The sequence below is a fragment of the Nerophis ophidion genome, linkage group LG17, assembly GCF_033978795.1.
Source record: "Nerophis ophidion isolate RoL-2023_Sa linkage group LG17, RoL_Noph_v1.0, whole genome shotgun sequence".
In the NCBI taxonomy this organism is placed as follows: Eukaryota; Metazoa; Chordata; class Actinopteri; order Syngnathiformes; family Syngnathidae; genus Nerophis; species Nerophis ophidion.
In genome coordinates this window covers 42,659,538-42,803,716 of record NC_084627.1, presented here as the reverse complement: position 1 = coordinate 42,803,716, position 144,179 = coordinate 42,659,538, and the positions used below count along the sequence as shown (strand labels likewise).

The window sequence follows — 144,179 nt, the reverse complement described above, 5'->3', positions numbered from 1 at the left end:
TTTTTCTCTTTACACCAGTATTTTTGTTCATAGACTTTTGTTATTAAATACCCTTTATCTTACCTATGCTGTGTTCTGCTTCGACGCATCCACGGGAAAACCACACCGGCATTACAATGCCGAAGAAGAGTCATCACACACATAAGGCCAAGGAAAACTCACACCCAGTGGGACGTCGGTGACAATGATGACTATGAGAACCTTGGAGAGGAGGAAAGCAATGGATGTCGAGCGGGTCCAACATGATACTGTGAAAGTTCAATCCATAATGGATCCAACACAGTCGCGAGAGTCCAGTCCAAAGCGGATCCAACACAGCAGCGAGAGTCCCGTTCACAGCGGAGCCAGCAGGAAACCATCCCAAGCGGAGGCGGATCAGCAGCGCAGAGATGTCCCCAGCCGATACACAGGCAAGCAGTACATGGCCACCGGATCGGACCGGACCCCCTCCACAAGGGAGAGTGGGACATAGAAGAAAAAGAAAAGAAACGGCAGATCAACTGGTCTAAAAAGGGAGTCTATTTAAAGGCTAGAGTATAAAAATGAGTTTTAAGGTGAGACTTAAATTCTTCTACTGAGGTGGCATCTCGAACTGTTACCGGGAGGGCATTCCAGAGTACTGGAGCCCGAACGGAAAACGCTCTATAGCCCGCAGACTTTTTTTGGGCTTTGGGAATCACTAATAAGCCGGAGTCCTTTGAACGCAGATTAATTGTCACACAGGGAATGTATGTACATAAAACAACTTGCCTGGGATGTTGATGTTCAAAAATTCAGGGTTTGGTGAATACAACTCGCATGATTGGCGAACAATGAGCAAGTGTTGTGTTGCTACAACCAAATGTGTACGCATGTTGCAAATGAGGACGAGCGTGTTAAGGTTTTCCATAAAGTTGAAGAACAGCCAGGATGCTACATTGCTTGGAATGTCCAATTATCTCCTTCATACACTTGTTGCTGGGTCTGAATCAATAAGACGCCAAAATGATGATAATAGTCATGTGAATCTTACAAATTCTCACAACTTGATTCTGATTCTTGGGTTGACGATTCGATTCAGAATTGATTCACCGTTCAACACGACTCTCAAATAAAACCGGAAAATTATATTTAGTATTGAAAAAATATGGAGGTACGACACAGTGTGTATGCACAGTGAATGGCCTAAAAACGTATTTTTAAAAACTGATAAAAAAAACAAAAAAAAACTTATTTGTATTTTTTATTTTAATAGATTTGGAATCAGAATATAGAAATACAAAACTTGACTCAGATGTGAATTGATTTTATTCTAGGACCCCCAACAGCTACTTTTTGGGCACTGGTTTACTACTCGTCATTTAACTGAGATGCAGTACACGTCCCTACTCGGCTTACACGGACGCCATTTAAAAATGGAATGTTTGACACTGATTCCAACATCTGCAACCTTGATGTTTGTTTTGATTTTTCAGAAGGAGTTATTCCACTCTATTATGGTACATGAGATCTGTTTCAACCGCCACAATTCCTGAACGTCTTCCTATTCAGCACCACGGACAGCTCAATGGTGGACTACACGCTGCCTCCACATGTTGTCCACACACACATGTAGTACCACACATACACACCACACATACACACATCAAAACCACACATACACACATGCACTACCACACATTCACTACCACACATACACACCACATGTACACGCATTCACTACCACGCGTACACAAATGCACTACCACACATGCACACATTCACTACCACACGTACACACATGTACTACTACACGTTCACACGTACACACATTCACTACCACACGTACACTAACAAAAATACACACATTCACTGCTACCACACATACACACATTCACAAGCACACATACACTACCACATGTACACACATTCACTACCACACATACACTACCACACAAACACACATACACTACCACACGTTACACACATTCACTACCACACATTCACTACCACACGTACACACATTCACTACCACACATGCACACATTCACTACCACACGTACACACATGCACTACTACACGTTCACACGTACACACATTCACTACCACACGTACACTAACAAAAATACACACATTCACTGCTACCACACATACACACATTCACAAACACACATTACACACATTCACTACCACACATACACTACCACACGTTACACACATTCACTACCACACATACACTACCACACGTTACACACATTCACTACCACACATACACTACCACACATTCACTACCACACGTACACACATTCACTACCACACATACACACAATCACTACCACACGTACACACATGCACTACCACACGTACACGCATTCACTACCACACATACACACATTCACTACCACAAATTACACACATTCACTACCACACATACACACATTCACTATTACACATACACATTCACTACCACACATTCACTAGCATACATAAACACATTCACTACCACACATACACACATTCACTACCACACATACACACATTCACTATTACACATACACATTCACTACCACACATTAACTACCATACATACACACATTCACTACCACACATACACACATTCACTACCACACATTAACTACCATACATACACACATTCACTACCACACATTAACTACCATACATACACACATTCACTACCACACATACACACATTCACTACCACACATTAACTACCATACATACACACATTCACTACCACACATACACACATTCACTACCACACATTAACTACCATACATACACACATTCACTACCACACATTACACACATTCACTACCACACATACACACATTCACTACAACACATACACACATTCACTATTACACATACACATTCACTACCACACATTAACTACCATACATACACACATTCACTACCACACATACACACATTCACTACCACACATTAACTACCATACATACACACATTCACTACCACACATTACACACATTCACTACCACACATACACACATTCACTACAACACATACACACATTCACTATTACACATACACATTCACTACCACACATTCACTACCACACGTACACACATTCACTACCACACATACACACAATCACTACCACACGTACACACATGCACTACCACACGTACACGCATTCACTACCACACATACACACATTCACTACCACAAATTACACACATTCACTACCACACATACACACATTCACTATTACACATACACATTCACTACCACACATTCACTAGCATACATACACACATTCACTACCACACATACACACATTCACTACCACACATACACACATTCACTATTACACATACACATTCACTACCACACATTAACTACCATACATACACACATTCACTACCACACATACACACATTCACTACCACACATTAACTACCATACATACACACATTCACTACCACACATTAACTACCATACATACACACATTCACTACCACACATACACACATTCACTACCACACATTAACTACCATACATACACACATTCACTACCACACATACACACATTCACTACCACACATTAACTACCATACATACACACATTCACTACCACACATTACACACATTCACTACCACACATACACACATTCACTACAACACATACACACATTCACTATTACACATACACATTCACTACCACACATTAACTACCATACATACACACATTCACTACCACACATTACACACATTCACTACCAAACTTACACGCATTCACTACCACACATACACATTCACTACCACACATTCACTAGCATACATACACACATTCACTACCACACATTACACACATTCACTACCACACATACAAATTCACTACCACACATTCACTAGCATACATATACACATTCACTAACACACATTACACACATTCACTACCACACATACACGCATTCAGTACCACACATACACATTCACTACCACACATTCAGTGCCATACATACACACATTCACTACCACACATACACACATTCACTACCACACATACACACATTCACTACCACGCATACACACATTCACTACCACACGTACACACATGCACTACCACACATACACACATTCACTACCACACATACACACATTCACTACCACACATACACACATTCACTACCACACATACACATTCACTACCACACGTTCACTACCACACATACACACATTCACTACCACACATTACACACATTCACTACCACACATACACACATTCACTACCACACCTACACACATACACACCACACATACAAACATTCACTACCACACGTACACACATGCACTACCACACATACACACATTCACTACCACACATACACATTCACTACCACACCTACACACATTCACTACCACACATACACACATTCACTACCACACAAACACATTCACTACCACACCTACACACATTCACTACCACACATTCACTACCACAAATACACACATTCACTACCACACGTTACACACATTCATTAACCCAACGTACACACACACACACACACACTACCACACGTACACGCAGACACTACCACACTTATACACACACACACTACCACACACAGACTTACACTATCATACATTCGCACATACACTACCACACATTCCCAAACATATACTACCACACATTCACACACATACACATTCTCACACATACCCTACCACAAATAAATACCTACACTACCACAAATACACTACCACACTTACACACATACACTACCACACGTACACACAGAAACTACCACACTTACACACATACAGTACCACACGTACAAACAGAAACTACCACACTTACACTTATACACTACCACATATACACACAGACACTACCACACATACACTACTTGGTACTGTTATTAGTAGATAGTACAGTACAGTTCATATTCCATACAATTGACCACTAAATGGTAACACCTGAATAAGTTTTTCAACTTGGTTAAGTCGGTGTCCACGTTCATCAATTCATGGTCACACTTATCATTTCACCATGTACCAAATAAAATGGCTTCGAGGTCGGTAAGCAAAACCAAAATGATTCCGTACATTAGGCACACCGGGTTATAAGGCGCACTGTCGAGTTTTGAGAAGAAAAAGCATTTTAAAATGCAGCTAATAGTCCGTAAAATATGGTACATCACAGATGAAAAGTCCACAAACAGAATATCAGCATCGTGTAGCTGCTGTCACAACAATCCTGTGCAGCTGTTTACAACGTGATGCATGTTCAGAGTACATTTTTAGGGTCTCATTTGCCGTAAAAACGGTTACCGGAGGCCCATTTTGGAAAATGAACGGCCTTTATGGCATTGCAGTCAGGAACAGCTGGAACATAAAAATTGATGGCGGCCGTATTTGTAAAGTGTTCCCTGACAAAAGTCTTTTAGAAGCCTTCCCGCCTTTATGGCTGTTGACAGCTTCAATTAACTTTGGAAACTTGCTGTCAAACAGTCCATTGCGTTCATTTGAAACTAAGTACATCAACAAAGTGCTCTAATAAAATGTTTATATCCGCGCAGAGTGGCCAGAACATTAGGTACACTTAATAAGGCTTAAATGAAGCTGTAGACTGAAGGTCCCTTTTGTGTTGGAGAGATAATGGATAAAAAAGACAAAGACACGGAGCGAGCTTTCAATCCGTGCAGATCCGATGGTGACGACAACTTGGTGTGATACGCCGTCACTCTGTTATTATCCATCAATCTAGCGAGCTTGGAGAGCCTTTACAAGCCAGTGTCTGTCATTAACTGTCATCCACCACACACACACACACACACACACACACACACACACACACATGCAATTGATGGGCTCCTCCATTTTTCCCAATCTGCATTGTTCCTGGGGCAGTTAAACACCCTCCCACATGTCACAAGGCACAATAGTAATTGGCCATAGGGACTTCCAGTAATTACACACAGTCGTTAGAATTCTCTGTCAAGCTTTTTTCGTTTGTTCCTATTGCTTCTCATTTCCTTTGTTTATTGCAGTTTGGCTTGTTTTGAAGGCAGATTCGGCTTGATGGTCACCTTTGGCCGGCCGGGAGTTTGTGATTTATTCGTCAAACTCTCAAAGATGTGGCTTAAAGTTGTCTGTTTGGGTTTATTTGAAGGACAATGTGCAGTCACATTAAAGGGGAACATTATCACCAGACCTATGTAAGCGTCAATATATACCTTGAAGGTGCAGAAAAAAGACCATATATTTTTTTAACCGATCTCCGAACTCTAAATGGGTGAATTTTGGCGAATTAAACGCCTTGCTGTTTATCGCGCTGGAGGCGATGACGTCAGAATGTGACGTCGCCGACGTAATACACCCACCATTTTCATTTTCAACACATTACAAACACCGGGTCTCAGCTCTGTTATTTTCCGTTTTTTTGACTATTTTTCGGAACCTTGTGGGTGTGTTGTCGGAGGGTGTAACAACACTAACAGGGAGGGATTCAAGTTGCACCACTGGCCCGAAGATGCGAAAGTGTCTGCCGCCAGACCCCCATTGAATGTGCTGGAGTGTCTCCACATTTTACCGGTGATGACAGACATGGCACAGAGATGTATGGATAACCTGCAGATGCATTTGCAACGATAGTCAACGAAATCACAAAGGTGAGTTTTGTTGATGTTGACTTGTGTGTTAATCAGACATATTTGGTAGCAGCGTGACTGGCAGCTAATCGATGCTAACATGCTACGCTAATCGATGCTAACATGCTATCTACCGGCGGTGCTAAAGCAGACATGGCACAGAGATGTATGGATAACCTGCAGATGCATTTGCAACTATAGTCAACGAAATCACAAAGGTTAGTTTTGTTGATGTTGACTGGCAGCTAATCGATGCTAACATGCTACGCTAATCGATGCTAACATGCTATTTACCGGCGGTGCTAAAGCAGACATGGCACAGAGATGTATGGATAACCTGCAGATGCATTTGCAACGATAAAGTCAACTAAATCACAAAGGTGAGTTTTGTTGATGTTGACTTATGTGCTAATCAGACATATTTGGTAGCAGCGTGACTGGCAGCTAATCGATGCTAACATGCTACGCTAATCGATGCTAACATGCTATTTACCGGCGGTGCTAAAGCAGACATGGCACAGAGATGTATGGATAACCTGCAGATGCATTTGCAACTATAGTCAACGAAATCACAAAGGCGAGTTTTGTTGATGTTGACTGCCAGCTAATCGATGCTAACATGCTACGCTAATCGATGCTAACATGCTATTTACTGGCGGTGCTAAAGCAGACATGGAACAGAGATGTATGGATAACCTGTAGATGCATTTGCAACTATATTACGTTTCCTTCCACCCACATTTAATGCGAAAAAAATACTTACCAATCGACGGATTTAAGTTGCTCCAGTGTCACAAGATGCGAAAGTCCTGATCGTTTGGTCCGAACATTTTACCGGTGATGCTAACGCAGCTATTCGGCCATGCTATGGCTATGAATAGCGTCAATAGCTATTCGCTCAATAGCTTCAGTTTCTTCTTCAATATTTTCATACTCCAACCATCTGTTTCAATACATGCGTAATCTGTTGAATCGCTTAAATCGCTGAAATCCGAGTTTGAATCCGAGCTAATGTCACTATATCTTGCTGTGGTATTCCCATTGTTTGTTTACATTGGCAGCACTGTGTGACGTCACAGGGAAATGGCCAGTGTCTTCGCAGAAAGTCGAAAATAAGGCACTTTAAAGCTTTCTTTAGGGATATTCCGAGACTGGTAAAATTTTGAAAAAAACTTCAAAAAATACAACAAGCCATTGGGAACTGATTTTTATTGTTTTTAACCCTTTTGAAATTATGATAATGTTCCCCTTTAAGAAGATGGCTGCACCAGGCTGAAATGCTGATTATCGGTCCTGCTTGACACTGACACCTATTTAATAATACCACCTTAACATGTGACAACCAAACAATTATACATCTATTTAAAAAAAAACACCTTAACACCCATCCATTACCTACAGCTTATTCCCTTTGGGGTCGCGGAGGGCGCTAGGGCCTGTCTCAGCTACAATCGGGCGGAAGGCGGCGTACAGCCTGGACAAGTCGCCAACTCATCGCAGGGCCAACACAGATAGACAGACAACATTCACACACTAGGGCAGGGGTGTCAAACTCAAATACAGAGTGGGCCAAAATTTAAAACTGAAAAAAGCCGCGGGCCAAGGTTGAACAAATTAACCTTTTAATTGGGACCCAAACAAGTTTTGCATTGAATATTGAACAAGCAAGGCTTGTATAACTTTATAGTGACATGCAAAATTGAGTTTCAAATAATAATAACAATAATTAAAAAATATCAATGGCATATCAAATAAAATTTAAATAAAATTTCAATGCCTCTTTTCTATTTGCAGCCTTCTGAGGTAAATATCAAAATAAACTTTTTCCAAAGGCCAATAAAGTAAAATATTGAAAGTAAAGTAACAATAAGGAATGAATCAAACATTCAAGCCTTGAAGTAACAAGAGAAAGTGAATGAATAAAACTTTAATTATTGCTCAGTTTGCTACACTGATTTGCTTATTAGTGCAAAATCAACTTTCAAAAAACAAACGAAAAAACATCACAGAAATAACATTTAAATAAAAAAATGTAATGCCTCTTTTATATTTGCAGCCTTCTGAAGTAAATATCAACATTAAATTTTTCCACTAGCTAATAAATTTGAAAATAAAATAATGAGGTGGTCGGGGTTGAGTGGGGGGTGGTGGGGTTCGGTGGTACCAGGGGTGTATATTGTAGCGTCCCGGAAGAGTTAGTGCTGCAAGGGGTTCTGGGTATTTGTCCTGTTGTGTTCATGTTGTGTTTCGGTGCTGTTGTTCTCCCGAATTGTGTTTGTCATTCTTGTCTGGTCAGGGTTCACAGTGTGGCGCATATTTGTAACAGTGTTGAAGGTGTTTATACGGCCACTCTCAGTGTGACCTGTATGGCTTTTGATCAAATATGCATTGCATTCACTTTTGTGTGTGTGTGTGTGTGTGTACAAACCGCGTATATTATGTGACTTGGCCGGCATGCTGTATGTATAGAGGAAAAGCGGACATAACGACAGGTTGTGGAGAACACTAAAGGCAGTGCCTTTAAGGCACGACCCCAATATTGTTGTCCGGGGAGAAATTCAGGAGAATGGTTGCCCTGGGAAATTTTCGGGAGGGGCACTGAACTTCGGAAGTCTCCCTGGAAAATCAGGAGGGTTGGCAAGTATGAGTATGAGCACTGCCGCTGTATAATACCGGTACCTCAAGAGCCAAATGTGGCCCGCGGGCCAGAGTTTGACACCCATGCACTAGGGACTGTCACAGTCCGCTATGCGGATCGTTTATTGTTTTGTCGTTTATAGGTTCTGATCATGTTTAGTTCTAGACTCGGCCGATCCTTGTTTTTGTGCACTTCCTGTTTTGTCTCGTTTCCATGGTTTCGTCATTCGTTCACCTGCTCTGGCGTCAGGCGCACCTGTGTTCTAACTATTCAATCAATCAATCAATGTTTACTTATATAGCCCTAAATCACTAGTGTCTCAAAGGGCTGCACAAACCACTACGACATCCTCGGTAGGCCCATATAAGGGCAAGGAAATCTCACACCCAGTGGGACGTCTATTGTTTGAGTATATAAGCCTGCGTTATTCCTTAGTTATGTCACGTCTGTAAATCTGGTTTTATGTTTGATCATGTTTTGTTTTGTTTTCTGGACTCTTGTTCTGTTTTTTTCACTTCCTGGTTTGTTTTGTTACCATGACAACTCATTGCTTTTCATCTTGCCCTCCTAGTCACGCCCATGCCCTCAGTCCCGCACCTGTTCCTAATTATCACAGCCACTATTTAAGTCAATTTCTTTCCGTCCATCAGTCTGGGAACATTAACTTTCATTTCCCATGCCGTTCTAACTTTCATTGTAATCTACAACCTTTGCTGCTCATTGCTCCATGCCATTGATCCCCTGCCACGCACCTTGCTGTTTACGCCTCCCGTTTTTTGTCACAGTAAGTTTTTTGTTTGTATTTCTGCCTTTGATGGTTTCTTTTGTTTGTTTGTAGATAGTATTGCCATTGTGCTGTTTTCGTTCTAAGTCAGGGGTAGGGAACCTATGGCTCTGGAGCCAGATGTGGCTCTTTTGATGACTGCACTGGCTCTCGGATAAATCTGAGCTGACATTGCTTAACAGGATAAGTAATGGATATTTCCACTTGTAATCACAGTGTTAAAAACAACGTTCAAAATATAAAACATTCTCATGCATTTTTATGTTCAAGAAGTTGCGTTAATGGTAAGAAGTAATTTATTTATTATTGGTTAGTGTGGGGCTTGCCCTCCTGGGGGTTCTTCAGACCACCAAGAGCCTGTTTTAGGGTTACAATATTGTTTTATTTTATTTTTCTCTCAGTTGCTTTACAGCGATTGCCTTTTTCTCTTTCGTCCTCACTCGCGCTCTGGCTCCAGTCCCAACCCTGTCTCTCCTCCTGGCTGCTGCTTATAACAGAGCGACAGGTGATTAAATGAAAAGGCCCAGGTGGGCCGTCTACGCACCTGTCGCTGATTTCGAGGCCGGTCCTGGCAACATCCCGCTTTGCTGCAGGCCCGCAGGCCACGCCCCCTCCACATTTAGCTTCAGAATAACAATGTTATTACAAGGAATAAGAGACTTATTATACTCTGGAAATGTTGGTCTGGAAAATGCACACGTTTAGTTGTGTTCAGTGTTAAAAAAAAAAGTATATGGCTCTTAGTGAAATACTTTTTAAAATATTTGGCTTCTTGGCTCTCTCAGCCAAAAAGGTTCCCGACCCCTGTTCTAAATTTTAGTCTAGATTATCCGCCATCGAGCACGCTTTTTGTTTTGCCTTTATTATTGTATTTTAAGTAAAAATAATTCAAACTATGTACCTGAATTCTCGCCTGGCTCGTCCTGTCATCCCGCTGCGTCGAAGGAGCCCACACCATCCAAGTCCTGACAAGTTCGTCCTTAGTCCATTACTTGCTTTTCGCAACACGTCAGGTTTTGTATCCTGTGTCCTAGATTATTTTGTGCTAAATTCCGCATTAGCTTCACGTCGTTTAGTGTTTTCTGTTTCCTGCTAAGTTTTAGCATTAGCTTTCCGTGCGTTGGCACGCGCTTTGTTTTTCCCCTTTTGCACCAGTGTTCTTTTGTTGTATTATATTAAAACTTATTCCTATCTGCAATCCTGCCTGACTGGTCGTTGTGCATCCACGAAGTGGCAACTCCGCGCAGCAAGTGTTACCCATCAACCTATCCCCAGGTGCATGGAACGACCTACCTCTGAGTATTAGACAAGCCTCCTCTTTTCCTGTTTTTAAATCTCTCTTAAAAACATACTTTTATTCCTCGGCTTTTAACACTGAGTGATATCCATCCTGCAATGCCGCCCCATTATACACCTGCTGTAAACCTGTTTTTATGTTTTATTTATGTATTTATTTATTATCATGTTCTGTTTGTGTTGTGTTGTTTGCTCGGATCTCGTATTATCTTTTAACATGTCTATTGTACATCACTTTGGCTACCCCTGTGGTAAATTTTAAATGTGCTTTATAAATAAAGTTGATTTGATCCCCAGGTGCATGTCTTTGGTCGGGTCCTTCTGTGTTGTGCAAATAAATGTGTTGGGACTTTATTATTCTGGATCAACACCGACAGGATTTGTTTCAGTTCCGAGCAGAATGAGAGCAGCTGCTGTGGAGGTTTTCTGCTTTAAGGCTTGTCAGCTTACAGAACAGAATGAAGTCTAGACCACAGACAGAGGATGTGATTAACGCTCCGTCACATGGAAAAATATACATACACACGGTGTCTCTTGTCATATGATGCAGAGAAAACACGCAAGGACACGTGAGTACCATGCAGCTTTCAACACAAGAGCTTAGTGGGCCAGCCCAGCAGGACACAAATACTCAGTTTAGTGCTGGCTGCTCTTCTGAGAGATGATCAATAATCATTTATACTGTAATCCCTCTGGCTTCATCAGTTGGCAAACGTCCTCCAGGCCAGGCTGCCATCTGGTTACGTGGCTACAAAAACGCCACATCATTCGCTTCAAACAAAAAACCCTTGCCATGATGGAGGATCAGGACGTTTCCAAGCCCAAGTAAAATCCCCGTTTCCATATGAATTGGGAAATTGTGTTAGATGTCAATATAAACGGAATACAATGATTTGCAAATCCTTTTCAACCCATATTCAGTTGAATGCACTACAAAGACAAGATATTTGATGTTCAAACTCATGAACTTAATTTTTTTTTGCAAATAATAATAAACTTAGAATTTCATGGCTGCAACACGTGCCAAAGTAGTTGGGAAAGGGCATGTTCACCACCGTGTTACATCACCTTTTCTTTTAACAACACTCAATAAACGTTTGGGAAATGAAGAAACTAATTGTAGAAGTTTTGAAAGTGGAATTCTTTCTCATTCTTGTTTTATGTAGAACTTTAGTCGTTCAACAGTCCGGGGTTTCCGCTGTCGTATTTTAGGCTTCATAATGCGCCACACATTTTCAATGGGAGACAGGTCTGTACTGCATGCGGGCCAGGAAAGTACCCGCACTCTTTTACTACGAAACCACGCTGTTGCAACACGTGGCTTGGCATTGTCTTGCTGAAATAAGCAGGGGCGTCCATGATAACGTTGCTTGGATGACAACATATGTTGCTCCAAAACCTGTATGGACCATTCAGCATTAATGGTGCCTTCACAGATGTGTAAGTTACCCATGCCTTGGGCACTAATACACCCCCATACCATCACAGATGCTGGCTTTTTAACTTTGTGCCTATAACAATCCGGATGGTTATTTTCCTCTTTGTTCCAGAGGACACTGCGTTCACAATTTCCAAATATAATTTGAAATGTGGACTCGTCAGACCACAGAACACTTTTCCACTTTGCATCAGTCCATCTTAGATGAGCTCGGGCCCAGCAAAGCCAGCGGCGTTCCTTGGTGTTGTTGATAAATGGGTTTTTCTTTCCATAGTAGAGTTTTAACTTGCACTTACAGATGTAGCGACCGACTGTAGTTACTGACAGTGGTTTTATGAAGTATTCCTGAGCCCATGTGGTGATATCCTTTACACACTGATGTCGGTTTTTGATGCAGTACCGCCTGAGGGATCAAAGGTCCGTAATATCAATGCTTACGTGCAGTAATTTCTCCAGATTCTCTAAACCTTTTGATGACTTTACGGACTGTAGATGGTAAAATCCTTAAATTCCTTGCGATAGTTTGTTGAGAAAATGTTGTTCTAAAACTGTTTGACGATTTGCTTACAAATTGGTGACCCTCACCCCATTCTTGTTTGTAAATTACTTAGCATTTCATGGAAGCTGTTTTTATACCCAATCATGGCACCCACCTGTTCCCAATTAGCCTGCACACCTGTGGGATGTTCCAAATAAGTGTTTGATGAGCATTTCTCAACTTTATCGGTATCTATTGCCACCTTTCTCAACTTCTTTGTCACGTGTTGCTGGCATTAAATTCTAAAGTTAATGATTATTTGCAAAAAAAAAAAGGTTTATCAGTCCTACTAAAACATTTTGATAGATTTTTGAGCGCCGCATGGAATGTTCTATATCTTAAATGGAACATATAAAATGTTTGTTGTGTCATGTTGCAGTCTACAGGTATCTCTTATGTTTGACTGCCATCTACTGGTCACAATTATAATTTCACCATGTATCAAATAAAATAGAGGTCGGTAAGCACAACCAAGATAATTCGGTACATTAGGCGCACCGGGTTATAAGGCGCACTGTCGAGTTTTGAGAAAATGAAAGGATTATAGTCTGAAAAATAGGGTAAGTCAATCTAGTTTGCATGTGCAGCCGTTTAAGAGAAACTCCAGATAAAGGTGGTTCAAATTATTATCTCACCCTGAGACATGAAGAGTCTGACTGCTGTTGTTCCTGAGGATTGTTCAGCTCACCTTCTGTTAGGTCATCCCGTGGCATTCCTGGCCCCCTGCTGGCTTCCTGTCTGGCAGACTTCTGGTTGCCAGGTTGGGTCCGGCTGGTTCCGAACCCGGGCACAGCTGCTATCGGACCAGGTGGCCGCTAACTGGCGGTCTGTCAGATGAGTCCTCAGCTCGCTGGCTGGGTGCCTTCTTGCCGCTTGGAAATGAAACCGTAACTTATATAACCTTGAGAGAAACCAACACGAGTCCAAAACCTTAAATGCTCTCTTGAGTAAGACTTCATGATTTTGGCCAAACATTAACTCAAAACACTACTATCACATATTGGAATGTATTGAAATCAATTAAATGTGTTCTTGCCCCCCCCCCCCCCCCATTACAGCAACATTTTAACAAGTAAAATTAACTTTTAGAGAAGAAATCTTGTATGAGAAACAATACAATAATAGATAAAAGCATTTAAGTCTCACCTTAAAACTCATCTGTATACTCTAGCCTTTAAATAGACCTCCTTTTTAGACCAGTTGATCTGCCGCTTCTTTTCCTTTTTCTCCTATGTCCCCCCCTCCCTTGTGGAGGTGGTCCGGTCCGATGACCATGGATGAAGTACTGGCTGTCCAGAGTCGAGACCCAGGATGGACTGCTTGTCGGGACCCCGGATTGACCGCTCGCCTGTGTATCGGTTGGGGACATCTCTACGCTGCTGATCCGCCTCCACTTGGGATGGTTTCCTGTGGACGGGACTCTCGCTGCTGTCTTGGGTCCGCTTTGAACTGAACTCTCGCGGCTGTGTTGGAGCCACTATGGATTGAACTTTCACAGTATCATGTTAGACCCGCTCGACATCCATTGCTTTCTGTCCCCTAGAGGGGGGGCGGGGGGGTTGCCCACTTCTGAGGTCCTCTCCAAGGTTTCTCATAGTCAGCATTGTCACTGGCGTCCCACTGGGTGTGAGTTCTCCTTGCCCTTATGTGGGTTCTTCCGAGGATGTCGTAGTCATAATGGTTTGTACAGTCCTTTGAGACATTTGTGATTTAGGGCTATATAAATATACATTGATTATTGATTGATTGAATAACATGACAGTAGTTTTTATCAAATAATGCAATAACAATGTCCTTGCAGCTGTCTACTTATGCCTCCACTTCCACATCGTCCACTGTCTGCTGTGTCTCCGTGTTTGTCCATCTGAAACTTTATTTATGTTCCAACTCATTAAACCCTGCATATTAAAAGCATTTGGGAACTGTTAGAAGCAATTAAAGGCCTACTGAAACCCACTACTACCGACCACGCAGTCTGATAGTTTAAATATCAATGATGAAATATTAACATTGCAACACATGCCGATACAGCCTTTTTAGTTTACTAAATTGCAATTTTAAATTTCGCAGAGAGTATCCTGTTGAAAACGTTGCGGTACGATGACGCGTGCGAGTGACGTCACGGATTGTAGCGGACATTTTGTTCCAGCCCGATCCCAGCTATAAGTCAGCTCAGCTCTGACCGGCGAAATGTACGACAGTTGTGGAAATAAACGCGTCAGAAGCTGAATGAAGTGTTCGTAGACAGATGCTTATTAAACGCAATTTAAAGGTGCGTGTGGAGAGGCGGAGCCGACGGTCCGACGGCGGGGCAGGGCACGCTGGAGCCCTGCCCAAGATGGCGGCAAGGAGGCGGAGAATGCGGCTGAGCGAGACGGAGGGGCGTGCTGGGAGCGAGGCCTCAATCTAGATCAAGTGTGTGGCTCGCACTCCGGTAAACAATCTACGTATCTCCTCGCAGTGTATAAAAGGGGAGAAGGAGGAGAGATCGGGGCAGAAGGAGTTGGAGAGCATGCAGCAACGGATGAGGAGCAAAAGCGAGAAAGAACAGCGCACGACTTCCTATATTGAAAAATAAAGCGAGTCAAACCTGATAGAGAGAGATGTCCTCCCTGGGGCTGCATCAAAATGTCTCCTTCTTGGACCCTCATGTCATCATTGAGACCTTCTAAAGTTTCCGCACTTTGTTGCTCTTTCCGTGGATCTTGGGTTCCACTGACCACCCAGGAAGGACATCTCTCTCTAGACGGTTTGACTCGCTTTATTTTTCAATATAGGAAGTCTCTTGCGGCGTCGTCGCTCCCACTGCTCGCTCCTTAGTCGGCCGCGTCGTCGTCTCTCGTGCGCTGTTCTCTCTCGCGTTCGCTCATCATCCGTTGCTGCAGGCTCTTCAACCCGTTCTGCCCCGATCTCTCCTCCTTCTCCCCTTTTATACACTGCGAGGAGATACAAAGATTGTTTACCGGTGTGCGAGCCACGCACCTGATCTAGATTGCGGCGTCGCTCCCAGCATGCTCCTCCGTCTCGCTCAGCCGCATTCTCCGCCTCCTTGCCGCCATCTTGGGCAGGGCTCCAGCATGACCTTCCCCACCGTCGGCTCTGCCTCTCCACAGTGCGTAAACCGACAATTTTTGCATTTGTTAATCAAATTTCCACTGCATGTTGTTAAACGTTGCTGTTCCTGCGATGTCTACAGAAAAACAGATAAAAAGATAAATTAGATTAGCAAAAATTACGCCAATTGGCCAAAATGCGTGGGGAAGTTGCAGGATTTGGACAAAGTTGCAAGTTGGCGCATAATTCGCAGTAATTGGTTGAATTTGCATGAACTGGGGTGATTGCAACGTGGAAAATTCCTGCAGGGACTGGATAAAGAAGGCTAACATTAAGCTTCTGGAACGGCCTTCCCAAAGCCCCGACCTGCCAAGAAACTGATTTAAATCCCCCTTTGCCACCAGCTAAAAAAAAACCCTCCGGTTGAGGTGAAACTTGCTAAGGGACACAGAGAGGAAATGATTTGGTTTTGAATCAAACTGTCCATCCATCCATCCATCTTCTTCCGCTTATCCGAGGTCGGGTCGCGGGGGCAACAGCCTAAGCAGAGAAACCCAGACTTTCCTCTCCCCAGCCACTTCGTCTAGCTCTTCCCGGGGGATCCCGAGGCGTTCCCAGGCCAGCCAGGAGACATAGTCTTCCCAACGTGTCCTGGGTCTTCCCCGTGGCCTCCTACCGGTTGGACGTGCCCTAAACACCTCCCTAGGGAGGCGTTCGGGTGGCATCCTGACCAGATGCCCGAACCACCTCATCTGGCTCCTCTCCATGTGAAGGAGCAGCGGCTTTACTTTGAGTTCCTCCCGGATGGCAGAGCTTCTCACCCTATCTCTAAGGGAGAGACCCGCCACACGGCGGAGGAAACTCATTTCGGCCGCTTGTACCCGTGATCTTATCCTTTCAGTCATGACCCAAAGCTCATGACCATAGGTGAGGATGGGAACGTAGATCGACCGGTAAATTGAGAGCTTTGCCTTCCGGCTCAGCTCCTTCTTCACCACAATGGATCGGTACAACGTCCGCATTACTGAAGACGCCGCACCGATCCGCCTGTCGATCTCACGATCCACTCTTCCCCCACTCGTGAACAAGACTCCTAGGTACTTGAACTCCTCCACTTGGGGCAGGGTCTCCTCCCCAACCTGGAGATGGCACTCCACCCTTTTCCGGGCGAGAACCATGGACTCGGACTTGGAGGTGCTGATTCTCATTCCGGTCGCTTCACACTCGGCTGCGAACCGATCCAGTGAGAGCTGAAGATCCCGGTCAGATGAAGCCATCAGGACTACATCATCTGCAAAAAGCAGAGACCTAATCCCGCGGTCACCAAACCGGAACCCCTCAACGCCTTGACTGCGCCTATAAATTCTGTCCATAAAAGTTATGAACAGAATCGGTGACAAAGGACAGCCTTGGCGGAGTCCAACCCTCACTGGAAATGTGTTCGACTTACTGCCGGCAATCAAACTGTATTAAATATAAAATGCGCACCAAGATAGAAAGTGTTAGCTACTCAAACTGGTGGGGTTCTATGTTCCCTGCCCCCACTGCACTGTTCCAAGTACTTGCAAGAACAAGCTCCACGCAGGCACCGCCATCGGTTTTCAATAAATCTGAGCCGTACACAAAACCGCGACATCCCTCGCTTGTGGGTAGTAAAAAGGTCAAAGCCTTTTTTGCTTAACACGCCCACGGAGAGCCAAACTAAATTTACATTTGGGAATTAAAAGAGTAATCAGTTTTTCCTTGTGAAATTGTGTTTCCTCCGGTCCTTGGCTAGAGTAGCTATGATAAATCAGGTTCTACAAGTCAATAAAAGGCAAAAGGCAGCCGGGAGATAACATCCACTCACAGCGGGGGGGCGCAGGTTAACAAGTGTTTGCTCAACGGCTCTTCAACAAACAGGATTAAAGACCGTTTGTTGTTGGATGTTTTGCAGCGCCCAAGAGACCCGGAGGAAGATTCTAAAAGGCATTCCATCTTTCTCTATCTTGATCTGACCACAGTCAGATTTATCTCTGCTACTTGTGTTAAAAACAAGTAAATGTCACGTGTTGTTTTGTAAAAATGCCTAAAATACTTCTTACTAGAAACCATTTCTCTCTCTCTCTCTCTCTCTCTCTCTCTCTCTCTCTCTCTCCAGTGAGCATTTGATGTCCTTTTGTTCTGTTTATCCTGTAAACATGAAGAAGTATTATGATACCGAGACCTTTGTATGTTTTTCATAAAGATAACAAAGAACATTTGAAAAAAAAAAAAAACGCATCCGTACATAAAAACACAGTTTCTTCAGCCAGAAAGAGAAGAAAGGGAACAAGAACTATTATTAAAGATTGGAGGGGGAATGTACTTTTGTTGCAGTACATAGATGAGATAGACTAAGCCAAGTCTGCAAATGTAAAGAGTTCAAGAGGAAATCAATAATACTCAAACTAACAATAATTATATGGTAAATACTAAGGTTTCTCAAGACAACTTGTTTACTTCCGATACGGTTAACAACATTGCAGCTTTTAGTATTGGCTGATACCAATATCAACATGTTGAGTTATTGGCACAGTCAAAACCGCCCACGTAGCATAAACTAATGTAAGTGAATTGAACACATTTTGTAACAAATTAGTGTTTTATCTTTAACAATGTGTGTTTTACCTGATACCTGTCTTATCTGTGGAGTTAGGATTTCAAGACCTCTGTATAGTTTTTACAACGATAACAAAGAATATTTGAAAAAAATGCTTCCGGACATAAAAAGACAGAGCTTCTCCAGCCTTTAGGACAGAAAGAGAAGAAAGGGAACAAGAACTATTATTAAAGATTGGAGGGGAAATATACAGTACTTTTTGTTGCAGTACATAGATGAGATAGACTAAGCCAAGTCTGCAAATGTAAAAAGTTCAAGATTAAATCAATAATACTCAAACTAACAATAATTAGAAGGTAAATATTAGGGTTTCCCAAGGCCCCTTTTTTTCCAATACTGTACCAATATTGCAGCTTTTGGTATTGGCTGATACCAATATCAATCTGTTGGCTTATTTCCAATTATTAGCGCAGTCAAAACCGCCCACGTAGCATAAACTAATGCAAGTGAATTGAACACATTTTGTAACATACTAGTGTTTTATCTTTAACAATGTGTGTTTTACCTGCTACCTGTCTTATCTGTGGAGTTAGGATTTCAAGACCTCTGTATGGTTTTTACAACGATAACAAAGAACATTTGAAAAAAAAACGCTTCCGTACATAAAAAGACAGAGCTTCTCCAGCCTTTAGGACAGAAAGAGAAGAAAGGGAACAAGAACTATTATTAAAGATTGGAGGGGAAATATACTTTTTGTTGCAGTACATAGATGAGATAGACTAAGCCAAGTCTGCAAATGTAAAAAGTTCAAGATTAAATCAATAATACTCAAACTAACAATAATTAGAAGGTAAATATTAGGGTTTCCCAAGACCCCTTTTTTTCCGATACTGTACCAATATTGCAGCTTTTGGTATTGGCTGATACCAATATCAATCTGTTGGCATAGTTCCAATTATTGGCGCAGTCAAAACCGCCCACGTAGCATAAACTAATGCAAGTGAATTGAACACATTTTGTAACAAACTAGTGTTTTATCTTTAACAATGTGGGTTTTACCTGCTATCTGTCTTATCTGTGGAGTTAGGATTTCAAGACCTCTGTATGGTTTTTACAACGATAACAAAGAGCATTTGAAAAAATGCTTCCGTACATAAAAAGACAGAGCTTCTCCAGCCTTTAGGACAGAAATAGAGGAAAGGGAACAAGAACTATTATTATGGATTGGAGGGGGAATGTACTTTTTGTTGCAGTACATAGATGAGATAGACTAAGCCAAGTCTGCAAATGTAAAAAGTTCAAGGTTAAATCAATAATACTCAAACTAACAATAATTAGAAGGTAAATATTAGGGTTTCCCAAGATCCCTTTTTTTCCGATACTGTACCAATATTGCAGCTTTTGGTATTGGCTGATACCAATATCAATCTGTTGGCTTATTTCCAATTATTGCCGCAGTCAAAACCGCCCACGTAGCATAAACTAATGCAAGTGAATTGAACACATTTTGTAACAAATTAGTGTTTTATTTTTAAATATGTGTGTTTTACCTGCTACCTGTCTTATCTGTGGAGCTGGGATTTCAAGACCTCTGTATGGTTTTTACAACGATAACAAAGAGCATTTGAAAAAAACGCTTCCGTACATAAAAAGACAGAGCTTCTCCAGTCTTTAGGACAGAAAGAGAAGAAAGGGAACAAGAACTATTATTAAAGATTGGAGGGGGAATGTACTTTTTGTTGCAGTACATAGATGAGATAGACTAAGCCAAGTCTGCAAATGTAAAGAGTTCAAGATGAATTCAATAATACTCAAATTAACAATAATTAGTAGGCAAATACTAAGGTTTCCCAAAACAACTTTTTTATTTCCGATACTGTAGAAATATTGCAGCTTTTGGTATTGGCTGATACCAATATCAATCTGTTGGCTTATTTCCAATTATTGGCGCAGTCAAAACCGCCCACGTAGCATAAACTAATGCAAGTGAATTGAAAACATTTTGTAACAAATTAGTGTTTTATCTTTAACAATGTGTGTTTTACCTGCTACCTGTCTTATCTGTGGAGTTAGGATTTCCAGACCTCTGAATGGTTTTTACAACGATAACAAAGAGCATTTGAAAAAAACGCTTCCGTGCATAAAAAGACAGTGCTTCTCCAGCCTTTAGGACAGAAATAGAGGAGAGGGAACAAGAACTATTATTATGGATTGGAGGGGGAATGTACTTTTTGTTGCAGTACATAGATGAGATAGACTAAGCCAAGTCTGCAAATGTAAAAAGTTCAAGGTTAAATCAATAATACTCAAACTAACAATAATTAGAAGGTAAATATTAGGGTTTCCCAAGATCCCTTTTTTTCCGATACTGTACCAATATTGCAGCTTTTGGTATTGGCTGATACCAATATCAATCTGTTGGCTTATTTCCAATTATTGCCGCAGTCAAAACCGCCCACGTAGCATAAACTAATGCAAGTGAATTGAACACATTTTGTAACAAATTAGTGTTTTATTTTTAAATATGTGTGTTTTACCTGCTATCTGTCTTATCTGTGGAGCTGGGATTTCAAGACCTCTGTATGGTTTTTACAACGATAACAAAGAGCATTTGAAAAAAACGCTTCCGTACATAAAAAGACAGAGCTTCTCCAGCCTTTAGGACAGAAAGAGAAGAAAGGGAACAAGAACTATTATTATGGATTGGAGGGGGAATGTACTTTTTGTTGCAGTACATAGGTGAGATAGACTAAGCCAAGTCTGCAAATGTAAAAAGTTCAAGGTTAAATCAATAATACTCAAACTAACAATAATTAGAAGGTAAATATTAGGGTTTCCCAAGACCCCTTTTTTTCCGATACTGTACCAATATTGCAGCTTTTGGTATTGGCTGATACCAATATCAATCTGTTGGCATAGTTCCAATTATTGCCGCAGTCAAAACCGCCCACGTAGCATAAACTAATGCAAGTGAATTGAAATTTTTTTTTTAACAAATTAGTGTTTTATCTTTAACAATTTGTGTTTTACCTGCTACCTGTCTTATCTGTGGAGTTAGGATTTCCAGACCTCTGTATGGTTTTTACAACGATAACAAAGAGCATTTGAAAAAAAAAACGCTTCCGTACATAAAAAGACAGAGCTTCTCCAGCCTTTAGGACAGAAAGAGAAGAAAGGGAACAAGAACTATTATTATGGATTGGAGGGGGAATATACTTTTTGTTGCAGTACATAGGTGAGATAGACTAAGCCAAGTCTGCAAATGTAAAGAGTTCAAGATTAAATCAATAATACTCAAACTAACAATAATTAGAAGGTAAATATTAGGGTTTCCCAAGACCCCATTTTTTCCGATACTGTACCAATATTGCAGTTTTTGGTATTGGCTGATACCAATATCAATCTGTTGGCTTATTTCCAATTATTAGCGCAGTCAAAACCGCCCACGTAGCATAAACTAATGCAAATTAATTGAACACATTTTGTAACAAACTAGTGTTTTATCTTTAACAATGTGTGTTTTACCTGCTACCTGTCTTATCTGTGGAGTTAGGATTTCAAGACCTCTGTATGGTTTTTACAACGAAAACAAAGAGCATTTGAAAAAAACGCTTCCGTACATAAAAAGACAGAGCTTCTCCAGTCTTTAGGACAGAAAGAGAAGAAAGGGAACAAGAACTATTATTAAAGATTGGAGGGGGAATGTACTTTTTGTTGCAGTACATAGATGAGATAGACTAAGCCAAGTCTGCAAATGTAAAAAGTTCAAGATTAAATCAATAATACTCAAACTAACAATAATTAGTAGGCAAATACTAAGGTTTCCCAAAACAACTTTTTTATTTCCGATACTGTAGAAATATTGCAGCTTTTGGTATTGGCTGATACCAATATCAATCTGTTGGCTTATTTCCAATTATTGGCGCAGTCAAAACCGCCCACGTAGCATAAACTAATGCAAGTGAATTGAAAACATTTTGTAACAAATTAGTGTTTTATCTTTAACAATGTGTGTTTTACCTGCTACCTGTCTTATCTGTGGAGTTAGGATTTCCAGACCTCTGAATGGTTTTTACAACGATAACAAAGAGCATTTGAAAAAAACGCTTCCGTGCATAAAAAGACAGTGCTTCTCCAGCCTTTAGGACAGAAATAGAGGAGAGGGAACAAGAACTATTATTATGGATTGGAGGGGGAATGTACTTTTTGTTGCAGTACATAGATGAGATAGACTAAGCCAAGTCTGCAAATGTAAAAAGTTCAAGATTAAATCAATAATACTCAAACTAACAATAATTAGAAGGTAAATATTAGGGTTTCCCAAGATCCCTTTTTTTCCGATACTGTACCAATATTGCAGCTTTTGGTATTGGCTGATACCAATATCAATCTGTTGGCTTATTTCCAATTATTGCCGCAGTCAAAACCGCCCACGTAGCATAAACTAATGCAAGTGAATTGAACACATTTTGTAACAAATTAGTGTTTTATCTTTAACTATTTGTGTTTTACCTGCTACCTGTCTTATCTGTGGAGTTAGGATTTCCAGACCTCTGTATGGTTTTTACAACGATAACAAAGAGCATTTGAAAAAATGCTTCCGTACATAAAAAGACAGAGCTTCTCCAGTCTTTAGGACAGAAAGAGAAGAAAGGGAACAAGAACTATTATTATGGATTGGAGGGGGAATGCACTTTTTGTTGCAGTACATAGGTGAGATAGACTAAGCCAAGTCTGCAAATGTAAAAAGTTCAAGGTTAAATCAATAATACTCAAACTAACAATAATTAGAAGGTAAATATTAGGGTTTCCCAAGACCCCTTTTTTTCCGATACTGTACCAATATTGCAGCTTTTAGTATTGGCTGATACCAATATCAATCTGTTGGCTTATTTCCAATTATTAGCGCAGTCAAAACCGCCCACGTAGCATAAACTAATGCAAGTGAATTGAACACATTTTGTAACAAATGAGTGTTTTATCTTTAACAATGTGTGTTTTACCTGCTATCTGTCTTATCTGTGGAGTTAGGATTTCAAGACCTCTGTATGGCTTTTACAACGATAACAAAGAACATTTGAAAAAATGCTTCCGTACATAAAAAGACAGAGCTTCTCCAGTCTTTAGGACAGAAAGAGAAGAAAGGGAACAAGAACTATTATTAAAAATTGGAGGGGGAATGTACTTTTTGTTGCAGTACATAGGTGAGATTGACTAAGCCAAGTCTGCAAATGTAAAAAGTTCAAGATTAAATCAATAATACTCAAACTAACAGTAATTAGAAGGCAAATACAAAGGTTTCCCAAGACAACTTTTTTATTTCCGATACTGTACCAATATTGCAGCCTTTAGTATTGGCTGATACCAATATCGATCTGTTGGCATAGTTCCAATTATTGCCGCAGTCAAAACCGCCCACGTAGCAAAAACTAATGCAGGTGAATTGAACACATTTTGTAACAAACTAGTGTTTTATCTTTAACAATGTGGGTTTTACCTGCTATCTGTCTTATCTGTGGAGTTAGGATTTCAAGACCTCTGTATGGTTTTTACAACGATAACAAAGAGCATTTGAAAAAATGCTTCCGTACATAAAAAGACAGAGCTTCTCCAGTCTTTAGGACAGAAAGAGAAGAAAGGGAACAAGAACTATTATTATGGATTGGAGGGGGAATATACTTTTTGTTGCAGTACATAGGTGAGATAGACTAAGCCAAGTCTGCAAATGTAAAAAGTTCAAGGTTAAATCAATAATACTCAAACTAACAATAATTAGAAGGTAAATATTAGGGTTTCCCAAGATCCCTTTTTTTCCGATACTGTACCAATATTGCAGCTTTTGGTATTGGCTGATACCAATATCAATCTGTTGGCTTATTTCCAATTATTGGCGCAGTCAAAACCGCCCACGTAGCATAAACTAATGCAAGTGAATTGAACACATTTTGTAACAAATTAGTGTTTTATCTTTAACAATGTGTGTTTTACCTGCTACCTGTCTTATCTGTGGAGTTAGGATTTCCAGACCTCTGTATGGTTTTTACAACGATAACAAAGAGCATTTGAAAAAAAAAACGCTTCCGTACATAAAAAGACAGAGCTTCTCCAGCCTTTAGGACAGAAAGAGAAGAAAGGGAACAAGAACTATTATTATGGATTGGAGGGGGAATATACTTTTTGTTGCAGTACATAGGTGAGATAGACTAAGCCAAGTCTGCAAATGTAAAAAGTTCAAGGTTAAATCAATAATACTCAAACTAACAATAATTAGAAGGTAAATATTAGGGTTTCCCAAGATCCCTTTTTTTCCGATACTGTACCAATATTGCAGCTTTTGGTATTGGCTGATACCAATATCAATCTGTTGGCTTATTTCCAATTATTGCCGCAGTCAAAACCGCCCACGTAGCATAAACTAATGCAAGTGAATTGAACACATTTTGTAACAAATTAGTGTTTTATCTTTAACAATGTGTGTTTTACCTGCTACCTGTCTTATCTGTGGAGTTAGGATTTCCAGACCTCTGAATGGTTTTTACAACGATAACAAAGAGCATTTGAAAAAAACGCTTCCGTGCATAAAAAGACAGAGCTTCTCCAGCCTTTAGGACAGAAATAGAGGAAAGGGAACAAGAACTATTATTATGGATTGGAGGGGGAATGTACTTTTTGTTGCAGTACATAGATGAGATAGACTAAGCCAAGTCTGCAAATGTAAAAACTTCAAGATTAAATCAATAATACTCAAACTAACAATAATTAGAAGGTAAATATTAGGGTTTCCCAAGACCCCTTTTTTTCCCGATACTGTACCAATATTGCAGCTTTTGGTATTGGCTGACACCAATATCAATCTGTTGGCTTATTTCCAATTATTAGCGCAGTCAAAACCGCCCACGTAGCATAAACTAATGCAAGTGAATTGAACACATTTTGTAACAAATTAGTGTTTTATCTTTAACAATGTGTGTTTTACCTGCTACCTGTCTTATCTGTGGAGTTAGGATTTCCAGACCTCTGTATGGTTTTTACAACGATAACAAAGAGCATTTGAAAAAAAAAACGCTTCCGTACATAAAAAGACAGAGCTTCTCCAGCCTTTAGGACAGAAAGAGAAGAAAGGGAACAAGAACTATTATTATGGATTGGAGGGGGAATATACTTTTTGTTGCAGTACATAGATGAGATAGACTAAGCCAAGTCTGCAAATGTAAAAAGTTCAAGGTTAAATCAATAATACTCAAACTAACAATAATTAGAAGGTAAATATTAGGGTTTCCCAGGATCCCTTTTTTTCCGATACTGTACCAATATTGCAGCTTTTGGTATTGGCTGATACCAATATCAATCTGTTGGCTTATTTCCAATTATTGCCGCAGTCAAAACCGCCCACGTAGCATAAACTAATGCAAGTGAATTGAACACATTTTGTAACAAATTAGTGTTTTATTTTTAAATATGTGTGTTTTACCTGCTATCTGTCTTATCTGTGGAGCTGGGATTTCAAGACCTCTGTATGGTTTTTACAACGATAACAAAGAGCATTTGAAAAAAACGCTTCCGTACATAAAAAGACAGAGCTTCTCCAGCCTTTTGGACAGAAAGAGAAGAAAGGGAACAAGAACTATTATTAAAGATTGGAGGGGGAATGTACTTTTTGTTGCGGTACATAGATGAGATAGACTAAGCCAAGTCTGCAAATGTAAAAAGTTCAAGATTAAATCAATAATACTCAAACTAACAATAATTAGAAGGTAAATATTAGGGTTTCCCAAGACAACTTTTTTATTTCCGATACTGTACCAATATTGCAGCTTTTGGTATTGGCTGATACCAATATCAATCTGTTGGCTTATTTCCAATTATTAGCGCAGTCAAAACCGCCCACATATTTCCCTTCATTTTCTCTTCTTCCAGCTACAGTTATTGTTAAAATACATCGTTTGGAAAAATAGGCATCACACACATTATTACCTAGGGAATGTGTGTATGGTTTAATTAAAATAATGATGCATGACCGTTCATCTGCTGCTACTTTGCATGATCCATATGTCATTTAAAAACTGTAATATGAAGTTTTGGTTGGGGTAATTTGAGTGATTTCCCCGTGGAAACGTTCAGTATTAAAACAATCAGTGTGTATTCATATTCATTATATTTGGCTCGACACAGCTCCAGGACCCGACTGTGAATTGTGGGTTTTTTTTAAGCTTCATTTGAAGTCTGCATGTTGGCTGGAATTAAAGAGAAGCTTCCGTGGAGAGTGGCGCCATGTCTGGCATTAAAACAACACCTTCATGCAGACGGTGCGCAGCATGGCAGGGATCTGCTCTCATTGATTGGCCTCGGTATTGTGTGACAGTTTTTTAGTCACATTGGTGATTAGCGCGGATGTTTTGTTCATGAGAGCCTCAATCAGCGTCAATTAACTGCTTACATCATTTATAACAAGGGTCACCGAAGTGGTGCCCGGGAGCACCAGGTCGCCCGTAAGGACCAGATGATTCGCCTGTTCTAAAAGTAGCTCAAATAGCAGCACTTACCAGTGAGCTGCCTCTATTTTTTTTAAATGTTATTTATTTACTAGCAAGCTGGTCTGGCTTTGCTCGATATTTCTAAATCTAAGAGACAAAACTCAAATAGAATTTGAAAATCCAAGAAAATATTTCAAAGACTTGGTCTTCACTTGTTTAAATAAATTCATTTATTTTTTTTAACTTTGCTTCTTATAACTTTCAGAAAGACAACTTTAGAGAAACAAATACAACCTTAAAAATGATTTTAGGATTTTTAAACACATATACCTTTTTACCTTTTAAATTCCTTCCTCTTTATTCCTGCCAATTTAAATCAATGTTCAAGTAAATGTATTTTTTTATTGTAAAGAATAATAAATACATTTTAAAGTAATTCTTCATTTTAGCTTCTGTTTTTTTGACAAAGAATATTTGTAAAATATTTCTTCACACTTATTATGATTAAAATTCAAAGAAAATATTCTGGCAAGTCTAGAAAATCTGTGTAAATGAATTTAAATCTTATTTCAAAGTCTTTTGATTTTCTTTTAAAATTTTTGTTCAGGAAAATCTAGAAGAAATAATGATTTGTCTTTGTTAGAAATATAGCTTAGTCCAATTTGTTATATATTCTAACAAAGTGCAGATTGGATTTTAACCTATTTAACACATGTCATCAAAATTCTAAAATTAACTTTAATCAGGAAAAATTTCTAATGATGTTCCATAAATTCTCTTTTTAATTTTTTCAAAAAGATTCGAATTAGCTAGTTTTTTCTCTTGTTTTTTTCGGTTGAAATTTGAAATTCAAAGAGTGGAAATTGAAGATAAACTATGTTATATAGTTTATATTTATTGTGAGAAATCATTAAGATGTGTTTCCACAAAGATAAATATTATTAATTATTAATAATAACATAGAGTTAAAGGTAAATTGAGCAAATTGGCTATTTCTGGTTATTTATTTAAGTGTGTATCAAACTGGTAGCCCTTCGCATTAATCAGTACCCAAGACGTAGCTCTTGGTTTCAAAAAGGTTGGTGACCCCTGATTTATACCAACAACTGTTATAACAATCCATGCAAACCAACCGTTTTCTTTTAGCCTTAGTTTGCATTTATCTCCACATGGACTTTGGGGTATTTTCCAAAGCTAAAACATGTTGTTCTGATCATGAACAACAGTCCAGTAAACATATTTTAATGTTTTACTCACAAAACGTGTGTGTCCTCTGAGACGAGAGCCGAAAAGGAAGTCAAATGAAATTGGCGACAGAGCGTGATCACATGCTACTTGAATGAATCGGCCGTAAGAAAGTAACACGTTTACACCGTACTAATCGGGCAGATTAAGGCACGTTTGGCATCGCTCGCTGTTTTGGGAGAACAATCCTCGGCTGTGTGAGGAGAGAGCCAAGGAGCCAAGGATTCAACACAGCAGACAAACTAAAGACTTTCACACTGTTATATATCTTCTACACACAAACAAGGAGTCTCCAAGGAGTGATGGGATGGATGTGGAGAGGATCCACCACCAGCCTGAAGGGCTAAATAAATATTGACTTGAATGAATGAGGTCTGACGCAGTACATAAAAGACACCATGTAACACACACAACACACCACTCCCTAAAACAGTGTTTTTCAACCACTGGGAGAATATCTACTTTCATCTATTAGGGTCAAAAATAATTTGCAGACCAGTAATTATAATCTGCAAATGATGTGTTGTTGTTGAGTGTCGGTGCTGTCTAGAGCTCGGCAGAGTAACCGTGGAATTCTCTTCCATATCAGTAGGTGGCAGCCGGTAGCTAATTGCTTTGTAGTTGTCCGGAACAGCGGAACGCACGGTTCAGGTAAAAAGGTGTCTAATGCTTAAACTAGAAATAAACAAAAGGTGAGTGCTCCTAATAAAAAAGCATTGAAGTTTAGGGAAGGCTATGCAGAACGAAACTAAAACTGAACCGGCTACAAAGTAAACAAAAAAAGAATGCTGGACAACAGCAAAGACTTACTGCGGAGCTAAGACGGCGTCCACAATGTACATCCGAACATGAAATGACAACCAACAATGTCCCCCAAAAAAAGGATAAAAACAACTGAAATATTCTTAATTGCTAAAACAAAGTAGATGCGTGAAATAACGCTCAAAGGAAGACATGAAACTGCTACAGGAAAATACCAAAAAAACTGAAAAAGCCACCAAAATAGGAGGGCAAGACAAGAAGTAAAACACTACACACAGGAAAACAGCGAAAAACTCCAAATAAGTCAGGGTGTGATGTGACAGATGGTGACAGTACACCTACTTTGAGACAAGAGCTATAGTCATGCATGCTTGCTTATGCTCTAAAGTCATATCCAACAATTGCGACGACTTTTTACTGTCAACTGAGTTTTGTTTTTTAATTATTTCTGCTGGTGGGGTGCCGCCAGATTATTTTAACGCAAAAAATGTGCCTTGGCTCCAAAAAGGTTGAAAAACACTGCCCTACAACAGTGGTTCTCAAATTGGGGTACGCGTACCCCTGGGGGTACTTAAAAGTATGCCAAGGGGTACGTGAGATTTTTTTTTTAATTTTCCAAAAATAGCAACAATTTCAAAAATCCTTTATAAATATATTTATTGACTAATACTTCAACAAAATATGAATGTATGTTCATAAACTGTGAAAAAAAAATACAACAATGCAATATTCACTGTTGACATTCTAGATTTTTAGACTTTTTTTTGTGAAGAAATGTTTAGGATTAAGTTGATGAATCCAGATGGATCTCTATTACAATCCCCAAAGAGGGCACTTTAAGTTGGTTACTTCTATGTGTAGAAATCTTTATTTATAATTGAATCACTTGTTTATTTTTCAAGAAGTTTTTTAGTTTTTTTTTATCTTTTTTCCAAATAGTTCAAGAAAGACCACTACAAATGAGCAATGTTTTGCACTGTTATATAATTGAATAAATAAGAAACTGATGACATAGTGCTGTATTTTACTTCTTTTTCTCATTTTTCCAACCAAAAATGCTTTGCTCTGATTAGGGGGTACTTGAATTAAAAAAAAATTCACCAAAAAACGGTTGGGAACCACTGCCCTAAAAGACACTCTTCATCTATGAATTAAAATCTGCACCTTTTCACTTTTCCAACGGTCTACTTTAAACCCAACCTGGCATCACTATTAATATTTATAGGCAACGTGAGGTTGCAATAATAACACAAATCATGAAAGCGGTGTTGTGGTTCCCAAGTGCTTTGGCGCATGCACGCTCGTACAAACTGAAATCGTTGTAGAAATAAAGCTGTTGAATGATGTAAAGAACGTGAAAGCTGATGTGATGGCAATCAAGGAATGATGTAAGCTGCTATGTAACATTGCCACTCACAACACGAACATAAATATCTGTCGGACGTGTCTTAGAGGTTGTTGATGTCAAGGTGTGAGGGTGAGACTCTGACGGTGAAAACAAACAGATTACTGTTTTAATTACGTTCATGCAGAAAGCTGGGTAAGCCGGAACGGATCCAATGCATCCTTTTAATCAGTGTTTATTTATCTTGAGGAAAGCTGTGTTAATATGATGCAACGTTAAGAAACAAGTCAGTTGCCAAAGAAATTAGGTCTTTTTCAAAAACTGACCCATCGTGTCAGGATTTAGGAGCTTTGCATGTGCTGTGCAAAAGTTTTAGGACATTGCTAATTTCAAGCTTGAATGTTAGAATAATTATATATATGTTATCACACAACTTCAGCTGGAGGCATGCCTTAATGAAATTAAACAGTGGATGTCCGCTAACTTTTTGCAACTCAACACCAAAAAAACGGAAATGCTGATTATCGGTCCTGCTAGACACCGACCTCTATTTAATGATACAACTCTAACATTTGACAACCAAACAATTAAACAAGGCGACACGGTAAAGAATCTGGGTGTTATCTTTGATCCAACTCTCTCCTTTGAGGCACACATTAAAAGCGTTACTAAAACGGCCTTCTTTCATCTCCGTAATATCGCTAAAATTCGCTCCATTCTGTCCACTAAAGACGCTGAAATCATTATCCATGCGTTTGTTACGTCTCGTCTCGATTACTGTAACGTATTATTTTCGGGTCTCCCCATGTCTAGCATTAAAAGATTACAGTTGGTACAAAATGCGGCTGCTAGACTTTTGACAAGAACAAGAAAGTTTGATCACATTACGCCTGTACTGGCTCACCTGCACTGGCTTCCTGTGCACTTAAGATGTGACTTTAAGGTTTTACTACTTACGTATAAAATACTACACGGTCTAGCTCCATCCTATCTTGCCGATTGTATTGTACCATATGTCCCGGCAAGAAATCTGCGTTCAAAGGACTCCGGCTTATTAGTGATTCCCAAAGCCCAAAAAAAGTCTGCGGGCTATAGAGCGTTTTCATTTCGGGCTCCAGTACTCTGGAATGCCCTCCCGGTAAAAGTTTGAGATGCCACCTCAGTAGAAGCATTTAAGTCTCACCTTAAAACTCATTTGTATACTCTAGCCTTTAAATAGACTCCCTTTTTAGACCAGTTGATCTGCCGTTTCTTTTCTTTTTCTCCTATGTCCCACTCTCCCTTGTGGAGGGGGTCCGGTCCAATCCGGTGGCCATGTACTGCTTGCCTGTGTATCGGCTGGGGACATCTCTGCGCTGCTGATCCGCCTCCGCTTGGGATGTTTTCCTGCTGGCTCCGCTGTGAACGGGACTCTCGCTGCTGTGTTGGATCCGCTTTGGACTGGACTCTTGCGACTGTGTTGGATCCTTTATGGATTGAACTTTCACAGTATCATGTTAGACCTGCTCGACATCCATTGCTTTCCTCCTCTCCAAGGTTCTCATAGTCATCATTGTCACCGACGTCCCACTGGGTGTGAGTTTTCCTTGCCCTTATGTGGGCCTACCGAGGATGTCGTAGTGGTTTGTGCAGCCCTTTGAGACACTAGTGATTTAGGGCTATATAAGTAAACATTGATTGATTGATGGATTGAACTTTTATGCTCAAAGGCCATTGCTATAGTTATTATCTCTTGTGCTCTTTTCTGCTTCGTGCAAGGGCACACAACTTGTTATCTTCCACTGCACATTCAGTCACGTATTGTGTGTACTGGAGCTGCTTTGCATGATATGTGTGACCACTCCTTTTAGATGCAGAGGCAGTGATGTTAACTAGGGAACTCCCGAATAAATAGAGGAGCGCGTGGGACTGCCCCTCAGAGCGTGGTGGGAGACTGTAACTGAGTGTGCAGCTCCAAACGTTTCTCCTCATGAGCAAAATTGAACTCTGTCTCTGTATGATTCCTTGCTTCTTGTCTTGTTTAATAGATAGTTTGGTTTTTGAACCTGACACTAATGAAATAATTTTAATTATGCAAAACCAACTTTTTTCCCTGTTTTTCTGTATTTAGGTGCCCATAAGTCCAGACAATTTCAAATCAAGGGATTTATATTAAACAATCTTGCCTTCTTACGCACTTGTTCCAAACAATCCAATTGAGACTCAAGTGGCATTTTTTGCCTTAGTTACAACAGCAGCTACACTATATTTGCCAAAAGTATTTACTCACATATGAACTTGAAGTGCCATCTCATGGAATTGTCCAAAATATTTTGGTACCCTGGAGCATTCAAAGTTCCTTTCACTGGAACTAAGGGGCTAAGCCCAAGTCCTGAAAAAACAACCCCACACCATTATTCCTCCTCCACCAAATTTCACACTCCGCCTGATGCAGTCCAAAATGTAGCGTTCTCCTGGCAACTTCCAAACCCAGACTGGTCCATCAGATTGCCAGATTAAAAAGTGTGATTCATCAATCCTAAGAACGCGTCTCCACTGCTCGAGAGTCCAGTGGCAACGTGGTTTACACTGCATCTAGTCACATCTAGACTTAGATTTATTAGTCACATCTAGTCTTGGACTTAGATTGGTCACATTTAGTCTTAGACTTAGATTGGTCACATTTAGTCTTAGACTTAGATTGGTCACATTTAGTCTTAGACTTAGATTGGTCACATATAGTCTTAGACTTATATTGGTAACATTTAGTCTTAGACATAGATTGGTCACATGTAGTCTTAGACAGATTGGTCACATCTAGTCTTGGACTTAGATTGGTCACATCTAGTCTTAGACTTAGATTGGTCATATCTGATCTTAGATTTAGATTGGTCACATCTAGTCTTAAACTTAGATTGGTCACATCTATTTTTAGACTTAGATTGGTCAGATCCAGTCTTAGACTTAGATTGGTCAGATCTATTCTTAGACTTAGATTGGTCACATCTAGTCTTAGACTTAGATTGGTCACATCTAGTCTTAGACTTAGATTGGTCAGATCTATTCTTAGACTTGGATTGGTCAGATCTATTCTTAGACTTGGATTGGTCAGATCTATTTTTAGACTTAGATTGGTAAGATCTATTCTTAGACTTAGATTGGTCACATCTAGTCTTAGACATAGATTGGTCAGATCTATTCTTAGACTTGGATTGGCCAGATCTATTCTTAGACTTAGATTGGTCACATCTAGTCTTAGATATAGATTGGTCAGATCTATTTTTAGACTTGGATTGGTTAGATCTATTCTTAGACTTAGATTGGTCACATCTGGTCTTAGACTTAGATAGGTCACATCTAGTCTTAGAGTTAGGCTGGTGACATCTAGTCTTAGACTTAGATTGGTCACATGCAGTCTTAGACTTAGATAGGTCACATCTAGTCTTAGAGTTAGGCTGGTGACATCTAGTCTTAGACTTAGATTGGTCACATGCAGTCTTAGACTTAGATTGGTCACATCTCGTCTTAAGAGTTACATTGGTTACATCTAGTCTTAGACTGAGATTGGTCACATCTCGTCTTAGACTTAGAATTTTCACATCTAGTCTTAGACATAGATTGGTCAGATCTAGTCTTAGACTTAGATTGGTCAGAGCTATTCTTAAACTTAGATTGGTCACATCTAGTTTTAAGAGTTAGATTGGTCACATCTAGTCTTAGACTTAGATTGGTCACATCTAGTTTTAGACTTAGAAATTTTCACATCTAGTCCTAGACTTAGATTGGTCAGATCAAGTCTTTGATTTAGATTGGTCACATCTAGTCTTAGACTTAGTTTGGTCAGATCTAGTCTTAGACTTAGATTGGTGACATCTAGTCTTAGACACACTCCACAACTCCGTGCTTTAAGTAATATTAAAGTCATCATTTTTGGTCAATAAAGAACACCTAGAGTAGGAAATTTGCACTCTACTGTATATGTGAGTGTACCATTATTGCTTTGCAACGTTAAGAAAATACAAATTCATAAAAATGGTAATGGGTAGGTGAAGATACTTTTATAAAATCCGGACTGCAGATCAAGCTAACGTTTGATTTCCGTAGAATTTTAACGGTTTGTCTTATTTCATGCATGCACACAAGTGAGTATCATTCATGTAATACACATTTTATGTCCCTTCAAAGTAAATGGCCCATACATGCGTCATATGTGGCAGAAAAATGGTCCATAACCTTGCAAGCAGATGGCTAGCTGGAGAAGAACCTTGGTATGGGACATAAAATCACTTGTATATGACACTGTTCCCATTTTTCATTACCTGAACTCAAAAATATAAAACTATTTGTTTGTACACAAAAAGCTTATTTTTCTTATATTGTTGACAAATATGTCTAAATCTATGTGAGTGAGGACTTCTTGTTTGGTCCATACAATCGACGGTGTGGCATATCAAGATGCTGATTTGTCATCCTATTCGACTTCAGCGGGCAAATGCAAACATTCGATAGCTTCTTGCACGTTGCTAAGGGTTCCTTTTCACGGATAAATCCCCATTTTCACTGTTCAGGGCAGATGGCAGAGCGTGTGTTTGGCTGTTATTGATCATATTTGGAATGCATTGAGATACCGTGTCGAGATCCTGAGGCCTATTATTGTGCCATTCATCAACTATCACCTAGTGTTGCAGCTTCATAACGCAAAGCCCCACGTTGCAAGGATTTGTGCATACATCTTTGAAGCTGAAAAGGTACCAGGTCTCACTGGACATGTCTCAACCATTGGAAAGAGTGGACCAACATCCTTTTACTGTGACCTTTTATTTTAAGGAAAACCTGTACAATAATCATGCTGTCTAATCTCTATTTAAATGTGAGCAGAATGGATTATCAAATTCGACAATTTGTCAACAATACTTGATAGGAATGACTTTTTTTGTAGCCTGAATAAAAAAGTTTTCAGTTAATTTGAAAAAACAAAACAAAAAACGGAGCAAATTAAAACAAAAAGTAGTTACAGTATTTGGTAAGTTTGGTTTTATGTGAGGCCTACATAAATGTTAGATAATGTTCTCATAGTACAATCGACAGCAAACTATGCTAAAAATATTAAATATGATATTTAAATATAATTGAAACATGTTACAGGTAGGTTGTGTGTTTTATCAAATCATTGCTTCAAGTTATGCACCTTATTGCACTTATCATCAGAGGTGGGTAGTAACGCGCTACATTTACTCCGTTACATTTACTTGTATTTATTTTGGGATAAATTGTACTTCTACGAGTAGTTTTTATGCAACATACTTTTACTTGAGTATATTTATAGAGAAGAAACGCTACTTTTACTCCGCTCCATTTATCTACCTTCAGCTCGCTACTCGCTACTTTTTTTTATCGATCTGTTAATGTTTGTTTTGGTTTATGACAGAGCTTCAATGTAGGATCTACGCATGCCTGCGTTTCACCAATCACTTGTTTAAGGCGGTCACATGACCCGACTTAAACAAGTTGAAAAACTTATTGGGGTGTTACCATTTAGTGGTCAATTGTACAGATTATGTACTGTATTGTGCAATCTACTAATAAAAGTTTCAATCAATCAATCAAAAGTGTAAAGGAAAAAAGACAATTTTTAGTTCAACCGTACTTCCCGTCAGACTGATCGCACAGTTCCTGTCTTCACAATAAAAGTGCGGCTCCATCGCGCCTGCGCTAAAAAAATAAGAGTCTCCGAAAGCAAGCGCAAACAAGATACCAAGCTACGGAGTTTCCGCCAATGTATTTATTGTAAAGTGTATAAAAACGAATATGGAAGCTGGACAAAAAAGATGCCAAAAACCAACGACTTTCATGTGGTATTAAACAGAAAAGAGGAACTTTTTTTCTCCTCCATTTGAAAATGTGGACGTTATCAGCAATACTATCTGATTCCAATCAATGCAAGTCATCAGAATCAGGTAATACACCAACTTATATTCTTGTCTTCATGAAAGATAGGAATCTATATGTTAAACATGCATGTATATTCATTAAAACACCTTTAACATGTCAACAAAAACGGCAAAATAAATAAATATACATTTTATATATATATATATATATATATATATATATATATATATTAAATGTGTATGTATGTATATGTATATATGAGGTAGATCACCTCGACTTGGTCATTTTTAGTTGCTTAAGAGATATTCCTGGCTCTGAATTTGCTTATTGCTATTTTTATGTTTTTGTGCATTATTTGTTACCGTAATCAGGTTACTCATCAGTTACTCAGTACTTGAGTAGTTTTTTCACAACATACTTTTTACTTTTACTCAAGTAAATATTTGGGTGACTACTCCTTACTTTAACTTGAGTAATACATCTCTAAAGTAACAGTACTCTTACTTGAGTACAATTTCTGGCTACTCTACCCAACTCTGCTTATCATACCATTGTTATAAAATATAAATGTGACAACTCCTGTCGCAGAACTCTGTATGCGCTATCTTTTTCCTTTATTTACAGTAAACATGTGAATAAGCGGTAGAAAATGGATGGATGGATGTGTATACTTAGAATCACTTTTCGGGATATTCCATGCACAGGCTGAAAATAAAATGGGTAAAATATTTTTACATAAATTAACCCATGCGACCCCGGACGGGACAAGCGGTAGAAAATGGATGGATGGATGGATAAGTTAACCCATTCAAAGAAGATGATTTGTGCAAAAAATGGCTGCCACAGTGTGTAAAGTCTGTATAGAATGTATCAATTAAAACACTCCTTACTTATCCGACCATTTCTATAGCATATTCATATGTTTGTTCATCTATTCTTTTAAGATGATCTTAAAGATTAATGTGTGCTTGCTTTGCCTTATTAATTGATGTATTAATTGGGCTTGTAGGATGCTCTCTTTTTCTTTCTTCTCTCTGCCACTCCTTGTTTTAATGTCGTTTCTGATCAGAAAAATTACTGTTTAAATGTCTTCACAAAAATATGCTCATTTATGGGCTTACTTTTTGTGTAACGCTGCCCTCTGCTGCTCTTAAGATGAGAGTGCATTTGCTTTTTAGAAGCTGATTGACAATTGGAGGACAACCATATAAATCAAATTATATATTAATAAACAACATTATATGTATATGTTTATTACCCCCAACTGAAAATAGTTTTTGCATAAGCATGTGTTGATTTTAATTCTGATCTAACAAAACCAATTGTAAATGCAATAGCATATTTTGCGTCTATATAATCATCATCATCCAACTAATTCAATACTGAGTATTTTTTAAAGAGCTTTTCTGATTTCCAACCAAACACTATTTCTGTTGTTCAAAAAGGGATTTACGTCCAACAAGACGGCTTGAGTGTCCTATCAAGCCAAACAAAGGGAGGATAGAGTGAGACAATAGGTGCTGTCCGCCATCATTCACAATGAAATTCAGCATCGAGCTTATTCAGCACATATTTATATCATTTGTATATTTAAACTCCATGGGAAAAGCTGAGATGCTGTTCTACATGCATATCATTTCCGTAACAGAAACTAAATCTAAACTTTGCTCCATATCTTGATCAAACAAACAAATACCTACCGTATTTTTCGGATTATAAATCGCATTTTTTTTCATAGTTTGGCCGAGGTTGCGACATATACTCCGGAGCGACTTATGTGTGAAATTATTAACACATTACCGCAAAATATTGAATAATATTATTTATCTCATTCGCGGAAGAGACGGACAAAATGTCGGCAATCGTCACACACACGTCAACCAATAAGAATTCGGCGAGGGAGGGTCATGGTAGACGTGCATTGTGGGTCATACGATGCCAACTGCTATATGCTACAGCAGAGGTAGGGAACCTATGGCTCTAGAGCCAGATGTGGCTCTTTTGATGACTGCATCTGGCTCTCCAGATAAATATTAGCTGACATTGCTTCACACGATTAGTAATGAATAATTCATCCAACGCCCTCAACACGAATCCTTTAGGGGTGATGGACGGCTGGGCAGTGCCTGAAGAGCTGCAGCCCGCCACCGTAGCCCCCACTCCCTCCCCTCTGTTGCAAGTCTGGAGTTGTATGTTGTGATACATATATATGCTTTGCTCTTGAGTTTTTTCTCATAGCTGTTCTGTGACCCTAAACAGTGTTTGTTTGTCTAATCAAATCAATCAGTATATCAACAACGTTTTGTTGTACTTGGGCAATAACAATACCTACCTAATTACGCTGGTAATCTCAGTGTCAAAATACCCGTTTTCTACCGCACCTGTTCAAGAAGTTGCATTCATGGTAAGAAGTATTGTATTTATTATTGGTTAGCTTCAGAATAAGAATGATATTAAAAATAATAAGAGATCTACAATACTCTAAAAATGTTGGTTTTACAAAAAAAAATGCAGGCATTTAGTTGTATTCAGTGTTAAACAATATGATATCGCTCTCACAGAAAGACATTTTAAAATATTTCGCTTTGATGGCTCTCTCAGTCAAAAAGGTTCCCGACCCCCGTGCTACAGTATATGCCAGTAGTTCTCAAATGTGGGTACGCGTACCCTTACGCGTGTGTCTAACCGCGGCTGCTGAGATTACACCCCCTTCCTTCAGAAGCAGCCTCAGTGATGTAACCAGGGACCTCCCAAATAAATAGAGGAGCATGTGGGCTGTGCCTTAGAGCAGTGGTTCTCAAATGGGGGTACAAGTACCCTTGGGGGTACTTGAAGGTAAGTGAAAGGGTACGTGAGATTTTTTAAAAATATTTAAAAAAAAGCAACAATTCAAAAATCCTTTATAAATATATTTATTGAATAATACTTTAACAAAATATGAATGTAAGTTCATAAACTGTGAAAAGAAACGCAACAATACAATTTTCATTGTTGACAGATTTTTTGTGGACATGTTCCATAAATATTGATGTTAAAAATGTATTTTTTTGTGAAGTAATGTTTAGAATTAAGTTCACGAAACCAGATGGATCTTTATTTCAATCCCCAAAGAGGGCACTTTAAGTTGATGATTACTTCTATGTGGAGAAATCTTTATAATTGAATCACTTGTTTATTTTTCAACACGTTTTTAGTTATTTGTATATCTTTTTTTCCAAATAGTTCAAGAAATACCACTACAAATGAGCAATATTTTATACAATTTAATAAATCATAAACTGATGACATAGTGCTGTATTTTACTTTTTTATCTCTTTTTTTCAACCAAAAATGCTTTGCTCTGATTAGGGGGTACTTGAAATAAAATTATTTTTCACAGGGGGTACATCACTGAAAAAAGGTTGAGAACCACTGGTATATGCTACTGCCGTAGCTATTAATATGGATCATTTCAAAGTTGGCAATAACTTATAAAAACTGAGAAGGGCTGAACAAAAATGGCACCGAAAAGGAAATCATGTACTGCAGATTACAAGCTGCACGTAATGAAATATGCAGCAGAACTACCTCACCGACAGGCCACAGTACGTCAGACTGAAGGACATCACGTCTGACACTGTGATCAGCAGCACCGGAGCACCGCAGGGAACGGTGCTGGCCCCTCTTCTCTTCACCCTGTACACCGCTGACTTCTGCTACAACTCAGAGCTGTGTCACATCCAGAAGTACGCGGATGACACAGCCATCGTCGGGTGCATCAGGGACGGCAGAGAGGCGGAGTTTCGGAATCTGGTGAGGGACTTTGTTGTCTGGTGCCACACGAACCTCTGGCAGCTCAATCCATCAAAGACCAAGGAGCTGGTCATCGACTTTGGGAGGTCGAGTCCACGGTCACAACCTATTGTGATCGAGGGAGTTGAGGTACAGACCGTGGACTCATTCAAGTACCTCGGGGTTTGGGTGGACAATAAGCTGGACTGGACTGTTAACACGGACCACCAGTACAAGAAAGGACAGAGCAGGCTTTACTTCCTCAGGAGACTGCACTCTTTTAACATTTGTAAAAAAACTCCTGTGGATGTATTAACAGTCTGTGGTTGCCAGTGTTATTTTCTACATGGTAGTGTGCTGGGGGGGCAGTACATCTAAGAAGGACAGCTCCAGACTTGAGAAACTGATCAGGCGGGCCGGTTCTACAATCGGAATGAAACTGGACTCACTGGTGACGGTGGCAGAGAAGAGGACTGTTGACAAACTAGTGAGCATCCTGGATGATGGTAGTCAGCCTCTGCATAGCGTTGTCAGTAGCCAGAGGAGCCTGTTCAGTGCTAGACTGCTTCATCCCAAGTGCAGGACTAATAGACTCAAAAACTCCTTTGTCCCACACGCCATTAGACTGTACAACTCCTCTCTGGGGCGGGGGGCAGGGGGTACTAGGATGACAGGGGATGCAAAACAATAACAGTGCAATACGTTTTCATAACATGGTCACTACTGCCTACTTTGTCTTGTTATATTCTTATTTTACTGTTATATTTTTGTTCCCATTGTTGCTTTTTATTTTTTATTCTTACTGTAATATTTCTCTATTTTGTTTCCATTTAAACCCCCATTATTTACTTTTTACTTTAATTTAAATTGATCTCAACTATGTACACTGCTGCTGGAATTTTAATTTTCCTGAAGGAACTCTCCTGAAGAAATCAATAAAGTACTATCTATCTATCTATCTATCTATCTATCTATCTATCTATCTATCTATCTATCTAGAAAACGACAAGAGGAAACGGCGCATACTTTAGGAGTTGGCAGAGTTGTTTAGAAGCGACATAGAGGAAAAAGATTTCATGGGATTTATCGATTAGGAGTGACAGATTGTTTGGTGAACGTATAGCATGTCCTATATGTTATAGTTATTTGAATGACTCTTACCATAATGTTACGTTAACATACTAGGCACCTTCTCAGTTGGTTATTTATGCGTCATATAACGTACACTTACTCATGTTGTTCACTATTTTTTATTTATTTTAAATTGCCTTTCAAATGTCTATTCTTGGTGTTGGATTTTATCAAATAAATTTCCCCCAAAAATGCGACATATATATGTTTTTTTCCTTCTTTATTATGCATTTTCGGCCAGTGCGACGTATACTCCGGAGCGATTTATAATCCGAAAAATACGATACTTCTTTTGGTCATGCATCGTCACATTATTTCAGGGATCAGGGCAAAACTAAGTTAACATATACTAAATTGAATATTACACTTCTTGTTTGGAAGAGTTTGGAAGGACTCCAATCATGTTTATTTTAATTTCAGTTAGAGAGAAGGGAAATGAGATTGTCACATTCAGTTTAACATATGACAAAAATACAGAAAGAAATAAAAATAGTAACACATGTGGGAGTCATGATTCCGACTGTGATAGTGCTGTGTGCAATTGTCTGTGGATTGGATTTAGATTATAGACAATTCATAAAAAACAATGTAAAACATATAAAAACAAACAATTACCATTAAGACAACATGCCAGTGTGACTATTACTCATCCTTGGCCACATCCTGCTTTACATTTATAGGGGTGGGACCTAATAAGTTTACTTCTTTCCACTCCCTTTTGAGCCAATCTTGACATCTACAAAAGATTAGTCACATGTAATGTTTTCAATGTAGGTGTAAAAATAATGTATTTATATATTTATTTTGTATTTTATGTCATTCTCTTGTTTTGTTTGCATGGCTCAAAATAAACCATTCATTCCTTCATTCATTCATTCATTCACATTTAGCGATTTTACTTTATCACATTCCCCCCCTTTTTTATTTTAAGCCAGTTTTACACATTTTTGGCCTAAATGAAATGTTATTTATGCCTTATATGTACTACAATCATCGTTTGAAATATTACTTTTAAAAAGTTATTTATTATAGTTACTTGTAACTTTGGCAAAAGGTAATCTAATTACTAATTGAAATATTGATCCTCTTAAAATAAAACAAAATATCAGGCATAAGCAGTTGAAATGTTTCATGAGACCAGAGTGTGTGTGTGTGTGTGTGTGATTTTAAAAGGCGGTGCCTGTTGCGATGTGTACCCAGACATAGCAGGATCAGCTTAGCTCTGTTTGTTTGCAGTTAGCGGGCAGTGATATTGTTAAACACAATAATACATGTGAGTGATATTATCACTGGTATCGGCCAATCTCACTTGGGGATGATTGGTATGGGAATCTGATCGAAACATCACTAACATTTTCAGACCAAATAAAGGAAATTAAATTCTGTATGGAAAATACATTGTATCCAAACTAGATTTTTTTTCTTCCTTTTTTCCACCAGACATGGTCCTTTATCTACCTTCCCTTTGTTCTTCTCTGTCTTTATGGTGCTCATCTGGCAGATCCCGGAGCTTCTCCGCTGCCTAAAAAAAACCAGCCAGGAGAGTATGAAAGACACAAAAAAATAAACAAAACCTTCTGTATTTTCCAGTAACAAACACTTCTTTGCTTCTACGTCAAAACACAAATATCATAGTTTACAGGTTAAAATGCATAGAGCAAAAAACAAGACAAAGCAAAAAAATAAAAAATAAATAAAAAATAAAAAATAAAAAAAAGAATAACATGCAGAAGCTGAACAATATAGTGCAAAATAAATAGGGTGAAAGGGTTCGGATAAAAAGTACAATTGTAAGATAAAAATAATGAAATAATAAAAGTGCAACAAAATAAAAAAATAAAAAAATAGAATAAAAATAAAATAAAATAAATAAAACACATTTAAAACATTCTAACTCATAAATAAAAGTCCGCCTACAGCGGCGCCAATAAAACTCAAACCAATTAAAATAAACATTCAAAAAGTGCCAACAATGACTTAAAAATTAACAAGTATTAGTGATATTGTTATTATAAGCGCTAACGCAGACAAACTATTTATATTTACGCCGTGATCACGACGTCATCGACTGATCAGCTGCTTCCTTCTTTCCCTGCTCGTAAAACTTTGTTGTAGATCACATATCATGCCTCTAACGTGGATAGTCGGAGGACGAGGGCGTATTCCGACAAGTTGGTACACTTTGACAGGCAATTTGGATCCGGTAATGGCAAGAACGACGCGAAAGACGCTTGGTTTCCCCCCCTCATTTTCTTCGCGAGGATGATAAATGATAAATAAATGGGTTGTACTTGTATAGCGCTGATGAGTCATTCTTCATCTAAATGGGACTATGACCTCATTCTATCAGTTGTCATCCTAATGACAGCAGACATTGTACAGTAAGTGATGTTTTATTGTGTGAATGCTCCTAGGCTTTCACACATATGGTTTTTATGCTTGTTGTATCACATGATGTCTGGAGTGACTAATAATCAGTGATGTTGTTAAACAATTTTGATTTGAAACTAATGCGCCATGTATGCTTAAAATTATGAAAATATGTCAATATTACATTTTATTATAAATGTTACTAAATGACATATATATATATATATATATATATATATACATACATATATATATACTTACATCATGTATTTATTACATGTTATTATGAATGTTACTACATGACATATATACTTACTACATCATGTATATATTACATGTTATTATGAATGTTACTAGATGCTACATATATACTTACATCATCTAAATATTACATGTTATTATGAATGTAATTACGTGACATGAATATTTACATCATGTATATACTACATGTTATTATGAATGTTACTACATGACATATATACTTACATCATGTATATATTACATGTTATTATGAATCTTACGACATGACACATATACTTACATCATGTATATAGTACATGTTATTATGAATGTTACTAGATACTGCATATATACTTACATCATGTATATATTACATGTTATTATGAATATTACTACATGACATATTGACTTACATCATGTATATATTATATGTTATTATTAATGTTACTAGATACTACATATATACTTACATCATGTATGTATTGCATGTTATTATGAAATTTACTACATGACATATATATTAACATCATGTATATATTACATGTTATGATGAATGTTCCTACATGACATATATACTTACATCATGTATATATTACATGTGATTATGAATGTTACTACATGAGATATATATTTATATCTTGTATATATTACATGTTGTTTTGAATGTTACTGCATTATACATACTTACATCATGTATAAATTACATGTTATTATGAATGTTACTAGATACTACATATATACTTTCATCATGTATATATTATATGTCATTATGAATGTTTCTACATGACATATATAGTTACATCATGGAGATAAAAGGTGTTTGATTGTTTTTTAAGGGATTTACAGGCAGAAGAGAGCGACTCCAATAGGCTCCATTGAAAGTGGACTTTTGATCACATTTATTTAATATTAAGAATGCATAAAAAAAAGTGTTGTCCGTCTTTCATAATGATTGTGAACCATAGAATTGTGTTGTAAATGAAGTTGTGCAAGTATGCATGTGTGTGTGTGTGTGTGTGCACCTGTTCAGGAGTGAGGTCTCTCTGCTCCTGGGCGAGCATCTCATAGCCCACCATGAACTTCTTGACGGTGGCGGAGCGCAGCAGAGGAGGGTAGTAGTGAGCGTGCAGCTGCCAGTGGGAGTTGTCTTCTTTTAAGTGTGGGCCAGTCGGAGCTCCTGGGAGAAAAGAAAAAATAAGAAATGGATGATGAATGTGAATGGCACCTTCCTTTTGTCCCCAAAAACCCTGCTGTGTTATTTTCTCTTCAATTCTGCTTTACACTTCCACGGAGGAAAAAGATGTTGGCTAAGTAGAGAAGAGTATGCATCACCGGGAGAAAACAAGCTCATTTATCTCTCTTGCCATTCACACAGCATGGCTGACAGACTTTGCTCATTCAGTCTTTAGGACTGAAGGCCAGAAATCGACCCCCCTCCTCATCAGATCTGAAGGAGACTGTTGATAATTAGGCAAATGTGCTTTATGTTTTTCACTGATTGCCAATGGTTGGTTGAAAATAGTCTGCAGTTCTTAATGTTGAAGACTGTAAATTACCTTTGAATTACCCAGTGAATTAACATGAAGGCCAAAGACAACCCATTCATGGACACTGGTGAAGCTCCAGTTTGTCCCGCGAACTACAGTCCTGGTGAAAAGTTTGCATACAATTGTGAAGAACATCATGTCATGGCTGTCTTGACTTTCCAATCATTTCTACAACTTTTATTTTTTGGTGATGTAGTGATTGGAGCACATACTTGTTGCTCACAAAAAACATTCATGAAGTTTGCTTCTTTTATGAATTTATTATGCCTCTACTAAAAATGTGAGCAAATGTGCTGGGTCAAAAAAAATACATACAGCAATGTTAATATTTGCTTACATGTCCCTTGGCAAGTTTTTTGGTAGCCATCCACAAGCTTCCGCTGCAATTTTGGACCACAAAATTGCTGCGGTTCAGCTAAATGTGTTTCTTTTCTGACATGGACTTGTTTCTTCAGCATTGTCCACACCTTTAAGTCGGGACTTTGGCAAGTCCATTCTAAAACATTCATTCTATCCTGCTTTAACCATTCCTTTACCACTTTTGATGTGTGTTTGGGGTCATTGTCCTGTTGGAACACCCAACTGCGCCCAAGACCCAACCTCCGGGCTGATGATTTTAGCTCGTCCTGAAGAATTTGGAGGTAATCCTCCTTTTTCATTGTCCCATTTACTCTCTGTAAAACACCAGTTCCATTGGCAGCAAAACAGGCCCAGAGTATAATACTACCACCACCATGCTTGACGGTAGGCTTGGTGTTCCTGGGATTAAAGGCCTCACATTTTGTCCTCCAAACATATTGCTGGGTATTGTGGCCAAACAGCTCCATCATCAGCTGCTCGTTGAGAAGACCAATGCCTGCTTTTATGTCCAAAAGTGAAGTGAAGTGAATTATATTTATATAGCGCTTTTCTCTAGTGACTCAAGGTGCTTTTACATAGTGAAACCCAGTATCTAAGTTACATTTAAACCAGTGTGGGTGGCACTGGGAGCGGGTGGGTAAAGTGTCTTGCCCAAGGACACAACGGCAGTGACTAGGATGGCGGAAGCGGGGATCGAACCTGTAACCCTCAAGTTGCTGGCATGGCCACTCTACCAACCGAGCTATACCGTCAAATGAGACCAGAAAAAAAGTCACACAATCTTGGAAAATACTTAGAAAAACAGAATCTATATTTTCTTGCTAAATATGAGTTGACAACACTGATCCCTCCTGCTGCGTCTTCTTGTGCTCTGGCGGACCAGGCGAGGTATTACAATGACATCTACTGTATGGGGTTGGAATAACAAGCTACATTCACAGACAGTCCCAATGTAGTGTGTTTAGGAGAGAGGTAGCACCACAAATAAATGAATGTATGAGAAACACGGAACATGCCAAGAAAGGAGCAAAGCAGTGATTATATTCATACATGTCATACACGCATATGAAAGAAAAATAAATGATGCACATTCTTAACGATGATGCAATAGAACACTATATGTAGTCGTCACTTGATGATGTAATACTTCCCATTAAAACTGACGTGCACATATTTTTATTTTATTACTCCGGCTTCCTCCCACTTCCAAAGACATGCACCTGGGGATAGGTTGATTGGCAACACTAAAATTGGCCCTAGTGTGTGAATGTGAGTGTGAATGTTGTCTGTCTATCTGTGTTGGCCCTGCGATGAGGTGGCGACTTGTCCAGGGTGTACCCCGCCTTCCGCCCGATTGTAGCTGAGATAGGCGCCAGCGCCCCCCGCAACCCCGAAAGGGAATAAGCGGTAGAAAATGGATGGATGGATGGATGGATTATTATTTATTTTATTACATTTTATCATTATTACTGTTGAGTTAGTTTCACTTCAGCCATGTTGCACTGAGCAACCAGAACCGTGTACCAGTTAGTATGATCCTGCTTTATGGTCTTCCTAAAATTGTTCCTCTTTCCTACCACTAAAAATAACAAAGGAAAAAAAGCACACTTGTGGATTTAATCCATGAAAATGAATAATTGTGGTTCAAGATATTTTGTGATCAATTTGCAGTTCAATGAGTTCCAACTTTTAAGGATTATGATTTTTTATTTTTTTTTATTTTTTAGTGTGCAGAATTCAATTATGCTACTTCTTTCTATCTGATTGGCACAAAATTAAGATGACTGTCATTTTCATCAAGCCAGACTATTTATCCTCGAGAACGAGGGTGTCCAACTCCACCGCAGTGAGTGTTAAGCATTCATTTTTATTTCAACAAAAAAAAAACATTTGAAATATGGTAATATAACATTTGTTGCCATATCAGATAAGATCCAAAGGCAGATTAAATGCAACTTCATACAGTACATACATTTTTTTCTGTCAATGTAGAAGGAACATATGCATTTATTAATAAAATATATAGTACTTTATGTTATTTCCAGGCTTTTGTCGTCCACATTCAATGATTCTTGAGTTAGACACCTGCGCTCCAGAGAATTATCTACACTTCAATATTTTTTTACTTGACCTCTGATGAAGACCAAATTTGAAAAAACTTAAAAAAAATAAATCAATACATAATTTAGTCAAATTGTGATAATGACGTGACTTCCTGTAACACTTTTGACTTCATCACCTGCTCTACGTGAGCTGAAGTGCACTCTGTACTCGGAGGAAGGTAATGGGGTCATTAGGGACGGCACATAAACAACAAGAATCGATCTCTAGAGACAATTGGGTCTGACCTGAAACAACTAAAGACGACTTGAGGGAGACATTAAAAAAACAAATGGCCGGAAAAAGAAAGCGAACGCAAAATGAAAGTACACCCTGGCTGTCATTTTTATGGATACGACGGGAAAGACAAAAGGTGAGCAAAAAAACATGAAAAGCAAAATAAGTATGTGGTATTGACGTTCTTCCTTTTCTTCTTTATGTGTCACTAGCAGGACCCACTGCTTCTTGGGAAGAGCGATACCACCTTGGAGTCTCCAAAACTGTTCGATAACACGGGAAAAAGTTGCTAGATTTTATTTTTTGTCGTGAGTCGCTTTTTGGAAAAAGACGAACTACAAACCCCGTTTCCATATGATTTGGGAATTTGTGTTTGATGTAAATATAAACGGAATACAATTATTTGCGAATCGTTTTCAACCCATATTCAGTTGTGATGCATTTATGAAATTAATGCACCGTGTAAGCTAAAATTGATCAAAATAGGTAAATGTTACATGCTATTCTACTGTAAATGTGCCTGTTACTATATGATATATAGACTTACATCATGTATATCTTACATGTTATTATGAATGTTACTACATGACATTTATACTTACATCATGCATATATTACATGTTATTATGAATGTTACTAGATACTACATATATACTTACATCATGTATATATAACATGTTATTATGAATGTTACTCCATGACATATGTACTTACATCATGTACAGTATATAATACATTTTATTATGAATGTTACTACATGACATATATACTTACATCATGTATATATTACATGTTATTATGAATGTTACTAGATACTACATATATACTTACATCATGCACAGTATATAATACATTTTATTATGAATGTTACTACATGACATATATACTTACATCATGTATATATTACATGTTATTATGAATGTTACTAGATACTACATATATACTTACATCATGTATATATTAAATGTTATTATGAATCTTATTACATGACATATATATTTACATCATGTATATATTACATGTTGTTTTGAATGTTACTAAATGACATATATACTTACATTATGTATATATTACATGTTGTTATTAATGTTATGACATGACATATATACTTACATCATGTATATATTACATGTTATTATGAATGTTACTAGATATTACATATATACTTACGTCATATATATATTACATGTTATTATGAATGTTACTACATGACATATAGACTTACATCACTTAATGAAGGTGTTTGGATGTTATTAAGGGCTTTATAGGCAGAATAGAGCAGCTCCCAAAGACTCCATTGTAAGCGGGATTTTGATTCCATTTATTTAATATTTAAAATGCAAAAAAAAAACACATCCATCGTCATGTCTCTCATAATGATTGTGAACGATAGGCGAAATTCTCAAAAAAATGCAGTTTCCATTTAATACACTCACAAAATGTAAAACAAACCTGTGAGTACAAATCTTAGCGACTGATGTGTCATCTTATCCTCTGTAACGAAGTGAAGTGAATCATATTTATAAAGCGCTTTTCTGTAGTGACTCAAAGCACTTTACATAGTGAAACCCAATATCTCAGTTACATTCAAACCAGAGTGGGCGGCTCTGGGAGCAGGTGGGTAAAGTGTCTTGGCCGAGGACACAACGGCAGTGACGAGGATGGCGGAAGCGGGGATCAAACCTGGAACCCTCAAGTTGCTGGCACGGCCACTCCACCAACCGAGCTATAGGGCCTCCATGGAAATGCCCCCCTTTACCTCAAAGAACTGCTCGCCCCCAAATCCTCCGCTCCGGACAGACTAACCTCCTCCAACCTCCGAGGACAAAGCTCCAAACAATGGGAGACCGGACTTTCTGCTCTACCGCTCCCAGTTTGTGGAACGCTCTCCCTGACCACCTGAGTGCACCGCAGACCGTGGATGCTTTTAAAAAAGGCTTAAAAGCCCTTCTTTTTCAAAAAGCCTTTTTTAAAATATATGTGTGCTAATTCTAGTTTTTATTTTAATTTATTTGTATTATCTTTTTATTTTAAATACACTGTAGCACTTAGAGGTTATTTGCTCAATGGAAAGTGCTTTTTACAAAAAAAATCTATTATTATTATTATTTACCGCCCCTAACGATAAAGCTTTTTTTTTTTTTACCTTATTTGTTTTTGCTTTAATAGTCAATTGTACCACTAGCCATGGAGTGTTTGGCCTAATAGTGCTGTGTTCTTCTCACTACAATTATATGATTACATTATGATGCCCACTTGGAATAAAGTGTCCATTTCGAGCATGTAGGAGTCATGGAGAATGACGCGGGGAGCGAGCAGTGAAGTGCTCGTCTAACTTAGCAGGGTGTAGCCATTTGGCTGGCAACATTTAACACTGGACTTACTGAGCCGTGATGGCACTTGCTCTCTTCTCTGTCACACATCAGTCAGCGCATGGCTGCACGCCGCTCACCTTTGTTCCGCTTAGGGACCTCTGGAAGGTGTTTCTCTGACAAGCCCTCCCGCCGCCTATTTCCCTCGCTGCCTGTTTCAGCGCAGATAAATATCAAGTACAGCCTGAGCTCAGATTCACAGGAGCAACAGCTGCTGGGGTGGTAAACACCATCCTGGCACTGTTTCCAGACTTTCTTGGGACCCGTTTACTTCTCAGCAGTACAACTCATTGCCTGGTTTGGGGAGTTCCGATTAATTGTGAAAAGGCTAACATAGGAAAGTAAAGCATGAGAGCTATGAAAATGGCTTCCTAAATTTGCACCTTTAAAATACAGTACAGTGATGATTTGATGACAATACAAGATATCACACGATTGAATTTGTGCTCAAGATACACTATATAGCCAAAAGTATTTGGCCACCCATCCCAATGATGAGAATCAGGTGTCCAGATCACTTGGCTCGGCCACAGGTGTATCAAATCAAGCACTTAGGCATGGAGACTGTTTCTACAAACATTTGTAGAAGAATGGGCCGCTCTCAGTGATTTCCAGCGTGGAACTGTCACAGGATGCCACCTGTGCAACAAATCCAGTCGTGTATATATTATTCACTGCGATGTGGCCATTGATGAAAACGAGTTAGACACCCAAAGTTTGACCCCTAGAATATGTTTAATACTCTCTGCAGTGGCCCACTTTTAATTGTGGAACAACTTTCAGAAACTTTGCTAATTTTATTGATGAGTACAATTTGAACGACAGCATAGATTGCAATCAGGGCGGATCAATTCCACCTTTCTGCATACGATTATTGGATTGGATGCTTTATACAAGGCCAGGGCAATTATTTTAACTCGGGGGCCAAATTTGGAGAATAAAATGTCTTTGGGGGCCGGTATATCTATTTTTTTTTTTTGAGTTTTTTTTTTTTTTGAGTTTGAGTTTATTTCGAACATCTCAAACTCAAAAAAAAATTAAAAAAAACACACAAAAAAAATTAGATATACCGGCCCCCAGAGACACTTTTTTCTCCAAATTTGGCCCCCGAGTCAAAATAATTGCCCAGGCCTTGTATTTCTCGGAACAATAGCACAAAACCTCACAATAATGTCTGATTGAATGCTAAAAATGTTATGACAAACCGCCTAAAATAACAGAATGGAATTAACATTTTTTTTACTGAATTAAACACCCAGAATGTACATGAAAATAAAGAATTTGGGATTTACAATATTAACTATGACCGATAAAACACTGAACACTGAACATTGGATTCCAAGATGGCGGCGCCCGAACGGGCTGCAACATTGCGGAGCTGCTGCTAAAGATGGAACATTTGGCAGAAATACCGGACAATTCCACAAACTTTATGGCTGGCTCACATCGTGGTCACTCCGTGATCACGTACGACCGCCAGACACTTCTGGATGTGGACACATCGGGCCGTTTTGGACCGATAGACACTTGCGTGCTAGACTTGCTAACTAGCATGGGAATACATCGGCGGCTACATCCAGCGGCCTGTGAAGCAGGGGAGTCTAGTAGCAGCGGGGGCCGTCTACGGAGCAGACGCCAGCGGTGTGATCGGAAACGCGGATGCCGAGCGGGGCTAAAAACAAAGCAGAAGGCTAATCCCCACAGAACACCACTTTCCTCCATCCCGAAGACGGATTTAGATGGAAAATGCGAGACTACTGGTCTGGGTAAGGAGTCAGTTAAATTAGAACAAGTTTTTTCTGCTTTGAGTGTTTCAGAGTTGGACATGTGTTTTACTGAGGTGGCTAACTATGATGCATGCAGTTCATCAAAGCAACAAACAAACAATCGGAAAATCCCCGTTACTGAGGTGGCTAACCATGATGCGTGCAGTTTATCAAAGCAACAATCAAACAATCGGAAAATTCCTGTCGTATCAATTCCTAGATATGGTCGTAACTATACTAAATGCACCGGGCATAATAAACACAACATTATTAATATTGCTACTACGGATAATTTGATCAAAAACTCCCTAAAACAGCCCACTACCTATAATATAGGTTTTTTAAACATAAGATCATTGTCTCCTAAAACGTTGTTAGTTAATGATATTATCAGAGACAACAATCTTAACGTCATCGGTCTCAGCGAAACCTGGCTTAAACCAAACTACTTTTTTGCGCTAAATGAGTCATGTCCTCCTAACTTTACACATGCGCATATTGCCCGTCCGCTCAAAAGGGGTGGGGGGGTTGCACTAATATACAACGAAAACTTTAACCTTAGTCCTAACATAAATAATAAATATAAATCGTTTGAGGTGCTTACTATGAGGTCTGTCACACCGCTGCCTCTACACCTGGCTGTTATCTACCGCCCCCCAGGGCCCTATTCGGACTTTATTAATGAATTCTCAGAGTTCGTTGCTGATCTAGTGACACACGCCGATAATATAATCATAATGGGGGACTTTAATATCCATATGAATACCCCATCGGACCCACCGTGCGTAGCGCTCCAGACTGTAATTGATAGCTGTGGTCTCACACAAATAATAAATGAACCCACGCATCGCAACGGTAATACGATAGACCTAGTGCTTGTCAGGGGCATCACCGTTTCCAAAGTTACGATACTCCCGTATACTAAAGTATTGTCTGATCATTACCTTATAAAATTCGAGGTTCAGACGCATGTTCGTCAAACTAATAATAATAATAACTGCTATAGCAGCCGCAACATTAATACAGCCACAACGACAACTCTTGCTGACCTACTGCCCTCGGTAATGGCACCATTCCCAAAGTATGTGGGCTCTATTGATAACCTCACTAACAACTTTAACGACGCCCTGCGCGAAACCATTGATAACATAGCACCGCTAAAGTTAAAAAAGGCTCCAAAAAAGCGCACCCCGTGGTTTACAGAAGAAACTAGAGCTCAGAAATTATTATGTAGAAAGCTGGAACGCAAATGGCGCACGACTAAACTTGAGGTGCACCATCAAGCATGGAGTGATGGTTTAATAACTTATAAACACATGCTTACCTTAGCTAAAGCTAAATATTACTCAAATCTCATCCACCGTAATAAAAACGATCCTAAATTTTTGTTTAGTACGGTAGCATCGCTAACCCAACAAGGGACTCCTTCCAGTAGCTCAACCCACTCAGCTGATGACTTTATGCAATTCTTTAGTAAGAAAATTGAAGTCATTAGAAAGGAGATTAAAGACAATGCGTCCCAGCTACAACAGGGTTCTATTAACACTGACACGATTGTATATACGGCGGATACTGCCCTCCAAAATAGTTTCTCTCGTTTTGAGGAAATAACATTAGAGGAATTGTTACAACGTGTAAATGGAATAAAACAGACAACATGTTTACTTGACCCTCTTCCTGGGAAACTGATCAAGGAGCTCTTTGTATTATTAGGTCCATCAGTGCTAAATATTATAAACTTATCACTCTCCTCGGGCACTGTTCCCCTAGCATTCAAAAAAGCGGTTATTCATCCTCTCCTTAAAAGACCTAACCTCGATCCTGACCTCATGGTAAATTACCGACCGGTGTCTCACCTTCCCTTTATTTCAAAAATCCTTGAAAAAATTGTTGCGGAGCAGTTAAATGAACACTTAGCGTCTAACAAGCTATGTGAAACCTTTCAATCCGGTTTCAGGGCAAATCACTCCACGGAGACAGCCCTCGCAAAAATGACTAATGATCTATTGCTAACGATGGATTCTGATGCGTCATCTATGTTGCTGCTCCTCGATCTTAGCGCTGCTTTCGATACCGTCGATCATAATATTTTATTAGAACGTATCAAAACACGAATTGGTATGTCAGACTTAGCCCTGTCTTGGTTTAACTCTTATCTTACTGATAGGATGCAGTGTGTCTCCCATAACAATGTGACCTCGGACTATGTTAAGGTAACGTGTGGAGTTCCCCAGGGTTCGGTCCTTGGCCCTGCACTCTTCAGCATCTACATGCTGCCGCTAGGTGACATCATACGCAAATACGGTATTAGCTTTCACTGTTATGCTGATGACACCCAACTCTACATGCCCCTAAAGCTGACCAACACGCCGGATTGTAGTCAGCTGGAGGTGTGTCTTAATGAAATTAAACAATGGATGTCCGCTAACTTTTTGCAACTCAACGCCAAAAAAACGGAAATGCTGATTATCGGTCCTGCTAGACACCGAACTCTATTTAATAATACAACTCTAACATTTGACAACCAAACAATTAAACAAGGCGACACGGTAAAGAATCTGGGTATTATCTTCGACCCAACTCTCTCCTTTGAGGCACACATTAAAAGCGTTACTAAAAGGGCCTTCTTTCATCTCCGTAATATCGCTAAAATTCGCTCCATTCTGTCCACTAAAGACGCTGAGATCATTATCCATGCGTTTGTTACGTCTCGCCTCGACTACTGTAACGTATTATTTTCGGGTCTCCCCATGTCTAGCATTAAAAGATTACAGTTGGTACAAAATGCGGCTGCTAGACTTTTGACAAGAACAAGAAAGTTTGATCACATTACGCCTGTACTGGCTCACCTGCACTGGCTTCCTGTGCACTTAAGATGTGACTTTAAGGTTTTACTACTTACGTATAAAATACTACACGGTCTAGCTCCATCTTATCTTGCCGATTGTATTGTACCATATGTCCCGGCAAGAAATCTGCGTTCAAAGGACTCCGGCTTATTAGTGATTCCCAAAGCCCAAAAAAAGTCTGCGGGCTATAGAGCATTTTCCGTTCGGGCTCCAGTACTCTGGAATGCCCTCCCGGTAACAGTTCGCGATGCCACCTCAGTAGAAGCATTTAAGTCTCACCTTAAAACTCATTTGTATACTCTAGCCTTTAAATAGACTCCCTTTTTAGACCAGTTGATCTGCCGTTTCTTTTCTTTGTCTTCTATGTCCCACTCTCCCGTGTGGAGGGGGTCCGGTCCGATCCGGTGGCCATGTACTGCTCGCCTGTGTATCGGCTGGGGACATCTCTGCGCTGCTGGTCCGCCTACGCTTGGGATGGTTTCCTGCTGGCTCCGCTGTGAACGGGACTCTCGCTGCTGTGTCTTGGATCCTCTTTGGACTGGACTCTCGCGACTGTGTTGGATCCATTGTGGATTGAACTTTCACAGTATCATGTTAGATCCGCTCGACATCCATTGCTTTCCTCCTCTCTAAGGTTCTCATAGTCATCATTGTCACCGACGTCCCACTGGGTGTGAGTTTTCCTTGCCCCTATGTGGGCCTACCGAGGATGTCGTGGTGGTTTGTGCAGCCCTTTGAGACACTAGTGATTTAGGGCTATATAAGCAAACATTGATTGATTGATGAACATATGAACGTCATATACCCCTTCTTGATCGGATATATGTGATATATCACAAAGCTTTAGAACTTTGTTGTTAAAATCTCCTTCCACGCCTGTCCCTGACACCCGCATTTTCAGGCTCTGGAAACACTCCGTGGAAACGCTCCCCTCCCACATTGCTTGGTGCCTCGTCTGAGCTGCTGCAACTTACATTACCTTAGTAACTAATTAGATTACCATAGTAACTAATTAGATTACCCTAGTAACTAACTGGATGGCCATAGTAACTAGTATATCATGCAAAAGCGCAGATTCCAACCAGTGAAATACTTTGTATAGTTCAAGACTTACGGCCATTTGAAAACATCATAATGGCAGCTACAGTTTCGATTAAAGATCTAAAAAAATATATTGGAGAATTTCCAGTGGGCCGGATGGAAAAGCTTAAACGGGCCTTAATTTTCCCAGGTCTGCTTTATACTTTCTCTGTCGGTTTGATTTAACGGCTGTGTATGCTTTAGATAGGCACGTGTTCGTATGTAATTGGTGTCACTGCAAAGAAAAAAAGGTACCTGGTATAGCACAGTAACTGCTGAGTATGATTCAGTCATGTTCAACTGTGGAACTGTCATCTCTTCTGATCATGTCTTGTTTGGCTATGTTCTGTTGACCTTTGGACTCTTTAAGTTCCTGTTTGTTTTCACTCCCCTTGTTTTGTTGCCATGGTTGCAAATTACGTTCACCTGTCTCTGATTAGTGTTTGGCCGCTCACCTGCTACCCGAGCACTAATCAGAGGCATTATTTAAGCCTGCCATTGCCGTTCAGTCGGTCTGGCGTCATTGTGTTCTTTTCATGCTCTGTCCATGCCAGTTTTTTCATGCCAAAGTCCATGCTACTCTTGTCAAGCCGTAGTAAGCGTTGTTGGATTTATGTTCATAGTCTGTTTTTGTTAGTTTTGTTCCTTAGCCAAGTTGTGCCCCCGCTGTGAGCGCTTTTTGTTTGTCCTTTTTTTTTAGTTAAAATTAAATCATGTTTTTACCTAAATGCCATGTCCCGAGTAGTCTGTCTGCCTTCCTGGGAGAACGACCCCCCCATCGTGACAGGAACGTGAACGGGACTCTCGCTGCTGTGTTGGATCCGCTTTGGACTGGACTCTCGCAACTGTGTTGGATCCATTATGGATTGAACTTTCACAGTATCATGTTAGACCCGCTCGACATCCATTGCTTTCCTCCTCTCCAAGGTTCTCATAGTCATCATTGTCACCGACGTCCCACTGGGTGTGAGTTTTCCTTGCCCTTATGTGGTCCTACCGAGGATGTCGTAGTGGTTTGTGCAGCCCTTTGAGACACTAGTGATTTAGGGCTATATAAGTAAACATTGATTGATTAATTGATGTTGACAAATGAGCAAACTCATCTTAAAGTTTACACTGATTTCCTGCTAATGCCATCATCCTGGTGTCATCCTGCTCACAGGAATAGAACAGCGGTACCGTTTGAATTGTCTCCAGCTTCCTATTTCTTAATGAAGCTTGTTTGCCTTGATCCTTTCCTCCTCCTCTGCATGGTCTACTCATACGCTCGTGGAGCCGCTCTAAAACCCAGTGTTGTGGTTACGATGGTGATCGGCCAGCTTTAATGCGCTGAGATGATCTCCACTGTTAACAATGGGAATTTTCTGTGTCGGCATTTGGCAATAAAAATAGCTGCGAAAAAGCTGGGCAAAGCATGCAAAAATAAATAATAGCAGATTGTTCATAAGCCAACAATACTGAATTTCTATTGTATTTTTTTTCTGCCAACACAATAAATCCTTATGTGTCGCGATGTTATTCCAAAAATACACCAATCATACACACGGCTGAGCATTTGTGGTGGGTATGTTTATGTGTTTTTACCATTGGGGTAAATAAAGTATGTTGAGCATAATTGAGGGTAAAACGTATTATCCCTTTACATTATGTTGTTACCAATATCCTGAACTCTACACATCTAACCTTTCAATATGCTAATGTTTCTGACAATGATGTATGGTGCACTTTAAAGGACTTCAAATCAATGCTTGATATTAGACAACCTGCTTAGTATTCACATGATAATCAAGCAGTAATTAATAGGGCAAATGGTCAGTTGATACTAATTGTTTGGTATTATTGATGCACCGGTATAGCATTTACAGTCCTGGTCAAAAGTGTACATACACTTGTAAAGAACATCATATCATGGCTGTCTTGAGTTTCCAATCATTTCTACAACTCTTTTTTTTTTTTTTGTGATAGAGTGATTGGAGCACATACTTGTTGCTCACCCAAAACATTCATGAAGTTTGCTTCTTTTATGAATTTATTATGAATCTACTGAAAATGTGAACAAAAATGCTGGGTCAAAAGTATACATACAGCAATGTTAATATTTGCTGACATGTCCCTTGGCAAGTTTCACTGCAATAAGGCGCTTTTGGTAGCCATCCACAAGCTTCAGGCAAACTTCTGATTGAATTTTTGACCAGACCATCGACAAAATTGGTGCAGTTCAGCTAAATGTGTTGCTTTTCTGACAAGACTTGTTTCTTCAGCATTATCCACACGTTTAAGTCAGGACTTTGAGAAGGCCCTTCTAAAACTGTTACGGCTCCAACCCTTGCCAACGGCGCTCATCAGTCTGTGCGCTCCAGTGAGCGCACCTCAGGACACGTCCAGGGACGCGCCACGCGCGTCTCCGCCCTGGAGCGGCTGGCAGCTGTTTTCATTCAACGACAATTACCACACCTGCCAGTAATGAAGGACCTGCCTTCATAAGCCGGCACAGATTTGCATGCCGGCACGTATGTATCCCCGAGTCAAGCTGTGCTTCTTGTGCTCCCGGATCTTTCTTGCCTCCCCCACGCTTCATGGCTTTTCGACTCCTCACTTTTCCCCCGGATAACGACGCTTCGCTCCTGCCTCTCGACTACACTTCCGCCCCCTGGACTTCCTCTTCTCTCGTTCAACACTTGGTAACACACACTTTGGTTAAATTCTACACATAGTCATACACCATACACACTCTTGGATTTTGTCACACTCCATGTCCTTTGTTTTTTTTCTATTGTTTGATTATTATATATATATATATATATATATATATATATATATATATGTTAATATATATAATACATCTTTGGACATTACTGCCACCTGGTGCCATCACTCCCCTGTTTAAACCTTAATTCTAGCCTGATTTAGTCATTCCTTTACCACTTTTGACGCGTGTTTGGGGTCATTGTCCTGTTGGAACACCCAACTGTGCCCAAGACCCAACCTCCGGGCTGATGAGTTGGGTGTTCCAACGGGACAATGACCCCAAACACGCGTGAAAAGTGGTAAAGGAATGGCTAAATCAGGCTAGAATGAAGGTTTTAAAACGGCCTTCCCAAAGTCCTGACTTAAACGTGTGGACAATGCTAAAGAAACAAGTCCATGTCAGAAAACCAAAACATTTAGCTGAACTGCACCAATTTAGTGGTCAAAAATTCAAGACAAAGCTTGTTGATGGCTACCAAAAGCGCATTATTGCTTTGAAACTTGCCAAGGGACATGTAAGCAAATATTAACATTGCTGTATTTATACTTTGACCCAGCCCATTTGCTCACATTTTCAGTAGAGCCATAATAAACTGATAAAAGAAGCAAACTTAATGTATTTTTTGTGACCAACAAGTACTGTATGTGCTCCAATCACTCTATCACAAAAAAAAAAAGTTGTAGAAATCATTGGAAACTCAAGACAGCCATGATATTATGTTCTTTACAAGTGTATGTAAACATTTGACCAGGACTGTATGTTCTCCTTTACTACTTTTCATCTTCATGCAATGTAATATAAGTGGTCTCAACCATTCCCATTGCAGTCAGCTTTGTACTTGTTACTTTCCAACAAGGTCTGCACAAACCAGGTTTTACAAATATCTTTTTTTTTTTAAAGTTGAAACTTTACTGACTAAACTTTAAAGCTAACACATTGTTTTTTATGTGTAAAGTATTATTCTTACCATGCCAGCCCATGGAGTAGGGAAAAGACACTTCGAAGAGGTTGTCGTACTTGGTCAGCAGCTGCTTCATGATGTCAGCGAGACCTGACAAACAGACCGCAAAAGAAGTTGGGAAGTGTTTGTACTGAGCGAATGAAACAAATCATAGCAGCCTAAAAAGGGACAATGAATATCAATTTTGGAAATGATGTACTGCATGACTTACTTCCCCTCTCCTCTGTGGTGAGTTCATTTATTCTGAGGACGTGTCGTCGAGGTAAGAGCAGCAACTGGTAGGGCCACGTCGCCCAATAAGGCACCACAGCCAGCCAGTCAGCATTCATCACCACCAAGCGCTCCTAACAGCAGACAATTCAAATGCCGTATAGAAAAGCAAGTGAATGGAATATTCCACCAATCCTACTTACTACCAATCTATGCTCCCCACAACAATCATATGGCTTTTAACAAAAAATATTTACTATCCATGCAGCCATCTCCCCCTTTCACTGATGTTTCTATTCTGCAGCTCCCTTTTGGTTGTCAGCTACCTCTCGAAATATGACGAGTGTGTCAGGCTTGTCACTGACAGTTTGGTTATGTTGTAGTTTCTCCTCTGTGTTCACGTTTTATTTCCTGTCAGCGCTCTTATTTTGGTTGTTTCCTGCTTGTCTTCCTGAGCGCTGTTTTCCCTCACCTGTACCTGATTGGCAGTCTGGCACACTTGGTGGCAATTGCCAATCAGGCCACTATCTATACCTGCCTCGCCTGCCGGTCAGTGGTGGACTATTACTAGCTATAGGCTGTGGCCAGTCTAGTACAAGCACTCTTTTACTACGAAGCCACGCTGTTGTAACACGTGGCTTGGCATTGTCTTGCTGAAATAAGCAGGGGCGTCTGTGACAACATTGCTTGGATGGTGACATATGTTGCTCTAAAAGCTGTACAAACCTTTCAGCATTAATGGTGCCTTCACAGATGTGTAAGTTACCCATGCCTTGGCCACTAATACACCCCCATACCATCACTGGCGTTTCAACTTTGCGCCAAGAACAGTCCGAATTGTTCTTTTTCTCTTTGGTCCGGAAGACACAACATCCACAGTTTCAAAAAACTATTTGAAGTGTGGATTTGTAAGACCACAGAACACTTTTCTACTTTGCATCAGTCCATCTTAGACAAGCTCAGGCCCAGCGAAGCCAGCGGCGTTTCTGGCTGTTGTTGATGAATGGCTTTGGCTTTGCATAGTAGAGTTTTAACTTGCACTTACAGATGTAGCGACCAACTGTAGTTACTGACAGTGGTTTTCTGAAGGGTTCCTGGGCCCATGTGGTGATATTCTTTACACACCGATGTCACTTTTTGATGTAGTACCACTTGAGGGATCCAAGGTCACGGGCATCCAATGTTACGTGCAGAAGATTTTTCCAGATTCTCTGAAGCTTTTGATGATATTACAGAGATTAGATGGTGAAATCCCTAAATTCCTTGCAATTGCTCGTTGAGAAATGTTGTTCTTAAACAATTTGCTCATGCATTTGTTGACAAAGTGGTGACCCTTGCCTCATACTTGTTTGTGAATGACTGAGCATTTCATTGAAGCTGCTTCTATACCCAATCATGGCACCCACCTCTTCCCAATTAGCCTGTTCACCTGTGGGATGTTCCAAATAAGTATTTGATGAGCATTCCTCAACTTTCTCGGTCTTATTTGCCAATCTTGCCAGCTTTTTTAAAACATGTTGCAGGGATCAAATTCCAAATGAGCTAATATTTGCAAAAAATAACAAAGTTTTCCAGTTCAAACATTAAATATCTTGTCTTTGTAGTCTATAAATTGAAAATGATTTGCAAATCATTGTATTCTCTTTTTATTTACTATTTACACAACGTGCCAACTTCACTGGCTTTGGGGTTTGTATATGTATATTATATATGCATATCTTATATTCAATAACTCATTATTTGTGCTAACCTTGCATAGGGTCAGGATATTTGTGTTGGATGGGAGCTGTCTGCAGAACAGATTGGACAACTTCAAATCCAGTCTCAAACATGAAGAGAGCAAGTGTCTCAAAACCACTTTGGGGCGAGCTTGGGTCACACAGAAAATAGTCATAGAAACTAACTTCTATTTAATTTCAGGAAATGTTAATAGCATTGTAACAAAAACCAGCCCAGCACAAAAAAAAAAAGGGTCATGGACTTTAAATCTAGAACCGGCCCTCTGTGAAATAATTATGATTTAGTCATTTTTACGAGTATTTTTCCTAACTTTGAATCTCAAGTTTAAGTTTTTGTCTTTAACCTTCTGCCTTCCTAACACTTCTTTCCAATATCTGTTCTCCTGTGACTTTAAGTGGACTATAAAGCAGCAAAAGGACAGAATACAAATGAAGGACAGAAAAGAAATGCTATTCAAGCATGCGAGTGGACCGTGTCCTGCGACAGACATATCGGACATCGCACGTTACGAATACCCCGACAACTTGCATTCAATTACTTCAGAAAGTTTTGCTTTCAAAGTCAAGGCTATCACGGGGGAACCAAACCGAAATTCCAACTCCTTCAAGTACTGCAGTGTGCCAATTTACGGTCCTAACCTGGGGTCAGCCAGACAGAAGCAAATAAGGCGAGGGACACTGCAGACACAAACACACATTCACACAGACAAGTCGTATAGGGCAGGCTGGCAAATACTCCGAGACCCGGCTTCCACTCTAATTTTATAAAGGTCAGCCCCCATGAGTGGCTGTCTAAGAGATTCAAGTGTCTACTCTACTACGACTCCAACCCTTATAGCCGCACACACACACAGTTTGAATACATCACAACATTATTCCTTAATCTCAGATGAGTTAGCTATCCGTGACCGTCTTGTAGTGTCAGATTTCCTTATTTCGACTCTTTGCATGCTAATGAAAAGCACAGTCTGGACTCCTGCGTTACCACCTCGAGTAAAATCTAAAGTTCGACTGATCTACTGAAATGAAGGCGGTCCAAAGTGCCTTGTGTTGTTCCTAACAAGTTTATTTGTGATCTTTTTAGCTTAAACTAGTGTGGAGAGGCGGAGCCGACGTTCCGACAGAGCGGCAGGGCACGCTAGAGCCCGGCCCAAGATGGCGGCAAGGAGGCGGAGGATGCGACCGAGCGGAGAGGCGGGGCATGCCGGGAGCGAGTTCAGGTGCGTGGATTACGCACCTGTACACAATCGGTGAATCTCCTCTTGCTGTTTAAAGGGGCAGCAGCAGAGGAGGGTGAGGCAGAAGGAGTTGGAGAGACCGGGGCAGTGAATGAGGAGCGAAAGAGCCAGAGAGCAAGACGCGAGAGACAGAAGACTGAAGAGCGTACCGGAGAGCGAGAGACAGAGAGCGAGCAGCAGAGGGAGACGGGAGACACCGCGGAAAAGCGACCCGACCACAGACAAGGTTTATTTGGGAAAAATAAAGCAAGCTAAACCTGCTCAAAAGAATGTATTTCCTTGGTGGCCCATGCAACCCGAGCGACGACAGCATGAGTTGTCCACACCTAGGTCTCATGTTAATTGACAAAATAACGTAGCCTGATTTCTGAATGTTGTTGAAATTCTCGCACACAATGTGACTTAAGGAAACAGCCGAAAATTATACAACCATTACATAAATGCACATTCATAAAATGTCACTGATCTATCCAATTAAAACAGCTCATAGGTGTCCTTAACATTTTTTTTTTAGAATAGAATAGAATAGAAAGTACTTTATTGATCCCTGGGGGGAATTCAGCAATTCAACATAGGGGGTAGGTTTGGAAAAATTATCCCTGATTCTGGACTGGAATGAAAAAAATCATTGATTTAGGAACCAATGCAATCTTAAAACATCAACTTGATTGTACTGAAATGTATATCAAAACTGGAGATCTCAAAACCCTTGCATTCAAAAATCCCCAACCATAAAAGTGTCTTTTTGCTAAGGGACAAAAAGTTTAACATCAACACAAACTTCAATATCAAAACCAATCATTGAATGCAACACCTTCTCATCTTCAAGCAGGGAAACTTGATTCATACATCCATCCATCCATCCATTTTCTACCGCTTATTCCCTTTCGGGGTCGCGGGGGTGGATGGATGGATGATTCATACATGCTCATTATTATTATGGTAAATGGGTTGTACTTGTATAGTGCGTTTCTACCCCTTTTTAAGGAGCCCAAAGCGCTTTGACAGTATTTCCACATTCGCCCATTCACACACACATTCACACACTGACGGCGGGAACTGCCATGCAAGGCGCTCACCAGGACCCATCAGGAGCAAGGGTGAAGTGTTTTGCCCAAGGACACAACGGACGTGACTAGGATGGTAGAAGGTGGGGATTGAACCAGTAACCCTCAGATTGCTGGCACAGCCACTCTACCAATTTCGACACGCCGTCCCCATAAAAATTGTCCTGATCCAATATTCATATCGGTCTGATAACAACAAAAAACAAACACGTATCGTATTAAATCATTTAACCTCTCTGATATACTGTAACTCTACTCAGTGGCTTAGTGGTTAGAGTGTCCATCCTGAGATGGGTAGGTTGTGAGTTCAAACCCACGACCTACCATATAAAGGTCTAGAACATGAGTCATTGTAAACAAGTATGAAATAATAATTATAGTTGCATATTGCTTACATATACAAAGTCTCCAAGGCAGAAGGGTTTTAGAAGGTATCCAGAAACAAACGTGTCCGCATCATTCAATTTACTGAAACTCCTTAGTATTTGCACCTGGCTCGCTGACAACAAGCTATCCATACACTTAGGTAATACGGAATCCATCCTATTTGGGTCCCATATCAACCTTAATAAAGTCAGTAACTTCACTCTAAAAGTGGGTAACATTGTTATCACCAGGAACGATGAGATCACCTACCTAGGTTCTATTCTAGAGGCCAATCTTTCCTGTGATAAAATGGCAACCAAGGTAATTAAAAAGGTCAACCAAAGAACGAGATTCCTCTACTGAATCTCCTCTCTGGTCAACAAAAGCACCTTGAAGATTCAAACGGGAACTCTCATTCAACCCTTTTTCGATTACGCTTGCACCTCCTGGTACCCCAGCACCTCCAAAACCCTCAAATCTAGACTCCAAACATCCCAGAACAAGCTAGTCCGGTTACTTTTAGACCTCCACCCTAGATCACACCTCACTCCGACCCACTTCCCCAAAATGGGCTGGCTCAGGGTGGAGGACGGAGTAAAACAACTTGCACTTAGCCTAGTCTATAAAATCTGCAACACCTCCCTGATACCGAAGTACATATCAAACTACTTCCTTAACGTAAATGACCGCCATAACCACAACACCAGGGGGAGCTCCTCAAACCACTTTAAACCCGGACTCAGATCTAAAAAAGGTCTTAACTCCTTCCTTTCTATGCCACATCAATGTGGAATGCACTCCCAACAAGGTGTAAAAGTAAGAGGATCTCTATCCTCCTTCAAAACCGCTCTAAAACAACACCTCCAGGCAACTTCAACCCTTTACTAATACCCTCCTCCATTCACATCCCATCTCCCTGGATTGTAAATAACCTAATGTAAATAATCAAATGTACATACTTGTTCTTATGCTATCTGAACTCACTATGTTCTCTGCTGGCTGTACATATCCCACTAAGTAAGACCTACACTGTTTCAATGTCCATTTCTCTGTTGATGCAATTGTTGATGACTGAAGTACTGATATCAACCAAAGCTCCTCATCCCACCCCCCGGATTGTAAATAATGTAAATAATTCAATGTATATACTATGATGATTAACCTGTGTGATGACTGTATTATGCTGATAGTATATATGTGTACCATGATGTGATTAACGTGGACCCCGACTTAAACAAGTTGAAAAACTCATTGGGGTGTTACCCTTTAGTGGTCAATTGTACGGAATATGTACTGAACTGTGCAATCTACTAATAAAAGTTTCAATGAAACTGTCATGAGCTTAATTTAATTAATTATTGTGACCACTAGGTGTCGCTAAAACACTTACAACTCCACTTAAACTAAAAGACAGTTTAGGTCCATTCCAGACTAGGTTAGTGTTTTTCATTCCTACCATTTTTCTCTGTTCTCCGGACTTGTACTTAGTCCAGTCTCTTCTAATATTTCACAAGTCAAAAAAACAAAAGTATGCATAAGTAATGATGATATCTTATCACATCAATTTCGCTTATCAAATGTATTTATGTGCGCATACAGTGTACATTTTTAAATATACAACATACTGTATACAGTACAAATATCCAACTTTAAATTATGAGACATCAGTAAGAGATTTAATTTGTATTGTGTGACTTTTATAATATTTTACATTTTTAGCTCTCAGGTAGGTCAATCCAGGCAAAGACTTTAGTCTTGATGTGGACAATTTAAATGAAATACTAGAAGCACAAGTGTACAGTATTATACCTACACATCTTCATCTTCCGTTCTAATAGTGAAGTGAATTATATTTATATAGCGCTTTTTCTCTAGTGACTCAAAGCGCTTTACATAGTGAAACCCAATATCTAAGTTACATTCAAACCAGTGTGGGTAAAGTGTCATTCCCAAGGACACAACGGCAGTGATTAGGTTGGCAGAGGCGGGAATTGAACCTGCAACCCTCAAGTTGCTGGCAGGGCCACTCTACCAACCGAGCTAAACCGCCCCATAATAATATCCATTCATCGCACATTTTCTTCATAGAGTGTCCGCCCTGAAAATGGTAGGTTGTGAGTTCAAACCCCGGCTGAGTCATACCAAAGACTATAAAAATGGGACCCGTTACCTCCCTGCTTGGCACTCAGCATCAAGGGTTGGAATTGGGCGTTAAATGATTCCCGGTCGCGGCACCGCTGCTGCCCACTGCTCCCCTCACCTCCCAGGGGGTGAACAAGGGGATTGGATCAAATGCAGAGGACACATTTCACCGCACCTAGTGTGTGTGTGACAATCATTGGTACTTTAACTTTATTTCACTACCTCTATCGTGCATTGTGATTTATTATCTTTTTTTAAATGTTATTTTCCAATTCCATCTGCCCAACAATCTTCAAAAAAGAAGAGGCACTTTGGGAAAAACGCTAATAAAGACGATTCTGGACACAGAACTCAAGTAGATGTCTGGTCCGTAGGTAAAGTGGCCAATCAACCTAATGGTGCCTTTGCTTTCTTTGTCAAATGTGAACCAATCAAACAAATGTCATCATTTAGAAAGTTATGTAGTGGAATGAAAGCTCTTGTTTAATGAAACTTCTTCACCTTTCATACAAATTCTAAAAAGCACAGAGGGAACAAATGTTATAATGTAAAAATAAAAATGTTCGTACTGCAAACTGAGAAAAGAAAAGAAAAGCAATGTACAAATGCAAGACTAGCGAATGCTTATTCCATCTCCATTAAGGGAAATTGCACAAACTATTGTGTTGGAGCGCCCCAAACTTCCTCAAGGTTGCTTGTGCTCTTCACACATGAGCGGTGAATTGGCAAAAGGTACACGACCTTACACACAAAGTATGACTTCCTAATCTTTGCACATGTCGAAGATGGATGCCACAGCGTGATGCCAATGAGCATTTCTGCTGCCCCATCATATGCTTCACTGGCTGAAACACAGGCAGAGTTCAGCAGAGGAAAACGGGAAGCACAGGTGTGACAGAATAACACCGCAAGCAGATGGATGAGGGGGAAATAGAAAAACCTGTACTACAGCAAGGTTGTATTTGGAAAGCAAAAGGTCACGAGAAAGTGGAATTACTTTTTATTTTTTATTGCAAACCAATCTAGTATGGATCATCAAATAAACGTGCAATTATATACAAGAGACTCAAACTAAGCTGGGTAACAAAGGTGGCAAAAAATATATGACAGTAACAATTATCACCATTACATAAATCCTAGTAATATGAAATAAAGTGGTTTGATAAAATGAGTTAGTATTCAACATAATTTAAATGTAAGAATGATACATTAACAAGCCTTGCTCTTTGCTACTTTGGCCGCAACTTTCTTAAAAAGCAGCCACAAATTCCAGCGCCATAGGCCGCAACAATCAGGGAGTGTCTTTTAAAGGGGCCCTGTCGTGCAAATCCAACTTTTCTTACCTGTTTTTAAGTGTGTTGGGGATCCCCAAAAGTCACTCAAATTTCAAATCAAACCGTCGAGGCTTGGCGGAGATATTTATAAAACAATGTTGCCTTCTTCCAAACTTGCTCCAAACGAGCTGTTTGGAATTTGAGACTTTGGTGACGTATTTTGCCTTACTAATGTCAGCGAATATCTCTATGTATGGTGGATGTTGGGGCGGTATAGCTCGGTCGGTAGAGCGGCCGAGCCAGCAACTTGAGGGTTGCAGGTTCGATCCCCGCTTCCGCCATCCTAGTCACTGCCGTTGTGTCCTTGGGCAAGACACTTTACCCACCTGCTCCCAGTGCCACCCACACTGGTTTAAATGTATAAAGAATTAGATATTGGGTTTCACTATGTAAAGCGCTTTGAGTCATTAGAGAAAAAGCGCTATATAAATATAATTCACATGTTTATCCGAAAGCTTTTGCGCAAATCCGACATGTTTATCTAATTGTAGTCTAAAGTGGTACAGTAATCAATAAGTTACTTATTTTTCTTCATCCACTTGTTGTGGGGCAGACTGGTTCGTACATGCACATGCATCCTAAAAATCCCCTGCTGTAACTTATAGTCATGTATATTTAGAACTTATATCAATCAGTAGACTCAATATGGAGGTAGGGTTGTCCCCATACCAATATTTTGGTGCCAATATGTCATTTATTGGCTTTATTTTTACAGAAAATCACATGATACATTAAACATAAGTCTGTAATTGCAATCAAAGAACAATTTTGGCATTAAATAACATTGTGAACATACCAGATAACTTGTCTTTTAGTTGTAAGTAAGCAAACAGGTTACAACGGTTTCTAATTTGGCTGCCGAGGTATGCAGTAACATATTGTGTCAATTTGGATTGCATGATTTTGTCAAAATTGTGACGGACAAGCTGTACAAAATCTACTTGTTCATTTACTGTTAACGTCTGGTAACTTTCTGTTTTACCATGTTCCAGCTACACTTAATTTAAAATGTAGTGAGCGCTTATTATTCTGTTGTTTGGACACTTTGCATTAGCTTTGGATGATACCACACATTTGAGTATTGATCCAATATCGAGTAGTTACAGGATCATACATTGGTCATATTAAAGTTGTGTCCGGGGAGCATTTAAACAATAATACAATATTATTAAAAAAATATTTTGTGATAAGAAAAAATGCCAATGTAATCATTGCAGTATCGACTATATACGGCTCTTGTACTTGGTATCACTATTGTCAATGTCTTTGTATATTTGTTTACATTTAGGAGCGCTTGCTGGCTGTAAGCGGTTATATATTGTATCCTCCTACCGTGCGTAGTGAGGCATGTTTAGCTTTTATTCGTCCTCCAGTCATACTCGTAAGAAACTTACTTTATTTGTCGCAATGGAGGTGGGGATTAGTGATTTAGAAGTAGCTAAAACACTGTGGGTACATGTTAGCTGCTAGCTTGCTATGTTTTAAAGCACCTCTTTCAGCACCTCTTAGACTTAGACAAAATTTAATGATCAACAAGGGAAATTGTTCCACACAGTAGCTTAGTTACAAAGGATGGAAAGGATAAGGATGGGAAGGATAATGCACAAAAAGAGGGTGAAAACAAAAGGCATGAAGTAGACTAAAAATGTACCATTGTAGCAATATAAATATAACATATTTGAAATATTTACATATTATAGGTGTCTTCACGCTGTTTCCACATGTAAGTGCTAAGTGCTGTGTTGACTAGGGACATGCGCTGCAGGTCATTTAACCAGCAAAGTTACCACGGCGTGCCATCATGGTCTGAAAAAAAAGTACTGGTACTTTTTTTTACTTTCATTAGTACTGTGGTGCTTTATTAGCACCGATATACCGTACAACTCTATGTGGAAGCACTAAAAACTACAACATGGCTCGAATTTCTATGCTTTAAAAACCTGACAACCAGACGTGTGGCACGGGGTCTAAATATACGATCACTTTTAAAGGAGGACTTTGTGGATTTTGTTTTGCGTCATATAGACTTTTTTGTGCTCTTTAACAAGACTCGCGGGATGTCGACCGGTGTACTCTGGGAGGTGTTGAAGGCATACATTAGGGGGGGAGATGATATCCCATACAAGTTACGTGGAAACACTCAGGAAGAATAAATTGAGGCATATCTCTGTCAGATAACTTGTAGTCCACCTCTCAAAACCCAGACACTAATAAGGAAGGGCTCGCTCTCCAGACAGAATTCCATGTCCTGGCAACAGACCGTGCTCCTGAACAAACACTTTCTTCAAGATCTCATTTGTATGAATATTGTGATAAATAGCTCATCAACTACGCCAGATATCAGCCTCCCAAGTAAATGTAGTTATTTACTCTTCAAAGGTAGTTTTCCGAAAACGATGATACCATGTATGATGAGAAAGAAGCAAAATGGAGAACAATGGCTAAAGCCGTCGCTCTGCACAACACCCAAATGTGTGAGGGAAAAAGCCTGTGTTCATCCACTTGACTTACTGAAACTATCTTCTTCTCAATGTTTTACTTGATTATTTATTTGCATACAATTTTCAAAATACAACAATTTATTTATAGAAGTATGTTATTCAAAAAAGAAGTCTTAAGTTTTCACTTCATTAACGTCAATGTTGGAGATGATTATTTATTTGCACGCAGGGTTACATTTTTGTTAACAGAACGCAGACTTTCTTACTCCTGCCAAAGAGGTTTTGTTTTCCACAGGATTGATTGATTGAAACTTTTATTAGTAGATTGCACAGTACAGTACATATTTTGTACAATTGACCACTAAATGGTAACACCCCAATGAGTTTTTCAACGTGTTTAAATTGGGGTCCACGTTAATCAATTCATGGTATTCAGGGTTTGTTTGTTAGCATCATAACTCAAACAGACAAAGTTTGATTACATTTTGGAAATGTCCAAAAAAGCAATCCCCCTTAACTACTACGAACATTCCCTTCCTGCTTACTGCGGACGACCCCCCATGCCACTCTCACACTGCTGCACAAAGGATTCAGGGAGATGTAGTTTACTTTTAGACTCAGCCAATGCTAAAAGTACCAGAAGAAACTACAGTCACCATGTTTTCGTTTGACACCATCACGGCATTATGGTGAAGACTGTAAAGCCAAAATACTGCAGTACCTACAATACCATTACAGCCCTACTATATTGTGATTACACGGAATATAGTGGAAAAGGCAATTTCAATGCTCTGTGTGTCTTGGACAGATGGCAAATTGGAAAGAGTCAATCAATCAATGTTTACTTATATAGCTCATTTATTATTTGTGTAAGAGCACAGCTATCAATTATAGTCTGGAGCGCCACGCACGTACGGTCCGACGGGGTATTCATATGGATACTAAAGTCCCCCATTATAATTATAATGTCGGCGTGCGTCACTAGATCAGCAACAAACCCTGACAATTCACTGATAAAGTCCGAATAGGGCCCAGGGGGGGAGGTAGATAACAGCCAGGTAGAGAGACAGCGGTGCGACAGACCTCATAGTAAGCACTCAAATGATTTATATTTATCACTTAGGTTAGGGGTAAAGTCAAGGTTTTTTTTGTATATTAGTGTGACCCCCCCCTCCCCCTTTTAAGGGGACGGGCAATATGCGCATTCGGTATAGTTAGGAGGAGATGCCTAAATCTTTAATCTAATGCAAGTGCAAACATAAGTTAAACATTGTCAGTATCAAGACGTTCAAACCAGACTTTGGTCTAATTCTAAATGTATGTTAGGAGGTTCTAGTGCTCTGTGTTTAGCGTACACTACCTTTTTCTCAGTTTCTTGCTTGGCGTATTGCAGCAGCAGCGGCTCTTTGTGTTTTTCATAAAACGCTCTCTGACAGCGATCTGACAGAGCTGGCTCACTTGGTAGGAAGTTGCTGGCCCACACCTATGATATCACAAGGAGTAAAAAAAAAGATGGTGTAAGACATTGATAACATATGAGAGAATCCTGGTAGATCATGATCATGCTTATAACATTTTTTGAATAATGTTGAGAGCTGTGATTGCCAATATTTATGGTTTCTATCCAGTGGACCTGCATGCTGCCATGGGTCAGTGGCAATTGCTCAGTGACAGCAAGCTCATCTTCACCTAAAATGTCAAATAAAGTGATCAAATATGGACTTTTGTGTTTACATATCATTAACTAAATATGTGCTGGAATGCCTTTAACTTTAATAAGTTCAGAATCAGCTACTTTGTTGACAGCTGACGGGATCTTCTCCTCATTTATTGTGGTAGCGTCACAATGCATTAAACAGTGCTGAAGCTATTGTGAGCGTCGGTTGACTTTAATGGGGGAGAAAAGATTGGGTTGTTCCGCTGCAGCTAAATTAGACAGTTACTGTTTAAATGCTCGGCTTTGTCCTGCCAATTTGTGTTCACCTGACGTCACGTCCGGCTCACTAAGTAAGTGAGGCTTGAAATGGTGGTCAAGCGAGCCTCTGTTGTCCAAGTGTTCTGGGGGTCATTTTGCCTTACTCTAAGAAAAATAAACGATGCTGTTGGAACCATTCAAATTGCAGAAAGGATAAACATTTCTCCAGAGTTCCTCAAAAGGTAATTAAGAAGAGCAAAAAAAATGCAAGATTTTACAAACGACGACGAGTAAAGTGGCACACATTCCAGTCGAAGAACGCACAAGTTTGCAGTGATCACTTTGTTAATGGTTTGTTTAATATACTGTTAACATTTAGTAATTCCCATGTAAGTGTTATTTTGATATTACTTGTATTTATCTTGTTTCTGGGGTTTTAAAACACATTTTTGATATGAGTGTTTCGTAAAGCACCAACTTGGCGAGTTTATATAAATGAAAGCATCTATGAGTGTGTGTTCGGGTCTGTGGGACCCGTTTTCATTTTTTATTAGAAGAAAAATGATACAGTTAATTAATTTTTCAAACTGAGACTCACTGACTTTGGCTCATTTTCTGTGAAGAACATATATCAGAACACATATTTTAATGACCACACACCATACACCCCCTCTTCACATTTCTATTACATATAAGATGTCCGGAAGTTGTGTGGAAATTGATGTTCTGTGTACCACACGAACACACCCAACCACACACACACACACACACACACACATAGACACACATTGACACACACACACACACACACACACACACACACACACACACACACACACAACCAGACGTAGATAAGAGGAGGAAAGAGTGTAGGTACACAGAACATCGGTGGGTCAAATGTGCGAGAAAATGAGAGCAGACAGTGTTGACAAACAATGTTGCAAGCTTGTGTGGGAACCGCAGGTGAAGAAACACAAAAGAAGAATCCCTGTGGGATGTAGAAACTGGCAGAGAAATAATCCCGTATTGTTACACAACCAGCGTTTGTGGGTTTGATGGACCCCTTGCATTTTGTGGCTTTTAATGCCTCACCATCAAACCCTTTTATGTTAAAATACTGAACAGATTTTTATTAGGATAAAGTAAACATCTATTCAGTATTTTAACATAAAAGGGTTTGATGGTGAAGCATTAAAAGCCACAAAATGCTTTTAATGCCTCACCATCAAATCCCTTTTATGTTAAAATACTGAACAGATTTGTATTAGGATAAAGTAAACATCTATTCAGTATTTTAACATAAAAGAGTTTGATTGTGAAGCATTAAAAGCCACAAAATGCAGGGGGTCCGTCAGACCCACAAACGCTGGCTGAGTAACAACAATATGAACATTCCACAAGGGTTAAAAGAGGTAAGCTTTTACCAAAGGCAACCGTCATAAAATAAGCTTTCAGAAGATACACAATCTTCATTGTTCTGATGAGGATGTGCACAGTAGTTTAAGCGTAAACACACATCAGGAAGGTAAGACACACTTTTATAAAGTCCTAATTTGTAATTTTGTTTAATTTATACTTTTGATATACATACAGTCATGGTCAGTAGTATACATACACTTGTAAAGAACATCATGTCATGGCTGTCTTGAGTTTCCAATCATTTCTACAACTCTTATTTTTTTGTGATGTAGTGATTGTAGCTGAGATGGGCGCCGGCCCCCCCCGCAACCCCAAGGGGAGTGGGTGGTGGTAAATGGATGGATGGATGATTGGAGCACATACTTGTCGGTCACAAAAAACATTCCTGAAGTTTGCTTCTTTTATGAATTTACTATGGCTCTACTGAAAATGTGAGCAATCAAAAGTATACAAACAGCAATGTTAATATTTGCTTACATGTCCCTTGGCAAGTTTCACTGCAATAAGGCACTTTTGGAAGCCATCCACAAGCTTCTGCTTCAATTTTTGACCACTCCTCTTGACAAAGTTGGTGCACTTCAGCTAAATGTGTTGTTTCTTCAGCATTGTCCACAGGTTTAAGTCAGGACTTTGGGAAGTCCATTCTAAAAACCTTCATTGTAGCCTGATTTAGCAATCCCTTTACCACTTTTGAGGTGTGTTGTGGTCATTGTCCTGTTGGAACACCCAACTGCGCCCAAGACCCAACTTCTGGGCTGATGATTTTACAGTAGCTTGTCCTGAAGAATTTGGAGGTAATCCTCCGTGAAATAACCAAACTTTATGAATGTTTTTGGTGACCAACAAGTATGTGCTCCAATCACTCTATCACAAAAAATAAGAGTTGTAGAAATTGGAAACTCAAGACAGCCATGACATGATGTTCTTTACAAGTGTATGTAAACTTGTGACCACGACTGTATATACAGTTTATTCTTACTTATTATCCGTGTATTATTTTCCATAGTGTTCAAATGTTCTTAGGTAAGAACATTTTTTTTAAATAATAATGTTACTGTCAAAGCATGGGGATAAGGCACCATTTTATGGAACGTTTACAAGAAAAACAAAAATAAAATGACATTCAATATTTCATAATAATTCTAGCTAATTCGAATCTTTTTGAAAAAATAAAAAAATATATTTATGGAACATCATTAGTAATTTTTCCTGATTAAAATAAATTTTTGAATTTTGATGACATGTTTTAAATAGATTAAAATCCAATCTGCACTTTGTTATAATATATAACATATTGAACCAAGCTATATTTCTAACTTGAACAAACCATTATTTCTTCTAGATATTCCAGAACAAAAATTTTAAAAGAAATTCAAAAGACTTTGAAATAAGATTTGAATTTAATTCTACAGATTTTCTAGATTTGCCAGAATATTTTTTTTTTAATTTTAATCCTAATAAGTTTGAAGAAATATTTCACAAATATTCTTCGTTGAAAACACAGCAGCTAAAATGAAGAATTAAATTAAAATGTATTTATTATTCTTTACAATAAAAATAAAAAATACTTGAACATTGATTTAAATTGTCAGGAAAGAAGAGGAAGGAATTTAAAAGGCAAAAAGGTAATGTGTTTAAAAATCCTAAAATCATTTTTAAGGTTGTATTTTTTCTCTAAAATTGTCTTTCTGAAAGTTATAAGAAGCAAAGTAAAAAAATAAATGAATTTATTTAAGCAAGTGAAGACCAAGTCTTTAAAATATTTTCTTGGATTTTCAAATTCTATTTGAGTTTTGTCTTGCTTAGAATTAAAAATGTCGAGCAAAGCGAGACCAGCTTGCTAGTAAATAAATACAATTTAAAAAATAGAGGCAGCTCACTGGTAAGTGCTGCTATTTGAGCTATTTTTAGAACAGGCCAGCGGGCTACTCATCTGGTCCTTATGGGCAGTGGTGACCACTGATTTTAACTATTGTGATTCCCATCTTATCTTATAACTGCTACCAGCAATTTCCTTGATAAATAAACCTATAATAACAAGCCAGTCGTCTGAACGGCTCCATTCGAAGAGCCACAAATCCCATCTCTACAAGCAAAGGGAAAAGATGGGCTTAATACTATCTCCTTGTTTAATGTGTGTGACACTTGAATTAAAATGAAATGAAATATCCCATGTGGAGTAATAACCAGAGGCATTTGATAATATTTTTGCATGCCATGCGACACTGCCTCGGACAGAATGGCTAATTGTTTTCAGATTAAACGCCCCTTCACTTATTCACCCGGAATGGAGTGCATATTTAAAGGCTAAACACACATATTGTGATTATGTTATTATTATTTCATTGGTCTGTCATTTCATTCGTACACATGCATATATTTGCAAATACTAAATAATGCTGCCTGCCTGTGGGTGCGTGTGAGACAGTGTGTGTGGGCTCTATCATATCCATTTCCAACATCTGTAGCTGCGGGTGTGTTTGTGCAGCTGTGCTTCTGTGGACACTAGATGCATTTCCAATCTAGTAGCAGACTGTTGACTCAAGGAGAAATGGAGAAACAATACACAAGAGACAAACAAAGATGAGCATCTATTCCTATGAGACAATCTGTGTATTAAAAGTTAACGTTGCTCTATCTTCAACTTGCTTGTTCTTTAGGAGTAAGTATCTATCTGTCTCAAATCCTGCAATAGTTTGTTCCCGAAAAAAGGTATTATATCTTAGTGTTTAATATGATCTCACATAAGCATTACAATCATATATTTTAGAGAAACAAATAAATATATTAGGTTAGAAATACCGTCAATTCATTACTATTAACTCCAAAAACAAAAAGTTAAATCATAATTAACATATACAATAATAAAACATAAAAACAAGTATGCATTGTTGCAGACTAATGTAAAGTTATTCATGCAACTGCAAATGTACACAAATATTAACAAAGTGTGATGATTTTCTTTCAACTGATTATTTTCGTGTTGCCTCAACAAATATGATTTTTCCCAAACAGATTGTCAACACTAAATTGGCCTTGGTGTGTGAATGTGAGTGTGAATACCATGAGGTGGACACTTGTCCAGGGTGAAGCCCGAACGGAGCTTAGATAGGCTCCAGCAGCCCCGCAACGGACAAGAGGTAGAAAATGGATGGATGGATGTAGACACTTGACAGACTATTTCAGTCTAAAGCAGGGGTAGGGAACTTATGGCTCTAGAGCCAGATGTGGCTCTTTTCATGACTTCATCTGGCTCTCAGATAAATCTTAGCTGGCATCGCTTAACACAGGGCTGTCCGAAGTGCGGCCTGCGGGTCATTTTTTAACGGCCCCACGGCACATTTTAAGAATACAATTAAAAAAGAATAAAAAACATAAAAAGTGGTATAAAAGAGCAAACAGGTGAAATGTAACAAGAAAGTGCTGCAATGCTTACTCTTATAAAGCTGCCATGCAGGCTGTTTCTTTCTTTAAAAAAGAATAATAAATCAAAAACAATGTCATTTTGAATTATTGACCTATACAAAGCTTTGATTACATCACATTAAATATTCCACTTTGAGATATTTTTGGGGAAAAATGTTGCATATTTTGTGTTATACCATTTAAAAAACTGAGCTGTTTTTTTTTTTTTTAAAGAAGGGCCTAAAACAAACAAAACATAAACAACAATACAACTTAAAATTGACGGATATATTTGAAGTTGATCTCGAGATTATTGTGCTAAAAGTAAACAGTAAAACAATTGTATAATTAATTTTTTAACACTTTGATAAATAGGACACTTTTGGATCCCCAATTATTTTAGTGTGATTTGTTTTTGAGTGTCATTGCTCAAAATATAATAATGAATCAAAATCCAAAATTAAGGCTCCAATTATCATATAATCTCAAACATCCCCCCTAAAAAAGTTATTGGGTGAAAATATTGCATATTTAGTGTTTTTTCCATTTTTTTTCTAATGTTGATCTAGAGATTTAAAACTTGCATAATAATAAAAATTATAATACTGAATAATGACACATTTTCAATAATTTTTTTTTGAACAAAACCCTTTGGGGTCCCCGGGATCATAACTGAGTGGAGGCCTAAATGTATATTTTTTATACATATATTGTATTGGTTTTTAAAATAAAAATTATGAAAATGGCCCCCGCTTGCTCTGATTTTTCAGTGTGCAGTGGGCACCCCTGGCTTAACACGAAAATTATGAATAATTCCGCTAGTAAGCACAGAGCTAAAAATAACGTTCAAAATACAAAACATTCTCAGGCATTTTATCCATCCATCCGTGTTCTACCAGACTTGTTCAAGAAGTCGCATTAATGGGAAGAAGTATTCGATTTATTATTGGTTAACTTCAGAATAAAAATGTTATTAAAACGAATAAGGGATTTATTATACTCTAAACATGTTGGTCTTACTTAAAAATGCACACATTTAGTTGTATTCAGTGTTAAAAAATATTATATGGCTCTCACGGAAATACATTTTTAAATAGTTGGCTTTCATGGCTCATCCAGCCAAAAAGGTTCCCGACCCCTGGTCAAAAGTAACCTAATATTCCTACTTTTTAACTAATGTGCTTGTAATGGTCTATAAATCTTGATCACTTAGCAAGTTCCATGAAGTATAATTTCTCATGTATGGACATAAATAGTTCTGAGGTACAACAGAGAGGAACGCCTATGATGTGACAAAGACTAAAGTCTCATACTGCCCTCTGTTGACAAGGTCCAGATATTGACCTGAGAAAAGGACGACTGCTGATTTGTTGTCTAGTGTTTAATGTCAGATTTCAAATGTGCGAGTAGTTGTTAAATTGTACTTTTTATTTCAGAGAAGTACCTGGGTGTCATCATATTTTAAGTTGCAATCATACATTTTAAATTAATTACCTTTGGCTTCATTATAAGCATTGTTGTCAAGCCCAACTAACACCATGTTTGCCGTGTTTGAACTCTTTTCCAATGTAAACAGCCATTTATACACAATACAGAGCCAAATGTGTGTCTTTGTCTACCTGACAATGAGGGTGTGGATTGGAACAACCCATCATGGCTCCTTTATTTTCAAATATCTAAAGGACAACAAAAAACATGAGCAAAGTTAGATTTGTGTTTATACAAATTGATATTTCCTTCTGAGAATCTGCAGTAGACATTTGTTTGTAGTCTATTTCTTCTGTCAGTTACACAACTTAGGGGGGAAGCTTTGTTAAACTTAACACAAATGTCCACTGCAGCAGATGCTGGTTCTTGGAAGGATATGATGATCTGACACTAAAATTGCAGTGTATTTGGGATGGGTATCAAATTCGGTACTTTTATCGTGTACCGAGTCATACAAAATCGAACCTTTTTGCAGGTGACGTCACATCCGGTGGCAGTCAAGCACTGGAGTGGACTCAGGCCAACAAAGGAAGAAAGCGCTCAAAAGTTCAGTAAGGCTTCACTTTTCAGAAATGCGCTAGCTCCGTGCGATTTATATTAGATCAGGAGTCACCAACGCGGTGCCCGCAGGCACCAGGTAGCCCGTAAGGACCAGATGAGTCGCCCGCTGGCCTGTTCTAAAAATAGCTCAAATAGCAGCTGCCTCTATTTTTTAAATTGGATTTATTTACTAGCAAGCTGGTCTCGCTTTGCTCGACATTTTTAATTCTAAGAGAGACAAAACTCAAATAGAATTTACAAATCCAAGAAAATATTTTAAAGACTTGGTCTTCACTTGTTTAAATAAATTCATTTATTTTTTTTACTTTGCTTCTTATAACTTTCAGAAAGACAATTTTAGAGAAAAAATACAACCTTAAAAATGATTTTAGGATTTTTAAACACATATACCTTTTTACCTTTTAAATTTCTTCCTCTTCTTTCCTGACAATTTAAATCAATGTTCAAGTATGTTTTTTTATTATTGTAAAGAATAATAAATACATTTTAATTACATTTTTTATTTTAGCTTCTGTTTTTTCGACTAAGAATATTTGTGAAATATTTCTTCAAACTTATTATGATTAAAATTCAAAAAAAATTATTCTAGCAAATCTAGAAAATCTGTAGAATCAAATTTAAATCTTATTTCAAAGTGGATGTTAAACTATTTAAAACAAATCATCAAAATTCAAAAATTAATTTTCATCAGGAAAAATTACTAATCATGTTCTATAAATTATTTTTATATTTTTTCAAAAAGATTCGAATTAAGTAGTTTTTTTCTTCATTTTTTTGGTTGAATTTTGAATTTTAAAGAGTCGAAATTAAAGATAAACAATGTTTCAAAATTTAATTTTAATTTTGTTCCTGTTTTCTCCTCTTTTAAACTGTTCAATTAAGTCTTTTTTTCATCATTTATTCTCTACAAAAAACCTTCGGTAAAAGGAAAAACAATGTACGACGGAATGACAGACAGAAATACCCATTTTTTTCATATATATATATATTTTTATATTAAAGGTAAATTGAGCAAATCGGCAATTTCTGGCAATTTATTTAAGTCTGTATCAAACTGGTAGCCCTTCGCATTAATCAGTACCCAAGAAGTAGCTCTTGGTTTCCAAAAGTTTGGTGACCCCTGTATTAGATTGGCCATAGTCATGCTACATTAGCGATTTCACATGGCGAATTTGACACCTCCCAATTTAGTAATGACGAGCACATGTAGGTTGCATGTTACAATCAAGCAGTAAAAGTGGTTTATACACAACAGTCCTCTACGAATTGCAACTGCATGCCAGATTTACTATACAATACAGTACAGTACTAAATAGTGTAACAAAACAAGATAAATTGACAGCACAGCTCAGCATTGAATGAAAAAAAAAAGTTGTTTTTTGGAAACATTTAAAAGCACATTTGAACACACAAAAGTCTCAAAACAAATTGGTACCATTGAGTACCAGTATTGATTCAAATTTGTGCTATATTGATTCAAATTTGAAAGGTAGCCATTTAATGTGTTAATAGTTTTACATTCATTCAACGAAGAAAAACAACCATTGTATCATCATCAATGAATCATATATTTAAGTGAAGTTGTTACCATAAAAACAATATAGTACATGTATGTGTTGTTATTACAGTAAGTAGAGACTTAAGTGTATCCTGTACCTGAACCCAGGGGTAGGTGGCACCTAGTTCTTCCACAAGCTCTGCCCACTTGTCAATCACCTTGACAACCTCTTCTTTGTTCATGAGAGGGAGTGTGACATCAGACCAGGGATGGAAACACATGACCTTACTACAAATGACAAGAAATGTGTGGAGACACAGTATGTCAGATAGGATAAAAAGGCACAAACTGTATAATAACAGATTGCAGTTGCTGCCGGTGTGATGAATACATCATATGTGTGGAGCTGGCTCCTCTCTGAGCTGCTACCTTATTGCGGTAGAGGACTTTATGTTGCCTGAAGCTTATGTTGCCCCCTGGTAGGGTCTCCCATGACAAACAGGTCCTAGGTAAGGGACCAGACAAAGAGCAGCTCAGGGACTTCTATGAGAAGACAAGAACAGGAACACAGTTTTCCACTCGCCCAGACGCGGGTGCCCTATGAAACCAAGCCTGGAGGTGGGCCTCCAAGGCGAGCGCCTTTTGGCCTGGCCATGCCCCATGGGGCAACGTGGGTACCCCCTTAGTAGGGGCAATAGAAGTGGGGTGCTTTGTAAGCTTGGCTTACAAAGCATGTTGTATCTGTCCTTAACTTAGCAACCTTTACCACTCAAAGAGCCATTTTGACCCGTTTCACAAAATAAAGAAAATAATGGGAGCCACAAGACTCTTGAAATTTAGAATGAAATAACACTTTATACAGAGTTTTTTTTTTTGCTTTGTGCTATGTATAAACCAGGAGTCTTAAACACGCGGCCCGCAATTAAATATGAAGATTTGATGTTAGTGCGGCCAGTGAGTTTTATATGAATGCCACTTATTAGCCGCATGCATACAAATCCTCCCGGGAGACTCGCGGGTTACAGAGTGACTGTTCCCAGTGCTTGACTGCCAACGAATATAAAGGCGTGCTACGATGACACTGTCTTTAGTGCCCTTCACAAGTTGTGCAAACAGCTTACCAGTCAGGTCAAGTGTTGTATGAGGCTTCTGCAGACGCAGACAGGCGACTGACTGCAAGGCATTCTTGTTCAACAGCCATACAGGTCACACTGAAGGTGCCAGTTTAAACAACTTTAACACTGTTACAAATATGCGCCACACTGTGAACCCACACCAAAAAAGAATGACAAATACATTTCGGGAAAACATCCGCACTGTAACACAACATAAACACAACATAACAAATACCCAGAATACCCCGCAACCCTGACTCTTCCAGGCTACATTATACAGCCCGCTAGCACCAACCCCCCCGTCCCCTCCTGCGTCGGTTGAGGTGGGCGTGGAAGACTGGAAGAGTCAGGGTTGCATGGGATGCTGGGTATTTGTTATGTTGTGTTTATGTTGTGTTACAGTGCGGTTGTTTTCCCGAAATGTGTTTGTCATTCTTGTTTGGTGTGGGTTCACAGTGTGGCGCATATTAGTAAGAGTGTTAAAGTTGTTTATATCACAACCTTCAGTGTAACCTGTATGGCTGTTGCAATCACTTGAGGATTGTAATAGAGGTTTCACACAATACGTGACCGTATTGTGTTGTGTAACAGCGGGCGCAACTACATGCATTTGAAGATGTTATGGGTATTGCTATCCCGGCCTGCCTTCAATGTTGCTGTCCGAGTGAAAATCACAGTATGCAAACCTCAGACAATTTTAGGGAAAGGCACTAAGGTCAGAAGTCTCCCGGTAAATATTCGGGAAGGTCGGCAAGTTTACAGATAAGCCACACCAGAGTGATCAAAGAGCCGCATGCAGCTCCGGAGGCGCGGGTTGCCGACCCCTGACTTAGATGAACTCTTTCCATTTGCATCCAACATTAATGTTGCATCTGTCCTTAACTTAGATTAACTATTTCAATTTGCTTTGTCACATTACAGCCACAAGTCAATGACATCTGCAGCCCTAGGAACACAGCTGAGAAACAGGTATTGTTTTGCGTCCCTCTAGGGGGCGCTGTGCCCTATATTATCTTTCAATGGACAATAAGCTGGACTGGACTGTTAACACCGACCACTTGTACAGGAGAGGATGGAGAAGGCGGTACTTCCTCAGGAGGCTGTGCTCCTTCAACATTTGTAAAAAACTCCTGTAGATGTACTACCAGTCTGTGGTTGCCAGTGTTCTGTGCTGGGGGGGGCAGTACATCTAAGAAGGACAGCTCCAGACTGGAGAAACTGATCAGGCGGGCCGGTTCTACAATCGGAATAAAACTGGACTCACTGGTTACCGTGGCAGAGAAGAGGACTGTGGACAAACTAGTGAGCATCCTGGATGATGGTAGTCAGCCTCTGCATAGCGTTATCAGTAGCCAGAGGAGCCTGTTCAGTGCTAGACTGCTTCATCCCAAGTGCAGGACTAATAGACTAAAAAACTCCTTTGTCCCACACACTATTAGACTGTACAACTCCTGTATGGGGCGGGGGGCAGGGGGTACTAGGATGACAGGGGATACAAAACAATAACATTCCAATACTTATTCATAACATGGTCACTACTGCCTAGTTTCTCTTGTTATATTCTTTTTTTACTGTTATATTTTTATTCCCATTTGTATTTGTATTCTTATTGTAATATTTCTCTATTTTGTTTCCATTTATACCCCCATTATTCACTTTACTTTTTACTTTTTAAATTGATCTCAACTATGTACACTGCTGCTGGAATTTTAATTTTCCTGAAGGAACTCTCCTGGATGAATAAATAAAGTACTATCCATCTATCTATCTATCTATCTATCTATCAATTAAGAAACCCAGGTTTAGACAATGTCACCCTGGAGCCAGCACTACACAAAGCAGTCTGATGCAAAAACTTGCTGTCTTATTATCCATCCATTTTGGTTATCTTTGATTACTGTGGTTAATGTGGATTAAACGCATCAATTAAAAAGTCCCCCTATAAAGTGTGCCTAATTACTTGCATTGTCTCGAGATTGAAGGTATTAATTAGTCATTATACATGGTAATTCTCTAATGCTGATTTCTTTTTTGCTCTCTGTGACATTTATCCCAAAAAATAATCACATCACATTCGGAGGCGGGTTCACTAATTGGATGTCTGAATGTTGCTGCACAGCCACGACTTTTTGTTATGAGTTCTTTTTTTTTCCTCGACACTGTTAGCCGACTAAAAAAACAGAAGGTGACTGCAAACATGCACACGCGACATAGCATGGTGAAAATAATTAAATAAAAAAAGAGCCACTTTATGGCGTAGAAAACTTCTCATCAATACAAAAATCACTGCAACATTCCAGGGCCCCTGCCTCATTATCTGGTGTGCTTGTGTGTAATATGAACACTTCACTGGGGGGGGGTATAAAAGCACTTGCTGGGATTTTAATCATTGGCCGAGTCAATACCTAACTATGCTGCCAGATGCAATCATTAAAAATTGTTACTAGAACTGCATAGATAGTCAGAAACATGTTTAATTGTGTGTTTGCTACAAATAGACCATTAAGGTTTGAGGGGAAAGAAACTTTTTGTGTAACTCAGCGTGCTGTGGCTGTGGACTTCATTTATTTGGGCTTGTGTGCTGGATGTGAGCAACAGGAAGGGAGTGGCTATCCTGTTAAGCATGTTGAAAATGTAAAACTTGAACCTCTGCAGTCATTCCTTGCACACAATGTTTGCTGAAAGCCTGAATAAAATATGCCAGTGGTTTGTTTCATACGCATAATCAGTGCAAATATTGCTGTTTATTTTTTCGTCTTCAAGGTGATGTAACACTGCAGGAGGACCAGAGGAAAACAAACTCATGTGTGTGGGGTGTGACTGGGTGATAGTTCACATAGTTGAAGAGAGCTACTGGTTTAGGTGGAGAGCAGTGTATTGATATCAAATTCAAATGATTTCAGCGATTAGTCCAATGGAGGAATTATTCCACTATCAAAAAATAACAGCAAGTATTTTTTGCACAATCTAAAGAGAGTTTGTATCAAAAAGATAATTATGCTCAGTTTTGATGTATGAACACCATGATTATTTAGTGTACAGAAAGGTGTGGATCTGGACTGAAGAGGCATTTGTAATATTTTGGGCAGTTTCACAATACAGTGGTACCTGGGGTTTTTAGTATACACCATTTTGGTTCTCATTAGGCCAAACATTACAAGTAACACATCAATCCACTTGCCTGCGTTATCATCAATGTGTTGGTACCTCCGCTGCTGTGCTTTTTTTTTTTTTATATAACTGCAAAATAAGCCACCATGGGACCAAAGAAAGTTGCGAGTGCCAGCACTTTGATAAAAAGTGTGAGTAACACTATTGAATTGTAGAAAGAACTTGTACCAAAGTAAAAAGGTAGTGTCCGTATGGCTCTTACCTCCTCCTTTTAATAAAGTAGGGATGGGATTCACGGCTCTTTGAAGTGAGACACATTTTGAGAAACCGTTATTGTATTTAGAATAATATACGCTATTTGTGGGAAATATTTTAAGATAAAGAATATATTACTTTCATGTGGCATGTGTTTATATTGTAAACATTCCTTAAGGAGGTACCTTATCGTAATGTTTTGCCATTTTGCAGTACAGATACAATGTCGCCAACAAGTACTGCATGAATAGAATGCCTATAAAAAATGTAATCAAAAATTAGGACACTATGTAAATGTGAATGAAAAATTGCACTAACCCAGGGGTAGGGAACCTATGGCTCTAGAGCCAGATGTGGCTCTTTCGATGACTGCATCTGGCTCTGGGATAAATCTGAGGTGACACTGCTTAACCTTCCTCTTGTGTTAGCTTTCTGTTACCATCTATTATGTTAACGGGTCGGTTTTGACCCATGTCTTAAATCAGCTGTAAAATACACTAAAAACAATTATCTATCATCCAATTTGTTTCTCATCTCTTGGTTACCTCGTTAGGCTTCCTTATCCTTGAAAATATTGGTTTTAATATTTTTGGTTTGGGCCATTGGGCCTTTTTTTGTCAGTATACCCCTCCATTTCAATTTTTAAAAATGGTAAAACAAACCTCAAGAGAATCATATACATAAAAAAAAAGGTTGTTGTGTTACCTAACTATTACTAAGGGGTATTAGAACACATCTCTTAAATAAATGTGTTTTATTCATTTTTTCATTTTAAGAATTTTAATTATAGTAACATCTATGGTGTTACGGGTCAATTTCGACCCATATATACTTACTTCAAGAAAAAGGCTAAAAAGTATTTTTTTCAGCAACAGAAATCCAACATCAAACAAACAACAACCAATCAAGCAAATGAAACCAAGAGAAATAGATTACTAGTTCCAAAACTAATAAAAAAAAACAAAATCAGAGTGGCAAAAAGTGACACTTTTAGTGTCCGTCTTTTGTTTGTTTTCGTACAGGATAACAAGGTAAAATGAGAATCCACTAAAGCTCACATGATTGGGAGAGGAGCTGGCTGTCAGTGTGTTCAGTTTTGGCTCTTATCATTGCTTTATCATCTTATTTTTATAACTGGGTCGAAACCGACCCTAACAACACCAAGGGCATAATTTCTACCAGAGCATTTTATAATTTAGTGAAAAAAATTAAAATGTTTTATTTTGTTGACGAAGAGGTTCCTGACAAAGTCAAAAAGCTTTGATGCAAAAAAATAAATGTATGTGGTGTTTTTATGCATTTAAAAACTAAAACGGGTCGGTGCCGACCCTAACACAAGACGAAGGTTAACACAATAAGTAATGAATAATTCGACTTGTAATCAAAGTGTTAAAAATAATGATCAAAATAGAAAACCTGCTCATGCATTTGATCCATCCATCCTTTTTTCTACCGCATTTGTTCAAGAAGTTGCATTAAGGGTAGGAAGTGATTCATTTGTTATTGGCTTGTTTAGGGCTTGCCCTCCTGGGGGTTCTTCAGACCACCAATCACCGACATGAATGCCTGTTTCAGGGTTACAATATATATCTTTTTTTCAATAAGTCTCTCAGTTGGTTTCCAGCAATTGTCTTTTTCTTTCGTTCTCGCTCGCGCTCTGGCTCCAGCCCCAACCCCGTCTCTACTCCTGGCTGCTGCTTATAAACAGAGCGTCAGGGGGTGAGATAACAACGCCCAGGTGGGCCATCTACGCACCTTTCGCTGATTTCGAGGCTGGTCCTGGCAACACCCTGCTTCGCTGCAGGCCCGCAGGCTACCCCCCCCCCACAGTTAGCTTCAGAATAACAATGTTATTACAAAGAATAAGAGACCTGTTATACTCTATGTTGGTCTTCCTTAAAAATGCACACGTTTAGTTGTGTTCAGTGCTAAAAAATATTTTATGGCGGAAATACATTTTAAAATATTTGGATTCTTGGCTCTCGCAGCCAAAAAGGTTCCCGACCCCTGCACTAACCCTACCGTCAAATGTAAATGTAAATTGGAAGTGTATGTAATGTAAAACGTTGCTCCATTTCGTTTGAATTTGTCTCAATGTGTGTGTTTTTTTGCCATTGGAGCTCTAGTCCTGTTAGGTTGTACAAATATGAAGAAAGCATAGGCCAATTTGCACCTGCAAATCGGACCTTTTTGTTGACTTAAAAGAGCCATTCAAATGACTCAACTTGTTCACGGACGTCACATTTCTATAGTAAATGTAAAAGTCACATTAAATGTTCATGTTTATATGTATTTCACCCTATTTTCTGCATGTATCAGTATAATTATTCTCTAAAAAAAATGTGGTTTGAGGTCATATTTGGGGGAGTCTGGAACAGATCAATTCAATTTATATAATCTTTTTATAAATTTACATGATTTTAAAATAGATGGATGGATAGACGGTAAGTGTTGACTTGACTGATTCGGTTTTCATACAGTTTTGTCGGCTTGTTGGAACAAATTACAAAAACCGATGTATCACTGTAAATACATTGGCATTATACTTACCACACCCCTCTGGCAGCTTTAGACTGGAACAATGGATGTTGGTCTGAACCTATAGTGCACAACAATTTCATTTTAAGCCCCTTGATCCAAATGGAAGTTATCACTAAGTACTGTGCAGCTAAAATATACAAAAATACATTTAACTGAGTGATCATGCTGTTTGACCAAAAGTCATGTGATAACCGGATGAGTACCTTGTTTATTTACACAAAAACCTTAGCAACCGATTTATTTGAACTTGGAAAAAAAAAACACTCACCACCAGGAGCTGGAGCATTTGGCTGGAGGGCAGGGAAGTCATTTTCAAATACAAAAGTGCTTTTATAGTCTGGATTCACCTATTAAGACACAAACACAGCACAAATGCACTTTAAAACAGGATCAAAAGCACCAATGACTTGCGTACAACCAAATCTTGTTTGTTTAAACATTAACCAAAATTTCTAGTGTACAGTCACGATCAAAAGTTTACATACACTTGTAAAGAACATCCTGTCATGGCTGTCTTGACTTTCCAATCATTTCTACAACTCTTATTCTTTTGCTATGTAGTGATTGGAGCACATACACATTACATGGTGTTCCTGGGATTAAAGGCCTCAGCTTTTCTCCTCCAAACATATTGCTGGGTATTGTGACCAAACAGCTCCATTTTTTTTTTCATCTGACCACAGAACTTTCCTCCAGAAAGTCTTATCTTTGTCCTTGTGATGTCAGATGAAACAAAAACAGCTCAAATTTTCAGTAGACCCATAATAAATTGATAAAAGAACCGAACTTCATGAATGTTTTTTGTGACAAACAGTCACTCTATCACAAAAAAACAAGAGTTGTAGAAATGATTGGAAACTCAAGACAGCCATGGCATGATATTCTTTACAAGTGTATGTACACTTTTGACCAGGACTGTATACGACACATGCATATGCACACACACACACACACGTGTTGATTACTACCTCCCCATTAGCACGTGTGTTTCCAGGACAGAGTGGATTGCGGGGATCATATCTGGGTACGTGTTCTTCAGGAGGTTTTTCCAGCTGACCAGCCCAGGGTCTCCTCATGCGGTGGGCTGAGACCAGGACCCAGGAGTCCTTCAGAGGGTTGTAACGCAGGTGCTGGTGCTCTGAGTGTGCGTTCGGACAAAAGAATGATTATTTAACACCCTTTTACAAGCTGAGACACATTCTCACAAAGATGGTAGTTCACAAAAGAGCCAAACAGTATGATTAACACCAAAGCACACATACTTAAAAAGCAGTCAATTCTCAAACAAAGAACTTGATTAACCACTCTTGAGTTGTTAATCAAGTGGTCAAAGAGGCACATGGTCTTATCTCACAATACACTCATTACCATGGTCATTTAATAACACACTAAAACTTTTTAATATACTGTATGTAACGGATGTCTGCTCATATTGCTGTGAAATAGTATGTTGTGTTTCACTCCCCGATGCTTTAAGAGCTGTGCTGGACAATGAGTTGACAGCCCAACTCGAAACTTTATTCACATTGACTGCATTACAATAAATTAGAACAATTTTTGAAAGTTACACTTATACATTCTCCAAACTCTCAAAACACAAAGGACACATTTCAATAGTGCACTTGTTACTTTCCTCAAACAATGAAAGATTATTGTTTACAGGCCATAAGAAAAAATTGAATATTACACAAATTCTGAAACATGGTCATACAAGTTCAGTATTGTAAACTACTGACTCGCGTTCCAATGAACTAAATCATGGGTGTAAAACTCTGGCCCGCGGGCCGAATTTGGCCCTCCCTGTAATTTCATTTGGCCCTTGAGGCAATGTCAAGTTAACATTAGAGCTGGCCCGCCGGTGTTATACAGCGGCGGTTTCGCTGTAACACCGCATTCACCGCTAATACTCATACTTGCCAACCCTCCCAATTTTCCCAGGAGACTCCCAAAGTAGTTCAGTGCCCCTCCCAAAAATCTCCCGGGGCAACCATTCTCCCGAATTTCTCCCAATTTCCACCCGGACAACAATATTGGGGGCGTGCCTTAAAGGCACTGCCTTTAGCGTTCTCTGGTGGTCACGTCTGCTTTTCCTCCATACAAACAAAAGTGTCGGCCCAGTCACATAATATATGCAGCTTTAGCACACACAGAAGTGAATGCAACGCATACTTGATCAACAGCCATACAGGGCACACTGAGGGGTGGCCGTATTAACAATGCCAACACTGTTACAAATATGCGCCACACTGTGAACCCACACCAAATAATAATGACAAACACATTTCGGGAGAACACCCGCACCGTAACGCAACAGAACAAATACCCAGAACCCCTTGCAGCACTAACTCTTCCGGGACGCTACAATATACACCCCCCCCGCTACCTTTTAAAAGGTTATTCTGTTCAACCCTGGCCCGTGGTTTTGTTCAGTTTAAAATTTTGGCCCACTTTGTATTTGAGTTTGACACCCCTGAACTAAATGAACTGCTAAAAACTACACAAACCTTTAATTGTTCACTTTTTCTCATATGATTGACTGAAATTAAATAAGTTTTGCACAATATTTTATTTTGAGTGACAAAACAACAAATACAACATGTTGTTTCCCTGCCTACCAGCCATGCAACTATTTGCCAATTCAGTAAAACTTGAAGCAAAATTAACAGGAAAATGTCATGACTAATATGTTCCATCATCTCAGAGAATTACCAAGTAATTTGATGAACAACAACATTAGATGTTAAAATCCAAGCAACGCACAAAGCTACACCATGATCCCATTAATAATACAAAGTTGATAGTCTTGGTCAAAAACATTGATAGTTCTAAGAAGGAGAGAACACACAATACAAATAATAATAGAATAAATGAAGAAATTAAAAAGATGTTTTGACAAAAACAGACTATTTTTGAATCTCAGTAAATCTAAAATAGTGCTATTTGGTTACAGTAGAAGAGAAAGTCAAACACAAATACAAATAGACGGAATAGAAATTGAAATAGTAAATGAAACCAAATGTCTCGGTATAATGATTGATGATAAATTTAACTGAAAATCTCATGTAAAAAATATACAACATAAAGTAGCAAGAAACACGTCAATAATGAATATAGCAAAAAATGTTCTAGACCAAAAATCAATTCATATTCTCTACTGCTCACTAGTGTTACATATTTGAGTTATTGCGCAGAAATATGGGGAAATACCTACAAAAGTACACCTAATTCATTGACGGTGTTACAAAAAAGATCAGTTAGAAAGATACATAATGTTGGATATACCGGCCGCCCCCGAACATGGGATGCTTCCACCGTGGAGGAGGGGGAAAAAAAACTCCACCCGGCCTGACCGGCTGCCTTCGCTTCGCGTCGTCGAGAAACATGGCTTCCCTCAGAGACACTAGCGGCCGCCACACCCCTCCGACTTTGAGGTACGACTATATAATCTCACTAAAACAGTAGTAACACAATAAGCAAATAAGGGATTTTCCAGAATTATCCTAGTAAATGTGTCTAATAACATCTGAATCGCTCCCACTGCCCCGTCTTTTTTTTTTCTTCTAGTCCTTCACTCTCACTATCTTCATCCACAAATCTTTCATCCTCGCTCATATTAATGGGGAAATCGTCGCTTTCTCGGTCCGAATCGCTCTCGCTGCTGGTGGCCATGATTGTAAACAATGTGAGGATGTGAGGAGCTCCACAACCCGTGACGTCACGCGCACATTGTCTGCTACTTCCGGTACAGGCAAGGCGTTTTTATTAACGACCAAAAGTTGCGAACTTTATCGTCGATGTTCTCTACTAAATCCGTTCAGCAAAAATATCGCGAAATGATCAAGTATGACACATAGAATGGACCTGCTATCCCCGTTTAAATAAAAAAATCTCATTTTAGTAGGCCTTTAACCCAATGCTACCGAACACGCAGATGATAGTTTATATATCAATGATGAAATATTAACATTGCAACACATGCCAATACGGCCTTTTTTAGTTTACTAAATTGCAATTTTAAATTTCCCGGGAGTTTCTTGTTGACAACGTCGCGGAACGATGACGCGTACGCGTGACGTCACGTGTTGGAGGGGACATATTAGCGCAGCACCAAACACGGCTAAAAGTCGTCTCTGTTCATGGCGTTATTACACAGTATTTTGGACATCTGTGTTGCTGAATCTTTTGCAATTTGTTCATTTAATAATGGAGACCATAAAGAACAATGCTGTTAATGGAAAGCGGTGGATTGCAGCTGTCTTTAGCACCAAGACACAGACGGTGTTTCTTTGTTTGTTGTGAAGCAGAGCGGTCAAGCCAACATGTTTTCTCTACGTTAACCAGCATGTCTTTGGATGGGAAAATTGTGATATTAAGTCTTACCGGAGAAATCAGTGGATTATGGTACTTCCTCCTTCAGTAGCTGTCAAAAAAGGCAGCTGTGAGCTTGGCTCCTCGACTTCTCTCTGAGACACTGCGTGGTCACCACAGCCATCCGACCTCGAGGTATGTCTTTAGAATCTCACTAAAACACTATTAAAACAATAGGCAGATAAGGGATCTTCCAGAATTATCCTAGTAAATGTGTCTAATTACATCTGAAACGCTTTTTTTTTTTTCTAGTCCTTCACTATTAATATCCTAATTCACGAATCTTTCATCCTCGCTCAAATTAATGGGGAAGGAAGTTGTCGCTTTCTTGGTCCGAATTGCCCTTACTGCTGGTGGCTCCCATTATAAAAAATGTGATCATATGTGGAGCCCTGCAACTCGTGACGTCACGCACACATACTTCCGGTACAGGCAGGGCTTTTTTATTAGCGACCAAAAGTTGCAAACTTTATCGTAGATGTTCTCTACTAAATCCGTTCAGCAAAAATATGGCAATATCGCGAAATGATCAAGTATGACACATAGAAATGGACCTGCTATCCCCGTTTGAATAAGAAAATCTCCGGCTGGCCTGGGAACGCCTCGGGATCCCCCGGGAAGAGCTAGACGAAGTGGCTGGGGAGAGGGAAGTCTGGGTTTCCCTGCTTAGGCTGTTGCCCCCGCGACCCGACCTCGGATAAGCGGAAGATGATGGATGGATGGATGGCATTATCGTAGGCCTTTAACCCAATGCTACCGAACACGCAGTCTGATAGTTTATATATCAAAGATGAAATATTAACATTGCAACACATGCCAATACGGCCTTTTTAGTTTACTAAATTGCAATTTTAAATTTCCCGGGAGTTTCTTGTTGACAACGTCGCGGAATGATGACGCGTACGCATGACGTCACGTGTTGGAGGGGACATATTAGCGCAGCACCAAACACGGCTAAAAGTCGTCTCTGTTCATGGCGTTATTACACAGTATTTTGGACATAGGTGTTGCTGAATCTTTTGCAATTTGTTCATTTAATAATGGAGACCATAAAGAACAATGCTGTTAATGAAAATCGGTGGATTGCAGCTGTCTTTAGCACCGAGACACAACCGGTGTTTCTTTGTTTGTTGTGAAGCAGAGCGGTCAAGCCAACATGTTTTCTCTACGTTAACCAGCATGTCTTTGGATGGGAAAATTGTGATATTAAGTCTTACCGGAGAAATCAGTGGATTATGGGACTTCCTCCTGCAGTAGCTGTCAAAAAAGGCAGCTGTGAGCTTGGCTCCTCGGCTTCTCTCTGAGACACTGCGTGTTCACCACAGCCATCCGACCTCGAGGTATGGGTTTAGAATCTCACTAAAACACTATTAAAACAATAAGCAGATAAGGGATCTTCCAGAATTATCCTATTAAATGTGTCTAATTACATCTGAAACACTTTTTTTTTTTTTCTAGTCCTTCACTAATAATATCCTAATTCACAAATCTTTCATCCTCGCTCAAATTAATGGGGAAATTGTCCCTTTCTTGGTCCGAATTGCCCTTACTGCTGGTGGCTCCCATTATAAACAATGTGAATATGTGTGGAGCCCTGCAACTCGTGACGTCACGCGCACATACTTCCGGTACAGGCGGGGCTTTTTCATTAGCGACCAAAAGTTGCGAACTTTATCGTAGATGTTCTCTACTAAATCCGTTCAGCAAAAATATGGCAATATCGCGAACTGATCAAGTATGACACATAGAAATGGACCTGCTATCCCTGTTTGAAAAACAAAATCTCATTTCAGTAGGCCTTTAAATGCCAGTTTGTTTGGCTACAACATACTTTAGATGCGGCTGTGTACCAAGTCGTATGTCTTGGCAGGGGTTACCTTTCGCTACAGTATAATAACACATGATTCATACCTTTGTAATCAAAATGGATTTCGGGGACACTCATGTTGAAAAGGTTGTGAGAAGTCACAAGAACTTAAATAGTAGTGAACTTAACTAGTAGTGAAAATGTAAACACTTTACCCCTTCGCCTACTTCCTGACTAACTGGATCGTACCATTTCCTGTCAACGCTCACTTGAAAACATAACATAAAGGTTCAACAAAAGTGGGTATGTCTCGTACATTATTAAAAAAAGAGTATAAAAAACGAAATATGATGATTTTTAGTGAATTCAAATTAAAAGAAAGCGGTAAAAAAGTGGATGTTTCTTTTTCACCTCCTCCCCTCCAATGCCACAAAATGGAACGCGCGTTGCATGGTGCTGAGTGGTGATTGGTTAAACCGATAAATCCCGCCTCCGTCAACACGGAAGTAGCTGTCAATCTTTTTGCAGCAAAATCGCGCCATGTTTTTCTCCTTTTAGTCGAACCAACCTGTTGCCGAGTGTGTTTGTGTTTGTGTCGCCGCCGCGATGGCTTGTATCACAACCTGTTGTAAACTCTTGCTGTTTGTCGGGATCGTGGGCCTGGCGGGGCTGCTGGTGAACCATTGGCTGGCCACCAAGCAGTATCTTTTCAACAAAGACGACATTGCCAAATTGGCCAAACAACACGCGGGTGAGTTTATTACATGTCTGCCCAAAACATGTCATATAACTGCAGCAGGCGTTCATTCTTGTTCTGCACTCTTAGGGCAAGACCATGAGCAGGCATACTCCAAACTGGTGGTGGAGCTCAGGAAGAGGTATGACCAACAACACCATTTCATATCCATCCATGCATTTTCTACCGCTTATTCCCTTTCGGGGTCGCGGAGGGCGCTGGCGCCTATCTCAGCTACAATCGGGCGGAAGGCGGGGTACACCCTGGACAAGTCGCCACCTCATCGCAGGGCCAACACAGATAGACAGACAACATTCACACTCACATTCACACACTAGGGCCAATTTAGTGTTGCCAATCAACCTATCCCCAGGTGCATGTCTTTGGAAGTGGGAGGAAGCCGGAGTACCCGGAGGGAACCCACGCATTCACGGGGAGAACATGCAAACTCCACACAGAAAGATCCAGAGCCTGGATTTGAACCCAGGACTGCAGGACCTTCGTATTGTGAGGCAGACGCACTAACCCCTCTTCCACCGTGAAGCCCCCATTTCATATTATAAATATATTTATATTTTATACCAGATGCTGCAAAGAATTTTCTTATTGTGAGGCAGACGCACTAACCCCTCTGCCTGCAGTCCTGGGTTCAAATCCAGGCTCGGGATCTTTCTGTGTGGAGTTTGCATGTTCTCCCCGTGAATGCGTGGGTTCCCTCCGGGTACTCCGGCTTCCTCCCACCTCCAAAGACATGCACCTGGGGATAGGTTGATTGGCAACACTAAATTGGCCCTAGTGTGTGAATGTGAGTGTGAATGTTGTCTGTCTATCTATGTTGGCCCTGTGATGAGGTGGCGACTTGTCCAGGGTGTACCCCGCCTTCCGCCCGGTTGTAGCTGAGATAGGCGCCAGCGCCCCCCGCGACCCCGAAAGGGAATAAGCGGTAGAAAATGGATGGATGCTGCAAAGAATGCAGAATGGTTGATTTAAAAAACGAGTGCCAAACCGCATGCCAAAACCTCCGATTTCCGGGGGGCGTGGTTAAGAGGGGAGGAGTATATTTACAGCTAGAATTCACCAAGTCAAGTACAGTATTTCCTTTAACCTTCCTCTTGTGTTAGCTTTCTGTTACCATCTCTTATGTTAACGGGTCGGTTTTGACCCATGTCTTAATATCAGCTGTAAAATACACTAAAAACAATTATCTATCATCCAATTTGTTTCTCGTCTCTTGGTTACCTTGTTAGGCTTCCTTATCCTTGAAAATGTTGGTTTTAATATTTTTGGTTTGGGCCATTGGGCCTTTTTTTTTGTCAGTATACCCCTCGATTTCAATTTTTAAAAATGGTAAAACGAACCTCAAGAGAATCATATAAAAAAAAAAAAAAGGTTGTTGTGTTACCTAACTATTACTAAGGGGTATTAGAACACACCTCTTAAAAAAATGTGTTTTATTCATTTTTTCATTTTTAAGAATTTTAACTATAGTAACATCTATGGTGTTACGGGTCAATTTCGACCCATATATATTTACTTCAAGAAAAAGGCAAAAAAGTATTTTTTGCAGCAACAGAAATCCAACATCAGACAAACAACAACCAATCAAGCAAATGAAACCAAGAGAAATAGATTACTAGTTCCAAAACTAATAAAAAAACAAAATCAGAGTGGCAAAAAGTGACACTTTTAGTGTCCGTCTTTTGTTTGTTTTTGTACAGGATAACAAGGTAAAATGAGAATCCACTAAAGCTCACATGATTGGGAGAGGAGCTGGCTGTCAGTGTGTTCAGTTTTGGCTCTTATCATTGCTTTATCGTCTTATTGTTATAACTGGGTCGAAACCGACCCTAACAACACCAAGGGCATAATTTTCTACCAGAGCATTTTATAATTTAGTGAAAAAAATTTAAATGTTTTATTTTGTTGACAAAGAGGTTCCTGAAAAAGTCAAAAAGCTTTGATGCAAAAAAATAAATGTATGTGGTGTTTTCATGCATTTAAAAACTAAAACGGGTCGGTGCCGACCCTAACACAAGACGAAGGTTAATAGCCGCCGGGCAGGCGATATGCGCCTGCCTTGAATTATGGCCGGGTAAAACTCGCTCCGCAAAATAATAAGCGCATGCTTACTTTTACAGCCGGGACAAATTTGTGACGTCTCGAATAACCCTTCTCCTGCCGTCATTTGAAAACAACAGAGAAGTTGTTTTTTTTTGCCCTTACTGTGTGTAAACCAGGGGTCTTGTTCCACAGCCAAACAGATCACACTAATGGTTGCGATACAAAACAACTTCAACCCTCCCACCAACACGCGCCACACTCCGCGAACCCACATTAAACGATGACAAACACGTTTCTGGAGAACATATGCCCTGCAAAACACCACAAACCAGCGTTTCTCAAAGTGTGGGGCGGGCCCCACCTGTGGGGAATAGAGACATGACAGGTGGGGCGCGAGGAACGGGAGGGAATTTCACTTAAAAACATTTTTTTATTATTATATTCTTGCGACGGCAATGACGAAGAACGCGGAGTTGGAATATAATTACAACACTTTATGTACATATTTATATCATATTTACATATCTATATAATATGTAACTACAAGCTCTATTCACAGAGTCCCACTGCTTTTATGAGCGGTCAAGCGAGTCAAAAGCCGAAAAAATGTTGGATTTTTTATTTGTGGCTGGCCGTAATTCTTTCGTGGCGAGCCGCCACAAATAAAGGAATGTGTGGGAAACCCTGACTTGAATGTTACTTGATGTTCAATAAATTTGAAAATGTTGAGCTCGGCATTAGCGTTCTGTTGTGGCGATGGGGGCAGGTGGGGCTTGAAAACTCCCCCTTGTCCAAAGTGGGGGATGACAAAAAAAAGGTTGAGAACCACTGCCACAAACGCATCACAACACCCACCCACAGTGCAATGCATTCACGACTCCTGGCTACACCGTCCATACACCCGCTGGTACCACACCCCGCCTCCCTTTTTTTTCCCCTACTCAACGGTGGAAGCATCCCACGTTCAGGCGCGGCCAGTCGGAGGAGGCAAGAGAGTCCGCAGCTGCCTCTTTGACAGGCGCACTAGGAACGAAGCGAGCTCCGCTCATGTCTACGGTAAGAGCCGACTTATTACCACAATTTTCTCACCGAAACCTGCCGGTTGATATGTTGTAGGGAACCATGTTCGCTTGACCGCTCTGTTCCGTAGTAAAGCTTCACCTTCGGGAATGTAAACAAGGAAACACCGGCTGTGTTCGTGTTGCTAAAGGCAGCCGCAATACACCGCTTCCCACCTACATGTTTCTTCTTTGACGTCTCCATTATTAATTGAACAAATTGCAAAAGATTTAGCAACACAGATGTCCAGAATACTGTGTAATTATGCGATTAAAGCAGACTACTCATAGCTGGGATCGGCTTGGAACAAAATGTCCGCTACAATCCGTGACGTCACGCGCACGCGTCATCATACCGCAAAGTTTTCAACAGGATACTTCGGCGTGGCGCAGTGGGAGAGTGGCCGTGCGCAACCCGAGGGTCCCTGGTTCAAATCCCACCTAGTACCAACCTCGTCACGTCCGTTGTGTCCTGAGCAAGACACTTCACCCTTGCTCCTGATGGGTGCTGGTTGGCGCCTTGCATGGCAGCTCCCTCCATCAGTGTGTGAATGTGTGTGTGAATGGGTAAATGTGGAAGTAGTGTCAAAGCGCTTTGAGTACCTTGAAGGTAGAAAAGCGCTATACAAGTACAACCCATTAATCATTTATTTATCATTTACTTCGCGCAAAATGAGGGAACACAAAAACAGATTACATATAATCTATAAACAAAATTACATTTTCAAAATAAGCATTTGAGAACGTCCCATCTATTTTTATGTTTTTGGCATCATTCTCGGTTTCAACTATATAACTTTCTAAGGTTAAAAAATGCTGAATAAATGTTTTAAAGAAAGCAACACTAAGTGAATGTCTATTGTTGGCCTTAAAAATACACATTTTACTGAGTACTACAATTAAATTGACTGTCAATGAACTCTCCTAAAGTAACAGAAACCACATCAAGCTTCATAAACCAACCAATCCTTAAACACATTTTTTCAACTTCAGATTACTGCATATTATTGTTTGCAATCTGCACTGGTGTAAAAACTTCTGTCATAAGGAGAGTCTTTTCTAATATTCCGGTAACCTTATGTAGCCACTCCAAGAAGGGTGATTTTTAAATAACTGTCTGATGCAATGCACTTGAACACCACTGTAAGGTCAAATGACAACCTCTCTGACAGTGCAAGATCATGTCTGTGGTAAAGGTTTGGATTACAATCCAGAAATATTTTGATAGTGGACTAGTTTAACAAACACTTGACACACCCATTTCTGCTATTTTAACACACTTAATAATTACAGATGCATCATTCTGAAGTACTTCAGTAAACCACCCCGGGTAGGTGTGCCTAAAAAAAACAAAACCAGCTAATGGAAATGTCATTTGACTTAGGTATCCTGGCCACATCCTGCCTGATGAAGACCTGGAGTGGGTGTTCCTGAATGCTGGAGGCTGGATGGGCAGCATGTGTGTCCTCCACGCCTCACTTACGGAATACGTGATCCTGTTTGGTACTGGGATCGACACATCGGGACACTCGGGTGAGGACAGTAGTGTGCGACTTCATTACACCGTGACCAGAGAAGACTTTAGGTTGGATATTGTGAGAGAATTTTCGAGATGAAGACGAAAGCATAATGTTTGAGCTGTCTCTCATCCCTTCTGATAGGTCGCTACTGGGCAGAGATTTCAGACACAATCATCTCTGGCTCCTTCAGAAAGTGGACAGAGGGAACCACAAAGAGTGAACTTTTCTATCCTGGTACGCATTAACTCATTTATTGGTGTCGTTCAATTTCCAGGTTTTTATTATAAGGTGTTTCCCATACAATATGGCATTGTACACTGTTTTTTGTTAGATAGGATGCAGAATTGTCCATCCATCCATCCATTTCTACCGCTTATTCCCTTTTGGGGTCGCTGGGGCCTATCTCAGCTACAATCGAGCGGAAGGCGGGGTACAATTGTATATTTGTATTATTTGATAGGGCTGCAGCTATCAATTATTTTAGTAATCGAGTAATCTGTTGATTAATTTCTTCTTTTTATCAAATAAAACACTTTATAGCCTAAATGCGTCTTTTAGGAGAAATAGTTTAAATAAAAAAGGAATTTTCTGATGACCTTTGTCTCTTATAAATGCACACAACAATGAAACTTCACTTTTGCCATGGTAGCTTCATTATACAGTCATTTTAAAAAAGAACCACCATCTCTGGTTAACTCGGGGGTCGTCAAACGCGGCTCTTGAGCCACATGCGGCTTTTAAGTGCTGTCCTCGTGGCTCCTTAGAGCTTTTTCAAAATGGAAAAAGTGGGGGGTAAATATATATTTAGTTTTAATATGGTTTCTGTAGGAGGACAAACATGACACAAAGCTTCCTAAATGTTAGAAATCCCAATGTTTATTTTAAACATACTTCACTGATGAGAGTATTTGTCAAGCGCCGTTTTGTCCTACTAATTTCAGCGGTCCTTGAACTCACCATAGATTGTTTACGCGTAACGGACGTGGTTTATGTCACTCCTTTTTTTAAATCTAATTTTGTCCACCAATGTTTTACTGTGTGCGTGAATGCACAAAGATGAGCTTTGTTGATGTTATTGACTTGCTGGAGTGCTCATCAGGCATACTTGGTCAGTGCAAGACTACAAGCTAATCGACGCTAACATGCTATTTAGGCTAGCTGTATGTACATATTGTATCATTATGCTTCATTTGGAGGTATATTTAAGCTCATTTAATTTATTTGACTTATGCCCTCTGTTTATTTAATTTATATTTGCCTGTCTCATGACACATTATCTGTATATAATATTGGATTAGATCCATAAAATTATTTATATTTATTACGCAGGTTAGGGGTAAGGTTAAGGTTTTAATTGTATATTAGTGCGACCCCTCCACCCCTTTAAAGGGGACGGGCAACATGTGCATTTGTATAGATGAGACCAATGACATTAAGATTGTTGTCTCCAATGACCTCATTGACTAATAATGTTTTGGGAGACAACAGTCTGATGTTTAAAAAAGCCCATAGTATAGGCAGTGTGCTGTTTGGAGGAATTTTTGTTAACGGTATCCATAGAAGTGATATTACGTTACATTAATTTTGTGTAGTGCGCCTTAAATCATTTTGATCACATCCAGGCATTGATATGATGGAGATCTTGAGATTGTTGCTTGGTGCATTAAAGGTCTCTAAACATTTGAAACATTCTCAACAAAGTGCATTGTACAATGGGTAGCAATAATAGAAAATGGTATTTCTATTATTGGGTGAGAAGGTACAAATGGGAGAGTTAAAGCGTTTGCTGATTTGCTTATTATGTCAACTCTGTGTGCTTGCAATGTCGTAATAATGATCATTACACCAGTGCTGTTTATCAAAGTAAAGACCACTTTATGGAAACTTACTTTTTCTCCTCTGCCCTGCAGGTGACACCGTGATGCACGGTATGGGCGAGGCTGCGGCCGTCCAGTGGTCTGCTGGGACGTGGATGGTGGAATACGGTCGAGGTTTCATCCCGTCCACTCTGGGTCCGGCTCTGGCAGACACCATATTCAGCACCCAGGACTTTATCACCTTGTACCAAACCTTCAAAGTCTACTGCAAGTCCATGGTGCTGGAGATGGGAACCATGTTGGCCGAGGCCGGCGTGTTCTAAAGGCAAGTGGTGGTGCGACCCAAAGTTTGGACACCTGCACTGGAACAGTGACGTCGGAAGTTGTCGACGTGTTGTTTTGTCTTCGACGTCTGGCAATGGAGTAAATTCTTACCGTGTGATCACTTTCACTGTAGAATGAACGATAATTTATATGCTTGACTTCACCAACTGACGGCAAACTATATCAACGCAAAACTTTTTTTTCCAAACCACTCCCTCCTACATGAATCTCTAACAGCTACTGTTTCTTCCACTACAAGAGCATTCCTTCCTAAGCTCCCTCCCCAGTTGCACAAGCAGACAATAAAGCCTTCAGGTGCTAACAAAACAGACTTGTCTTAGAAACTGGTTTTAAAAAATGAAGCACAAAAATCCTTTCAACAATTGTTCAGTGTGACCTTTTTCTGATTGAGTTGCATTTGTTTCTGTGATTCAAGAAACAGGCTGTTGCTGATCTTCCTGCTTTGATTAGTTGGACTGTTTAACAATGTTAGTTATGTCTTCTGTTACTTTTTCTAAAGATGTGGTCTGTGCACCTCGCTGAATCAGATTTGGAAAACCTTTGCTACAGTTCTCAACCCAGCATCTCATCTATGTTCAATGAATTTCGTATTACATCTGATTCTCCTCATATCCACATTTTTATTTGAATGTATTCACCAATACTATAACAACTTTTCAGACTGACGTCAGATTCTGTACGGTTTGTGTGTGTCTGGAAGGAATAATGAACGTGGACTTTGAATGGTCTTGAGCACATATGCAAAGTATGGGAATAAACATTTTTGAAAAGTATTCCAACTTTGTTGCCTATTACTATGTCAAATAAAGCTTAGTCTTTGTAGGTCATACCCCAATTCTATTTTCATACGCTGGCATACCCTAACTCAGGCATATTCAATAGGCGGACCGCCGAACATCACCCAAAGAAGCATTCAACCCTAAAAAAGAAAACCCTAAATAATTTGTGAAGATTGGCCTTTTAACAACGACTGGAGAATAAAGTAGGAATTTTCTTCGCCGAGCAAGTGCTCAAGTCACTGTTTCCTGTCTAACCACAATGACAGAAATCCACATGTGTACACTTCATCACCAAACATGGTCAAACTAATGGAAGTAGATATTGTGCATAAAGTTATTTACAGTACTTATTTCATTTCATTGAAATTACTGACTTTTCTATTTGTGGTCGTGTTTTTATTTAGAGCAACGTTTAATACGTGTATGTGCTAAATTTGACCAGTAAGGGGTGATAACGCCTCACCTTTGGTTTAATTGTGATGAGTCACTTATTGTGTGCAATATATAATGTCCTGTAGATGTTGAATTTCTTTATGTGTAAACATGTATTGACACTAAATATTCTATTTTATTCATGTAAAATACACAAAGGACATTATGCAAAATGCGCAATGGACTCTATGCTTTAGAAATGTTTACTTTATGTTTATATTTTCAGTCTATAATCCAAAATGAAGGAAGAAGTGTTTAGAAATAATAAGGATTGTAATGAAGTATGAAGAAACAGATGCTCCAAAAGTTTAGTTGAGGAATCAAACTTCTGGAGCTTCTGTTTCTTCATACTGTTAACTAGCTGCACATGCTGGAATTGAATAGTGAGGGCAGAATAATCAATCTATTGCAAGTGCAGTGTGTATACTTTTTAATTAAGTAAACAAAGTCTTAAAGGTATATACAGTAACCTGCCCAGGCACTTTCCTGGTGAAACATCCGCATTTTTGATGTCCAGCCCCAGAGCCTTCGGACTCTTGAAGCTGCGTTGTCTTTATTATGTAGTAGAAATAGCCCTGCCCTAACTTTACATGCATTGTACAATATTAAGAGATCAAATGCAAAAGTAGCACTAAAACAAACTAAACTACTAGTGTGGCTCCACAGACCACTGCATAATACTAAGAGACAGCCTGCGACCCGATAGAGACAAGCAGTAGGAAATGGATGGATGGATCATAACTTTTATCCATCCATTTACCACCGCTTATTCCCTTTGGGGTCTCGTGGGGCGCTGGTGCCTATCTCAGCTACAATCGGGCGGAAGGCGGCGTACACCCTGGACAAGTCGCCACCTCATCGCAGGGCCAACACAGATAGACAACATTCACACTCACATTCACACACTAGGGACCATTTAGTGTTGCCAATCAACCTATCCCCAGGTGCATCATAACTTTTAATCAGCATTAAATTGTTTTCTTTCCTTGATGTTGAAGGTGACTTGACTTTTGTGTGAATTATAAATGTATGTTTGTTGTCCAATAAAAAAATATATATTAAAAAAAAAAAGTATAAACAGGAAGTGGCACTACGGCAAGTCCTGATGGACAAATCCCCACTCAGGCACGCGAAGGGAGAGAACATTCGTCGAACAGACGCCACCTTACATATGTGAATAAATACCTTAATAACAATAATATATTGAGAAAAAATGGAACTATCTTACACAGCTATAAAAACGGCACATCAAGCCCGAGAGGCGGTGAGTGAATTACATCTCATTTACGAAGCGGTTTTAATGTTGTCTTTATGCTAATGTCCGTCAGCTAATGACCACACGACGGTGAATGCTGTAATTATTGGAGTATATTATGTTAATACATTAATATGAATAAACGTAATTACATCTTGCTTCATGTATTTCGTATTTTTCACGTAAAACAGTTAAATGAGTTGAGGAAAATACTACGGTAATGGCGTCTACTCGTTGCTATGGTTACCCGGGTCCGTACGCGCCATTTATGGTAGTGTGTCTCCCTCTAGCGGCAGTTAGTGTCACATGCAGGAGGGACTGTTTTCACAATAGTTATTTTTAAATATATAGACTATGTTGCCAAAAGTATTTGTTCACCTTCCTTGACTCACATATGAACTTGAAGTGCCAACCCGTTCCTAACCCAAAGGCTTCAATGTGATGTGCGTCCACCTTTTACAGCTATTATCAATCAATCAATCAATCAATCAATCAGTGTTTATTTACATACTACTGAAATGAGATGTTCTTATTTAAACGGGGATAGCGGGTCCATTCTATGTGTCATACTCGATTATTTCGTGATATTGCCATATTTTTGCTGAAAGAATTTAGTAGAGAACATGGACCATAAAGTTTGCAACTTTTGGTCGCTAATAAAAAAGCCTTGCCTGTACTGGAAGTAGCAGACGATGTGCGCGTGACGTTACCGGTTGTAGAACTCTTCAAATCCTCACATTGTTTATAATTTTAGCCACCAGCAGCAAGTGCGATTCAGACCAAGAAAGCGACGAGTTCCCCAAAAATTTGAGCGAGGATGAAAGATGTGTGGATGAGGAAAGTTAGAGTGAAGCACTAAAAAAAAAAAAAAGGCGAAGGCTCCAGGCGACGGCAGTGTGAGCGATTCAGATGTTATTAGACACATTTGCTGGGATAATTCTGGAAAATCCCTTATCTGCTTATTTTGTTAATAGGGTTTTAGTGAGATTATAAAGTCATACCTAAAAGTCGGAGCGCTGCGGTGAACGCAAGTGTCTCTTAGAGAAGCCAATGGAGGAGCCAAGATCACAGCTGCCTTTTTGACAGCTACAGGAAAAGGTCGCATAATCCACTCAAGTCTCCGGTAAGAGCCGACTTAATATCACAATTTTCCCATCCAAAAACTTGCTGGTTGACGTAGAGAAACATGTTTGCTTGACCGCTCTGTGTTTTAGCTTCACAACAAACAAAGAAACACCGGCTGTGTTTCGGTGCTAAAGGCAGCTGCAATCCACCGCCTTTCCACCAACAGCATTCTTCTTAATAGTCTACATTATTAATTGAACAAATTGCAAAAGATTCAGCAACACAGATGTCCAAATTACTGTGTAATTATGCGATGAAAAGAGACGACTTTTAGCCGTGTGTGGTGCTGGGCTAATATGTCCGCTACAACCACTAACGTCACAAACACGCATCATCATACGCGTCATCTTTCCGCGTCATCATTCCGCGACGTTTTCAACAGGAAACCCCTACGGGAAATTTAACATTGTAATTTAGTAAACAAAACCGGCCATATTGGCATGTGTTGCAATGTTAATATTTCATCATTGATATATAAACTATCAGACTGCGTGGTCGGTAGTAGTGGGTGTCAGTAGGCCTTTAAATCACCAGTGTCTCAAAGGGCTGCACAAACCACAACGACATCCTCGGTAGAGCCCAGATAAGGGCAAGGAAAACTCACCCCGGTGGGACGTCGGTCACAATGACAATGATGACTATTAGAAAGCTTGGAGAGGACCGCATATGTGGCCAACCCAACCCGAGTTGAGTTTATACCAAAAAGTTATATTTTGGTTTCATCTGACCACATGATATTCTCCCAATCCTCTGCTGTATCATCCATGTATCCATTGTGGTATAAACTCAACTCCTCGTGTTTGGAGGAAGAAGAATACTCAGTTGCATCCCAAGAACACCACACCTACTGTAAAGCATGGGAGTGGAAACATCATGCTTTGGGGCTGTTTTTCTGCTAAGGGGACAGGACGATTGATCCGTGTTAAGGAAAGAATGAATGGGGCCATGTATCGTGAGACTTTGAGCCAAAACCTCCTTCCATCAGTGAGAGCTTTGAATGGTTGACCAAATACTTATTTTCCACCACAATTTACAAATAAATTATTTAAAATTTCTACAATGTGAATTCCTTGATTTTTTTTTACATTCTGTCTCTCACAGTTGAAGTGTACCTATGATGAAAATTACAAAGCTCTGTCATAATTTTAAGTGGGAGAACTTGCACAATCTGTGGCTGACTAAATACTTTTTTGCCCCACTGTATGTACATATATATATATATATATATATATATATATATATATATATACATATGTAAAATTTAAATTTTGTATTTGTGTTTTATAATAGGATGAGATGAGGATTGAGATGAGGAAGAAGAGCCTCCTAGTCCTCATCTACCAACACCTGATGGGGCAAGGGTCAGTATGAAAGGCAGTAAACATTTAAAGTGACACAAAGTGGCATTTCACACGTTCACGTGCATCCATCCACATCCAGCTACGTGGCCGCAGCCCTGGCCTTGGACCAGGAGATGAACGGCGGCGTGAAGAAGTTTGAAGTTTGCGACAACATCGATTTGGAGATGGTGCTGATGGAGTACGAGAGCTACCATTTTGTCAAGTTCCAGAAGTATCCCAAACTCATCAAGAGAGTGTCAGAAGCAGGTGACGTCCCAACAACAGCCGCGATGTCACGTCATAACTCACATGTCTGTTTCTGTTCAGGTGAAAGAAATATAAGAAGTGTTGGTAAAAAGAGGTGAGTTTCATTTGTTTGTATGCAGAATGTTCTGTGCTATGACATCAAATCTGTTTTGTCATGTATGTGTGGCGCTCTAGGGCACCTTGTTCAGCTGTGAGGCCTCTCCCCAAAATCCAGACGACGACCTCTGGAGGAGCGAGAGGGAATGTGGCCAATGTACAGTCGAATATATGGAAATAAATGACTATAACATGAATATTACTGAAAGCCTTGTGTTTTTGAATCATAGGGGGATGCACCACCTTGTCCTCTGGAGTCCACAGAATTTGGTCTGAGTGTTTGCCCCATCGCTCATGGTGGGACGGCCATAACCAGAAAGGTGATATATAACTTAGACTTCCTTTTATTGTCATTCAAATTTGAATTTTACAAACAAAATGTCGTTGCATTAGCAGGTTGTAATGCAGGATAAAATAGAAATAAGGTAGAGATATAGATAAATGTACAGATAAATATCTTGCACTTTTGCATATGCATCCACGTTTATGGATGTATGTTATATTGTCTTTATATTCCAGCCATTCATCCATTTTTGGGGGGAATTGAGGGGATTATTTTGATGCGTTCAAGAGTCTTACGGCCTGAGGGAAGAAACTGTTACAGAACCTGGAGGCTACGGAACCTCTTTCTAAAGTGTAAATATAACATTTTATATTTATAGCCTGAAAGTAATTTGAAAAGATAATTTATTTGAAATAAAAATATATCAATCAATCAATAATTATTGGCCAAATATCCCATCCATCCATTTCCTAACGCTTATTCCCTGTTGGGGTCGCAGGGGGTGCTGGCGCCTATCTCAGCTACAATCGGGCGGAAGGCGATGTACACCCTGGATAAGTCGCCACCTCATCGCAGGGCCAACACAGATAGACAGACAACATTCACACTCACATTCACACACTAGGGCCAATTTAGTGTTGCCAATCAACCTATCCCCAGGTGCATGTCTTTGGAAGTGGGAGGAAGCCGGAGTACCCGGAGGGAACCCACACATTCACGGGGAGGACATGCAAACTCCACACAGAAAGATCCCGAGCCTGGATTTGAACCCAGGACTGCAGGACCTTCATATTGTGGGGCAGACGCACTAGCCCCTCTGCCACCGTGAAGCCTATTGGCCAAATATGTTTAACACAAAAGGAGTTTGACTTGGTCGACTGCACTCTCTTTCTTCAATGCAAGAAACCAAGACATCTCAGAAGTAGGCCATTGAAAATATTGTATTTCCTATATAGGCTACAAGGTGTCTCTTTAGCATTAATTTGGGGCGGCCTTTATTTGCACATGCAGTTAATATTTATTATATAAAATACCCAAATATGTTACTATTATTAATTATAGTATTTTTTCTTTAACGCTATTCTTCAATTAGGAAGTACCACTAACTTTGTATTGGGCGTACTATGTGTAATAGTTTTATAAATAATCAAATATTTTGTATACAACAAGAGAATGTGTTTATTGTTTTTTCTTATAAAATATTTATATTTATAATAATGTTGTATATTATAATAAAATAAGTGTCATAATGGCATCACACACTAAAGAGTAAAAAGTTAGTGCCTTATGCTTGTCTTATAATAATATTAATAATGGATTAGATTTATATTGCGCTTTTCTATTACTATATACTCAAAGCGCTCACGGAGTGGGAAGCCATCATTCATTCACACCTGATGGTGGTAAGCTACATTTGTAGCCACAGCTGCCCTGGGGTAGTCTTTCATTGTTTGCTTTCTGCCAAATCATGATATCAGTTTTTTTGTTTTTGAATCCCCAATTTTTTCAATTCTTGATTATTTCTACTTTTCATAGAACATGAAAAGTAAAATGAGAAATGTTTGATTATCTTATGTATCATATTGTGTTTGTATACATTCATCCATCCATCCATTTCCTACCGCTTGTCCCTTTTTTGGGGGTCACGGGGGTTCACTGGAGCCTATCTCAGCTGCATTTGGGCAAAAGGCGGTGTACATCCTGGACAAGTCGCCACCTCATCACAGGGCCAACACAGATAGACAGACAACATTCACACACTAGGGACCATTTAGTGTTGCCAATCAACTTATCCCCAGGTGCATATCTTTGGAGGTGGGAGGAGCCTATCCCCAGATGTATGTCTTTTTGAGGTGGGAGGGGCTTATCCCCAGGTGCATGTCTTTGGAGGTGGGAGGAAGCCCACGCAGTCACGAGGAGAACATGGAATATCCACACACAAAGACCCCGAGCTCGGGGATCGAACCTAGGACCTTCTTATTGTGAGGCACACTCACTATCCACCGTTCTGCCGTTAAACATATTTTGCTTCGTTAATCTCCTAAAACTCTGCTGTAATCTTGAGCTTTTTTACCGATGTTCTGCTCTGTGGGCGTGGTCTATTATACAGTATTGTCAAAATAAAATAACACATTAAGCAGTAGATGGATGGATGATTGAGATATATTCATATATATTATTACACTAATTTACTGTCACCACAAAGCTTTGTTCATATGTTGACCTACATCAGATTGGTGTCACATACACCATGTCTCAAATTGGGTGTGTTTCATGTTACATATTTCTTCAAAGCTCCTCTAAATGATCTAAATACATACTTCCTATATTATTTTGTGTTGTAGGGTCAGATGATTGACAGCACGGGAGCTGAAGGGGACTTGGAGCACGTGGTAATGACACTCGAGTCACTCATTCAAGCAAATCTAACCGAGGAATAATTCTAGTACAATGCTGATCACAGCATATCATAGAAAACCCGTTTACTTTTTGCCTTTAGTAATAATTGTGATGAATGGTGTTTTCATCCCATGCAGGAGCGTCTGCTGAAGCCCCTCAGTGGCTTTCCAGGAATGAGCGGCGAGATGAAAGAACTCGCCACAATCATCAGTAAGGTACAAAATACAAACGCTCAGAAGTATAAATATTATTTGATGAGAATGTCCTGCATCTCGGGTGCAAGTTGATGAGGGTTTTAGTGTTTGTGAGTGATTTTAAATATCGTAGCAATGTACACGAGACAGGCTACTGTCAAGTGACATGATATGAAATGTATAAAGTGACTAGAAATTATTAGTATGGTTTCAAAAAATCATCCTTTTATTTTACATGTATTATTTATTTTTTATATTTATTTTATATAAAGAAATTTACATTGAGTTGAAATAATGTATGCAAATAATAGAATGCAATTATGTAGATTATTGAAGCTCAATATGTAAAATACATAAAAACAAAAAATAATATTCTGTATGTGTGTAATATATCATTTCAACTTTGTCTCTATAATATCTTTATATTCATAATAATGACATACCTGTGTAAAATTCACAATATACATATTGTTCTATTAAAGTATATTTTGTCTTAACTATGGGGCGGCATAGCTCGGTTGGTAGAGTGGCCGTGCCAGCAACTTGAGGGTTGCAGGTTCGATTCCCGCTTGCGCCATCCTAGTCACTCCCGTTGTGTCCTTGGGCAAGACACTTTACCCACCTGCTCCCAGTGCCACCCACACTGGTTTAAATGTAACTTAGATATTGGGTGTCACTATGTAAAGCGTTTTGAGTCACTTGAGAAAAGCGCTATATAAATATAATTCACTTCACATATCTTTTGCTGATTGGCAAGGAGAAATCACAATTTTACTGCTTTATAGTGAAGACTGACACATATGTTATTGTAATTCATTACCAAATACTGTTTCTTGGTCCATATAAGTGAATGCAATAATATAATAGCCTCTATATAATGTATATATTTAAAAGTAATCATGTAGTTGCATAAAGTACAAAATAATAGCCTCTATATAATATATATAGTTTAGATGTAATCATGTAGTTGCATAAGGTAAACATAATATTCTCTACATTATATATATTTTAGATGTAATCATGCAGTTGCAAAAGAGCTGAAAAGTCTTGAAAATGTATTGATGAGTTGTCTATGAAGGGGAAATAAATTGAAGAATTGATTAACGTTGACCCCGACTTAAACAAGTTGAAAAACGTATCCGGGTGTTACCATTTAGTGGTCAATTATACGGAATATGTACTGAACTGTGCAATCTACTAATAAAAGTATCAATCAATCAAAAAATAAAAAATAAACCCTGGCAAAAGCACCTTAGAACTGTCATACCACTAGTTGTCCACTAGAGCGCAGTAAAGTGCTTTGTCGTGAGGGAATTGATGTTTTGTATGAATGAAGACTTATGTGTTTCCCTTATTGGATATTTGACACTAAAGGACACCTGTGTGTGTGTGTGTGTGTGTGTGTGTGTGTGTTGCCCACAAAGGACATCTATTTGCACAACCCCAACGTGCGCTGGGAGGACATCATTGGCCTGGAGGACGCAAAGCGATTAGTCAAGGAGGCGGTGGTCTACCCCATTAAGGTGTGCCCACTATTTCAGCACGGCTCGCCCTTCTTCGATTCTGAATACATCTCCCTTAAAGAGCCGGGGGTCAGGTCAGGCTGACATGAAATCTATAAGTGGGATAATATGGCAACACGGCGGGCGCTTCATGTGGACTTTTACATCCAGATGTCATCTCGTCCGAGCTCCTGATGGATGTGATGACATCCAATCAGGCGCTCTGCATCCCGGTGACATTTACACACCCAGATGAGGACGGATGCCTCCATCTGCCTCCCTGCACCTCTCTTTTTATTCAATAACATCCTGTCTTCATTATTATTCATTCTCTGGGGTATAAGGTCACTTGCTGATCCCACCCGGCCCGTGTTCATCACATAAGATTCATACTAATGTACGTGCCAGCCATGACCTCCACCAAGCCATACATCAGGCTAGCCCGTGTTCATCACCTAAGATTCATACTAATGTATGTGCCAGCCATGACCTCCCCCCACTCATGCATCAGGCTTAGATCCGTTTTTTTGTGTGTGATTTTCTAGCAGATGGAAAGTTATGCCAAATGTTTTTTTTGTTTTTTTTAAATGCTACAGTACCCGCAGCTCTTCACGGGCATCCTCTCTCCCTGGAAGGGCTTGCTACTTTACGGCCCCCCGGGTAACGACACCATTTCCCTGCCGGTCACCCAACCACCTGTTGACCTTTGGCCTCCTGCTCACAGGTACAGGCAAGACCCTGCTGGCCAAAGCCGTGGCCACCGAGTGCAAGACGACCTTCTTCAACATCTCGGCGTCCAGCATAGTGAGCAAGTGGCGAGGGGACTCCGAAAAACTGGTCAGGGTAAGTCTGTCCTCCAGTGGACACGACATGAGGTGCACCAGTACAATAGGTGTACTGGCAAAGTTAACAATGTTATTAGTGTGGTGGAGAACTGCAGTCAGTCCTAACATTACCATGTATACAAGTACATAGGGCTGGGCGATATGGCCTTTTATTAATATCTGGATATTTTTAGGCCATGTCACCATACTTCATATATATCTAAATTTTTTGCCTTGGCCTTGAATGAACACTTGATGCATACAGTGGGGCAAAAAAGTATTTAGTCAGCCACCGATTGTGCAAGTTCTCTGACTTAAAATGATGACAGAGGTCTGTAATTTTCATCATAGGTACACTTCAACTGTGAGAGACAGAATGTGAAAAAAAAAAATCCAGGAATTCACCTTGTAGGAATTTTAAAGAATTTATTTGTAAATTATGGTGGAAAATAAGTAAATACACTTTTAGTTGTGATTTTTCTTTCTGCATGAAAGTTTTAAAGGAGCATATATTAATGCAGTATGAAAAGGAATGTTTTAATATAGACACATAGAATTATCATACTGCTGTGATTATACAGTGGGGCAAAAAAGTATTTAGTCAGCCACCGATTGTGCAAGTTCTCCCACTTAAAAAGATGATAGAAGTCTGTAATTTTCATCATAGGTACACTTCAACCGTGAGAGACAGAATGTGAGAAAAAAATCATCCAGGAATTCATATTGTAGGAATTTTAAAGAATTTATTTGTAAATTATGGTGGATAATAAGTATTTGGTCAGCCATTTAAAGCTCTCACTGATGGAAGAAGGTTTTGGCTCAAAATCTCACGATACATGGCCCCATTCATTCTTTCCTTAACACGGATCAATCGTCCTGTCCCCTTAGCAGAAAAACAGCCCCAAAGCATGATGTTTCCACCACCATGCTTAACAGTAGGTATGGTGTTCTTGGGATGCAAATCAGTAATCTTCTTCCTCCAAACACGATGAGTTGAGTTTATCCCAAAATGGATACATGAAAAATACAGCAGAGGATTGGGGTAATGTCATGTGGTCAGATGAAACCAAAATAGAACTTTTTGGTATAAACTCAACTCGTCGTGTTTGGAGGAAGAAGAATACTGAGTTGCATCCCAAGAACACCAAACCTACTGTGAAGCATGGAGGTGGAAACATCATGATTTGGGGCAGTTTTTCTGCTAAGAGGACAGGACGATTGATCCGTGTTAAGGAAAGAATGAATGGGGCCATGTATCGTGAGATTTTGAGCCAAAACCTCCTTCCATCAGTGAGAGCTTTCAATGGTTGACCAAATACTTATTTTCCACCATAATTTACAAATAAATTCTTTAAAATTCCTACAATGTGAAATCCATGATTTTTTTTCTCACATTCTGTCTCTCACAGTGGAAGTGTACCTATGATGAAAATTACAGACCTCTGTCATCATTTTAAGTGGGAGAACTTGCACAATCTGTGGCTGACTAAATTATTTTTTGCCCCACTGTATAAACACAGCAGTATGATAATTCTATGTGTCTATATTAAAACATTCCGTTTCATACTGTATTAACATATGCTCCTTTTAAACTTTCATGGAGAGAATGAAATCACAACTAAAAGTGTATTTATTAAACAGTTATTAAGCAGTGGCACAAACATTGATGTCAATTCCAAAACAGAAAGTGCAAGATTGTCACAGACATTTTAAAACAAGCTATTAGTGCTCTTTTGTGCATGATGTCACTAAGATGACATATCAAAACAACACTAAATTAAAGTGCACTTTTTGTACAGAGCGCCACTACAAATAAAGTGCACTTTTGTGCATGATGTCACACAAGATATTTCAATAACTGTCCAATAAAAATGAGCTGCACAATAGGAAATTAGATATTGTATGTCCTTCACTGTGTGGTAGGTTCCTTTGGACATTATCTCCTTCTGTTGCTGACTATTTCTTTCATATTGATCTGGAAATGGCTACTTCGGCATTTTGTTGGGTGTGGCACCGGCCGGAGATGTTGACATGCAGGGTTTCAAGCACTCCTTATTGTCTAGCGGGTGACTTCAAATGATGTTACAAATTATCAATCAATCAATCAATGTTTATTTATATCAATCAATCAATGTTTACTTATATAGCCCTAAATCACTAGTGTCTCAAAGGGCTGCACAAACCACAACACAAACCACTACGACATCCTCGGTAGGCCCACATATAGGGGCAAGGAAAAAAATATATATATGACTACGATATCCTCAGAAGAACTCACACCCAGTGGGCAAGGAGAATTCACACGCAGTGGGACGCCAGTGACAATGATGACTATGTGAAAACCTTGGAGAGGACCTCAAATGTGGGCAACCCCCCCCTCTAGGGGACCGAAAGCAATGGATGTCGAGCGGGTCTAACATGATACTGTGAAAGTTCAATCCATAGTGGCTCCAACACAGCCGCGAGAGTTCAGTTCAAAGCGGATCCAAGACAGCAGCGCGAGTCCCGTCCACAGGAAACCATCCCAAGCGGAGTCGGATCAGCATCGTAGATTGTAAATTAGCAGTGGTGCTACTTTTTGTAGCAACGTTTTTGCCGCACACTTGACAAATTACGGTTGTCTGTTCAACATCTTCCCGCTTGAAGCAAAACCACCGCCAGATGGGCCCCCTGCTGTTTTTCTTGGGAATTAATTATTTCTTGTTTTTTTTACCAGATTTGCACCTTCTTTCTCTCATATTACCACTTGCACCACACCACTAGCATCACAGCTAATGTTACCCATTCCTCTACCTCTCTGCTCGGCGAGGGCGTATGACGTTGCACGAGCGACAGTATGTGACGTATGTAAGAAGGTGCGCTTGTTTTACGTCTCTGTGAGCAGAGACAAGAAATAGTGGGAAACGCATATAGTGTAATGCCCGCAGCTAACAGCAACTGCGTGAGAACGTATACTCCAATATCACCATATAGTCATTGTCTACATCGCACAGAGACAAACCCGCGATATATCGCCCAGCGCCACAAGTACACACAACAACATTGTGACATAAATACAATTTATAATCCTTGCAAAGGAGGTCATAGCTCATGCATTGGACTACATTAGAGCAGGGGTGTCAAACGTAGGGCCCGCGGTCCGCGTAATGACTTTACGATGTATAAAAATGAGCTGCAAATGATATGAAAGAAAGTGCAGTTCTAAATGTGTCCACTGGATGTTCCAATAGTAATTCTGTTAGGTAAGCAAACAGTTCATAGCGAGGTCAAGCAAGATGTATGTAGTTAAGCTCCTCCCTCTCCACCCAAATGAAACATAAAACCTGCTCTTTTAATTCCTCTGCTTCCAACATATCATTGCACCCAAATGTCTGTCAAAAGACGAAAAGTGGACACGGAGTGTAACTCAACCCTCTTGAATTGTTTGTAGAGTTAGCTCAGGATTATTAAGTGGAAATGACAAAAGTGGTATTTGATACCAAGAGGAGCTTTTATTCATTTGGAATTTTGTTCAATTCCAGCTAAGCAGTGACTTAGTGTGTTGGCTTTGTAGATACACTGAGACAAAGTCTGAGTTCATTGGATCCTTTCTTGTGTTTTGGAAACTGACACCATTTTTGTCTTCAGAATTTTCCTCAGCGTTTTGTCAAGAGGATTATTTGTGATATTTTTTTTAAATCTTCTATTTTTGGCCAAAGTAAAACAAAGAAAAGTTGTCTTTAATTTGAGGTTTTCATGCCGTGATTTTACCAGACCAGCCCACTTGGGAATAGTTGTTCCTGACCTCAACTGAGCTTGACACCCCTGCATAAGACAGCAGGTGTACCTAATGCATTGGCCCATGTGTTTTTTTTTCTTTTCTTGCAGGTTCTATTCGAGCTGGCCCGATACCATGCTCCCTCCACCATTTTCCTGGATGAGCTGGAGTCAGTAATGAGCCAGAGAGGAAGCAACACAATGTGGGTTCCATGAAACAGTTTAAACAGTTAATGCAGGTGAAGGTCAAAACATTAAAATTATCGTGCTGAAGTCCATTCATGTCAGCAATTTAACTTCAAATATGAAGTATTTATCACAGGGTGCATCACTATGATCTGACACAGTCATGGAAAATATCCAAATGTGACCGCACAAATGTAACTCGTGACCAATAGCTGACATTAGCATGTAGCCACTTAGCATGGTGAGGTGTCTCAAGGTTGCATTAAAGATGGTTGCACTGCTCTGTGTTTCTAGGGGCGAGCATGAGGGCAGTCGCAGAATGAAGACAGAGCTCCTGGTTCAGATGGATGGACTGGCCAGGTCTGAGGACCTGGTTTTTGTACTGGCAGCATCCAATCTGCCTTGGTAACACAAACTGAAACCTTACATCCTACTACAGGTGCTGGTCACATTATTAGAATATCATGAAAAAGTTGATTTATTTCATTAATTCCATTTAGAAAGTCAAACTTGTAGAATGTATACATTCATTCCCAACAGACTGATACATTTCAAGTGTTTTTTGCCAAAAAGGAGATGATTATAGCTGACAACCAATGAAAACCCTAAATTGAACATCTCAGAAAATATGGTGAAAAGGTCAGATATTGAAGACACCTGGTGCCACACTCTAATTAGCTAACTAACTCAAAACACCTGGAAAAGCCTTTAAATGGTCTTTTGTTTTGATTCTGTATGACACACAATCATGGGGAAGACTGCTGACTTGACAACTGTCCAAAAGATGACCATTGATACTTTAAAGAAGGAGGGCAAGACACAAAAGGTCATTGCCAAAGAGGTTGGATGTTCCCAGAGCTCTGTGTCCAAGCACATTAATAGAGAGGCGAAGGGAAGACAAAGATGTGGTAGAAAAAAAGCGTACAAGCACGAGGGATAACCGCGCCCTGGAGAGGATTGTCAAACAAAACAGATTCTAAAATTTGGGGGAGATCCACAAAGAGTGGACTGCAGCTGGAGTCAGAGCTTCAAGAACCACCACGCACCGACGTATGCAAGATATGGGTTTCAGCTGTCACATTCCTTGAAGAAGAGACAACGTCAAAAGCGTCTCGCCTGGGCTCAAGACAAAAAGGACTGGACTGCTGCTGAGTGGTCCAAAGTTATGTTTTCAGATGAAAGTAAATTTTGTATCTTCTTTGGAAATCAAGGTCCCAGAGTCTGGAGGAAGACAGGAGAGGCACAGAATCCACGTTGCCTGAAGTCCAGTGTCAAATTTCCACAATCGGTAATGGTCTGGGGTGCCATGTCATCTGCTGGTGTTGGTCCACTGTGTTTCCTGAGGTCTACAGTCAATGCAGCAGTCTACCAGGAAGTTTTAGAACACTTTATGCTGCCTGCCGCGGACCAATTTTATGGAGGTGAAGATTTCATTTTCCAACATGACTTGGCACCTGCACACAGTGCCAAATCTACCAGTACCTGGTTTAAGGACCATGGTATCCCTGTTCTTGATTGGCCTGCAAACTCACCTGACCTTAACCCCATAGAAAACCTGTGGGTATTGTGAAGCGGAAGATGCGAGATGCCAGACCCAACGATGCTGAAGAGCTGAAGGCCACTATTAAAGCAACCTGGGCTCTCATAACACCTGAGGAGTGCAACAGACTGGTGGACTCCAAGCCACGCCGTATTGCTGCAGCAATTCAGGCAAAAGGAGCTGCAACTAAGTATTGATTGCCGTACATGCTGAAACTTTCCATGTTCATACTTTTCAGTTGGCCCACATTTCTAAAAAATATTTGTTGGTACTAGTCGTAACTAATATTCAAATTTTCTGAGATACTGAATTTGGGATTTTCAGTAATTGTCAGTACTAATCATCAAAATTTAAAGAAATAAACATTTCAAATATATCACTATGTGTGTAATGAATTGATATAATATGTAAGTTTCACGTTCTGAATATAATTACTGAAATAAATCAACTTTTTCATGATATTCTAATAATATGAACAGCACCTGTATGTGTAGCCTTTCCCAGCATATGGACAAAACAGATATGATTGTATTATTTTCAAATGGATTAAAAGTGATTGACGAGAAAGCGTGCCTCCCTCAGGGAACTGGACCACGGGATGTTAAGGAGACTGGAAAAGAGGATTCTTGTCGGTCTTCCTCCTGCACTCGCCCGCCAAGCTATGATCTCTCACTGGCTGCCTGCTGTCAACAGCACAGGGGAGGTGCAGCTCCACGCTGACCTGGACTACCAGCGACTCGGCAAGGTTTGCTTACTCATCTTCACTTAGCAACCACTGTGCCGCAGCACACGATACAGTCTGGTGTGCCGTGGGAGATTATGTAATTTCACCTATTTGGGTTAGAAATATTTTTAGCAAACCAGTAATTATAGTCTGCAAATAATAATAATAATAATGGATTAGATTTATATCGCACTTTTCTATTGTTAGATACTCAAAGCGCTCACAGAGAAGTGGGAACCCATCATTCATTCACACCTGGTGGTAGTAAGCTACATCTGTAGCCACAGCTGCCCTGGGGTAGACTGACGGAAGCGTGGCTGCCAGTTTGCGCCTACGGCCCCTCCGACCACCACCAATCATTCATTCATCATTCATTCACCAGTGTGAGCGGCACCGGGGGCAAAGGGTGAAGTGTCCTGCCCAAGGACACAACGGCAGCGATTTGGATGTCAATAGGTGGGAAGCAAACCTGCAACCTTCAGGTTTCTACCACGGCCGCGGTACCCGCTACGCCATGCCGCCATGATGTGTTGTTGTTGAGTGTCGGTGCTGTCTAGAGCTCGGCAGAGTAACCATGTAATACTCTTCCATATCAGTAGGTGGCAGCTGCTAGCTAATTGTTTTGTAAAAGTCAGAAACAGCGGGAGGCAGAGTGAAGGTAAAAAGGTGTCAAATGCTTAAACCAAAAATAAACAAAAAGCATTGAAGCTTAGGGTAGGCTATGCAGATCAAAACTAAAACTGAACTGGGTACAAAGTCAACAAAAACAGAATGCTGGACGACAGCAAAGACTTACTGTGGAGCAAAGACGGCGTCCACAATGTACATCCGAACATGACATGACAATCAACAATGTCCCCACAAAGAAGGATAAAAACAACTGAAATATTTTTGATTGCTAAAACAAAGTAGAAGCGGGAAATATCGCTCAAAGGAACACATGAAACTGCTACAGGAAAATACCAAAAAAAGAGAAAAAGGCACCAAAATAGGAGCGCAAGAGAAGAAGGAAAAGAGCAAAAAAGTCCAGATAAGTCAGGGTGTGATGTGACAGGTGGTGACAGTACACCTACTTTGAGACAAGAGCTTTAGTGATGCATGCTTCCTTATGCTTTAAAGTCATATCCAACAATTGCGACAACATTTTATGGTCAATATCGGCTACTGAGTTTAATTTTCTGTTGGTGGTGTGCCTTTGCATTTTTTCTATGAAAAAAAAATGTGCCTTGGCTCAAAAAAGGTTGAAAAATACTGGCCTAGCGTACTGAAACATTATCATAAAGCGGCGTTTGTCCCGCAGGAGATGGACGGCTACTCCGGATCTGACATCAGATTGGTGTGTAAGGAGGCCGCCATGAGACAAGTGCGCAAAATCTTTGCGGCTCTGGAATCGTATCAGGACGGTAGGACCAGACACTCGTAGGATGCATTCAAAAACATCCATATATATATCTACACTGTGCTGCATGTTGGCGCCACACTGCATTGCAAATTAGCCTAATTCCACAATGGAATACATTCATTTTAGTTCTGAAGACAAACCTTATCATGACAATATCATCCAGAGACATTCTGGATAAACACCAACAATTGAGAGGTGCTGCATCAAAAGGAATGGTAAACTGCCCACAAATAGGTGTGCCAAGCGTGTGGCATCATATTCAAAAAGACTCGAGGCCCTTATTGCTGCCAATTCATCAACAAGGTATTGATCAAAAGCTGTGAATATTAATGTACATGTTGTTTTTTTAAATAGTTTTAATACATTTGCAAAACTCACATAATCAATATAGCTCATTGTCTGTCGAATTATGAGGACAAAAATTATTTTATTCAATTTGGGATTAATGCTGTAACATAAAAAATTTGGAAAAAGTGAAGCGTTGTGAATACTTTCCAGATGCACTATATGTACATTCAACTCATTCTGGACCTAATGTAGAAGTAAAAGACAGTTTCTGGAATGCACTGACTGGAAGTGGACTTCCTCCACAGGAGACACAGGCATGCCCGCCATCAGGCTGGAAACCGTGGTCACGCAGGACTTCTTGGAAGTCCTCGCCCACACCAAACCATCGGCCCGCGGCCTGATGGAGAGACACTTGGCCTGGGAGAAAGAGTTTGAATCCGTCTGACCAAACAGGCCTGACAATATTAAAATAATGCAACTGCTAACTTAGTTTCACTTCATTTAAATGTTTTGATTTCTATCCAGCTTCCTGGAAACAATGCTTTAACCAATCAAGAAATATTAGACAAGCTGCACCCCCCATGAAATAATGAAGTGCAGGTGTAAAGTGGACTGTTAGAGCAGTGTTTCTCAACCACTGTGCCGCAGCACACTATACAGTCTGGTGTGCTGTGGGAGATTGTGTAATTTCACCTATTTGGGTTAAAAATACTTCACGGTGGCAGAGGGGTTAGTGTGTTTGCCTCACAATACGAAGGTCCTGAGTAGTCCTGGGTTCAATCCCGGGCTCGGGATCTTTCTGTGTGGAGTTTGCATGTCCTCCACGTGGACGCGTGGGTTCCCTCCGGGTACTCCGGCTTCCTCCCACTTCCAAAGACATGCACCTGGGGATAGGTTGATTGGCAACACTAAATTGGCCCTAGTGTGTGAATGTTGTCTGTCTGTGTTGGCCCTGCTGTGAGGTGGCGACTTGTCCAGGGTGTACCCCGCCTTCTGCCCGATTGTAGCTGCGATAGGCACCAGTGCCCCCCGCGACCCCAAAGGGAATAAGCGGCAGGAAATGGATGGATGGATGGATGGGTTAAAAATATTATTTGTAAACCAGTAATTGTAGTCTGCATATAATGTGTTCTTGTTGAGTGTCAGCGCTGTCTAGAGCTTGGCAGAGTAACCATGTAATACTCTTCCATACCAGTAGGTGGCAGCCGGTAGCTAATTGCTTTGTAGATGTCGGAAACAGCGGTAGGCAGGGTGCAGGTAAAAAGGTGTCTAATGCTTAAACAAAACAAAAAAAAAGGTGAGTCCCCCTAAGAAAAGGCATTGAAACCTAGGGAAGGCTATGCAGAACGAAACTAAAACTGAACTGGCTGCAAAGTCAACAAAAACAGAATGCTGGACGACAGCAAAGACTTACTGTGGAGCAAGGACGTCGTCCACAAAGTACATCCGAACATGACATGACAATCAACAATGTCCCCACAAAGAAGGACAAAAACAACTGAAATATTCTTGATTGCTAAAACAAAGTAGATGCGGGGAATAGCGCTCAAATGAAGACTTGAAACTGCTACGGGAAAACACTAAAAAAAGAGAAAAAGCCACCAAAATAGGAGCGTAAGACAAGAAGTAAAACATCACACACAAGAAAAAAGTAAAAAAAAGTGAAAATAAGTCAGGGTGTGATGTGACAGGTGGTGACAGTACACCTACTTTGAGACAAGAGCTATAGTGATGCACGCTTGCTTATGCTTTAAAGTCATATCCAACAATTGCGACAATGACTTTTTATTGTCAATATCGACTGCTGAGTTTCATCTTTCAATAATTTCTGCTGGTGGTGTGCCTCCGCATTTTTTCAAGGCAAGAAATGTGCCTTGGCTCCAAAAAGGTTGAAAAACACTGTTAGAGCAAGTTTTGAAGGATATGATCAACAGCATCTGGGAAAGTGTCACACGTGAGGTGAGGTGCAGGGTTGACTTTATTCTCGTCTCCTCGTCTGTATTTACCTGCAAGATGACATCATGCATCAGCTCCACGCTCCATTGGAGAGGAAAAAGGATCATCTCACCAGTTCGGACTAAAATCCCCAACATTCCTGCGCTCTGAGCTCCTCCCACATCATCCCTGGCATCCTGCAGGACAAAAAAATTATCAAACTTTGTTTGAGGTTTGAGCCTACCTTTAAACCACTCAAGTATTTGGGATTGTTCAGAGTTCTGCAAATTGATGATTTGTGTCAGAGTTTTAGAGGACACTACTCTGTGCAACCAGCAGAGGTCCCTACTCCTGTGTGGTCATTCATCCATCCATCCATTTTTCTACCGCTTATTCCCTTTGGGGTCGCTGGTGCCTATCTCAGCTACAATCGGGGGGGAAGGCGGAATACACCCTGGACAAGTCGCCACCTTATTGCAGGGCCAACACAAATAGACAAACATTCACACACTAGGGCACTGGCGTAAGGCTAAATCTTGGCAATATTGGCAACATCATGGCGAGGCTCTGCTATAACACATTTACTTAGAACACTGCCATAGAAATGGGAGTTCAGAACATCCAGGTATATATTTCTACCGTTTAAAGGGGTCACGTTATGATTTTTAATCTACATTTAAAACATTTCCTGGTGGTCTACATAACATGTAAAGGTGGCGCTTGTTGCTGTAAAAACCTATTTCCAAGCCACTTCTGGGCTGCTTGTCGTTTTGAGAGGCTGAGTTATCAGATGCAAATGAACCCCTCCACACCACGGCCCCTCAACCTGACAAGGAGGTTTTCCCTTCCATAGACATGTTGTAAGGGTACGCAGCATGGAGCGCTACTGGCGCTGATGAGACGTGGGGGCGCCATCTTGGAGTGGTGATCCGCTCCACTCAGTGCAATTCATTTGTCAGGAGCAATAAACTGTCAGCACTTTTTTTTCATCTTACCTCACTGAATACCACTGATTTTCACGCTATTTTGTCATACGTGTAGCAATGATGAAGGACACAGGTTTTATTATTCATAGTTTGCTTAACAGTAATATAATATTATTTTATGCTATAAGTGACCAGATCAAAAATAGGTATATAATCCCAGTGAAGGGGGGAAAAAAGGGTCAGCTATTTTTAAGTTGAAGAAACAATATGATTAGGTTATATATACATGCATGAATACATGAGATATCTATATATCTTATAGACTGTATCTCTGTGCTGTAGAGCAGGGGTAGGTAACCTATGGCTCTAGAGCCAGATGTGGCTCTTTTGATGACTGCACCTGGCTCTCGGATAAATCTGAGCTGACATTGCTTAACAGGATAAGTAATGATTAAGTCCACTTGTAATCATAGTGTTAAAAATAACATTCAAAATATAAAACATTCTCATGCATTTTTATGTTCAAGAAGTTGCGTTAATGGTAAGAAGTAATTTATTTATTATTTGTTAGTGTTGGTCTTGCCCTCCTGGGGGTTCTTCAGACCACCAAACACCGACATGAGAGCCTGTTTTAGGGTAATATATTGTTGTTGTTTTTTCAATAAGTCTCTCAGTTGCTTTCCAGCAATTGTCTTTTTCTCTTTCGTTCTCACTCGCGCTCTGGCTCCAGCCCCAACCCTGTCTCTCCTCCTGGCTGCTGCTTATAACAGAGCGACAGGTGATTGGATAAAAAGGCCCAGGTGGGCCCTCTACGCACCTGTCGCTGATTTCGAGGCCGGTCCTGGCAACATCCCGCTTTGCTGCAGGCCCGCAGGCCACGCCCCTTCCACAGTTTGCTTCAGAATAACAATGTTATCACAAAGAATAAGAGACCTATTATACTCTGGAAATGTTGGTCTTACTTAAAAATGCACGCGTTTAGTTGTGTTCACTGTTGAAAAAAAAAATTATATGGCTCTTAGGGAAATACATTTTAAAATATTTGGCTTCTTGGCTCTCTCAGCCAAAACGGTTCCCGACCCCTGCTGTAGAGAGTTTACTCTGTCTTGACACTTTGTATTGATATTTTCTATTACATTCTTCCCTTAAATGATCATGTTTACACTGATTTGTTTTATATGTATTTTTGATCAATGTCGCTTTGGATAAAAGCGTCTGCCAAATACTTCAACATAAACACCTGAAAGTCTTTATATCAGCTAAAACCACCAATCGGTTTTACTGGATTCAGAATAGAACCCAATTCTGTATTATCCAACAATGTTTGTATTTTAATATTGTTACTTGAAGACTTATTCCTGGTTACAATCATACTGTTAAGAAAGTATTGCCTTTGCCTAAAATGAGAATGCATTATAATCAGTGGCGGCTACAATTTCAGTATTATTGAAGATATTTGCTCCTTCTCAACTCTGTGCTAATATTCTTTTCACAAAATACAACCAATAGTACGTTAATGTTAAATCTTACTTGTGAAAAGTAATTCCTATTTTCAAAAGTCCGCTCATTTGAGCAGGAAAACGCTGAACACCATCTTTGTTTTCTACCTGGCAATTGTCAGTTTAGACTGCCCACCAACTACTCATCACCACTTCAAGATGGCGGACAAATTTCTCGTGCCACAGCAGCCAATGCAGCGTCTACTTAACATGTCTATGTTCCCTACCCCAGCAGTCATTTTTGTGGTATTGGGGACAAGCATCCTGTTAATTACTGAAAAATATCTTCCATTGGAATTCCACTCTACTTCTGGGCAACATAAACAGCAACAGGGACCGAGGTTGGGTTTGCCTATTATGACCCCTGTAAGAAGTATTTACATCTCAGAATTGTCAGGCTTGCCCCTGACAGTTTGTCTATGTTTTAGTTTTTTCCTCTGAATTTGTCTGTTTCCTGTGTTTAGTATTTCCTGTCTTTTAGTTCCTGTCAAGTGCTCTTAATTTGTCAGCTTCCTGTCTTTTTCCCTGAGTGCTGTGTTCCTCCTCAGTGTGTTTAGTATTTCCTGTCCTTAGTTCCTGTCTAGTGCTCCTATTTTGTCAGCTTCCTGTCTTGTTCCCTGAGTGCTGTGTTCCCCTTCAGCTGCGGCTGATTGGCATCTGGCCACACCTGTTGCCAATCAGCCGGCTCCTATTTGTACCTCCTTTGTCTTGTGTCAGTTGCTGGATCATTGTATTGTCATTTGTATTGTCGTTGCCTCATGTCACTCTTGTGTCTTTGCTACCTGTCGTGTCTGGTATCATTTCAGCTATTACCTGTCGTGCTACATCTTGTCCTGGTCGTCGTAGCGGTAAGCTGTTTTTGTTAGCCGTAGCTAGTTCCAGTTTTTCTGTTTGTTATCCTCTAGCTACCATGCTAAAGTTCCTTTTTGTTTTTTATCCGTCCACGTGCACGCTTTTGGTTTGAACCCTTTGTTTGGTTTTGTCTTAGTATTTATATTAAAATCATGTTTGCTCACTCCATCTCTGCATCTTGGGGTTCGTCAACAAATAACTCTGACAAGAATACTCACATCTCCTATCATGACGGCTTCATCGGGGCTACATCCCAAATCAGCAAGAGCCTAAATGAAGGAAGCAAGCAATTAGCTTTAAACTCACTACTAAGATATTATCACCGGCCACAACTTTAGGTACACCATCTAATATTAAAGATCCACTATATGAGCTGTACATAATGTGGCCATGCGGTTGGTGGAAAAACCTAACCTGTGTGAAGAAAGTCTTCTCAGGCTTGCCCACTACGGTGGCTTGACAGTCCGTGGCGTACTCCAGTCCGGTGACGAACGGTCCAGGGCCCAGGGCCAAACCATCTTTCCTTTTGTAGTAACGAGCCTTATGGATGGCGATGAGAGGAGCGCCACCCAGAACCAGTCTGGGGAGAACATCATAAATACAACTTTGTGTCTATCTTCTACTGTGTGTGTGTATTTCGTCACCTGAAGGCCTTGTTCATAGTCTGGTAGTTGAAGTGTTCAGGAGCCAGTCCTACCACAACAGCGTTTGGTTCCAAGGTGTCGATACCTGCCAGGTGAGACTACTTTCTGTGACCAGTTGTCGCCTTGTAGACAATTCTCTGAGGTACTTGCGCAAACGCGTTCCTCACATGCTTGAGGTGTGTACCTGCAAAGTCCTCCAGGGCGCCGTCCTCCACCAGCAGCAAGGGTCTGAGCATGGTCTTCTCCAGGAGACTCCTGGCAGCACTCAGAGACGTGAAGATCTCCTTTTCCTACCAAGTAGACGTTCAACCACTAAATAAATGAATGTTGTCTTCAACTTCAATCTCATTGGCGCACCAAGGACCTGCAACAACTACAAGTACTTTTTCTGAGGGAACTCTCCTGAAGGAATCAATAAAGTACTATCTATCAGGTTCAAACACCGATGACATCTATTAAACAGATAAGAAGCAAGGAATTAAACAGACAGGATTCAATTTAGCTCAATCTACAGTGGCATCCAACGTTATGAAGAAAGGATTGCACGACTCCTTTTATTTGGACCTTCCCTGGTTATATGGCAAGAGCAGTTTCTAAGGCAGGGGTCGGGAACCTTTTTGGCTGAGAGAGCCATGAAAGCCAAATATTTTAAAATTTATTTCCGTGAGAGCCGTATAATATTTTTAATATTGAATACAACTGTCAGGTTCAAACGTTGATGACATCTATTAAACAGACAAGAAGGAAGGAATCAAACAGAGACTGGATTCAATTTAGCTCAATGAGGAGAAACACGTAGACCTGTACCCTTGTACATTGTCGTCCCACGCTCTGACAAGAGAATTCTACGCCTCCTCTTTTATTTGGACTTTCCCTAAATGAGGCATCTCTTATTCTTTTTAATAACATTGTTATTCTGAATGTAACCAATAATAAATAATATATTTTTGACCATTAAGGCGACTTCTTAAACAGGTGCGATAGAAACGGATGGATGGATTAAAATGCATAAGAATGTTTTATATTTTGAATGTTATTTTTAACACTGTGATTACCAGCGGAATTATTAGTTACTTATCGTGTTAAGCAACGTAAGATTTATCTGAGAGCCACATGCGGTCATCAAAAGAGCCACATCTGGCTCTAGAGCCATAGGTTCCCTATCCCTGTTCTAAGAGGAGAGGGGGTCGTAAACAGCTGTTGCCCTCGGTCACAAAACAGTTCAAAGAAAAGATGCCTGGAGCTTGCGTCAGGTCCTGCTTCCTCTCCGCTTTGTAGATCTCAGGTCAAGACAAGATCTTCCTGTGACTCACAATAGATCAAAAAAACCCGACACCTCCATGTCGCTTCCCATCGTACACAATGGAGTATTACAAGCCTTTTGCTTGGTAAGATCAAAGACAGCTTTTGTATTCTTGCCAGGAACTCATGGAAACACAAAGTTTTGTGATAACTTACATACAATTATTCTGACACAATTATTCTGCTCTGCAGCGTTCCCCACAGGACTGTGTTGTATCTGTGGCTGTACATTTTCCAACATGCATAATTGGCCATGGCACTCTAAAACAAAAGTGAGCAAAAAAACACAAAAGAAAAACAAAACCTCCAAATAAAGCCAGACCTTGAAAAGTTTGAATATTTGTGCCTGAACTCAAGAGAGACTCTTATTTTGTTAGCGCAGGCAGGATGAAGCAGGGCTTATATTGTGACGATTGGAACTGTGTAGTCGGTTTTAAGAGTTTTGACGGCTGGTATGGCGTGAGAGTCTGTCGAAATAAAAACTGTTTCTCGCTTTCCTGTCGGTCGTTTTTTCTAAATAATGATCTGGCAGAAGCCAGAATCATTTCACAAGACCCTCGGATGTTGTGAATGTCATTGAAGTGGCCAAAGTCACGTCTTGGTGAAGATTAATGAACCATCATTTTTAGGTCTATCAATCAATCAATCAATGTTTACTTATATAGCCCTAAATCACTAGTGTCTCAAAGGCGTGCACAAACCACTACGACATCCTCGATAGGCCCACATAGGGGCAAGGAAAACTCACACCCAGTGGGACTTTTATGCCTGGCTGGCAGTCAAGTGACACACCCTCCGCCATCCACTGACACACCCTCCGCCATCCACTGACACACCCTCCGCTATCCACTGACACACCCTCTCCCATCCACTGACACACACTCTCCCATCCACTGACACACCCTCCGACATCCACTGACACACCCTCCGCCATCCACTGACACACCCTCCGCCATCCACTGACACACCCTCTCCCATCCACTGACACACCCTCTCCCATCCACTGACACACCCTCCGACATCCACTGACACACCCTCCGCCATCCACTGACACACCCTCCGCCATCCACTTACACACCCTCCCCCATTCACTGACCCACCCTCCCCCGTCCACTGACACACCCTCCGCCATCCACTGACACACCCTCCGCCGTCCACTGACCCACCCTCCCCCGTCCACTGACACACCCTCTGCCGTCCACTGACACACCCGCCACCATCGAATGACACACCCTCCGCCATCCACTGACACACCTTCCGCCATCCACTGAATCACCCTCCGCCATCCACTGACACACCCTCTCCCATCCACTGACACACCCTCCGACATCCACTGACGCACCCTCCGCCGTCCACTGACGCACCCTCCGCCGTCCACTGACACACCCTCCGCCATCCACTTACACACCCTCCCCCGTCCACTGACACACCCTCCGCCATCCACTGACACACCCTCCGCCGTCCACTGACCCACCCTCCCCCGTCCACTGACACACCCTCTGTTGTCCACTGACACACCCGCCACCATCGAATGACACACCCTCCGCCATCCACTGACACACCTTCCGCCATCCACTGAATCACCCTCCGCCATCCACTGACACACCCTCTCCCATCCACTGACACACCCTCCGACATCCACTGACGCACCCTCCGCCGTCCACTGACGCACCCTCCGCCGTCTACTGACACACCCTCCGCCATCCACTTACACACCCTCCCCCGTTCACTGACACACCCTCCGCCATCCACTGACACACCCTCCGCCATCCACTGACCCACCCTCCCCCGTCCACTGACACACCCGCCACCATCGAATGACACACCCTCCGCCATCCACTGACACACCCTCCGCCATCCACTGACACACCCTCCGCCATCCACTGACACACCCTCTCCCATCCACTGACACACCCTACGCTATCCACTGACACACCCTCTCCCATCCACTGACACACCCTCTCCCATCCACTGACACACCCTCTCCCATCCACTGACCCACCCTCCGCCATCCACTGACACACCCTACGCTATCCACTGACACACCCTCTCCCATCCACTGACACACCCTCTCCCATCCACTGACACACCCTCTCCCATCCACTGACACACCCTCCGCCATCCACTGACACACCCTCTGCCATTCACTGACACACCCTCCCCCAACCACTGACACACCCTCTCCCATCCACTGACACACCGTCTCCCATCCACTGACACACTCTCTGCCATCCACTGACACACCCTCCGCCATCCACTGACACACCCTCCCCCATCCACTGACACACCCTCCCCCATCCACTGACACACCCTCCGCCATCCACTGACACACCCTCCGCCATTCACTGACACACCCTCCCCCAACCACTGACACACCCTCTCCCATCCACTGACACACCCTCTCCCATCCACTGACACACCCTCTCCCATCCACTGACACACTCTCTCCCATCCACTGACACACCGTCTCCCATCCACTGACACACTCTCTGCCATCCACTGACACACCCTCCGCCATCCACTGACACACCCTCCCCCATCCACTGACACACCCTCCCCCATCCGCTGACACACCCTCCACCATCCGCTGACACACCCTCCGCCGTCGACTGACACACCCTATAGAATAGGGTGTGTCAGTCGATGGTGAGGTGGTGACTTGTCCAGGGTGTACGCCGCCTTCCACTTAAATGCAGCTGACATAAGCTCCAGCAACTGCCGTGACGCTGAAAGGAACAAGTGGTAGGAAATGGATGGACGGATGTTGCAAATAATATTTGAGATGCTTCTAAATGGTGGAGCACAATGTATTTGATGTACAGCTAATAATGTTCCTGGCAGGTTGACTGATGAATTAACGTGACTTGAGAGCTTCCACTTCATATTGATTAAACGGACAAGAACGCAACCAAGTCGAGACGAGTCGCTTTGCGTCACCTGGAGGTCAAAGTTGAGTCCTCGCAGTCTTTCCAGTAGGTTCCTCTTACTCTCTTTCGTCGTGTTGGTCACGAACTTCACGGCGACCGACGCCTCACGTAACCTGACAGCACCCACACATTAAAGACACATGTCATCTTTGAAGATAGAAAAGGAGTTGCCGTGACGACATGACTCCTCCCACCTGTGGAGGGCGTCCTGCGCACCAGGGACCGCCGTGTCCTCCACGTGCAGAGTTCCACTCAGGTCCACCAGGACGGCCTTTAGCGTACGTCTGCTTGCCATTTTGACATCTGAGAGAAACAACATGGTGGGCATGACACAGGTAGGCAGCATGCCCAGGAACACCACACCTACCGTCAAGCATGGTGGTGGTAGTATTATGCTCTGGGCCTGTTTTGCTGCCAATAAAACTGCTGCTTTACAGAGAGTAAATGGGACAATGAAAAAGGAGGACTACCTTCAAATTCTTCAGGACAACCTAAAATCATCAGCCTGGAAGTTGGGTCTTGGGCGCAGTTGGGTGTTTCAACAGGTCAATGACCCAAAACACACGTAACAAGTGGTAAAGGAATGGCTAAATCAGGCTAGAATGAAGGTTTTAGAATGGTCCTCCCAACGTCCTGACTTAAACGTGTGGACAATGCTGAGGAAACAAGTCCATGTCAGAAAACCAACACATTTAGCTGAACTGCACCAATTTTGTCAAGAGGAGTGGTCAAAAATTCAAGCAGAAGCTTGTGGATGGCTACCAAAAGCGCCAGAGTAACTGTTTAATACTCTTCCATATCAGTCGGTAGCTAATTGTTTTGTAGATGTCGGAAACAGCGGGAGGCAGTGTGCAGGTAAAAATGTGTCTAATGCCTAAACCAAGAATAACCAAAAGGTGAATTCCCCTAAAAAAAGGCATGTAAGTTTAGGGAAGGCTTTGCAGAATGGGACTAAAACTGGACTGGCTACAAAGTCAACAAAAACAGAATGCTGGACGACAGCAAAAACTTACTGCGGCACAAAGACGGCGTCCACAAAGTACATCCGAACATGACACGACAATCAACAATGTCCCCACAAAGAAGGATAAAAACAACTGAAATATTCTTGACTGCTAAAACAAAGTAGATGCGGGAAATATCGCTCAAAGGAAGACGTGAAACTGCTACAGGAAAATACCAAAAAAAGAGAGAAAGCCACCAAAATAGGAGCGCAAGACAAGAAGTAAAACACAAGAGCTATAGTCAGGCATGCTTGGTTATCCTTTAAAGTCAAATCCAACAATGGCAACAACGACTTTTTATTGTCAACTGAGTTTCGTTTTTTATTGACTTCTGCTGGTGGTGTGCCTCCGCATTTTTTCATTGCAAAAAATGTGCCTTGGCTCAAAAAAGGTTGAAAAACATTGGCCTAGAACAGGGGTAGGGAACCTATGGCTCTAGAGCCAGATGTGGCTCTTTTGATGACTGCATCTGGCTCTCAGATAAATCTTAGCTGACATTGCTCAACGTGATAATTATGAATAATTTCGCTGGTAATCACAGTGCTAAAAATAACGTGCAAAATATAAAACATTCTCATGCATTTATATCCATCCATCCGTTTTCTACCGCACCTGTTCAAGAAGTCGCATTAATGGTAAGAAGTATTTTGTGTCACGATGGGGGGGTTGCAGCTTGCTGCGGGGTCGTTCTCCCAGGAAGGCAGACGGACTACTCGGGACATGGGATTTAGGTAAAAACATGATTTAATCTTAATTAAAAAAATATACAAACAAAAATCGCTCACAGCGGAGGCACAACTTGGGCTAAAGAACAAAGCTAACGCATAAACAGACTAAGAACATAAATCAAACAAAACTTACTTGGCATGGCATGAAACACGAAACTATGGCAAGGCATGAAACAAGTCAGCACAGGGCGACTGACTGGCAAAGACGAGCTTAAATACTGCCTCTGATTAGTGCTCGGGAAGCAGGTGAGCGGGCATTTTGTCCACCAGAGACAGGTGGACAAAATGAGTAACCAAGGAAACCAGACAAGGGAGTGGAAAAAAACAGGAACTTAAAGAGTCCAAAGGACAAACAGCACATGGCCAAACAAAAACATGATCAACAGACATGAAATTTTATTTATTATTGGTTAGCTTCGGAATAACAATGTTATTAAAAAGAATAAGAGACTTATTATACTCAAAAAATGTTGGTCTTACTTAAAAATGCACGCATTTAGTTGTATTCAGTGTTAAAAAATATGATATGGCTCTCTCAGCCAAAAAGGTTCCCGACCCCTGGCCTAGAATATATCATATATACTTTCTACTTTAACACAACCTCATTTTAATCCACTAAAAGTACACTTTTACTCTGGTATTTGTGTGCAAAGCTTTTTTTGTAATTAAGTTACTTATTTTATTTTCAAATAAAACCAGGAAAAATAAACATTGTTTTGGACACTAATAAATTAGATGCTGATGCAGGGTTTCTCCGACATTCCCCAAAAATAGCTGTTGTGGTGGGGGCGTGGTCAGCATGACGTCATTGTACAATGACATGATTTTCTTTAAAAAGGCTCAAAAAATGTACACATAAATTTAAAAAATATATATTACTATTAATTAGTATTGACATATTGTGAATGTTGTCTATCTGCGATGAAGTGGTGACTTGTCTAGAGTTTTTTGATTGGTTGAAACTTGTACGAGTAGATTGCACAGTACAGTACATATTCCGTACAATTTACCACTAAATGGTAACACCCCAATAAGTTTTTGAACTTCTTTAAGTCGAGGTCCACGTTAATCAATTCATGGTGGCGGTGCCGACTTGTCCAGGGTGTACACTGCCTTCCACCCAAATGCAGCTGAGATAGGCCTCAGCACCCCCCTCGTCCACGAAATGGACAAGCGGTAAAAAATGGATGGATGTTATTAATTTATATTAACATATTGTGAATGGTGTTTACATGCAATGACGTGTCCAGGGTGTACCCCGCCTGCACAAAAGGTAAAACCTATTGGAATTGAGCTGGTTGTTAGCATAAGATTTGTAATAAAAGTTAAAAATAGTGTCATACTTTGGACTTCTTCTGGAGATTACAATACATTACATTACTTTAATTTTTTAAAGTAGTAGTTTAGCTCGGTTGGTAGAGCGGCCGTGCCAGCAACTTGAGGGTTGCAGGTTCGATTCCCGCTTCCGCCATCCTAGTCACTGCCGTTGTGTCCTTGGGCAAGACACTTTACCCACCTGCTCCCAGCGCCACCCACACTGGTTTGAATGTAACTTAGATATTGGGTTTCACTATGTAAAGCGCTTTGAGTCACTAGAGAAAAGCGCTATATAAATATAATTCACTTCACTTCACTTCACTTATTTTTAAGGTGCGCCATCATCAGGCACATTAAGGCAGGGGTGTCCAAACTTTTTCCACTGAGGGCCGCACACGGAAAAATTAAAGCATGCGGGGGCCATTTTGATATTTATCATTTTCAAACCATAACAAAATATACGGATTTTAAAAAAATATTTTACCTTTAGGGGTCCCGGGGACCTTAAAGGGTCTCAGTTAATAAAATGTTAAAAATAAGTCAAAGTTTTATTATTATTTTTTATTTAACACTAACAGTAAATCTCTATATCAACTTTAAAAAAAAAAAAAAAGGTTTTATGGCATTTCTGTCAAAAACATCTTTGTTTTTTTAATAGTAAAACTGAAATATGCAGAATTTAGTAATTGGAGCCCTAAAAGATCAATGATGCAGGACACCGTTGATTTTAATTCTTTATTATTTTTGAGTAATCACAGTGAAAAGATAAATAAAATACCACTAAATATATTTGGGATCCAAAAGGTGCCCCACTCAGAAAGTGATACATTTTTATTAGGGTTTTTTTTTTAAACTTTCAACACTAAAATTACAAGATCAACTTCAGATATATCTTTCGATTTTACGTTTTAACTATTATTTTGTTTGTTTTATGCTCTTTTTTCAAAGAAAACTTTTTTTATATGGCAACTGCAAATTATTTGTAATATTTACCACATAAAACCTTTTAAAGGGAAATGTTTGAACTAATTGGAGCTTTGAAAATAATTCATTATAACATGGATTTTTTTGTCATTATTTTTTGTTTTGAGCAATGGCAAAAAAATGTAAAATAAATAATAGATTGATTAAAACTTGTAATTAGTAGATTGCACAGTACAGTACATATTCCATACAATTGACCACTAAATGGTAACACCCGAATAAGTTTTTCAACTTGTTTAAGTCGGGGTCCACGTTAATTAATTCATGGTAAAGACGGTTTTTACATGGTAAAATAAAGACAAAAGAAAAAAAAATGGCAGCTTTGTGTCAAAATTTCAAATTTTTCTCGATAGATTTCACCTCATTCCAATATTTTTAATGGTTTTTTTTTTATTATTGCAATAGCATTTCCAGAATGTGTGGCGGGCCGGTAAACCATTAGCTTCGGGCCGCACTTTGGGCATCCCTGCATTAAGGGGAACCCTGCAGTAAGTAAAAATTCTACAGACTGCCTGACTAAAAAAAGGTAACACGTGAAAATATTGATTCTGTGACTTTGTGCCTTTTTTTTTAACATGAAAAATGTTATGAATCCAGCAAGTGGACATGTCATGGTCCTTCATGTGTAAGGGGGGGTCATCTCTATCCTGTGATAAAAGCTACTTTTCCTTAAGTCTCAGAATGATTTGTTAACCTGAAAAAATGATGACTGTAAATGGAGGTTTAGACAGTTTAAAAAAAAAAAAGCTTTCATAATATGATAATTCACATGCGAATTGGCAACATGTATCAGATTACTGTGTTGTTCAAACCTGGATCAGGACAAATTGAGAGGATTATGGAGTGGTTTGTATTCAAATTGTATGCTTTGCTGCCTAGAATGCAGATTTGTGGCAGGGATGTCATTTATAAGAACTTTGATCCCCTTTTATTATTTAGACGTGCTTGGATTTTTGTCATGTAGTTATCAGTTTGAGGGACTTGCTTACATGGTCCTGTGTCTGTTATTTGTATCTGCTTACAACTAACCCTGTTTCCATATGAGTTGGGAAATTGTCTTAGATGTAAAGGAATACAATGATTTGCAAATCCTTTTCAACCCATATTCAATTGAATGCACTACAAACACAAGATATTTGATGTTCAAACTCAAAATTATTTTTTTTTTTGCAAATAATAATTAACTTAGAATTTCATGGCTGCAACACGTGCCAAAGTAGTTGGGAAAGAGCATGTTCTCCACTGTGTTACATCACCATTTATTTTAATAACACTCAATAAATGTTTGGGAACTGAAGAAACTAATTGTTGAAGCTTTGAAAGTGGAATTCTTCCCCATTCTTGTTTTATGTAGAGCTTCAGTCGTTCAACAGTCCGGGGCCTCCGCTGTCGTATTTTACGCTTCATAATGCACCACATATTTTCGATGGGAGACAGGTCTGGACTGCAAGCGGGCCAGGAAAGTAACCCCACTCTTTTTTTACGAAGCCACGCTGTTTCATGGACGCCCCTGCTTATTTCAGCAAGACAATGCCAAGCCACATTCAGCACGTGTTACAACAGCGTGGCTTCATAAAAAAAAAAAGAGTGCGGGTACTTTCCTGGCCTGCCTGCAGTCCAGATCTGTCTCCCATCGAAAATGTGTGGCGCATTATGAAGCGTAAAATATGACAGCGGAGACCCCGGACTGTTGAACGACTGAAGCTCTACATAAAACAAAAATAAGAAATAATTCCACTTTCAAAGCTTCAACAATTTGTTTCCTCAGTTCCCAAACATTTATTGAGTGTTGTTAAAAGAAAAGGTGATGTAACACAGTAATGAACATGCCCTTTCCCAACTACTTTGGCACGTGTTGCAGCCATGAAATTCTAAGTTAATTATTTGTAAAAAAAAATAAAGTTTAAGAGTTTGAACATCAAATATCTTGTCTTTGTAGTGCATTCAAATGAATATGGGTTAAAACGGATTTGCAAATCATTTTATTCTGTTTATATTTACATCTATCGAAATTTCCCAACTCATATGGAAACGGGGTTTGTAGGTACAGTAACAATGTTCATACACTATAAGGCAGGAGTAGGGAACCTATGGCTCGCGAGCCAGATGTGGCTCTCTTGACTGCATCTGGCTCTTGGATAAATCTTAGCTGACATTGCTTAACACGATATTATTCCACTTGTAATCACAGTGTTAAAAATAACGTTCAAAATATAAAACATTCTCATACTTTTATACGTTCAAGAGGTTGCATTAATTGTAAGAAGTTATTTATTTATTATTGGTTAGTGCGTGGCTTGCCCTCCTGGGGGTTCTTCAGACCACCAAGCACCGACATAAGAGCCTGTTTCAGGGTTACAATATTTGATTTTTCAATAAGTCTCTCAATTGCTTTCCAGCAATTGTCTTTTTCTCTTTCGTTCTTGCTCGCGCTCTGACTCTAGCTTCGACCCCGTCTCTCCTCCTGGCTGCTGCTTATAGCAGAGCGACAGGTGATTAGATAACAAGGCCCAGGTGGGCCATCTACGCACCTGTCGCTGATTTCGAAGCCGGTACTGGCATATCCTGCTTCGCTGCAGGCCCGCAGGCCACGCCCCTTCCACAGTTAGCTTCAGAATAACAATATTATTCCAAAGAATAAGAGACCTTCTATAAAATGCACGCGTTTATTTGTGTTCAGTGTTAAAAAAAAATTATACGGCTCTTACAGGAATACATTTTTAAATATTTGGCTTTCTTGGCTCTTTCAGCCAAAAAGGTTCCCGACCCCTGCTATAAGGTACAGTAGTTAATTTAGTCATCAAATTTCTTCAGTCATCAACAATTGCATCATAGGAGAAATGGACATTGTAACAGTGTAGGTCTGATTTAGTAGCTTATGTACAGCCAGCAGTGGATATAAAGAGATCAGAAAGCATAAGAACAAGTATATACATTTGATTATTTACAATCCGGAGAGGGGGCATTTGTTAAGGGTTGTATACCTGCGATGAGATTGCGACTTGTCCAGGGTGTACCCCACCTTCCGCCCGATTGTAGCTGAGATAGGCGCCAGCACCCCCCGCCACCCCAAAAAGGAATAAGCGGTAGGAAATGGATGGATGGATGTGTAGTTGCCTGGAGGTGTGCCTTTACACCTGTTGGAAGTGCATTCCACATTGATGTGGGACAGAAGAATGACTTAAGACCTTTGTTGGATCAGAATGTGGGTTTAACGTGGTTTGTGGAGCTCCCCGTAAAACATTGTTCATAAATAATAAATAACATGCATAAAGTTTACATGGCTAACCTTCTCGTTAAGCCTGGTCCCGCTTCCGGTTTACGTCTTCTTCGTCTTCAATGATATGGCGCGTGTTTGTGTCCTACTTCCGGTTTAAGTCCTCTTTGTCTTCATTAAGGCGCGCGTTTTTGCCCTGCTTCCGGTTTAATTCTTCTTCGTCTTCAATATAACGCGTTGTCAAGGTTTCTTGCTCTATACCGTTCCCTGCCGTTAGAAGTGGTCATTTTTAAGTCATAACCGAGCTATACTTATTTGCAAGAAATGACTTTGTGTTTCATATAAAAGATATCACGTTTCTTTCAATATAAACGACTTTAATATAGAAATGTTTGTCAACATGATTCAAGGTTCAAGTTTATTTGTCACATGCAGACTACACCACAATGAAATGCTTTTTTCCATGCTCTTCAGATATTGCGTACATCCATCCATCCATTTTCTACCGCTTATTCCCTTTCGGGGTCGCGGGGGGCGCTGGCGCCTATCTCAGCTACAATCGGGCGGAAGGCGGGGTACACCCTGGACAAGTCGCCACCTCATCGCAGGGCCAACACAGATAGACAGACAACATTCACACTCACATTCACACACTAGGGCCAATTTAGTGTTTCCAATCAACCTATCCCCAGGTGCATGTCTTTGCGGAAGGCGGGGTACACCCTGGACAAGTCGCCACCTCATCGCAGGGCCAACACAGATAGACAGACAACATTCACACTCACATTCACACACTAGGGCCAATTTAGTGTTTCCAATCAACCTATCCCCAGGTGCATGTCTTTGGAAGTGGGATCCAAACACTAGTTGCAGAATCTAATACACTAAATACAAACCCCGTTTCCATATGAGTTGGGAAATTGTGTTAGATGTAAATATAAACGGAATACAATGATTTTCAATCCATATTCAATTGAATGCACTACAAAGACAACATATTTGATGTTCAAACTCATATTTTTTTTTTTTTGCAAATAATAATTAACTTAGAATTTCATGGCTGCAACACGTGCCAAAGTAGTTGGGAAAGGGCATGTTCACCACTGTGTTACATCACCTTTTCTTTTAACAACACTCAATAAATGTTTGGGAACTGAGGAAACTAATTGTTGAAGCTTTGAAAGTGGAATTATTTCCCATTCTTGCTTTTATGTAGAGCTTCAGTCGTTCAACAGTCCGGGGTCTCCGTTGTCGTATTTTACGCTTCATAATGTGCCACACATTTTCAATGGGAGACAGGTCTGGACTGCAGGCGGGCCAGGAAAGTACCCGTACTCTTTCACTATGAAACCACGCTGTTATAACACGTGGCTTGGCATTGTCTTGCTGAAATAAGCAGGGGCGTCCATTATAACGTTGCTTGGGTGACAACATATGTTGCTCCAAAACCTGTACGGACCTTTCAGCATTAATGGTGCCTTCACAGATGTGTAAGTTACCCATGCTTTGGGCACTAATGCACCCCCATACCATCACAGATGCTGGCTTTTGAACTTTGCGCCTATAACTATCCGAATGGTTATTTTCCTCTTTGTTCCAGAGGACACCATGTCCTCTGTATTCAAATATAATTTGAAATGTGGATTTGTCAGACCACAGAACATCTTTACACTTTGCATCAGTCCATCTTAAGTAAGCTCTGGCGCAGCCAAGCCGGCGGCGTTTCAGGATATTGTTGATAAATGGCTTTCGCTTTGCACAGCAGAGTTTTAACTTGCACTTACAGATGTAGCGGCCAACTGTAGTTACTGACAGTGGTTTTATTAAGTGTTCTGAGCCCATGTGGTGATATCCTTTACACACTGATGTCAGTCTTTGATGCAGTACCGCCTGAGGGATCAAAAGTCTGTAATATCATCGCTTATGTGCAGTGATTTCTCCAGATTATCTGAACCTTTTGATGATTTTACGGACCGTAGATGGTAAAATCCCTAAATTCCTTGCAATTGCTCATTGAGAAATGTTGTTCTAAAACTGTTCGACAATTTGCTTACAAAGTGGTGACCCTCACCCCATCCTTGTTTGTGAATGACTGAGCCTTTCATGGAAGCTGCTTTTATACCCAATCATGGCACCCACCTGTTCCCAATTAGCCTGCACACCTGTGGGATGTTCCATATAAGTGTTTGATTAGCATCCCTCAACTTTATCAGTTTGTATTGCCATCTTTCCCAACTTCTTTGTCACGTGTTGCTGGCATTAAATTCTAAAGTTAATGATTATTTGCAAAAAAAAAAAAAAATGTATCAGTTTGAACATCAAATATGTTGTCTTTGTAGCATATTCAACTGAATATGGTTTGGAAATGATTTGCCAAATCATTGTATTCCGTTTACATTTAACACAAAAAATTGAATAGCTCTGATGTAAATTAATTACAAGACAATTAAGTTGCACAATAAGTCACAGAAGTTATTCTGCAGGCAAAATGTTTTCCACGTTAATGTCGATTTATGAAAGTGAGACCTACATTTTCTACTTGGCTTAATGGTCTACAATTATCAATCAAAAATGATTTAAGTAGCCCTTTTTGTCTTTTTTAATTATTATTAATATTTAATACTCTAGTTGCTTTTGTTTTCTTTCCTTGTTGTTGAAAGTGCCTTGACTGTTGAGTGAATTAAAAAAATGTTTTTAAAAAAAAAAGGTATTTCCGCGTATTTTACGAGAAATAATGAATACAAAATATTAAAAAGAAAGAAAAAAGTATACGAATAAAGCAGGGGTAGGGAACCTATGGCTCTAGAGCCAAATGTGGCTCTTTTGATGACTACATATGGCTCTCAGATAATTATATTTATATAGCGCTTTTCTCTAGTGACTCAAAGCACTTTACAAAGTGAAACCCAATATCTAAGTTACATTTAAACCAGTGTGGGTGGCACTGGGAGCAGGTGTGTAAAGTGCCTTGCCCAAGGACACAACGGCAGTGACTAGGATGGCGGAAGCGGGAATCGAACCTGGAACCCTCAGGTTGCTAGCACGGCCACTCTCCTAACCGAGCTATGCCGAGTAACCGTGTAATACTCTTCCATATCAGTAGGTGGCAGTCGGTAGCTAATTGCTTTGCAGATGTGGGAAACAGCGGGAGGCAGGGTGCAGGTAAAAAGTTGTCTAATGCTTAAACCAGGCGTTGGGAACCTATGGCTCTAGAGCCAGATGTGGCTCTTTTGATGACTACATATGGCTCTCAGATAATTATATTTATATAGTGCATTTCTCTAGTGACTCAAAGTGCTTTACAAAGTGACACCCAATATCTAAATTACATTTAAACCAGTGTGGGTGGCACTGGGGGCAGGTGTGTAAAGTGTCTTGCCCAAGGACACAACGGCAGTGACTAGGATGGCGGAAGCGGGAATCGAACCTGGAACCCTCAGGTTGCTAGCACGGCCACTCTCCTAACCGAGCTATGCCGAGTAACCGTGTAATACTCTTCCATATCAGTAGGTGGCAGTCGGTAGCTAATTGCTTTGTAGATGTGGGAAACAGCGGGAGGCAGGGTGCAGGTAAAAAGTTGTCTAATGCTTAAACCAGGCGTTGGGAACCTATGGCTCTAGAGCCAAATGTGGCTCTTTTGATGACTACATATGGCTCTCAGATAATTATATTTATATAGCGCTTTTCTCTAGTGACTCAAAGCACTTTACAAAGTGAAACCCAATATCTAAGTTACATTTAAACCAGTGTGGGTGGCACTGGGAGCAGGTGTGTAAAGTGCCTTGCCCAAGGACACAACGGCAGTGACTAGGATGGCGGAAGCGGGAATCGAACCTGGAACCCTCAGGTTGCTAGCACGGCCACTCTCCTAACCGAGCTATGCCGAGTAACCGTGTAATACTCTTCCATATCAGTAGGTGGCAGTCGGTAGCTAATTGCTTTGCAGATGTGGGAAACAGCGGGAGGCAGGGTGCAGGTAAAAAGTTGTCTAATGCTTAAACCAGGCGTTGGGAACCTATGGCTCTAGAGCCAGATGTGGCTCTTTTGATGACTACATATGGCTCTCAGATAATTATATTTATATAGTGCATTTCTCTAGTGACTCAAAGTGCTTTACAAAGTGACACCCAATATCTAAATTACATTTAAACCAGTGTGGGTGGCACTGGGGGCAGGTGTGTAAAGTGTCTTGCCCAAGGACACAACGGCAGTGACTAGGATGGCGGAAGCGGGAATCGAACCTGGAACCCTCAGGTTGCTAGCACGGCCACTCTCCTAACCGAGCTATGCCGAGTAACCGTGTAATACTCTTCCATATCAGTAGGTGGCAGTCGGTAGCTAATTGCTTTGTAGATGTGCGAAACAGCGGGAGGCAGGGTGCAGGTAAAAAGTTGTCTAATGCTTAAACCAGGGGTAGGGAACCTATGTCTCTAGAGCCAGATGTGTCTCTTTTGATGACTACATATGGCTCTCAGATAATTATATTTATATAGTGCTTTTCTCTAGTGACTCAAAGCGCTTTACATAGTGACACCCAATATCTAAGTTACATTTAAACCAGTGTGGGTGGCACTGGGGGCAGGTGTATAAAGTGTCTTGCCCAAGGACACAACGGCAGTGACTAGGATGGCGGAAGCGGGAATCGAACCCGGAACCCTCAGGTTGCTAGCACGGCCACTCTCCTAACCGAGCTATGCCGAGTAACCGTGTAATACTCTTCCATATCAGTAGGTGGCAGTCGGTAGCCAATTGCTTTGTAGATGTGGGAAACAGCGGGAGGCAGGGTGCAGGTAAAAAGTTGTCTAATGCTTAAACCAGGGGTAGGGAACCTATGTCTCTAGAGCCAGATGTGGCTCTTTTGATGACTACATACGGCTCTCAGATAATTATATTTATATAGCGCTTTTCTCTAGTGACTCAAAGCGCTTTACAAAGTGACACCCAATATCTAAGTTACATTTAAACCAGTGTGGGTGGCACTGGGGGCAGGTGTCTAAAGTGTCTTGCCCAAGGACACAACAGCAGTGACTAGGATGGCGGAAGCGGGAATCGAACTCGGAACCCTCAGGTTGCTAGCACGGCCACTCTCCTAACCGAGCTATGCCGAGTAACCGTGTAATACTCTTCCATATCAGTAGGTGGCAGTCGGTAGCTAATTGCTTTGTAGATGTGGGAAACAGCGGGAGGCAGAGTGCAGGTAAAAAGTTGTCTAATGCTTAAACCAGGGGTAGGGAACCTATGGCTCTAGAGCCAGATGACTGCATATTACTCTCAGATAAATCTTAACACGATAAGTAATGAATAATTCCGCTGGTTTCAAAAATAACGTTCAAATCATAAAACATTCTCATGCATTTTAATCCAACCATCCGTTTTCTACCGCACCTGTTCACGATGTCGCATTAATGGTAGGAAGTATTATATTTATTATTGGTTAACTTTTAGAATAACAATGTTATTAAAAAGAATAAGACTTATTATACTCTACAAATGTTGGTCATACTTAAAAATGCACGAATTTAGTTGTATTCAGTGTTGAAATATTTGGCTTTCATGGCTCTCTCAGCCAAAAAGGTTCCCGACCCCTGGAAAAAAGACAACAAACCACCGTGTTTGCAATATTTGCGCAATCAAGGCATTTTATTTGTATTTTTTTTTTAATTCAATCAATTTAATACATTGTAATCATTTAAGAGTGTTATCCTTAACCACTAAATCACTCATTAGTGATAAGAGGGGGAAAAAACATATGTGTCCCATTCCACTAACAACTAACAGACATATCGCATTAGTGCAGGATAGATGTATTATGATGCCTGGTATTATAGCAAAAAATATTAAAGCCCTTCTCTCGACAGGATGCCAGAAAGCGCTTGCCGTAAATCCTCTTCTCATGTTACCTCTGCATGGTGAATATACATGTTTTTCTCTTTTTGTTTGGTCCTGCTTTGCATGTTAGAATTGTGCAAAACATGCACATGTCCATAGAGTCATCCAACCATCCATCCATCCATCCATCCATTTTCCACCGCTTATTCCCTTTCGGGGTCGCGGGGGGCGCTGGCGCCTATCTCAGCTACAATCGGGCAGAAGGCAGGGTACACCCTGGACAAGTCGCCACCTCATCGCAGGGCCAACACAGATAGACAGACAACATTCACACTCACATTCACACACTAGGGCCTTTTATATTAAAGTCAAGTGTATCCTAAAGCCATTCATTTTATTTAACAAGGTTTTATGCAGCATAAAATCAGTTTTTTCACTCCTGATACAATATCTTATATTTCATAACTCTCTTTTTTACACCCAATTCCATCAAAATATATTGGAACATGTTTAACCCAGGAACTGAATAACAGTATACATTTAAGCCAGGGGGTGTCCAAAGTGCGGCCCGGGGGCCATTTGCGGCCCTCAGCTAATTGTTTACCGGCCCGCCACGCTTTCTGGAAATGCTATTGCAAAAATTAAAAATATTTAAAAAAAAAAAGTGGAATGAGGTGAAATCTAACGTAAAAAGTTGCAATGTTGACACAAAGCTGCCATGCAGGCAGTTTTTTTTCCTTTTTCTATTTTTCTTTTTTTGCCGTTGCTAAAAAAAAAACCAACAACATAAAAAACAATGTTATAATGAATTATTCACTTATTTAAACCTCTGTCACGCCAAATTTCTTCCCCCCGGAAGACATTTGGCGTGACAGCCCCTCTAATACCTAAAGGACCCCAATGAGGGTGGAAG

General features: G+C 40.0%; 4 protein-coding genes across 12 annotated transcripts; 2 read left to right on the top strand and 2 right to left on the bottom strand.

Annotated features, from left to right (window-relative positions):
- Positions 1–41,404: 41,404 nt before the first annotated feature.
- On the bottom strand, positions 41,405–94,596 carry galt (galactose-1-phosphate uridylyltransferase). Of its 5 annotated transcripts, none has more exons than XM_061877002.1 (12): positions 94,277–94,595; positions 93,583–93,732; positions 88,966–89,135; positions 88,266–88,344; positions 88,007–88,055; positions 81,134–81,263; positions 79,048–79,104; positions 72,050–72,172; positions 60,364–60,496; positions 60,159–60,242; positions 45,154–45,308; positions 41,672–43,043 (listed from the first exon to the last, which is right to left on the bottom strand). In XM_061877002.1, the coding sequence occupies exons 3-12, from the start codon at positions 89,071–89,073 to the stop codon at positions 42,972–42,974; spliced, it is 990 nt and encodes a 329-aa protein (XP_061732986.1). In that variant the 5' UTR covers positions 89,074–89,135; positions 93,583–93,732; positions 94,277–94,595; the 3' UTR covers positions 41,672–42,971. The 5 variants fall into 5 exon arrangements, with proteins under 5 accessions (XP_061732983.1, XP_061732986.1, XP_061732985.1 ...); XM_061877001.1 differs by lacking the exon at positions 93,583–93,732 and adding an exon at positions 92,378–92,527; XM_061877003.1 differs by lacking the exon at positions 93,583–93,732 and adding an exon at positions 92,378–92,417.
- An 88-nt stretch (positions 94,597–94,684) lies between these two features.
- Positions 94,685–102,482, top strand: sigmar1 (sigma non-opioid intracellular receptor 1). The gene is made up of 5 exons (XM_061877004.1): positions 94,685–94,923; positions 94,999–95,050; positions 99,412–99,560; positions 99,689–99,781; positions 101,458–102,482. The coding sequence occupies exons 1-5, from the start codon at positions 94,779–94,781 to the stop codon at positions 101,685–101,687; spliced, it is 669 nt and encodes a 222-aa protein (XP_061732988.1). The 5' UTR covers positions 94,685–94,778; the 3' UTR covers positions 101,688–102,482.
- A 1,547-nt stretch (positions 102,483–104,029) lies between these two features.
- Positions 104,030–120,587, top strand: katnal2 (katanin p60 subunit A-like 2). Its single transcript, XM_061876992.1, has 16 exons — positions 104,030–104,184; positions 106,591–106,661; positions 106,741–106,907; positions 106,968–107,001; positions 107,082–107,160; positions 107,234–107,323; positions 109,632–109,679; positions 109,824–109,901; positions 111,305–111,403; positions 111,979–112,042; positions 112,107–112,225; positions 116,074–116,165; positions 116,443–116,553; positions 118,271–118,433; positions 119,713–119,815; positions 120,408–120,587. The coding sequence occupies exons 1-16, from the start codon at positions 104,134–104,136 to the stop codon at positions 120,545–120,547; spliced, it is 1,509 nt and encodes a 502-aa protein (XP_061732976.1). The 5' UTR covers positions 104,030–104,133; the 3' UTR covers positions 120,548–120,587.
- A 1,284-nt stretch (positions 120,588–121,871) lies between these two features.
- Positions 121,872–137,647, bottom strand: hdhd2 (haloacid dehalogenase-like hydrolase domain containing 2). Of its 5 annotated transcripts, XM_061876994.1 has the most exons (10): positions 137,510–137,636; positions 137,205–137,357; positions 130,382–130,490; positions 130,198–130,300; positions 126,143–126,248; positions 125,959–126,043; positions 125,729–125,894; positions 125,533–125,583; positions 122,171–122,234; positions 121,872–122,108 (listed from the first exon to the last, which is right to left on the bottom strand). In XM_061876994.1, exons 3-10 carry the CDS (start codon positions 130,480–130,482, stop codon positions 122,005–122,007), a joined length of 780 nt encoding a protein of 259 aa, XP_061732978.1. In that variant the 5' UTR covers positions 130,483–130,490; positions 137,205–137,357; positions 137,510–137,636; the 3' UTR covers positions 121,872–122,004. The 5 variants fall into 5 exon arrangements, with proteins under 5 accessions (XP_061732978.1, XP_061732979.1, XP_061732977.1 ...); XM_061876995.1 differs by lacking the exon at positions 137,205–137,357 and having other exon boundaries at positions 137,510–137,647; XM_061876993.1 differs by lacking the exons at positions 137,205–137,357; positions 137,510–137,636 and adding an exon at positions 130,658–130,828.
- Positions 137,648–144,179: the final 6,532 nt, after the last annotated feature.

Coding starts and splice junctions, on each gene's coding strand:
- katnal2 (XM_061876992.1), top strand. CDS start 104,134: ATGGAACTATCTTACACAGCTATAAAAACGGCACATCAAGCCCGAGAG. Junction 112,043..112,106: donor GCTACTTTACGGCCCCCCGG/GTAACGACACCA, acceptor TCCTGCTCACAG/GTACAGGCAAGACCCTGCTG. Junction 112,226..116,073: donor ACTCCGAAAAACTGGTCAGG/GTAAGTCTGTCC, acceptor CTTTTCTTGCAG/GTTCTATTCGAGCTGGCCCG.
- hdhd2 (XM_061876993.1), bottom strand. CDS start 130,688: ATGATTTTAGGTTGTCCTGAAGAATTTGAAG. Junction 130,491..130,657: donor TTGTCCTGAAGAATTTGAAG/GTAGTCCTCCTT, acceptor TGTTTCTCTCAG/ATGTCAAAATGGCAAGCAGA. Junction 126,044..126,142: donor CGCCCTGGAGGACTTTGCAG/GTACACACCTCA, acceptor CTCACCTGGCAG/GTATCGACACCTTGGAACCA.
- sigmar1 (XM_061877004.1), top strand. CDS start 94,779: ATGGCTTGTATCACAACCTGTTGTAAACTCTTGCTGTTTGTCGGGATC. Junction 94,924..94,998: donor ATTGGCCAAACAACACGCGG/GTGAGTTTATTA, acceptor CTGCACTCTTAG/GGCAAGACCATGAGCAGGCA. Junction 99,561..99,688: donor CGACACATCGGGACACTCGG/GTGAGGACAGTA, acceptor CCCTTCTGATAG/GTCGCTACTGGGCAGAGATT.
- galt (XM_061876998.1), bottom strand. CDS start 94,310: ATGAGTGTCCCCGAAATCCATTTTGATTACAAAG. Junction 88,056..88,265: donor AAATGCTCCAGCTCCTGGTG/GTGAGTGTTTTT, acceptor TGTGCACTATAG/GTTCAGACCAACATCCATTG. Junction 72,173..79,047: donor ATCCACACCCTCATTGTCAG/GTAGACAAAGAC, acceptor GTGATATCATAG/GTGTGGGCCAGCAACTTCCT.